This window comes from Panthera onca, chromosome E2, assembly GCF_046562875.1.
Source record: "Panthera onca isolate mPanOnc1 chromosome E2, mPanOnc1 haplotype 2, whole genome shotgun sequence".
NCBI classification, from domain to species: domain Eukaryota; kingdom Metazoa; phylum Chordata; class Mammalia; order Carnivora; family Felidae; genus Panthera; species Panthera onca.
This window is the reverse complement of record NC_138353.1, coordinates 33380147-33507089: the sequence shown is the minus strand read 5'-3', so window position 1 is coordinate 33507089 and position 126943 is coordinate 33380147. Positions and strand designations below refer to the sequence as shown.

The following is a 126943-nucleotide window of genomic DNA, read 5'->3' as shown; positions in this document are numbered from 1 at the left end:
CTTCCCTGCCTCTCTTCTTATTCTAGGATTCTGGGGCGCCAGGTTAGTCAAAATGGGGTGCTGAGCACCCTGCTGCGCTGGGACCCCATTCCCTCATCTCTTATCAAATAGGAACATAATCCTAACACCAGTGGAAGGGCCTTGCAAATTGGTTTTGGGAGGGGCTGGCTCTGGGAAGCCTAAAGGACAGCGCTGGGGTGACTGATGGGAGGGGTGGGGGGAAATGGGGGTGGCACTAGGTGGCTGCATCCCAGCTTCACAGGGAAGCAGCTTTCCTTTTATCTCTTCCTTCTGTGGAGTCCCTTGTGCCCGTGGCAGGCTGAAAAAGTGGTCCCCAAAAGATATCCATGTCAAATCCCAGAACCTGTGAGTGTTACCTTATTTGGAAAAAGGGGCTCTGTAGATGTCATTGAATTAAGGATCTTGAGATGTGATCATCCTGGATTGGGCCCTAAATCCAATGACAAGTGTTCTTATAAGACACACGGAGAATAGACAGATGAGGAGACAGTGTGACCAACCACAGGAGACAGAGATTGTAGTGATGTGGCCCGCAGCCACCACAAGCCAGACCCAGAACAGTTCACATCCTTCCTGTGAGCCTCACCGTCCTTGCTCAGCAAATGAAGACACTCAATCCCCAGTACACAGAGGAGCAAAGGAAAGCACTAGACAACTGGTCAAAGGCTATAGAAGGAGAAGAAACGATGCTCATGGTGGCATTTCAGACAGTCAGTCACATGGTGACCCCCATGGAGAGGCCTCACTCTACCTGCTTGTGGTGCAAACACCTTTCGCAAAGTTGCATCAGGTTTCATAGGGACAAGGCTTATCTAGAGACAGAGTTTAAAAAAGAGAGAATAATAGAAAGGAAGGAAGGAAAGAAAGAAAAAAAAAGAAAAGAGAAGAAGGAAGGAAGGAGGAAGGAACAAAAGTTATCTCAGGATCACTGCAGTTAAGTGTTTGAAAGGTGGAGGCTGGAGGGGAGCACCTGTGGCCTGCCCAAGAGTGGAGGTTCCTCTGCAAGCCCTCCAAAGAGCTCTTATCACTTCTCCCACCCTAGCTTCCACTTCTTTAAAAAAAATTTTTTTTAATGTTTATTTATTTTTGAAAGACAGAGCATGAATGGGGGAGGCGCAGAAAGAGAGAGAGAGAGAGAGAGAGAGAGAGAGAGAGAGAATCCAAAGCAGACTCCAGGCTCCCAGCTGTCAGCACAGAGCCCAACGTGGGGCTCGAACCCACGAACCTTGAGATCATGACCTGAGCCGAAGCTGGATGCCCAACCTACTGAGCCCCTCTACTTCTTTTAAGGAGACACCCCCTTAGCACCTGCATCCCTCCCCCTTTAGAGGTGATCCCTTGGCTGCCCCCCAAGGAAGGCAAGTCTGGTGAGCCTTCAGACTGGTTTTGCTGAGGGGGGAGACTGAGACTCAGAGACTGAGCACTGCTCCAAATGTCGCCCTGAGCAGAGTGAGCCTCTGTTCTAAATCAGAGCTGGACAAGCATTTTCAAATGTCGGTTGGAAACCCACCCCCCTCCAAGATATGAGCTGCCCCAGAGGCCCCCACATGGCCTCATCTGAGGAGTTGAGCTAGCTGGTTTCCCTGGCTTTGCAGGTCTCGCATGTGTTGGTCTGTGAGTGGAAGCTTCAGTAATGGTGGAACAGGAGAAAACCAGAAGAGGAGAACCAAGAGTCCCAGGAGACGCTATCATGTGAAACCTCAAGGTATTATGTGAAGTCCAGGTTGGTTCTCAACATGGGCTTCATGCAATTTCAGGTCACTGAGCCTCACCAACCCTAGCATTACGGTTTATTTCCTGCTTGTTTGTTTTCATGTTGCCTAAGGGTACTCTGGCCCCTGCGGCTGGAATTGCCTATAGTCCTCAAGGCTTCAATATCTAGGACTTTCAGTGCCAGTGAATTATCCCTGCCAACACATTCAGCCAGAGCTGCCCCCGCCCTTCTCCCTCAGGCCTCTCAGACTTCCTTGGGATTGAGGTTTCAGATGTGGGAGAGCAGTCTACGCCCCCCACCTCCCTGGGATGGTGATTTTGTGTGTGAACTCGGCCGGGCTAAGGGATGCCCGGAGAGCTGTAAAACATTATTTCTGAGTGTGTCTGTGAGAATGTTTCCCGAAGAGATTAGCATTTGAATTGGTAGACTGAATAAAGAAGATCGCCCTCACCAGAGTGGGTGGGCATCATTGGATCTGTTCCGGGCACCAATAGGACGAGAGGGCAAATTTGCTCTTTGCCTGAGCGGAGACATCCATCTTCTCCCGCCCTCAGACATTGGTGTTCCTGGGTCTCAGGCCTCCAGACTGAGGCCGAATTATACCACAACTTTCCTGGTTTTCCAGTTTTCAGAGGACAGATTGTGGGACTTCTCAGCTTCCATAATTGTGTGAGCCAATTCTTATAATAAATATGTGAACATAAGTGCTTATTATATACATAATATATATATCATATCAAGATCCACCAGGCGCCTGGGTGGCTCAGTTGGTTAAGCCTCTGACTCTTGGTTTCGGCTCAGGTCATGATCTCATGGCGGGCTCCTCACTGTCATCTTGGGATTCTCTCTCTCCCTCTCTCTGTGGCCCTCCCCTGCTTGCCCGCTCTCTCAAAATAGACCAACTTAAAAAGATTTTTAAAAAAGGCAGATCCACGTATATGTGGTTGTGTTCTGTATCTATACACGTGTATGTGTGTATGCACGTATGTACTGACTCGTGTACCCAGCACATCCAAGGGTTGCCAGGATATGGAAGGGTCTGAAAACCACAACATCCTTCTGAAACACATTACCTAGCCCCGATTCTTCACATGGCTGGCCCTCATCCCTCAGTTCTCAGCTTCTCTGAGCTCCAAAGAACATTTTGGATACGTGTGTCCCTCCAGCGAGTCCCCCTCATGCCCACCTTTATTCCCCTCTGTCCTCTCATTAATTCTCACAGCCCAAAATGATTTGTCTGTGCTCCTGCCCGTGCTGCGCCTCCCCCCGGGGTATCCACAGGGTCCCTCTTTTCTTTCTTTGCTTCTAAGTCTTTGCTCAAATCTTACTGTCTCCAGGAAGCCCACCGTGATCACCCTACTTAAAATTGCAACACATACCCCAAACCGCCAGGACTCCTGATCCCCCATACCTTGCTCTATCTTTTCTTTTTTCACAGCATTTCACACCGTCTGACAAACAAAAATAATTGACTTGCTTGTGAAGTTTATGCACAGTCGGTCACCTCTGCTAGAATGTAAGCAACACAAGCCTATAAGGGATCATTGCTTTTGTTCACTGACAGGTCCGAAGTGCCTAGAACAGTGTCCTGTATATGGGAGACATTCAAGACACATTTACTGAATGAATAAATGAATGAATGGCTCTCAAGTCAAGCTGGCTGGGTTCACAGTCTGCCCCTGCCATCTACTAGCAATGTGGTAAGTTATTAACATGTTACTTAATATTTCTGTGCCTTGGGTTGCTCAAGGGCTCCCATTTATGATTCCTAAATGGGGATAATAGTAATTCCTACCTCATAGGTTTGTCTGAGGCTTAAATTGGATGACACTTGGAAGACTTTCTGGGCAGGGCCCTAACCTTGCTGGCTCTTCCCATTTAAGAGTGAGTGTGAGCCTGGGGAGGTCGGGTGAGGATGCTGCAGGGAGCCTGGGATCCCTATGTCTCCTTCAGGACACCCAGCTCCATTGTCCGCCTCAGCTCTGTGCTCCCTGAGTTGCTGCTGCCTCCATCAGACACAGGATTCCAGGTGTCAGCCAGAACCAGCTAAATCACAGCCGTTCGTCCTCCTGTTGGGCCCCCACACCCAACCCCAGGGCTTGCTGGGAGAAGGGAGTGCACGAAGACGGTTTTCTTTCCAATTAGATTGGGGCCAGGAGGCGAGAACAGGTAGGCTGAGGGGTGGAGATCAGGCAGGGTGATCCACTAATGGGCAGAAAATCCCCATTTGATCTCAGAAAAAGGCGAGGAGTCCAGCCACTCCCACCCCTGGCTGAAATGGATCCTGGCAAGCATTAGACTCTTGCATTGCCCTCAAAGGGTCTCCTAATTGACTATCCTGGGACTGAACAATTGACCAGGAGTTCGGGAGCCTGGGGAGACGGTGGTATACCGAGAGAGTTTGCAAATACGCTTATCTGCAAATAAAGTCGTTTCTTGGGGAGATCTGGCTTTATTAGTAGAAGGAATGTTAAGCGAGCAGTTTTATCCACAGGGGCAGCTGAAACAGAAGGGGCCCTGGTCACAGAGAGGGTAAGGAGTCAGGGGAGGGGTGGGGGAAGGAGCCTCAGCAGGCCATAGAACAACTTACCTAGAAATGTAATAACCCTCTGTCTCCATGGTTACCTTCTGTTTATGGCAAGTGATTCAGTCTCTCCTCCTTAGTAGTGACACAAGATGTCCTTTTAACATAAATTTAAGTGTAATAATAGACCAGGTGATAGGTGGTTATGCCCAAAATCGTGTAGGTGGCTCTCAAAGGACAGAAGTCAGGGAAATGTTGCCCTATACCAGGCTGGTCCCCTGAGTGCTCATGTCCAACTTGGCTGCTGGTTCTGTCTCCCCTGCCCTCCTGCGCCCTTCCTAGCCAGGCATTGGCTGCTTTTGTGTGGGTTCTAAAGGCCACGAGGAGATTCTGTTCTCTCTGATCACACGGGTGGGTTGGGAGGCGGAGGCAGGGAAAGGCAGCCTCCAAGCTTCCAGGTTTCAGAAGGTGGCCAGGTTGACCCCAGCAACTGTGCCAATACCCTGATTCCTGGGGTTTGCTCCTACCTCTAAGAGTTTTCCCCAAGGGGCTCCTCAGTAGAATAGGAACAGAGGTGGTCTGCCGTCCCCTCCCAGTGAGGGCCCTAGGGAAGGAGGCATTAAACCCTGAGGGAGTCGGGGCTCAAGCTGAGCTGAGCTGGGCATTGGTGGGTTGGAGTTCAAGGGCCACCGATTGTGGAAGTTCTTGTGCGTGTTGGGGGCAGAAGCTCTGTGGCTCGGGGCGGAAGATGGGTTATGACGAGGGAAGGGTCCGTTATAGCTGGGGCAGGAGAAAGCCCTCCCAAACTGCAGGAGACACTCTGGGGGTCTGCTGGGCAACCACAGCAGGGCGACAGGGGTCCTGCACTGCTCACAAAACCCACACCACCCTGACATTACTGCCAGAATCTTCTTCCTACATGCAGTGAGTGAAGACTAAAGTCCTTCAGAGTGACTGGCTTTGGTGTCAGACAGACCTGATTCTGAATCTCCTGTTTCCCTCAGCGATTCATTGGGGTTAATCATGCTCCTTACCGCTTGGGTTATAGTGAACGTTCAGTGAGATTCTTCATGCAGATTGCTTAACATGTCATAGGCGCTCAACAAACAGTGCTCAATGAACACTTCTGTGTTCAGCAATCTTCTGGGAGCTGGAACTAGTAAATGATGGACTCCAGTTCCCCTTGGCCTACTTTTCCATGCAGAGTCTGGCCCTCACCTACACTGGCAACTAAATGTAATCCACGCTATTCCCAAAATATCCCCCTAAGCTTTCCTGCTTTCATGCTTCTGTGCATACTGTTACCCCTTCTTGAAATGTCCTGCCCACAATTTTTTCCTGCTTAAAATCCTGCATATCCTTCGAGGCCCTGCTTCAATGCTGCCTCCTTCGGGAAGTCTTCAGTCCTGCCTGCAGCCAGACATAACCACCCTTCTTGGAACTTCTATGGGGTTTTGCCTAGATATTTTCTCCCCTGTAGGAGAGGAGAGTGGGTAGTCCTACAGTCTCCCTGACAGACTCAGAGGTCCCTAAAGGCAGAGGCTGACAGAGGAGTTTCATTCCTCTCCTCCCTTCTGTGCTTAGCAAGCTCCCTGCACACCTGAAATGTCTTTGAAGGCTGAGTGAACGAATCAGCGTGAGAACTGACCTTGGGGTCACCCCTTTTTATGAGACCCCTTGAAGGCCAGGTCATGAAGAGTCAGGTTAGATTCTATATGTACTAATGAAGTTGCCCTGTGGCCCCCACCATCCTGCTTTGTGAAATGAGTGTTGCGATGGTGAATTCTCTCCTTCCATGTCACAAACATTTATTGAGCACTGCCTTAATCCAGACATTGTGCTAGGAATGGCAGGTACAAAGGAGAGCAGGACAATGACAACACCCATTTTTTCTGAGAACCCACTGTCTGGGCAAGGAAGCATTTAATAAGAAATCTACACTTAGTAAGCTAAGTGCTGTTAGGAGAGAGCATAGCAAGTTGGGGCCCCTGCCTTTCTGCATAAACCAATCTCCCCTCCTCTCTCTCTCCCTTCCTTATTAGACCCCCTCCACCACCACCTGCTGCCACGTCTGGGGACAGGCAGCATCGCCTTTTTCCAGAAACTGCCCCAGAGCAGCTTGATCTAGCATTCAAGTTCTGTGCCACATCTCACCTTCCTTCAGTATTTCTCTCCTGTTGGGCAGTTTTGCCCCCAGGAGACATTTGGCAATGTCTGAAAACATTTTAGTTGTCACAACGTGTCGGTGGTGGTGGCGGTGGGGTGGGTTGTGATGCTACTGGGGTCTAATGGGGTAGAGGCCAGGGATGCTCCTAAGCCTCCTGCAACGCACGGACAGGCTCCCCAAACAATCTCACATGTCGCTAGTGCTGAGGTGGAGACACCCTGCTGTTTATCCTATAACAACTCCAGGGTGATTTGTAGGAACTCAGACATATAGGGAAGGGAGCCAGGGGAATCAGAACACCTGCTTTCCAACCCCGGCCTCATCACCAGCTGGCGTCTTTGGACCTCTGATTCGTCCTCTGTCAAATGTGGAGAGCCATGCCTAGCCCTGCCTCCTTGACTAAGGTATCTGGGGACTGAAATACGAGAAAGTAAGTGAGAGCACTTGCCACGGGGAGGCTGAGGGTGAGGCTGGACGTGGAGAGGGAGGGAAGCCTCCATTTAGTGAATGCATATTGAACTGGAGTCACATGGCCCAAATTTTCCACCACTGTTTCAAGTACTCTGCCTTTTCCTTGCTTCTAAAAATAAATCGTACAATTCAGGCCATCTGTACCTCAGATTAAAAAACATCTGGGTCTGGCTCCCCCCTCCCGCTTCTTCCTTCTTTGTTTAGTGTAGATATTTTGAAAAAATAAAAAAAAAATACATATACAGTCCTTTCAAATATAAAAATAGAAGCCTGCAATATACACTGATTTATAAATTACTTTTTTTCCTTGCTTCTCGGTAGATTACGAACATCTGTCCATGAAATTAGTTTCATTTCTACCATTTTATTTTAGTAGGTTTATTCCACAATTTCCTTAAGCGGTCCCCTCCTTTGACACACTTTTCTCATTTCCAGATCTTCACTATCATAACCCGTGATGTGATAAACATCTTGGTAGCTTTTGTGTGTGTAGATTCATGACTTTTTTCCTGAGTATACAACATTCCTTAAACTAGAATTGCTGGCTCAAAGGATACATTTTTTTCCCCTTTTCAAACAGTATTTGTTTATTTAAAAAAAATGCTACTTCAGTAAATTTAGAAAAATTCAGAGAAATAGAAAGAAGGAAAAGGAAAAATTATCTTTTATCTGTATTTGAACACAACCACTGCTAACATTGTAGCATATTTCATTTCCATATTTCGTATATTGTGTGGCTTCTTTTTTATTTTATTTATTATTTATTATTTTTTTTAATGTTGATTTCTTTTGAGAGAGAGAGAGAGCACGAGCCAGTGAGGGGGTGGGGGAGTGGTGCAAAGAAAAAGGGAGGCAGAGAGAGAATCCCAAGCAGGCTCCATTGCTGCCAGCCCAGAGCCGGATGTGGGGCTGGATTCCACCAACTGTGAGATCATGACCTAAGCCAAAATCAAGAATTGAATGCCTTGGGGCTCCTGGGTGGCTCAGTCGGTTGAGCATCCGACTTTGGCTCAGGTCATGATCTCACAGTTCGTGAGTTCAAGCCCCACGTTGGGCTGTGTGCTGACAGCTCAGAGCCTGGAGCCTGCTTCCAATTCTGTGGCCCCCTTTCTCTCTGCCCCACCCCTGCTTGTGCTCTGTCTCTGTCTGTCAAAAATGAATAAACATAAAAAAAAATTTTAAAAAAGAGAATTGAATGCCTAAACTGACTTAGCCACCCAGGTGCCCCTGTGTGGCTTCTTTTTGAAAGAAAAAAAATTACTGTGTAACTCATTTGGAGCCTAATATTTACTTAAGATTTTACCATAATTATTTCCTGTGTTTTTGCACTTTTATTGGCTGTATCATATCCTGTTGTTATGTGTGAGGGCCGTTGCTTACTTGAATGATTTCGTACACTTGAGGCCATTTCCAGTTTTTCACAATTGTGGATAGTACTACAATGAACCTTCTTGTGTGAGTGATGCTTTTTTATTTAAAAAAAAATTTTTTTTTTAACGTTTTTATTTATTTTTGAGACAGAGAGAGACAGAGCATGAACGGGGAGGGGCAGAGAGAGAGGGAGACACAGAACCGGAAGCAGGCTCCAGGTTCTGAGCCATCAGCCCAGAGCCCGATGCGGGGCTCGAACTCACAGACTGCAAGATCGTGACCCGAGCTGAAGTCGGCGCTTAACCGACTGAGCCACCCAGGCGCCCCGAGTGATGCTTTTTAAAAAAAATATTTATTTATTTTTGAGAGAGAGAGAGAGAGAGAGAGAGAGAGAGAGAGAGAGAGAGAGAGACCCTGTGCTCACAGCAGCAAGCCTGATCTAGGGCTCAAACTCTTGAACTGTGAGATCATGACCTGAATTGAAATTGGAGGCTTAACCAACTGAGCCACCCAGGCGCCCCTGAATGATGCTTTTTTATTTTCCCTTGAATTTGTGGCAAATTCTTTAGACAGGTTTCCAGAAATGAAGTTACTGGGACAAATGAGGATTTCATGGTTCTTAGACGTACATTGTCCTGGGAATCTGGGTGGCTTACACATTGCCTTTTAATGGGCCCTTGGAAAGTTTTGCCTCATTTATCCTCTTTGCAGCCGTGTCTAGGGTTCTAAGCCCTTTCTGGGATTTCTTGGGCCTCAAACCCAGCCAGACTGAGGCAGGAATTAGGACTTCAACTCTTGCACAGTGCCCAGGGCTCAGGGCGCACTCCTCCGCACCTGCCTCTGGACCTCGAGCGCCCCCTGCAGTCCACGGGAGGAACTTCCTTCCCCGTCCTGTGACCTGCATTTCATTGCTTCCCCACCGAGACTTCCTCTGGTTTCCATCGAAGTTGGAGAATGTCCTGAGCAGGTGCAGACTCTGTCACAGTCTCTCAGGGGTCTCCGTTGTCCCTTCGGTAGTACAAGCACACAATGTGTAATGTGCCAGCCTCCTGACACAGTACCTTCCTGCTCTCAGCAGCTCTTCCTTGACAAAACTCTTCTTTATCTTGATGTAAAATCTGTTCCCTTGGTGTTTCCTCACGTTGCTCAAGTTTTACTGCTCATGGCCACCTGTAACTAGTCTGCTCACTTTTCCCTTCGGCATATCCCCCCCACCCCCACCCCGCTTATCTTACTTACTCTGTGGTCTTCAAGTGTCTCTCTCAACTAGTCCTGGCTGAGTTTGGGAAGAGATCCTTAACTTCTTTGAGTCTCAGTTTTCTCACCTGTATAATGGAGATAAGAATCCCTATCCTGCAGGGTTGTTGTAAAGATAAAAAATTAATACCGCTAAAAAGCCTAGCCTGGAATTTTGGCTCAAGATGGTAGACTGAGCACATGCATTTACCTGTTCTTCCTCCTGAGAATCTACTGAAAGAAACTCAAGAAAGACAAAGGAGGAAAAACTTAATGAAAGAAGTGAGAATTGGTGTGGGGGAGGATGGCTTGGACAGCACATCAATGGATGAGAGGTTACAACATTTTTCTGGAATACTGGAATGGGTCGAATCACACTGATGGGTAAATGGGAAGAGAAGAAGCCACAGCTCAGATCAAAAAAGTAGAGACTTTGGGGGTTCTGTCTTATTTTGTTTTGGTTTGGTTGGGGGAGTCAGGATGAGAGAACAGAAGAGGAAGTGGTCACAGAAACCAGGATGGGGAGTGATAGAAGACGGAACTGTAGAAGAGCCTCGTGATTGTCATATTGGCCTCCTTCACAACATCGCCAGTTCCCCCCAGGCTGAGGCTGCGAGATGTCTCAGAAGAAATGGAGTAACCAGTCTTGGAGGGGCCAGGGCTCGCAGAAAAGGGTCAGAGGAGGGCCCTTTTGGTTTTGACACTGAGGGGTGGGCCACACCTGCCTACTAGGTCCCCACCTGGGCATGCTAAAACCAAGCCTGCCAGTCAGCAAGCCTCACTGACACCCGCAGAGCCTGCTTGTAGCTCAAAGAAGCAGAAATAGTTCCAGAAAGAGGAGACTTGATGACAAAAATTAAAAAAGCATTTAGTGCACCAGAGAGATTCAGGAAATGACTTCATTTGAACAAACAAACAAGATATTGTGATAAGTGTTCAGAGAAGAAGTTCTTATATATTAAAATGTGATTGACCAAATTCTCAAAAGATTAATAAAAGGATTGCAAAAAGGCTGAGAAATTTCTCAAAAGCTTCCGATGAAAAATAAAGGGTAGGCCATGTTAGTTTTCATAGCAGCAACACCAAATGTGAGAAGACAGTGGAACAATGCTTTCTAAAGTGCTAAAAAAAAAAATGATACCGAACTTCAGATTGGATATCCAGCCAGACTACCAGTCAGGCATGAGAGAAAAATAAAGGTGTTTCCTGACGTTTAGGGAGGAAACACCTCTTCTTAATTCATCCTTTTGGTAAAAAATTGCTTGAGGATATACTCCAGCAAAATAGAAAGGAGCCCAAGAGGATGATGGGGGATCCAAGAAACAATAGATCTAACCTAGGAGAACAATGAAAAGACATCCCAGAATGATAGTACTGCAGAATATCAGGAAAGAAGGCAATGCATATTAGATTGGTCAATGAATAGCAAGAGGAAAAAGGCAATTAGAAATGCAAGAAAAAAACCCCAAAAGCCTGATGGTCTCTGATGACCACCTTGACATAGGCTGGTGGAGTTGACGGCTGCTTCCAGCCTGTAATGGGCCCTGGTTTCGGGCCCTTGGCGGCATGAATGAACACCCCCCTCAGGGCTTGAGTCCCCCCACACCCCGCCCCACTCTGCTGAGGGTGCTGGTGTGGATGAGAGTGGACTGAGTCTCCCCTTCCCCGGTGCCAGCCTCCAGTGACTTCAGCCTTCAACACTGTCCATCTACAAAGTTGTTTGTCTACCTCCACTTGCTCTCAGTTGCCTGGCTTTGGAGTCTGTATATCTGGATTCAAATCTCCATTCTATAAACTAGCTGTATAGCCTTGGGCAAGTCACTTAACCTCGTGAGCCTTTGTTTCCTCATCTGGGGAAAATGGAGTTGATAACGGTATTGACCTCACGAGGTCATGTTGTGACAATTAAATGGAAACAGTGCAGGGGAGATGTTGGGCTCAGTGCCCGGCAAGAAGTAAGTGCTCGGTATTTTAATCTGTTATTAGACCACTTTATTCTTTTAAGTAATAGATACCGTGCACGTGCCTTGGATTCTTAACCAAGATCTCCTCAGGGATCCAGAGATGACTCAGGGGGCCTGTGAATTCTCTAAGCTCATATGTAAAATTGAGTGAGGGTTTTAGTGTGTGCATTTTTAGGGAGAGGGAGGCTCATTGTTACCAGTGTTTCCTATAGCTGTTTATGGCCCCTGCTCTGCACGGTCTCTGGCAGGTGCTAGGCTCAGGGACAGCTCTGCCATGAAAGAGACATATGTGGAGTTCCCTCTTGGTCTCCCATTGTGCTTCAGCCATTGATTCTTGTTTTGTCACAATGTTTTTTTTGTGGTTTAATCTTATTTTTCCTTCTACTTACTGTTCTCTCTTAAGTGGAAAAAAGGACTTGGCAGAGAATTTACTATATAAGGGGAAACACCATGTTTCCCCAGCTATGTAGTACACTGCCGTGTGTGTGTGTGTGTGTGTGTGTGTGTGTGTGTGTGTGTGTGTGTGATGCAGTGTGTCACATGTGCTTGTACAGGCAGGGAATATCCCTGGAATACAAGTAAGTGGTTACAGTCACAGTCTTGAGGAGGAGGGACTGGGAGGCAAAGGTGGAAGGAGACTTATACCCTTTGTATCTTTTGTATTTTGTACCTTGTGTATGTAGATTTGTTTAAAAATAAGTAATTTTTTTTTAAATCCAGGATTCCTCCATACAACCCACCCTCTTGCAGGGCTATTGAAGGGATTAAATGAGAACGTGTGTGTAAAATGCTCAGCACAGTGGCCGATGCATTGTAAGTGCTGCATAATGACATAATGGCAGCACTTAGAATCATTAAGCTTAGTTGGACTTGGGCCAGGGCAGCGAAAGCTCTGATGTCTGTGTCAGCAATCTGGGGGGTAATAGCAAAGACCTCAGATTCTCTTCACATTGACTTCCGTGAAATACAAGAACTTCAGGGAACAGCATCAGTTTCTCCTGGCCTATGTCTACCCTGTCACCCACTCCCAAAGTGAGCCCAAATAACCAAACCAGGGAGCTAACTCCCTCAGTACCTTGGCCTTGGGGGTTTTCTTTAGATCTGCACAGACATCCTACCCTAGGAGTTCATGGACGATTCAGTGCTAAAGTTCCTTAAATATCACTATTCACACAGTGAGGCATTCTGGGCCAATATTGTGCCGGAGAGCCTGCCTAAGATTGAGTTAGTTCCAAAGCGGAAGTTTTGTCGCACAAGTTTTGTTGGGTGGGGGATCCCAGGAAGCACTGGTAGGAAAATGGAGAAGTGAGGCGGGGAAGGAAGGAAGGCAATATGGCGTATGTTAAGGAGCAGGTCACCACCGTGGGCCACTGGAGCGCTCTGCTGCTGGGGACTTCTGGAGCATGGTCTAGAACCTGTCACAGATTTGTCCCACTGGGAGGATAAAGGTGCTGTGGGTATTCGTCCACCAACTCCTCTTTGTCATTAGCTAAGGGCTGTCCCCAGGGGCGATGATTTCCCAGTACTCCTGGCCTGCTCTGTGCAGGCATCTTGCAAGCTCGTGCAGCAGGAGAGAGCCCCCTGAGGCAGAGTTGCAGGTTGGGGTAATTAGCTGCCATCTGCAGAAGGGATTCGGGCCGGCGCCTACCAAGTCTGCAACAGAGTCAGTCCTTCTCCGTCCTGCTGGGTTAGGGTAAAACAGTGCTCTGAGCCGTCAGACAACCATGAGCGGAAACTTTATTGCTGCAAGCACTTTACATGAATGTCACCAACACCACATCTGAGCAAATATATAAAAAGCATAACCTATGGTACAAGAATTCTAACTTCTCGACTAATGCTCTGTACAGATGCTTCCCAGGCCTTGCCTCCAGCACAACGGATGCATTTCAGGGGCAGCAGCTGCACTTGTCTGAGCCCCCTTTGCAGATGCAGCCCCGGGCACACTTGGCACAGCCCGGGGGGCAGCAAGGACAGCAGCCTGAAAAGGTCACAGGACAGACAGGTGAGTTTGGGGGCCACGCCCCCGTCTTCCCACTTCCTCTCCCACCACTTAGAGAAAGCAGAGCATGCCACAGGCTTCTATCTACATTAGCAGAAGACCTTCCTACCTGGGGCAGGAAGCTGTGGGATGTTAGAGCCAGAGGGGTCCTCAGGAGTCATCAAGAATATGCCACATGCCCAGAGAGGGGAAGGGGATTGCTCAAGGTCATTGGTCAGTGGCAGATCAAGACTAAAACTCAGAGCTCATGACTCCAGGCCAGTGCTCCACCCCGTTCACCACTGGCCACAACAGGACCTCCCCGCAGCCCTCTTCCTACGCAACCCCATGGAGGCCCCCATCCCCAGGTGGGCTGCAAGCTTTAGGAGCTTTGCCCCAGGTCTCTGCTCAGCTTTCATTTCAGATCACTCCCGCATGGGTCAAAGGCCTCCAGAACCTGCTTAATACCACCATGGCTGGCTGGAGGGTTGAGAAAGGAGGGAACAGACTTTCCTAGCTTCTGGCCAGCGGTGCCCCCGGTCAGCATAACTCACTTTTTCGACACGTTTTACAGTTGCAAGTTGTGCATTTGCAATTGTCTCCACAGATGCAAATTCCTCCTAGAAGAGAAGACAGAGCCACAAGCGTAAGGACTGAGATCGGACAAGGACACAAGGTGTGCTGCAGATCGTCCCGGTGGCGAGGTTAGTGGTCTGTCCTTGGGGAGGGGCTGGGCAAGAGGATAGAAGATGCTGTTGAGCATCACACAAGTGGCCAGGGCCCCTTAGTGGTTCCCAGTCACAGACCATGGATGGAAACTGGGGTGGCTGTGTCCAGCCCTTCAGCCGGGGCACTTGCTAAATTGCAGATTCATGGGTCCGACCCTTGAGATATTCTGATTCGTGAGTCTGGGTGGAGAAAAGGGAATCGTATTTTTTTTAATGTTTATTTATTTTTGAGAGGGGGAGGGGCAGAGAGAGAGGGGGACAGAGGATCCGAGGCGGGCCCTGGGCTGTCAGCAGAGAACCTGGATGCGGGGCTTGAGCTCACGAACCGTGAGATCGTGACCTGACCCAAAGTTGGGCACTTAGCTGATTGAGCCACACAGGGGCCCCGGGAATCATATTTTAAAAAGCAACCCAGTCTGATGTACAGTCAGCGTTGAGAACCACTAGACTAGGCCAAGTCCACCAAGCCCCAGGTCCCCCAGGGGCTGTCGGAGCCTTGTATACCCTCCTCACCTTTGCAAGGCATCAGGCAAGATGGCAACCCTGAATGGCCAGCAGAAAGAACCAGGGACATAAATAACCTCAAAAGAGAGCTGCAGCCATAGCTTGTTTTCATACAAAAACCATTCACACTTAAAAAAAAAAAATCATCCCCCCTATCATTTGAGTGTCAAAGTGCTGGAAGCTTCTGTCTCTTTGGCAAGTTTTGGGTATAGACATAGTCCTGTATAGGACCAGAGAGGCTTGTGAGGATTCTTGGTAAAAGACCAGGATGTCTCCAAACTCTGACCTCTCTCCTCCTGTGCTACGTGCTTACGTGAAATTAAGGAGTTTCAGAGACTCGGGAGCCCACGTATGCTTCTAATAACTCTCCTGACGTCTGCAAATGCCTTGTGATTTTAACACTTTCATCGCAACAGTGGGAGGTGGGCAGCTGGGGATGAGTGACCCTGGTTTTTGGATGAGGAAACTGAGTGTTGGAAATACTAAGTGTCAGGAGTGAATGGCAGCAGTGGACCAAAAGCAGATTGCCAGATTCTGAGCCACAGCACTTCCTCAACTCTGGTGGCTGCCCCTGGGGGCCTGACACTAAGTGCCCCCTGATCCAGGGTCTCAATTCTAGCAAATCAGACTGGTAGGCCACAGAGTGGGAGCCGTCCCAGAGGTCACCAGTCCCAGACAAACCCCACTGGCGGCTCCTAATTGGAGGGAGAGAAATATTCATCAGAGCCCTGTGGGTGCCCTGTCGGAAGCTGGTGCAAGGTCCCAGGACCCCAGAGTGGGCATGCTTACTCACCTGACATGCAGGTGCATTCGCCGGGGTCCATGGTCCAGGTGTTCCAGAGGCTCCAGTGCTATCACAGCTGGGGAAGAGAAGCTGAGCCAGCAGCCGCTGGAGGCTCCCTATTTATAGCTGTGTAGGTGTGCACTTGGGCGCACCCCACCTGTCCCTGGGGCCAGACGCCCTGCACACGGCCCGGCCAGACGCTGCGGGCTGGGGGTTGGAGGGAGCGGGCAGAAGGAGGGCAGAGGAGAGGGAGGGCAGTACAGTCACACAGGTGGCTTCTCAGAAGGGATGCAGGTGGCTCATCCACCCATCTGCGTATGTGCCAAGGTGTCAAGGAGCCGGGCTCAGGCTCCAGTGGTGCTTGTAGTGCTCAGATTGGCAGCTGTACCCATCTGCTCTCCAAGTCCTATGCAGCCTGCCATTTCTGCTCCCTTCTTCACAGGGCCTGGCTCGGGGCCTCATTCCGTCTCCCTTGGTCCTAAAAGCCCTTACCATGGGCAGAAGGGGGCTTCTAGCCAGGGTCTTGGGCTTTAGAAAGTCCCACTGGGGCCTTTTTTGGCATATCCTCCAGACTCCCTGGGTGAGAAGGCCAAAGGTCAGGGGCACGTGCCCAACCGAAGTACGCAACCTCTTCTAGACCATACACATAACACTCTGGATTCTGGAATCTTGTCTCATCCCAAGCCGGCTTGCTTCCGAGGGTTTGCTCAGACCTCTGCCCCAGGCTCCCAAGGGCAGATGGGCAGCTGGTGTGTGTCACTCTAGGCCTGAAGGGTGGCTGGAGGTAGCTGTTTGCTGGGGGTGCAAACAGAGTTTGGATGTGTGGGCTGGGAGCCCACTGGTGGGCGTGAGGCCTCTCGGGGTGAGGGAAGAGGCTAGGGATGGGAAAAGAAGGGAGGTGGGCCTTGGGGCCATGGGCAGCTCTCTAGGTGCCTTCCAGTGCGAGGATTTGAGAATTAAACATTTGAAGCTGGTCCTTCAGGTGGCTATGAAGCTCTCTGTAAGGTAGGGGGATGGAATGTATTTTATTTGCCAATTTGATTTATAACTTTTAGATATTTTAGCCAGTGGCATGTGAACCTCCATTTGTGCTCTTGCTCTGCCCCCCTAAACATTAGGAAGGGCCTGGAACCAGCCTCCTGTGGGCTTGCTTGCTTCTCTTCATTCTCCACACTGCTTCGGAGATAGAACCCCCAAAATAGCACTGGCCCTGTTATTCTCTTGCTATTCTCTTGTTATTCTCAAAACCTTCAGCGGTTCCCACCATCTGCTGAAGGAAACCCGAACATCTTAGTCTTGCATTCCAAGGTCAACTTACCTTTCTCAGGTCATTGCCCACTCCTCCCTTCTACCTGCCTCACCAAAACCTAAGGACTCCAGGCTCCCCATACTTGCCCCGAACTTTTCCACATCCTGCCTTTGCTCCTGTCAGGTGTTCATCTCTCCCTGCTGCCTTGAGTCCAAATAAATCCTCCTCATTTACTGAAGCATGAGCTCAAACGCCATTTCTTGAGTAGTAGAAGCAAGGGGGGCTCTGTGGGAGAACGAGCCCCCCATCTTCACCATAACTGCATTCTCTGATATAGGCAGCAGATTGCTCTTCAGTCTTGTGTAAAGTGCTCCCTGATGATGCAGCTTCAGGCTGCCCCCCAAAAGCTGCCACCTTCACCCCCTCTCCACGTAGAAATTCTGGAGCTGCCACTGATGACACATGCTCCAGGAAGCTGCTTCTGATCTCCCCCTTTCTCAACTGGAAGAAGTCTTTACTTCTGTGACCCCTCAGTGATGCGTTTGTATGTTTCTCATGACGTTTACTACTTTGTACTCTGCTGTGTGAGCATGTCCATGGCTCTTGTGCCCCGTGCCCCAATCTCAGGGCTCTCAAAGGCAAGATTTGTGTCTGATGCCTCTCTCTTCCTCAGCGTTCTGCACAACGTTTAGGAGATGAATGAATACAGGAAGGAGATGAATGGTCAGAGGACTGAAGACATGAATGAGAGAGTGAGTGGACACATAAGTGGACAAATGAACCAGTGAGTGAATGACAAGTAGACGTATAAATGCATGAGGATCCTGCCTGTGGGTACTGAGGACCTCTGCTGAAAAATACCGTTACCAGTCAGAAAGGCAAAAAAAGATGGGGCCTGGCCATAACCAGTGGAGGCAGATCCTCTTTCTTGTAAGTTGCCGGGGTCTCCGTTACTTATCCATAAGGACCAGCGAGGCCTCAGTCTGACCCGTGGAACCATGGGTTTGAGCTGAGAAGTTCTAGTGAGGAGAAAGGGATTCAGCCCCGTGGTCATCAGCAGGACACAGGGAGGGTAGGCAGGGGCGATATTGTAGTGATCCAGAAATGGCCTTTGCCTGGAAGGAGTTCACAGCCTTCTAGGGGATCCAGGCATGTTCATCCATTCACCTCCTTCTAAAGGCTGGCACTGTGTGGGGCACTGGGGAGCCAAGGGTGAGTAAAACCAGAGCTTACAGTTGTGAAGGTCAGGAGGACATCTCAGCCCGGGAAACCCCTGACTGGGCAGGGCTGCTGTCAGAGTTTGGAGGCTGGCTTCATCTTCCTTCCAAGTCCATCTCTTGGCAGGGTCAGCTCCCCCGCTTCACCTCTTATGTGTGTGCCCTGTAGCAGATACTAACGCCTTAGAAGGTCTAGCCCAACCCGTGAGCCCAGAGCGAGGAAGGGATTGTCCTTTACCCTCATCTAAGCCATCTCTCCTCCCTCTTTCCTGTCTGAACCAGGAATGGCTTCTTCCTCGGATGATTGACACTGTGATTTGCTGAAGGCCCCGTCTGAATGATAATCTCAAAATTCTATCCCATAGCATGAAGATATTTCCCAGGTGCTGGGCTGTGCAGATTGAAACAACATGTGTGGCATGGGGCAGTCGAGTCCATGCTGAGCTGTGCCCCAGGCTGTCCCGTTCCTGTTCCGCCGTCCTTCTTCCAAGTGCCTGGAGAAGCACATCCACAGGCCCCTTTTGCCCTTTTGCCTGTCTTCTGGGTCTCAGCTCCAGATCTTTGCATGGAGCACGAAGACAAGAATACACACACCACCCCCAAGAACATGCAATGGCTCTAGGCACAGCTTAAATCCACCCTTAGAAAATTAATATTTCAAAAATGTGTTAATTCATCTTCAAAGAAGTGATCCTTAGCTTTCCGGCGGGATTCAAGGAGCCCTGTGAAAATCTGATGAAAGTTCTGGATCCTCTACCCGGGAAAAAAAAATGCACAAAACACATTTCCCTCCCACAAGTTCAGAGGTTTTGTGGGGCTCTTAAATCCCATTGGTTAATGAACTCCCCTACCCCACCCCCACTGCCCCCTCAAACGAGGGGTCTTGATGTAAGAACTTCTCTGCAGAAAAGCAGTCCTGACGATGGCAGCTCTTCTCTTGTCACATAGCAGTTGTAGGTCCTTCGAGCCTGAGTCCTAAATATCTCCATCTCCAGCTATGGCCTCTCCTCCGTGCTTATGTCCAGTGGCTTTCTCAAAACAATGAAACAGGTTGTTCCAAAGGAGCAGCCAATACCCCTCTCTTACAAAATGACAGGGTTCTCTATCTTCTCCCTTCTCATGAAGGAAAAAGCTAAACACATGTTCCTGAGCCCGGTGTTTTTTGCCAGAAATAAGTTTCTGGGACTCATGGTTTAGGAATGGAGGTTCAGCCATTTGATGATGTCAGAGAAGAGTCCTGCGCCATGACTCCACACCCTGGCCCGTGTTTTGCTTTTGGGAATCACCATCTTTTCTCCTACAGGGACCCTCTAGACATATGAGCCCCACCCCCTGGAGCAGCCTGGAGCCATCGGTTCTATTATGCTGGTTTATATACTGACCTCTCTCTCTAGACTGCATGCTTCTCAAAAACGAAGTCAGTCCGTATTAATCTCAGCATCCCCGTGGCCAGGCACACTGAGCGCTGGCACACAGTGAGTACTCAATAAATATTTATGGGCTGACGATGAATAAATGGCTCAATTAACAGAGTTACGCCGAGGCTGTCTTCTCCGGCTCTCGTTGAGGAGATTGAGAGGAACTCGTTGCTCACCAAGAGCAGTCAACAGCTTGAGATCTGGGGTCATGCTGCTTTGCTCCTAATCCACGTTCTGCCCCTTCTTTGCTGCTTGATGTGGGGCAAGTTGCTTGACTGCTCTGAGCCTCAATATTCTCATTAGCAAAGCCTGGCTAATGAAAATGATAACCCTACGGCACTGTCCTCATGATCGTTAAGTGAGAGAATGCATTTTAAGCACTTATTATTGTAGTAGTGTCATTACCATTACCTGGGCCTATTACAACTTGGCAGATTGGTTTAGCCACCCACCTATTTGTATGTTTGAGGATCATAGACTATTCTTTTTTTTTTTTTTTTTTTTAATAGACTTCAGCCTGTCTTGGGGTCCTGAACTGGATGCATTCAAACTTCTCAAATACCGTGGCTAAAAGTCTCTGGGTTTTAGTTCCTTGCTTACAAAACTTTTGTTTTTTTTTAACATCTATTTATTTTTGAGAGACAGAGAGAGACAGAGTAGGAGTGGAGGAGGGGCAGAGAGAGAGGGAGACACAGAATCCGAAGCAGGCTCCAGGCTCCAGGCTCCAAGCTGGAGCACAGAGCCCATCATGGGGCTCGAACTCACAGACTGTAAGATCATGACCTGAACCAAAGTCGGCCGCTTAACTGACTGAGCCACCCAGGTGCCCTTTTAGTTCCCTGCTTTTAAACTCAGCCTAATTCCTTTTGGGTCCCAGGGCCTGGGGACGGTGGAGCCCTTTCTTTCTGACTCCCCTCGATGTAGTTCTCATCTGTTTGGAGGCAGAGCTGAACTTCCATCTACAGAGCCCTCTTATGGAGTATTTCTGGCCTTATCTGGAAGACTAGGCATGAGAGGTTGGTGGATACCATCTGGGCTGGCAGGGACCCTATGAGGCACCAGCTTGAATCCTGGATGGCCAGCCCTGCAAGAACCCTCAGAAATTGTGGGTCAGCCTCTTGTTGTTCGGATGGGGAAACAGGGTCAACCCCCAGTCACTGAACTTAGGTTGATGGCAGGGGAGGACTTGAACTTGACTCCTCACTTAGTTACCAGTACCTATGTTTTAGGTTTGAGGCATTCCTGACTGAACTCGTCAGCAGTTTGGAGCCTTGTCACCTTATAAACTATTTACTAATTAACTTTATTATTAAAAAGTTCAAACCTACTAAAAAGTACAAAGAAGAGTATTACAACCACCATCGTATCGACCACCCAGAATTAACAGATGTCAACACGATCATATTTGCTTCAGCTCTTTTATTTATAAGAAATAAAAAAGTTAACAGGCTTATGGCTTTAAACACCATCTATGTGCTTATGACTCCCAGTTTACATCTCCAGCCCCGGCCTCTCTTTTGAACTTCAGCCCCATATTTCCGGCTGCTACTCAGCATCTCCATATGGATGTCAAACAGCATCTCAGACTCCATCCCCAACCGCCTCTCCCCACCTCACCTCCAACCAGATTCCCCTATGGTCTCCGTCTCAGTCTCGCCTGCCTTGACTGCCGCCGCCGGGTTTGGGCCACCATCACCTCCCGGGAAGATTCGGCTCCTTTCCTAACTGGGCCCCCTTGCACCTGCTCTTGCCCTAGACCCTTATACTATGTTTTCTTTATTACAAAAATCCTGCAAGGAACATCCCCCTTCATGTCATGTACATAAATATACAAAACTCACTCATCCCTAGAAGGAGGGTAGCTAGGTGGTAGGGGGGACAATCGCTCTCCCAAGATCTTCTACTAATCTGCACTCCCTTGAGCAATTTCTGAGAGTTCTTATTTCCCCACTTCCTCCTCCAATACTTCTTCTATTCAGACTTTGAAATGTTTGCCCTTCTGATAAGTGTGAAGAAGTGTAATGGTACCTCATTGAGGTATAATTTGCATGCCCCTGCCTCCCAGTGTCACTGTCCATTCACAACCACAGCCTAGTTGTCCTCGCACCAGTTGTGGGTTTCTTGATAGCCTTTCACACTCTAGCAAGAGAGAGCATGATGAATATTATGGGCAGCAGTCCTTCACACGTGTTTCCCATTCTGACTCTTCCATCCGCTTTCTATGGAAGCTCCCTTATCTCTGTGAACCTCAACTATAAAATGGGGGTCTACTCATAGAGTTATGGTGAGGATTAAGAGAAAATGAAGAAGATCAAGCATTTAACATGCAAGTGCTCGAGCAATGGTAGATATTATTAAGATTTTATGTTTGTGGTGGCGTGCTATGTTTATAGACGGCTTGATGCGGAGTCAGATATACCTGGAGTTTGGCCTCGATGCTTTAGCAAGGCATGTCACCTCTCCGAACATCAGCTTGTCATTTTTAGAAGGGAAATGATAAGTGGAAGGAGCAGGACAGGAGATGCTAGGATAGAAAGCTCGCGGGAGCAGTAGGAAGCCGTGAAGAACACGAAGGGTGAACATCATTGTCACAAATCTGCCCACAGCCCGGCCTGGAAAAGCATGGTGCAGAGGGGTGACAGAGCCCCAAACCCTGGCGAGTTGGGCTTTGGAGTGGGAGGCTGGTTGAGAGGAGCAGGGCCAGCACCCCCTTCCTCATGCGCTATGACTCCTCCCCTGCCGGGCTAACGAGATGCTTCCCTCTCTGTGATCCGAGTTCTGAAGATCTTATCATCAGGAAGAGCTTGTACAGATTTTGATAAACTGTAAGGTTCTTCACGTTTCCTTTAAATATATGTCTCTAGACATTTGTTCCATCAGATAAGCTAAGGTAACAATGCATGTGTGTGTGTGTGTGTGTGTGTGAGAGAGAGAGAGAGAGACCGAGAAAGCTATACATGCCAGGGAGTCTGGGCTGTTCTGTCTCAGGATAGCTCCAAGAAAGCCTCTTCACTCCAACCAAAATGTATACACACAGAATTTTGTTTTCCAGGCCCCCCCTTCCATTCACGGAGCTCAGGTAAAGAACCCACAACCGGTGCGTAACCAGCCTCCCAGGAGGTGGGTCTCAGCTCTGTGGATTGTAAAAATCAGGCCAAGGCTAATTAGGATCCACCTTGCTCGATGCCCAATCATCTGTGTGCTCGGCAGACTTCACAGACTCTCCAGGGCTTGTGGCTGCTAGTTAATTACACAGGACTCCAGCTCCAGGGCTGTAATTCAGTACCCACTGGGCAAGTGAAACCCTCCGCTTTGCACACGGCCCTAGAGGAAGGATGAGTAAGGTCAAAGCCAACAATTACCCACACTCATTGCCCCCAGGAGCAAAGTGGCTGGCCCAGGTTGGCTGGCAGCCCAGATTAGGGCTTTGGGGATGGGACGAGAGGCTCACATCTGTCCATTTGTCCTTCCTAAGTCCTTTTTCTTCCTACTTTCCTTTCCTTCCTTTCTCCCCCCTTCCCTCCTTCCCTCCTTCCCTCCTCCCTCCCTCCGTCTCTCCCTTCCTCCCTTTCTTCCTCCCTCCCTCCCTTCCTCCCTTCCCTCCTCCCTTCCTTCCATCAATCCTTCAGCAAACATTCAGGCCCTGCTGTGTACTAGGCTTCAGGTTAGCACTCTGGATGAGGTCAGTGAGCCAGACACACGGACTGGTCATCAGGAGCTTGCTTTCCAGCACGGGCAATACATATTTCAATAGCCGTCAGAAAAAGGGAAAGCAAGCAGGATTTCTCTAAAGGCACGCAAGTGCAGGGTGGTGCTTGAATGACCCCGAGAGTGAGTAGCTCCTTAAATTTTGTGCCCTAGCTGCCTGGTCTTGGCCCTTCATTTCTCCCAGTCTAGGTAGACTCTGGGTTCCTCACGGAGTGTTGGGGTCTTCACGCCGCTCAGGCTCACACCCCCGGGGATTCAGGGAGGTGTATTGCAGGGGCTGCTGCAGAGGGGATGTCAGGCCTCACCCCTCCTCTCTTCTATTTAAATGGGGCAGCCACTCTTTTTAAAATCTGTTTTATCCTATGCATCCCACCCACCTCCTCTCACGTAATGATTTTATCTGGGGTGGGGGTGGTATCGCAGCTAGAACCCGTAGGAAAACCATTGAACACCAGCTTCACCTTCAGGGTTAGTGGACTTGCCCAAGGGAACAGCGGCACTTGGAGATTTCTCAGTTGGAACTCTGGGCCAATGCTCTTCCTTGTTTTTTGCTCTCTCTCTTTTTTGAGTTATTATTTTTATTCTGAACGATCTCAAAAACAGAGAATAGAAAATTAAACGTAGAAACTTCCAGCATGACCAAATATTAACATTAAGTCCTATTATTCATTTCAATGACCTAAAGGAGCAAAGCAGAGTGGAAACCCTTCATGTAAACGTCCCTTATCTCCTGCCTACCCCACCACCAAACCCAGGAACTGATTTCTCAAAGTGTCGACCATGCCCACGCATGTTTTTCTACTTTTACTACATATATATGTATCTATAAAAAATTATATGGTCTTGTTTTACAAGTTTGTAAACCTCATATAAAATGGCATCATTCTCCATGTAGCCTTTTACAACTTTTTTTTTTTTTTTGCTTTTTTGGCTTAGCATTTTGAAATTTATGATTTTAACTGCCCTATAGCATTCTATTTATTATAAGACGATCTCACCGTTCTATCCTTTTTCTTATTGGCGAGCACTTAGATGTTTCCCCTTTATCGTTATTGCGAACGCTGCTGTAATGGATTGCCACATATGCATGGTTCCTTGTGTGACATGTCCCAGAGTTTCTCTGGGAACAGACTTGCTGAGCGGAAGGTCACAGGCTGACTCTACTTTACTAGATAGTCTCACATTGCTTACCAAAAGTTCATACTCCCGTGTGATCAATGTCCTCAAGGGACCATTTGCCCACGTCCTTGTTAACACTTGATATTGTCAGACTTAAGTTTCATCAGTCTGGCATTTTCTTGGTTACTGGTTTACATTCCCCTCATTAGTACTGAGGCTGAGTGTACCATTGTAAAGATTTTTGGCTGCTTGGGTCTACTCTGTGGTCCAGTGTTCTTGCTAACGCGCTGCGTTCTACGATTGCTCAGTGGGCATCGCACTAACCAATCCGACTTTGGGACCAGTTTGTATCACTTTCATAGTCACACGGCCTGTCTCTGTCTTTCCACATTACTGATTTAAAAAAAAAATTTTTTTTTTTACATTTATTTATTTTTGAGAGACAGAGCAACAGAGCACAAGTGGGGAGGGGCAGAGAGAGAGGGAGATGCAGAATCCGAAGCAGGCTCCAGGCTCCGAGCTGTCAGCACAGAGCCCGACACGGGGCTCAAACTCACGGACTGTGAGATCATGACCTGAGCTGAAGTTGGACGCTCAACCAACTAAGCCACCCAGGCGCCCCGCACCTTACTGGTTTTTAATAATTTCCCCGTTCAGAGGACTCAAAGTGATCTTGGGGGATGAGGAAGATGAACACCCTCGTACGTCCCCAGGAAGGCCACTCAGGGTCAGTGGGGAGTGGAGGGACAGCCTGGAGCTGTGTCCGCAGTCTTCATGTTCTCTGCCAGCAGTTGCTCAGGCCACGGGGGATTGGTCAAGTTGGCAAAACTCATCCTAGGCTTCTGTGCTTTATACCCTTTGTTGAAAAACTCTTCCTTCCAGTTGAAATTTATTTATAGTAAGGAGTTCTGAATTTTCCCTCTAACACCTCTCAGGAATACCTGAAGAAGGACAGAAGCAGAACTCCTGGAACGAACGTAATTCTAGAATGCCAGGGCTATAAGGGCAATAATGTGGTCTAAACCCTCTCTCAATCCCAAACCCATTTACAGATAGGGAGCCTGAGGCTCCGAGAGGGGAAGGGCCTTGCCTATCATCCCACCCATGGTGCGGATCAGCTGGGTGAGGTGATGCATCGAGGAATAAAACCTCCTGGCCTTTGTAACTCCCATGTGACTATCAAGTGTGGCCATTCGCAGAACCACTCGCTCAGATGAAGCAACCGCTTAGGGCCCCACATGGTGCCACATGCCTCACCTAGGGGTACAAAGAAGGTTTTATGGTGTAATTGGGGAGCTGAGATTCCCAGAGAGATCATTGGCGGGCATCACAGAACCATGTGCTTGGGTGGTGAAATAAACAAGGGTGTCTGTCCCCCCCCCCCCTTCTCTTGCTCTCCATTCCTTCCCTTTTGTGTCCTTCCTCCTCTACCTCTTCCTCTTCCTCCTCCTTCTCCTCCTCCTCCTCCTCCTCCTCCTCTCTCCTCCTCTTGTCTCATTCCCCTCTGTGCACACATCTTACTTTTTCTCTCGTATCTTCTCTCTCCAGGGCAACCAAGTCTTCTTAATTCACTCACTGGTGTCACTCACTCACTAATTCACTTCTCTGCCAGGGCCTCAGTTCCCCCCGAAACACTGAGGAGGTGTCCATAGCTAGATAACTGCTCAGGCCCCTCCCAGTTCTGTTCTGGGTGCTGGTAAAGAGAGAGCTGTTGGGAAGGTGCTTGACTCTATGATTTCTAGAGGGGCAGTCCCCTCAGCTGAAGTCCCAGAAAGGCAGTTTGTATTTAAAAGCATTGGGATTAGGATGCCTGAGTGGCCCAGTCAGTAAAGCATCCGACTTCGGCCCAGGTCATGATCTCATGGTTTGTGGGTTCGAGCCCTGCGTTGGGCTCTGTGCTGACAGCTCAGAGCCTGGAGCCTGCTTCAGTTTCTGTGTCTTCCTCTCTCTCTGCTCCTCCCCTGGTCACACTCTGTCTCTCAAAAATAAATAAATGTTAAAAGTTTTTAAAAAATAAATAAAAGCGTTGGGATCAAAGTCCCTTTTTTGAGAAAATTGTTCATTGTCTGCAGGCACTTTTTGGCCAGGCTTTTCCTCCAAAGATGTGGGAGGGAATATAGCAGCTCAGGACCTGTAGCCCCTGCGACGAGCTCTGCCAACAGTGGGCTTGCCAGACCTCCAACGCCAAAATCTCAGCGGGGGTGGTGTCCCTGGACTTCTGTTTGAACAGGTCCCTCAGCTAGATGGACCAATCCTCTGACCCTACAGCCCCTTCCCACCTGCCAGGGTTCCACTAATAACTTGGAACTATGGTGCCCTAGTTATTTAACTTGTGGATTACTTCAGGATAAATGCATGGTCCTCTGAAAATAATCAGATCATCCCCAATTAATGTTACAGAGAAAAAAAACAAAGACAAGAGTTGAAGGGTTGTATGGAAGGAGGATCATTAGTCTCCACAGTCATTTCCTGCGTGGTAGAGGGCTGATGACAGAACTTGTTACCCCCTCAGTCAGTGCCTGTGGGGTTACTGACCTACTGTCTTCACACAGCTCAGGTCTGGGAAGCTGAGCATGAGAACCAGGAGGGGTGGTCACGACAACCCAGCCGGGTATGAAAGCCTGGGTGTGCTAGAATTCCTGGACCAGACACAGGTCTGTGTGAGTCTCAGATGAACATTGATTTATGCTTTGATTCCATCCATCTCACTCTCTCTTTCTCTCTGGCTGGGGCAGGCCATTTGACCTCTGCTTCCCTGCCAGTAAAATGGGGATAATAACATACCCTTCTAAGGCTGCCTCTTACAAATAATTGCCCAGTTTTTGCAGGGCACTTTGAAGAAAATTGCTGTGAAGATGTTCTGCTGGCCCTGGAATTTTCCTTGGTGCAAATATCAAACAGACAAGGATGGCCAATGTTCTGATTCTGGCACTCTCAGCCGAACCATTTTCCCCAATTCAGTTGGGAAGAGAAGAAGATGGGGGGAGGGGCTGTGATCACAGCCTGGGCCTGCCTGGAATATTAAAGACACAACCCTGCCTTTGATGCTTGCCTGCAACGCTTGTTAATTTTAAAAGGAAGCGAGCAGAGGTGGGAAGTTTCTGCCTGGCAGAAGAAAACAGGCCGAGGCCAAAGAGGATTAATGTCAACTCAATTTGGATCTAGTGTGGCTTTGAAGTCCTTGGCCTGGTGCTGGACAGAGTTGAAGGACAACTCCTAGATGTCAGCTGGGTGGGAGGCAGAGGGCTGGGGAAAGTGGAGACCTGTGGCCCCTCAGTTCCCAGCTCAGCCAGGAGCAGACAGCCTTCTTCTCAATTTGGGAAATACGTTGGAGTCAACAATCTCTTAGGCTGGTGAATTTTTGGGGAAGCTCCAAATAGGGGTCTCAAACTTAAGTGCCTGCAGGGGCTAGGCAGTTAACTCCTAAGAGCAAAGTAAGCTGATTGTATGCCATAGGGAGTGGTGGGGACTGTGGCAAACACAATAAGTTTCAATCAAATATTGGGATTTGCAAATTAGGGTCAAATTTTGTTAGCTCTCTTATAGGAGATTTTACAGGAGAAATTTATTGCATTTTATAGAAGTTGAAAATTTGAATTGTGTGTGAACTATTCCAATTTTTTTATTTTTGTAAATATTTATTTTGAGAGAGAGAGAGAGGGAGCGAGTGAGGGGTGGGGGAGGGGCCGGGAGAGAGGGAGACAGAGAATCCCAAGCAAACTCTGTACAATTAGTGCAGAGCCCGACTTGGGGCTCGAACTCACAAGCTGTGAGATCATGACCTGAGTCGAAATCAAGAGTTGTGCAGTTAACTGACTGAGCCATCCACGCACCCAGAAGTATTCCAATTTTTAAACATTGGCCAAAGTTGTTTATTATTTTAAGACACCCCCATAGGCCAGAGAAGCCCACGGGGCCCTGTTTTGTGACCTCTGTCTTGGAATTCTAAAACTTTTGGGGTGAAAAATCACTTAAAATTCACGGAGGCCTTCCTTTGGTTACTATTTTTTAGAGACTTCAGACCAGTCCTTGGTTGAGGGCATCAGAATCATCCAGTAAGAGCTCTTCAAAAACACAAATTTTGGGGGATTCTGGTTCAGTAAGCGCGGAGTGGGAGCTGGGGAGGGTCTCATATTTTTTGTAAAATTTTTTTAATGTTTATTTATTTTTGAGAGAGAAAGAGTGAGTGGGAGCGGGGCAGAGAGAGAGGGAGACACAGAATCCAAATCAGCTCCAAGCTCTGAACCGTCAGCACAGACCCCAACGTGGGGCTCAAACGCACACACCGTGAGATCATGACCTGAGCCGAAGTCGGACGCTTAACCGACTGAGCCACCCAGGCACCCCATATTTTTTTTAACTCCTCAGATGATTCTGATGTGCAGAATCAGAAGTGGTTGGGGAAATGGTGACCTCATCAGTTCCTCTGAATAATTTTTAATCTTTTTTGAGTCATAAACCCTTTTGAGAAACTAAAGAAACTTATCAACACTTTCCATAAGAAAAACAAAAGATACAGAAAAAATGTTGCCTACAATATCGGGGGGTCTGAGAACTCTCCCACCCACAGCCACCAAGATAAGAACATTACTTGATGCTGGCTGGAATCCCATCTACAAGAGTCATGAAAATGGCTTCCAGGGTCTCACCTGTACTCTTCCAGTGACCGGAAGCTCATTACCTTAGGCAGTAGTCTATTCCCTTTTGGGGAGCATTGTTAGTAAAGTTTTATGGGTTTTTTTTCTTTAGGGTTTTTTTGTTTGTTTTTGTGATGAGCAAAAATCTCCTGCCTTTTTCCGCTTCTCCAGCCCCCAGCCACCTTCAAGTGCCACGTTTGTCCTCTGGCCAATCTCTCTTATTTTCCTGGGATATGGAGGGGAGAGATGCTGCAGGAGGCCGGGAGAAGCTGGGGGATGGCCAACGATGAGGAGCTGTTCCCTCTTGGGATCTGAGATGCTGGGAACGGATTCTTGACCAGAAGCTGGCGATACCTGTTCACGCCACCTCATCCCTTTACCCCCCCACCTCTGGAGAACCCCTCCATTCATCCAATATGAGATGCCAAACCTATTCAGCCTCACCATCCTCACCCTGTAAATTTCCCTGTGGCCGACCCCCTTTCAGTGGCTGACTCCCAGCCTGGAAGGTTAACCTTTTTAACACGAGTTAGGTACACCTTGGAGATACCAGATACACCAAATGAATGACCGTTTGAATCTGTTTTGCCCAGCACTCTTGCTCTGGCCAGGATCTGCTGGGCACCTGGGGGAGAGGCATGCAATATGGCATCTTATAATATTGGATATCTGCAAAATTCATGCTGTCATTTATTCATTCGACATCACCAAACACTGACCACATGGTTGTAAATGGGCCTCCAACCCAGCCTCTGACCTGTCCCCTAGCAATCGGATGCTTCCTTAAACCTGTTTTTATTCTTGACTCATCCTGTGTCTTGGGTAGAAGACATCATAAGGTCCTTTGCATAAAGTAGGATGAGGGAGGTGGCTTGTCTTTGCCTTAAACTCTTGAACTTCAAGGGAGGCTCTCCTTTTCGTGATTGTTGACATTGGTGTCCATCATCCCCCCTCTCTGCATCCACTTTGGGACTTGCTGATTTAATTGAAGCCAAGCCTCCTTTTCTGCATCTGGAAGAAGCCTCACTTTGTACTCTCATTTTGGGGTCTTCTTTGGTTGCTTTAGTCATCCGTCCTTGCCTGACACATGTATCCAGGTATAAATACTTTTAAAACCCCCCTGAAGTGTTCTCGCTCACTTTTTATCCCAGGGCTTCTGGAAAAGGGAGCACATGTGCCTGCCCCTGGCAGGATGACTGGCTACTTATCATTGGATGGACATCCACTGGGCCTGCCAGGGTCCCATTCATGCATTCATGCACACGTTCACGCCAGAAACATTTACCAAGTTCCCAAGGTTTGTCTGGTTCTGGGCTGCATGCTGCAGAGGCAGCAGTCAATAACACTGAGTTTTTGTTGCCCTCCAGGAGTTTGTATTTTAATAGGGGAGACAGAAGACAAGCAAGTAAGCACAGTCATGAATAAATACAAGTTGTGATGCGGCCTGGGAGATAGCTATAGATACATTAAGGGGAACCCAATTCAGATAAAGGAAGCCACCCTTCAACTGAGAGTTCCAGGCAGACAGAACAGCATATGTAAGGGTCCTGTGGCTGGAAAGAGTTTGGCTTTTACAAGAAACCCAGAGAAGGCCAGAGCAGCCAGAGGTAGTAACTAAGGTGGAAGAGGCAGTACAAGAGCTTTGATTCAATTGCCAAGAGGGCTCAGCGGGTTTCATGAATGAGTGAAGGAAGCCAGGTCGGAGACAAGAGGGGGCACTGGGGTCTGTGGCAAACTGGCGAACATGTGCCCTGTGCAAAGGAGGTAGCTGCTGCCCAGCTCCAGCTAGCCTTAGACCTAGTGGAGATGGAATCTGTGGGTCCAGTGTTTCCAGACCTTTTGATGTTTCAAGAGAATCCTCAAATTTCAATTTTGCTATAAAAATCTTCTGTTAAAAAAAACCAAAACCCTAAGACAATCACAACACATGTTTGAGGGCCGCATGTGGCCTGCCTGGGCTGCCTCAACTCCTGAGCTGGGTAAATGCACAGTAGAGAATTAAAGAATTGTAGAGCAGTGAGGGTCCCCTCACCCATATAGGTAAACCGAGGCCCAAAGTACCCTCAGCTTCCAGCTCTTCCTCTATTGGGTAGTTTCCTGAGAACGGGAACAACCTTTCAGGCTGATTTCCTCTTTGGGCCCCGGGCAAGGACTTAACTTTGGGGCTCAGTTTCCTAACTTGCAAACAGGAACATCTAGGCCCAGTGTGGCGGCTGCCTGGGGCCATAGTATGTGGGGTAATTAGGGTTTGAAAACCACTTTGAAGCTTCTAAGAGGAAGTACCCAGCAAAGTTCAGAAGGGGATTTCAAAGGGCTTGTTCCTTCAAGTGCCATAGACGTGTGTGTCCCAACCTCTCCTCATCTCCAGGGGGCTTTACCCAGTCGGGAAGCGAGTAGGTGGCTGCCCTTTGCTGTGGGACTCCAGAAAGCCCGTCGGTACATCCACGTCTCCCTTCCAACCTATCTTTTCCTTCCCCAATATGTTCCTCTCTTCTTCTTTGCCAAAATATTCCACAAGCCCCTTCCAGGTGCCAGTCACAGTGAGTCACAGTGCCAGCTCTAGGAATGCATCCTGGTGACTCTAGCAGCCAGCAATGGAAACAGGGTGTCCGAAACTACAGACAGAACCTGCAGAGAGAGGGTCGTAGGAGCAAATAACCCACTCAGGGGTTCAGGCCCCTGCACATTCTACATAAGTGAATGTTTCAGCTGAAACCTGAATGTTGAGCAGGAGTCAGCCAGAGTGGAGAGGAGAGGGTGGGAGAGAGTCTAGGTCGAAAGGGCTTCCACCATCAGGGGCTGGGGGAGGGATAAGGGAACCCTGAGCATTCACACACTGAGAGATGCTCACTGGCACGGTCTTGGAGCTGTCGGGGAGCAAGAGCTCCTGTCCCCTCAAGGGTCCTTGTAGCTGGACTAAGAATCAAATCGACTTGGGACAGATGAATAGGAGGAAATTAAATTTAATGACGTACAGATGGGGAATCCATACACACATGGGAATTCCCAAAACGGTCAGGCAAAATGAGGTACGTTTGTCATCCTGAACTGAAGAGATGTGGGTAGGGGCCTGGGACTTCAGGGCAAAGGAGTGCGCTTCAAAGGGCGATAAGAAGAAAAGCAGATGTTCGGTTATTAGATGTTGCCCCTGCCATACAGATGGGTGACTCAGATAAAATTTATCTCTGGTAGTAACCCTTGGTCTGGAAAACACCCCCAATTTAGATTTTTCTGGGTAGTTAAAGGAGGGGCAAAAGTTTCTATTGAGCCCATAGGGTCTTGATTGCCTTCAGCTCGAAATAATCTTCATGCCAACGTGGCCCATCTCGAGATGGCCTGCCCTCGTGCCCCTGCCCCCGCCGACACCCCACAGTCCAAGGTTGAGTGGTAGATTGGAGACAAGGAGGTGGACAGAGGCCTGCTCACATGGGGCCTTAGCAGCGAGGGCGAGGATTTACTTTTTTATTTCTTTTACTTTTTAATTGTTTACCTTGAAGGTAATAGCATAATAAGAAGTTTCTGAATTTCAACTCAAAATGAAGTATTAGGATTTGATTGCATTTTTTTTTTTTTTTTTTAGAACTCAGTGGTTATTTCCTTGGGTTGATCTCCTCTAAGAAAAAGCCTGGCAAACGAATCCCTTCTCATTCTGTTCTTCTGTGATCTCCAAATCCCCTTTCTGCACATTTTTTGTGTCCCAAGACACCAGCACCTTCCTTGAACAATAGGTACTATTGTAAATCCATAATTGTAGGGAGAACACTAGCCCCGAGAGGTCATCTGCTAAGGTCATCCAGCCAGAAAGGGGTAGAGTGGGGAATCTGAACATCAGTCCATTTGCTTCCAAAGCTGGGGCTCTGTCTACAAGAAGGGCGTGATCAAGATAATGACTGACAACCTGGCCATGTTCCCCCTCAGCCAGGTCCTGAGGTAGAAAAAGCCCCTATCTGTGGATATCTTGCAAGTGATGGAGGGAAAAAAAAAAAAAAAATCCCACCTCTAACATCAATCTCTGCATGGAGGAGGTTCAAGGGAAAGCTTAGAGGGCAGAAGCTGTGTTCTGCCTGTGTGTGAATACTAATGAGGCAGGGACGCCAGTGGCTAATTAACGAGGGCCTGACCTCCAGGGTTCCTAGGATGCCAGCTTTTGTTCAAGTCTTTTTTCCTTCAGAGAACACTGAGCTGGTTCCTGGACCGGATGCACCACAAAAGGGCCTTTCAGGACTTCCTTTGAATGAAGTGTTCTGTTCCCACCACAGCTTTTCAAAGACTGGGGGAGAAAACAGAAACTCAGAGGGACTAAGAAGTTCTGTTCTTTGAGGATGGGCAGGGGGCACGCTGCAAACTCTGAGATCAGGCCTTCATGGGCCAGGCACCAGGGGCTGGCTGGTCAGAGAGCCCGGGGCTGCCCAACCCTGAGCTGAGTCACGTTCCCAGCTCCCATGGTAAATTATCGCCCTTGGTTTACAGCTAGTAAACACAAAAGGAGACTGGAGTCCCTGGGATGGCTGTGGTCTAGATGCACCAGGAGATACAGATCCTCTTCTTTTCAGTCCCCAGAGGGGTCCAAAGAGGGCTCAGCCTGGGATTAATGCCATGGGTATCTCTGTGGGAGGGTTAGGTCTGTGGTAGAAAGTTTAAATCATTCATATACTTGCAGGGAGGGATGACAGAATAATACAAATGGCATTTAGAGAAAATGATAAGATACCATCTATGCTTGTCATAATAGAAATGCAAATTGGAACTACAACCAGATATCATTAAAAAAAAAAAAATCTATCTGATTGGCAGAGATCCAAAAATGTGAAGCGTGCGGTGTGCGGAGGCAGTGTAGAACCAGATGTGCGCATCCTGCGGGCCAACCAGGACAGCATCCAAAATGCAGGGGCGCCTGGGTGGCTCAGTAGGTTGGGCGGCCGACTTCGGCTCAGGTCATGATCTCGCAGTCCGTAAGTTCGAGCCCCGCATCAGGCTCTGTGCTGACAGCTCGGAGCCCCGAGCCTGTTTCAGATTCTGTGTCTCCTTCTCTCTGATCCTCACCCATTCATGCTCTGTCTCTCTCTGTCTCAAACATAAATAAAAACGTTAAAAAAAAAATTTCAAAATGTGAAAGCATACGTGCTTCCAGGAAGCACCTCCACTTGTAGGAGATTATCCTCTCTATGTATTTATTTACACATTGTGCCCAAAGAAGTGGGTGCAATTCATTGTAATTTTGCTTATAAAAGATTGGAAAAGGACTAAACTGTCCATGGCAATGGGGATTGGTTCAAAGAATCATGACACAGCAGTGCAATGAAATTCTAGGCAGCCCTTAAAAATACGTCTTCATATAGAGGGATCATGAAGATACATAGTGTTATCTGAGGAAAGGCAAGGTACAGAATGGTGTGCACATCAAGACACGAGATGCCACCATTTGTGGGGAGAAAGCAAGGAGAGGCTACCTAGACAGTCCACGTTCGCATACGGACAGAATACATCTGCAAGGAGACGCAAGAAACATGTAATGGTGGTGGTTACCTCTGCGAGGGGTGCTGGGGAGCTGAGGAGGCAGACTTATGCTGGAATAGGCATTTATAGCATTTGAATTGCTTTTACCAGAGGGGAGTCTGGCTGGCTCTGTTGGTAGAACATACATGGCCTCTTGATCCCAGGGTTGTAAGTTTGAGCCCCACGTTAGGTGTAGAGATTACTTAAACAACAACAACGAAAAGAACTAGGCTGAATTACTTTTACCATATCACTTTTTCAAAAGGAAAGGAAGGAAGGAGGGAAGGAGGGAAGGAGGGAGGGAGGCAGGGAAGGAAGGAAGAAAGGGAGCAGGGGGACAGAGGGAAGGGCAGAGGGACGGAGGGAGAGAAGAGGGAGAGGGAGGGAGGAAGGAAAGAAGAAAACGAGGGAAGTATAGATGGGCAAAAAGAAAAAATACTCAATGGCAATCCCGCCACACTAATAAGCACTGATAAGATTTCGGCTTATATCTTTCTATTGTTTTTGAATTAATTTCACAGTTAAGGAAAACTTACAAGATTAGTATAAAGAACTCTCATATATCTTTTACCCAGATGTGCATTTTGTCACATTTATCATTCTCTCTCTTTCTATGTACATATATATATATATACATCTTAATGTATATACATACATATACATGTTAATATATATGTATATATAATACATATATACGTATTAATATATATGTGTATTAACCATTTGAGAGTAAGTTGAGCCTTTACTGCTAAATACTTCATTATGTATTTCTGGAAAACAAAGATATTAATTTATACAGCCATATTATAATCAACAAAATCTGGAAATTTAATGTTGACACAGTACCATTATCTAGTCTGCACGTCTTAACTTAAATTTTGCCAATTGTCTCACCAACATCGTTGACTGCAATTTTTTCTTCTGCTCCAGGATCCGATCCAGGACCACACAGTTACATTTAGTTGCCATGGGTTTCTATTCTCCTTCCATCTAAAATAGGTCCTCTGCCTCTTTTTCTTTCATGACCTTGACATTTTGGAGGGGTACAGGCCGGGCCACTCAAGGTTTGCCTGACACGTCCTTAGGAGTAGATTCGGGTTTGGCAGTTTGGGCAGCAACACCACGGAAGTGATCCCGGGTCCTCAGTGCATCCCGTTAGGAGGTCTGTGATGTCAGTGTGTTCCCTTATTGGTGTCACACGTAGGGTTTTAGAACATAGAAATTAAATTACATCCAACAAGCTACTCTGTAACCTTTCTCCTTCCCCAGCGATATGCTCTGATCATCTTTATTTAAAACTTTCAGCTTTATTTCTTTTTGAAGAGACAATACAGTTGGATGGTTCAAAATTCAAAGGAAGCACAAGGGTGTGCGGTGAAAAGTCTGTCTCCCTCCCCTGAGCCAGCCCTGCAGTTCTCTCTGAGGCAACAACTGTTCCCTGGTTTTTGTGTCTCCTTCTGCTGATACTTTATATAAGCATCTGGCGAGAGCCCAGTGTGTGGTGACCATCGATTGAGCAGCATGTGGGATGCCCCCATTCACATCATTGTTTTAGGAGGGTGGCCAGAGGCCTGCAGCTTCCCAGGACCTCTTAAGAGACTCCTTTTGATCCTTCTAGAAACAGTGAGGTTTCGCCTGGAGCCCAGCCTGGCTGATGAGTTCAACCTCCTCCCTCTTGGCTCCTCTGCCCCAGGAATTCCTGCCTTGCTGAGACATTGTCCCCCCATAATCCTCACCCCAAACCGCCCTGTCCTGCCTCACTGACTGCCATCTGTGGGAACGGGCCCTTTACATGCACTGTGTCATCTTCAAAGTGCTTTTGGCTTGTTAATTGGCCACAATTCACATTAGGCTGACTAAAGATCCCACACGTTCCCAACACAGGAGGGCTGATGTCACTGGCCTTGGGAACACCTTGTTGGCACCTCACCGCAGAGAGGCTGCTGGCTCTGAGTTATAGCTGATCCTGGGAGAGGATTCCTGGCTTCACCACTTTAATGCATCTCTGGCACCCTCAGTTTTTTGGGTCTGTGAAATGGGGTCGGTGATAGGGTCATCAGGAGGACTCAACATAGGAAGTGGCCGGTGTGGGATGGCTGGTCCATTACTGTTGGTTCCCTTTACTCTCAGATGTCCCGTCCTCTACAAGATATTTCTCGTCATCTTTCCTCCACCATCCAGAGCATTTGATTTGTTCCTCCTTTAACACTGATCAGTTCTTGGCCTTGTATTAGGGTAATTCTGCCCCTGCTGCAGCCGTGAACTCATTGAGCATGGGGCTTATGTCTAAGGCATCATTATACCTCTCTCAGTAGGAAGCCCGGGGCTGGCATGAAATTCTGTAAATGTTTGCATGCCCGAGAGGCAGCATCAGGACTGTACAAGAGCAAGGGCCCTAGAGCCCCACTCTGGGTGCAGCCCCGGTTCCATCACTAATTAGCTATGGGATCTTAGGCGAGTTACTTACCTCTTCATGCCCGGCAGTACTGACCTGTAAAACGGGACTAATTAATAATAGCACGTACATCATAAGGTTGTTCTGAGGATTAAGTAAGTTAATGTGCAAAGAACAGTAGCCGCCACATGGTAAGAGCTTTATAGCTGTCGGCTATTATTATACCAGCATCTAGCAAGGGACCTTTCTCCTGGCGTGGCCTCCATAAACGTTTGTGAAGCCGAACTGACGAGATCGTATCCCCCCCCTGTCCTCACGAATACACACACTTGGCGGGTTTCTGAAATTCTACCATTCTTTTTAATTTTTTAATTTTTTAAATGTTTATTTATTTTTGAGAGACAGAGAGACAGAGCATGGGCGGGGGAGGGGCAGAGAAAGAGGGAGACACCGAATCTGAAGCAGGCTCCAGGCTCTGAGCTGTCAGCACAGAGCCCGACGTGGGGCTCGAACTCACAGACCGCGAGATCACGACCTGAGCCGAAGCCGGACGCTTAACCGACTGAGCCATCCAGGCGCCCCTTATGTTTTAATTTTTAAAAAATTTAAAAAATATTTATTTTTGAGAGAGAGGGCGAGACAGCGTGTGGGGGGGGGAGGGGCAGAGAGAGAGGGAGACACAGAAGAACAAGGATGCTCCCCAAAGCATATTGTTAAGTGCAAAAAGCAAAATATAAAGCCATGTGTCTAGTATGCCACCCTTTATGGAGTGAACAGAAGCTAGGGAGAAGGGTTCAGGAGGAGAGCACCTACCTGTGTAACTCCAGTCTTCAGAAGGAGAGTCAGAACCTGGTCTTAGGAGGGTCTCCAAGGAGGGGGTTGCATGGCAAGGACTGGGGCGGGAGGGGGACTTCCTTTTCGTTGCGTACTCTTTAAAAATACACTCTTCTGGGGGGCGCCTGGGTGGCTCAGTCGGTTAAGCGTCCGACTTCGGCTCAGGTCATGATCTCGCGGTCCGTGAGTTCGAGCCCCGCGTCGGGCTCTGTGCTGACTGCTCAGAGCCTGGAGCCTGTTTCAGATTCTGTGTCTCCCTCTCTCTCTGACCCTCCCCCGTTCATGCTCTGTCTCTCTCTGTCTCAGAAATGAATAAATGTTAAAAAAAAAATTTAAAAAAAATACACTCTTCTGTACTGTGACAAAATACACATAACTTAAATGTTACCTTTTTAACCATTTTAAAATATCCAATTCGGTAGCATTAGGCACATTCACGGGGTCAACTGTCACCACCGTCTGTGTCCAGGACTTTTTCCTCACCCTGTTAAACAATAAGTCCCCACTCCGCCTCCTCCGCCCCCTCCCCCTGGAACCTCTGTCTCGATATATTTGCCTATTCGTGTATCCCATGTGAATGGAATCATACAATAGTTGTCCTTTTGTGTCTGCCTCATTTCACTTGGCTTAATACCTTCGAGTCTCCTCCACGTGGAAGCATGGATGCGGTACTTTTTATGGCTGAATACTATTCCACGATAGGAATTTTGCCGATTTATCCATTCGTCTACTGGTAGCCACTGGGACTGTTTGGCTGTTGTGAATAATGCTGTCTGAACACTGGCGTACAGGTAGCTGTTTGAGTGCCTGTTTTCAGCTCCTTTGCGTATAATCCCCAGAAGTGGAATTTCTGGAGCATATTGTGGTTCTCCTTTTAATTTTTTGAGGAATCATCATACGGCTTTCCACAGCGGCCGCACCCCGTTTTGCAGTCCCACCGACAGCGCACGAAGGTTCCGATTTCTCCACATCCTCGTGTTTGTGCTTTTGTATCTTTTAATTGGATACGATATCAAAGTATTACCTATTCAATAACAAAATCTTTCAAGAAGCCATTGTTCTAAAGAGGTTGGGGTGCACGAGTGGAAGCACAAGACAGCAATGATGTCACAGGCAGCAGCCTTGTATTCAGCAGGCACGTGCGCACTGAGAATCCACATCATCCAATTGGACTGTCGATTCTGCATTATAATGGCTGCATTGTCACGCTCCCTCCTGGGGAAGGAGGGGGTCAGATGAAATTGTCACGCTCCCTCCTGGGGAAGGAGGGGGTCAGATGAAAGTGTTGGATCAGGCTCTCCTGACTTCCCTTCCTGCTGTATCTGCAGAGGGGATACCCAGATAGGTGTAAGAGGTGTGGACAGTGAGCCCCTCCAGGCACTTTCTCCCACCTCCCTTGCCTGCGGGCTTCCACTGGCTTAGGCCACGCAGGGGGCTGGAGGGTAGGAGGAGAGAGTGGTGAGGCTCTTCATTGCTCAGCTTCCTCCTGGCTCTGCCACCTCTGTGAATGCAGCTCCAGCCAGGAGCTCCTGGGACACAGCTCTCTTCTCTGGGGAAGGTTAGGGGTGGTGTGTTAGTTTCCCAGCGTTGCCATAGCAATGCACCATGGACTGGTGGCTTAAGTAGCAGATTTATTCTCTTACAGTTCTGGAGGCTAGAAGTCTGACACCAAGGTCTCTGTAGGACTGGTTCCTTCTGAGGGCCATGAGAGGGGTTCCCCTGGCTTCTGGGAGTGTGCTGGCCATCTTCGGTACTCCTTGGCTTATAGAAGCATCACCCTGATCTCTGCCTTCATCTCTTTACATGGCTTTCTCTGTGTGTGTGTGTGTCTGTATCCAAATTTCCCCCTTTTATAAGGACACCAGTCATATGGATTATGATACTATAACCACCTCTCTTAACTTATTATCTCTGCAAAGACCCTCTCCAAATAAGGTCACATTATGAGGCCCTGAGGGTTAGGTCTCCGACATACCTTTTTTTTTTTTTTTTTTTTTTGGTGGTGGTCGGGGGACACAATTCAGCCCATGACAGGTAGTCATGGCTGCCTCCTTATCCCGTGTTGGTTTCCTAAGTCCTGCCCACACCTCTGTTAATAGTCTCTTGGTTAAGTTTCTCACAATCCTGGCTGAGCATGTCTCTGTGTCCCGTCAAGCCTTTGTACCTTGGCCAGTTTGCTTTTGTCTATTTTTCAAGACAATAGCCCTGATCTTTGTTTCCTGGTGTCCCTGCTGGACAATTCCACAAGTGAGGGAAAGGACTTCTGTGTGTGTGTGTGTGTGGTGGGGGGGGTGGGGAGCGGGTAGGGCTCAAAATATATTATGTCTGCAGTCTCCTCAAGCAAGGAGTCATGGTAAAGTGTGCCGTGGTGGGTATGGGAACTAGGAATTCCATGCCCATCCCCAGCACACACACCCCAAGGAACCCTTGAAGGGTCCACCTGGGAGTGTTTGGCATAAAGAAGCCACGGAGGGAAGATGATACATCTTCAAATACCCCAAAGGTCATGTAGTCAATCTGTCTGTTTCTACAGAGAGACGTAGGTCAGTCTAATATAATGAGTAAGAGACTATTTATGTAAGTTTATATAAAAGATATATATGTATATAACATATAAAAAATATTTATACACATAATGTCAGTGAGAGATTTCTGAGGATCGTGTTTAAAGGTAATGGCCTCCATGTGAGCTGTGAGCATCTCAATCATGGGAAGTATTCAAATAGGGGCTGGATGGTCAGAAGCTGGGGCTGGTGATCTCTCTGCCCTTTCCGACTGGGAAATGCCATGACTGTAGAATTGGGACTTGGAATTTCTTTAGCCGGCTCTGCCACCTGAAGATATGGTGCTCAGATTTGCAAGGCTGCACTGTGCTGTCGGCTCTAGGGATTCATACCAACATAGAAAAACTCCAGCTTCTAGAGCAGGTGCCCCAGCCGTTGGCTTCCCACCAAAATAGGTAATTACAGAAGCTGAGTCAAGCTTCAGCCAGCGTCTGATGCTGCCCACACCCAGGTATGGCTCCAGGGGGCTATAAAGAGCACACTCCTTGGAAACTGGAACAGACTCCAGCTATCAGCTTTGATCTGTGCCCAGGCGGGGCGGGCTGGGCCAGGAGCTGTTCCTCTGCTCCTTGGGTGCTGGGCTTACCGACTGCATTTGAATCCTGCTAGACCAAATCTCTTCTTTATTTCCCTAAAGAGTCTCTAAATGCAACTTATTGAATCGGTCTTTAGATAACTAAGGATGTGAGGCAGAGCATTGCTTTATTGTGTTATGAAGTCCTCATATGTCCTCATGTGTGGAAACGGGAATCATTTCCTCATGGCTTCCCTTCTCTTCGGGAGTCTCAGGCCCACCCAGAATCGTATTCAGAATCATGCATGCCCAACATCTCAGTCATGGTCTTTGTGAGTGTCATGGTGTAAAAACGAGAAAAAGAAGGAGGCACCGCTTCTCAGTGCTTCTTGGTGCAAAACCAAACAATCTATTTTGAATTTTTTCAGTGCGAAGAAGTTATGTAGGCCAATGCTATAGGGATGGGGATGACAAAGCAGGGTAATGAGAGAGAGAAAGAGAGAGCGCCCCAGGAGCTCCGGGTAGGCCTCTCTGAGGAGGGGTCCATTGAGCTGAGATTTTATTGACACCTGGGAGCCAGGCTTGACAAGATCTGGGGGCAGAGCACTCCAGGTGGAGGGGGCTGTAAGTGCAAATGTCCTGAGGTGAGGCCACACTTGGTGTGGTGGGGTGGTTCACAGACACCAGAGCTCTGTAGGCCAAGTTAGGATTTGGGGTTTTATGTGTCATGGGAAGCCATCGAAGGCTTTAATGTATGGCAGTGACTTAAAAATGGATTTGAATTTTTTTAAATTTAAAATTAAAATTTAGATTTTAAAAATTAAAAAAACCCTACTTCCTCGAGGTATATTTACATGCAATAAAATTATTTTAAATGTACAGTTTGATGAGTTTTGACAGATGTGTATGTCTATGTAACCACCACCACAATCAAAATATATAACATTCCTATCACTCTAAAAAATTCCCTTGTGCCCTTTAGAGTCAGTCCTCCTTTCCAGGACCATCCCAATCTCCAGCACTATGCCAGACTTCCTGCAGACTCTTCATCCAGTCTCCCTAATGTTACCATCTTATATAACCACGGTACAACTGTCAAAAACACAAAATTAACATGGGTACAATGTTACTAACCAATCTATAAATTCTAGTCAGACTTCTCCAATTTTCTCACTAACGTCCTTTTTCTCCTCCAAGATCCAAGCCAGGATTGCATTTCCTAACCATGTGCCCTGAACCTGGTCCACTCTGTGACAGTTTCTTAGTTTGTCCTTGCTTTTCATGATCTTTGGCAGTTTTGAGGAGTTCTGGTCAGGTATTTTGTAGACTGTCTCTCATTTTGGGCTTATCTGTTGTTTTCTCCTGATTAGACAGGGCTTACGAGTTTGAGGGGAAAATACCACAGAGGTGAAGCCCCGTGCAGGATAACGTGACTTACCATATTACTCATCGTGGTCATTCAGTTGAGATGGCATCTGCCGGGTTTTCTACCAGTTCGATGACATGCATGGGTGGTGGGGGGCGGGGCAGATGCAAACTGGAGTTGAAATTAGTTTCTGCATCTGAAAAATGGGGATAATATTACCTATCTCACAGCACTGCTGGAGGATTAAGTGAGATCATAATATGAGTAATTTAGCAGTCTGCTACGTAGTGAGTGCTCAACAGATGTTAGCTTCTATCATTAGTAGTAGTGGTGGTACCTTTTCTCCTGTCTACTGACCAGAAGGAGCAATTTCTGTTGTTGTTGATTTTTTTAATATGTGACATGCTGCTAAGTAAATGGCTTGCAATCTGATTCTTCATTTCCTCACTTCTCACATGTGTGACATGGGCTAACCGGAGACCCAGATGGACAGCCTCACCCCCATGGCCCGCAGCAGACCCACTGCAGTCACGTGATGGGAGTCAGGTGATGAAGGGTTGAAGGAGGGGACATCTGGGAGGGCTGCTCGTAAAGCGTTCTTACAGAGCCTGGCCCTGTGCTGCCCTGCTCTCCTCCTGCCCCTCTGTGCTCTGAGGAGAGATCCTAACGGCCACTGCCCTTAAGTTTAGGGAAATTTCAGACTGGGGTCTTTTATAGGCGGGTTCTGGGGCAGTAAGGGTGGGGAGGGGCTGTGGATCTGGATCTCTGAAATTCACAGACATCCTCCACTCACACACTATATTATCCTTTTTTTTTTTTTTTTTTTTAAGAGAGAGAGAGAGAGAGTGAGCAGGGAAGGTAAAGAGAGAGAGAGGGAGACACAGAATCTGAAGCAGGCCCAGGCTCTGAGCTGTCAGCACAGAGCCCGATGCGGGGCTCGAACTCATGAACCGCTAAGATCATGACTGGAGCTGAAGTCGGATGCTTAACCGACTGAGCCACCCAGGCGGCCCTCGCACACTATTTTAAAGTGTGTGTGTTTATTACAAAAGTACAAACTTGCTGTGAAAACAGCAGACATCACAGTGCACAAAAGAAAAGTCCAAAGTCCTCCTCCAGGGGTGCCTGGGTGGCTCAGCTGGTTAAGTGTCTGGCTCTTGATTTCCACTCAGGTCATGATCTCACAGTCGTGAGATCGAGTCCCGAGTCGGGGTTTGTGCTCGGCATGGAGCCTGCTTAAGATTCTCTCTCTCTCTCTCTCTCTCTCTCTCTCTCTCTCTCTGCAAACCCCTCTCAAAAAAAAAAAAAAAAAAAGGTCCACCTCCAGCTGGCCCCCTGCCCCAGTCCACTGTCCAGAAGTCAATACTGTGACTGACAATGGGAGGCCTTCTGTCCCAAGGGTCCCTCTCAGCTGGCCTCTCTCCAGGCCTGTAATCCAGAGTCCTAAGGCTCACAAACCTCTGTTCTTTACACCTGCACACCCTCTAGTGGGAATGCTTCACATAGCGAGGTGAGGACGTGGGTGGGGGGCAGGCAGGTGGCAGGTGTGGCCCAAGACCCCTGGGAAGTGGGCATCCCAAGATGGATCTCACCTAGTTTCCACCATACCCTTCTGTCTAGCTAGGTGGGTTTTTCCCCCCCAGGGATAAGAAGGAACCAGGAACAATGCTACTTGCTAAAAAAAAAAAAAGAAAGAAAGAAAGAAAGAAAAGACACCAAATTTATTACAGTAGCGATCCTAACGAGCCAAAGGCAGCTTTCCCACCGAGAGGTAATAAGCCCATAATGCGATAAGAACCATTTATGGGAGCCCTTATTAAGTGCCAGTCATGGTTTTACTTCTATTAATTTGTATAATTATCACAACACTCCCCAGAAGTAGGACTATGGATATTTCTCTTTTGTAGAAGAGGATGCCGGAGCTCAGGGAGTTCACTGCGGGAACAGTATGTGCAGTGGTTAGTAGTTCAAGCCCTGGAGCCAGACCACCTGCATTTGCTATCCTTGTTCTGCCACTTACCAGCTGTGTGACCTTGGGCTTGGGTTATAAACCCCCTGTGACTCAGTTTCCATTCTTGTAAAATGGGGATGACGACAGAATCTGCCTCCGAAGCTGGCTGTGGGCATTAAGTGAATAAGTGTGTGTGTCAAATGCTTGGCACAGAGAAGGCACTCAATAAGTGTGTACGTTAGGATTCATTGATGGACCCGAGTCTCAGTGCGTGACTGGTGGAGGAGGAATTTGAACCCAGTTCTTCATACTTCGAGACTTGTGGGCTCATGCACTATGTAGGGCTGCCAACCTAGAGCCCACCAGCAGAGCCCCAGGTCTCACTGATGTGAAGATAACAGGAGTCTTCCCTGAAAAGCCAGTGATTCCTGGGGTGGAGAATCATTGGAGGTAGGGAACACTCTGGGACTGCTGGTAGGGGGAGAGGCCTCTCTGGGCCAGCCTCTCCTAGCTGTTGTTCCTTCCTCCTTGGAAAAGAGCCTCCAAGTCCTCTGCTCTGTCCAGTGGCAAAGAGGCAAAAAGGATGGGGATTATCTACCCTTCTGGGGATCCTTGCTGAGTCTAGTTAGGATTGTGATCCAAAGACTCAAATATTCCCAATATGGCAAATACTCCCAATAAATACTCCCTAATTAGGATTGTGATCCAAAGACTCAAATGCTCCCAGATACTCCCCATATGGCAAATGATGTGATTTCCCGGACCCCTCCTAAATGTGGTAGCAGATATGACTGTCTGGAATTATGATGTCCAGCCTGTCCCCAAAGATGGGAGGGAGTTATGAAATGAGGGAAAGGACAGTCCAGGCAGAGGGTAAATATGAGAAAAGGTAGGGAAGCTAGAGACAGCAGCAGAGACGGGATCGAGTTCGAGGCAAGAGGTGGCAAAAGAGGAGGCTTGCAGAGGCCAAAGGTGGTCAGAATTTGATTTCCATAAGCTGTCAAAGAGCTTGAGCTCTCTTTGGTAGAAAATGGGGAGCCACTGAAGAGTCATGAAGGGAGGAGGAGACAAAGGAAAAGTTTTGTCATCTGTAAAATAGGGTAAAATAGTACCTGCCTCTTAAGGTTATTATAGGATTGAGTGGGATGATCCACATGAAGTCTCAGAAATGATGGCATGGGGGCGCCTGGGTGGCGCAGTCGGTTAAGCGTCCGACTTCAGCCAGGTCACGATCTCGCAGTCTGTGAGTTCGAGCCCTGCGTCAGGCTCTGGGCTGATGGCTCAGAGCCTGGAGCCTGTTTCCAATTCTGTGTCTCCCTCTCTCTCTGCCCCTCCCCCGTTCATGCTCTGTCTCTCTCTGTCCCAAAAATAAATAAACGTTGAAAAAAAAAAAAAAAAAAAAAAGAAATGATGGCATGTAGAAGATGCTCAATAAATGTCAGTGATGCTGCTGCTGCTGATTGCAACGTCCTGTTAGGAAGAGAAACCATAAAGGTCCAGGCCACCAAGGCAGTACATAAAGTGAGTGAGGCTTCGCTGAGTAGGTGGAGACCAAGGCCAGCCTCACAGGGCAATCCAGTTAGACATGGACTTGTCCACCTGCTAAGCTCCTCGGTATGGCTCACAGCCCTAGGTGATGTGACCTCTTTCTCACTCACTAGGTTCCAGCCACGTTGTCTTCTTCCTGATCTTCGAACATGCCCAACCTGGGCCTTTCCCCCTATTGTTGCCTCTGTGTGGGAAGCCCTTCCCCCACACTTTCTAATGGCTGCTGCTTTCTTGTCATAAAGATCCTAGTTCAGGTTTCTCCTGAGAGGCTTTCCCTGAGGCCTATCCAGCACCTCAGCCTTATGACCAGACAAAATGATCTTACTTGCTTTCATGGGTAACGTTTGTTGCTCCCTACGTCCTCTAGGTTGTAAACTCCACAGGGGCACAATTACATCTTTCTTGTTCACTGCTGTTTTCATAGGTCCTCCGACACTGCCGGGCATATGGAGACCCTCGATAAATGTCTGTCTGAAACTGATGGCCTGAAGTGATCTCTAGTAGAGATTCATGCCTTTCAAGCTGTTCGTGGGAAAGGTGGCCTATCAAGCTGAGATCAGCTATTAGCAGAGTGGAGTGGATTCAGTCTGATGACAACTTCATGGAAGTAGGGTCTGGGGGTGGAGGGGAAGGATACTTCACAAAACAAAGTAAATTCTGATGGATGAGGGCAGGGGGACAAGCCCAGGGCAATTCCCACTACGGGGAACTCCTAGGAACTGTGATGTTTCCCTAAGTGACAGGAGAAGTGGTAGGGCAGAAAAGGGCTGGGAGAACTCAGAGGCAAGGCCTATCAGAGGAGGTGCAGAGGTCCATTGTCTGAGGTCTGACATTCCATCAAGGATCTCAAATTCAGTCCTTTGACATGATCTCCAAAAGAGGTTGTACCTAGTCACAGACACACCGGTAGGCTTTAAGAAAGATGTTCATTTGTACAGCTGTAATTACAAAACCCAAGTAACAAGAACATTTTAGAACTCATCTTTTAAGACCTACTTACAGCATCTGACACTGTTATTTTCCTTCTCCCTCTCTTCACTTGGCTTATGGAACACTATACTCCTGGTCCTCCTTCCTCAATGGCTGCTCCTTCTCAGTCTCCTCCTTTGGTTTTTATTAATTTCATCTCTCACTTTTAAATGTCTATCTCCAGAAGGCAGCCAGAGGGAGCTCTCAGGGCCTTTGTACCTGCTGAAACACTCTTCCAGGCTGAATGCCTCACTTCAAGTCCTTGCCTAAATGTCAATTGTCAGTGAGGTCTCTTCCCAGCCACCCTATTTAGTACCCCACTTCCTCCAACCCTCTACCCCTCTTTCCTCCTTTAACTTTATAGTTCTTATTACCAAATGACCTACTACATGTATTTCTTGTTTAGTGGTGGTCTCTGGTGACAAATATGTTAGTGCTAGGAGAGCACCAGTGGAGTAGTAAACGCTATGTTTACTGCTGTACCTCTTTTGTCTAGAACAGTGCCCGACACACTGTGTGCTTGAATGAACGATGAGAAGTTTTGTGACGTTTCAATTATGCACGTTTTCATTTAAAAATATATAGGGAATTTTACAAGCGGGGCCCTAGACTATTTAAACATGAGAGTCTAAAGCGTGATTAAAAATACCCGGAAAGGATCGTATAGTTAGTGCCGGTAACCACTGTGGTTTGCCTCGACTAACAGTTAAGTCAAAAGGCAGAGCAGGCATCCAAGACACCTTTTCTTGAATTAATGACCCTTTGGGAGTGCGGTACTAGTGTGTGGAATCTGCAGGGGTGCAGCTTGGTTGTGGTGCTAGGAGAAGCCCCGGGGGTGCAACAGCTCAGACCCATTCGTACAGTGGGATGGAACTGGGTCAAGTTAACAGCAGCAAAACACGCAACTCCACCAAAGAAAGCGAACCAACCTCAGGATCAGGTTCTCGGACCACGCAGGCGCAGAAGGACCCGGGCGGAGCCTGCGCAGCCGCAGAAGAGGCTCGGCGGGCCTGAGCGGCCACAGAAAAGAGCGGGCGGTTTGGGGGCCTCCTAGATCCCGCACTGTTTCGCGCCAGGTTTGAAGCAGCTGAAGACGGGCTGCTCTGGTCCCCGAGCCCCGCACCGCGGCGGGTGAGGCCGGCTCCGCTACGCATGCCTCGGGCGGCGAGCCCTCTTCTGAGCCATCATGCTGCTGCCTGTGTTCACCCTGAAACTACGCCACAAAATCAGCCCCCGCATGGTGGCCATAGGGCGCTACGACGGGATTCACCCGTGCCTGGCAGCCGCCACCCAAGCGGGCAAGGTAACCGCTCCTACCACACCGAGCCCGGGTCCCTAGTGTCCCCAGGATCTCCGCAGGCCGCTCCGATGCGACCCGCCCCTCACCCTGCGACCCCGCCCCCAGCCACGGTTGCCCGGCGACCGGGCGGTAGCGTCGGTAGCCGTCCTTCCCGCGCAGAATAAGGAAGAATAATGGGGTCTCGCATGAAGGGCTTTTTTAAACACTTAACTTTACCTGTCTTCAGGCATTTAGACTTGGACACTGTTGGAGTTCCTGTGCAGATAGGGAGCTTGGGGAAGAAAAGTCCCCAGAAGGGAAGGGGCTTGGTCAGGGTTAGGAGTGGTAACCCACCCCAGAGTTGAGTCCAGGGCCTCTGCCTGTCACTCTGGAGCTCCTTTCACTATTTTATATTGCCTCTCGAGCCAAACAACTTTACAGAAAAAAAGGAAAAAAAATACAAAGACCCCTAAGTTAAACAATTAAAATTTCACCTGATCTTTATTCATGTACATTTATGTCTTTTCCTATAATTTATTCGCTAAGTACCCGTTAGGCGCTTACTATGTGCCAGATGCTGTGCAAGGTGTGGGAGTCACAGAGGTGAAAAAGACATGGTCATTTAACATTCAGGAAACTTAACACTTCCCTTGTGCTAGATGTTGGGGATTTGGAGATAAAGCTGGAATCCCTGCTTTCACAAAGCTTATAATCCTGCAGGGCTGCAGACAAGGCAAATCAAGGCACTGATGGAGGCATGACCAAATACATGGAATACAGTGACACCAAGCGCAATAACTTTTAATAGGGACAAGGCTTCATTACATTAATTATCTCCTCATCCTTGCTACAATGCCAAGAGTAGCAGCATAGCACAGGTCTGGTGATCTTGGCTCTAGTACCTACTAATTTCATGACCTTGGGCAAAGTTCGTAATAATAGTATCTGCCACATAGGGTTGTTATAAGGACTAAATAAGTTAATACATGTAAAGCGCTTGGCATATAAGAAATGTAGGCATATAAGCCACTAATTGCTAATTGCTATTTTCTTTTTGTTACTCCCACTTTACTGATTAGAGTAGCGGTTCAGAGAAGTTCAAAGTAATGCTTGAGGTCATGCAACTAGAAAGTGGTGGCAATGAAGTTAAAGTACCTGTTCTTGACCCAGTGTGGAGTTTTAAAAAGTGTTTATTTATTTTTGACAGAGAGAGACAGAGACAGAGAGAGAACCCTAAGCAGGCCGCGTGCTGTCAGCACAGAGGCTGACATGAGATCTCACATGAGATCATAACCTGAGCGAAATCAAATGTCAGAAGCTTAACGGACTGAGCCACCCAGGTCCCCCAACCCAGTGTGGATTTAAAATGTGGATTTAATAAGCTAATATTTATATAATGGTTTAAAGTTTTCTTTCTTTTTTTTTTTAAACTTTACGCATTTTGAGAGAGAGCAAGAACGTGCGTGCATGCACAAGTGGGGAGAGGGGCAGAGAGGAAGAGAGAATCCCAAGCAGATTCTGTGCCATCTGCACGTGGAGACCCAATGTAGGGCTTGATCCCACCCACCTCAAGATCATGACCTGAGCCAAAATCAAGCGTCGGAGGCTTAACCAACTGAGCCACCCAGGCTCCCAGTTTATAGTTTTCAAGACACTTCTACCTATGTTGTATGTTATGTAATATGCCTTGGGATACATAAGTAGAAAGTCATTACAATTCATTTTCTTTTTTTTTTAATTTTTTTTTTTACATTTATTTATTTTTGAGACAGAGACAGAGCATGAACGGGGGAAGGTCAGAGAGAGAGGGAGACACAGAATCTGAAACAGGCTCCAGGCTCTGAGCCATCAGCACAGAGCCTGACGCGGGGCTTGAACTCACGAACCGCGAGATCATGACCTGAGCCGAAGTCTGACGCTTAACCGACTGAGCCACCCAGGCGCCCCTACAATTCATTTTCATTAGGTAGTATAATGTAGTAGAGCCCCTAGCACAGAACCTGGCATGTGGTAATGTTAGTTACTGTTAAGAGGTACTGACAAATGCCAAAAAGAAATTCGTATAGTTCTGTGGGTGCATGGCAGCTAAATAAATGGGCTGAAAAGGTCCCATCAATATTGGCCCCACCCCTAATGTGTTGAGGGCTTACTACTGCCGCACACTGTTCTTAGCTTTGCAGTTGCAAGGTTGAAAGGGACAAACCTCACCCATTTGGAGCTTACATTTGAGAGCGGGAGCCAGACACCAGGGGGAGAAAAAATAAAATACGTATATTTGTATTATATCATATTTGTAAATTTTAATTTTTATATTTTATTTATATGTTAACATATATTTATATATACATATAAATAACAACAGATAATGTCTCCATGGGGGGGGGTGGAAACAGTAAGGGGATAGAGATGATGGGAGATTGCTATTTTAGACAGAGTGATCCCTAGGCCTCTAATAAGATCATTGTAGATCAGAGATTTGAAGAAAAGGAGGAAACAAGCCCCACATATTTGTGGAGTAAGTGCCTTCCAGGCAGAGGGATCAGCAAGTGCAACGGCCTTGAGGTGGAAGTAGCTTGGTGTGTTCCAGGGAAGTGAGGGCTCTAACGGAATGCGGGAAGCAGTGAGGTAGCCAGGGGCGGGATCATATAGGGCCTGTAGGCCGTGTAAACATCATTGTTTTGGGTGATGGGGTTTGATTAATGTTTTAAAGGATAACTGGCTGGTACTGCAACAGAGATGCAGGGAGCTAAGCCTAGCGGTGGAAGCAGGAAGATCAGGCAGAGGTTTTTATGGAAACCCTTTCATTAGAATGTGATCTAGAGTGAAAGGCAGGGACACTGGAGTCTAGGTCTGTTTCCGGAGTTGGAAAAAAAGAGACAGAGGACGAGAAAGTCCTGTGGCCTGTGTAATTGGATCTTTTCTTTAGAACTTTAAACAAATCTGGACTTATGACCTGATATTTTATGTTAAGATTTAAAAACGGTAGTATTTTATGATCCAAGTAATACCGGAATATATTCTTTTTTTTTTTTAATTTTTTTTTTTTTCAACGTTTTTTATTTTTTTTTTTATTTTTGGGACAGAGAGAGACAGAGCATGAACGGGGGAGGGTCAGAGAGAGAGGGAGACACAGAATCGGAAACAGGCTCCAGGCTCCGAGCCATCAGCCCAGAGCCTGACGCGGGGCTCGAACTCACAGACCGCGAGATCGTGGCCTGGCTGAAGTCGGACGCTTAACCGACTGCGCCACCCAGGCGCCCCCGGAATATATTCTTTTTTAAAAATAATTAAACATTCCAGGTAAGGCTGAAGCCCTCCTTGACCGTTGGAGCTCACGTCTCCAGAAACAGGATTTTGACATTATGAGTAGGATTCTGTTGAGAATGTGAATCTGACTTACTGGAATCTGGCCTCTGAGCCTGAGCAAGGATTTTATTTGTTTTGTTTCGAGCAAGGATATTTTAAAAAGGGGTTTCTTGCAAGATGAACATTAGTGTTTTCCTCTGGGGACATTTTTTCTCTCGCCCATGGGGCTGAGGGGACCAGTTGAATTTCTACTTTCATTAGTATCCCCTCAGTTAGAATAAATGTTGTGTGAACTTCAGCCAGTCACAGAGAGTGATCCATTTGTTGTGTGACTGAGCTTGGCTTTTTCCATGCCCGAGGGACAGGTAGGTCTCCCGGAACCCGAGAACGGCAAGAGGGAAGCTAGGGAGAAGTCGGCTCCTGGGAATCTCAAACTCTCTGTTCCAATAGCAATGCACAGCAAGTCCAAAAGTGATTTCTCCTCCTGTTCTCCAGCCTGTCTAATTACTGGGAGACTCTGAAAGAATTCTTTTGTTCCGAACTGTTATAAAAGGAAGTAAGACATCATGGCCAGAGTGTAGGGTCTGGAACCAGATGCCAGGCTTCAGGTCTTCGCCCTGTCACTTAACAGTCGCCAGACCTTGGGAAAGGGCATTAACCTTTTTGACCTCATCTGTAAACCCGAGCTTGCTGTGAGGATCAAATGCAGTAACACTTATTAAAGCACATTATAAAGTATTACACAAATGAGGACATGAACATGATATTCCATAGCTACATACCTTTTCTGTGTATTTCCAGTCAATTCCTTTGAAAATTATTTGTTGTTGAACAGGCTGTCTTGTTTAGGTAATAACTTAAAATTAGTCCTATTTGGATTTCTACCAAAGGGATGAAATACTGATTTAAAGTCAGTGGATTTTAAAACTGGAAGAGGCTTAAGGGGTCCCTAGTGCAGTATTTCCCACCGTTTTTTTCTTCGTAGAGACTGTGAAGATTTCCCTAATGAAATTTTTTTTTTTTATTTTTTTTTAACGTTTATTTATTTTTGAGACAGAGAGAGACAGAGCATGAACAGGGGAGGGGCAGAGAGAGAGGGAGACACAGAATCTGAAATGGGCTCCAGGCTCTGAGCTGTCAGCACAGAGCCCGACGCAGGGCTCGAACCCACGGACTGTGAGATCATGACCTGAGCCGAAGTCGGACGCTTAACCGACTGAGCCACCCAGGCGCCCCTCCCTAATGAAATTTTAATACCACAGATATACTACATGTCTGTTTTTGTTCTGTGCCCTTTTGGGGGCCACAGCCATGTTAGTATCCAATATACCTCTGCCCCACATCCAGTTACCCCTTCTGGGATAACACACACACACACACACACACACACACACACACACACACGTGTGTGTGTGTGTGTGTATGTATATATATGGTAGTTGAAACTGCTCAGTTTGGACTAATTATTTAATTCCGTCTTACTAGTATGGTCCGTGAAACCTTGAAGAAGCTTGATCGTGTGACTCAGTTTACATTTGTAAAACAGATCTACTAACTGCCAGACTTTGAAACTACCAGTTTTAACCCTTAAAACAACCAGTTTTTTTTTTTAAGTTTTATTTTTTAAGTCATCTTTACACCCAACATGGAGCTCCAGCTTACAACCCTGAGATCAAGAGTCACACATTCTTCCAGATGACCCAGCCAGGCACCCCTAAAACAGCCAGTTTTAAAGGTTAGGAAGTGAGTTTATGAGGTGCTGGGATGAAAGATGCTAAAGGAAGTGTTTATTATTGTATGCTGTGTGATCTTCTTAGTGTGTAGCAACCACATTGTAGCTGGTCACGCTTCTGGAAGGTTGATCAGGAAGAGGCTAGCTCATAAGAGTACTTGACATCCTGCTGGTGGGTAGCCTGTAAGCTGCCCCTGGAAGCAACAACTGCATCTTGTCCATTACCTTGTTCTTCGCAAGGCTAAGAACCACTGAATTTCCATAATTTATAGTGGTTGAAAGCTAGCAATACACATAACTGTGTATGAGTGTTTTGTTTTGTAGGTGGTTAAAGTGACCTCTTGTTAGTGTTGATATCTGTTAATACCATGGGTCTCTTAATAAATGTATGTTAATTTTACAGTTTTGGTATTTTACGGGGATGTAATTAACTGTTTTTAATTTAGGTTTTTATTCACAATCCTCATACCCGGAGTCAGCATGTCAGTGCATCCAGGGTCTTCCAGAGCCCCCTGGAGTCTGATGTTTCACTTCTCAACATCAACCAGGCAGTCAGCTGCCTGACTGCAGGAGTACTGAACCCAGAACTTGGCTATGATGCTCTTTTGGTGGGGACACAGACTAATCTTCTGGCTTATGATGTCTACAATAATTCAGATTTGTTCTACAGAGAGGCAAGTATACCCCTTTGTAACCATGATATTCCTGTTACTCATTAATGTCCATTGGCTTTTTATGATTGAAAGAGATCAGACATTTATTTTGGTTTGCTTATCGTATGGCTCTTGTGACGTAAACAACATGGAGATTTTTCTATTTACATCTGCATTATCTGTTTGACACTTACTTGTTTTATCATGGTTGGTAACCACTTGGTGACACTCCAGCTTGTCTCCCATGAGGTATATCTGTGATACCACCATCTGTCAAGATCTGTTGAGAACTCAGCCAAGAGCCAGGAAGTCAGTAAACAGACCTCCTGGTGGCTTTGCATTAAAATTTAGTATAGTAGTTTATAGGACAAGCGCTTACTGTGGCCTGCCATCTATAGGCTCCTGCAGCTTTATTTATTTATTTATTAAAAAAATTTTTTTAATGTTTATTTATTTTTGAGAGAGACAGAGTGTGAGCAGGGGAGGGGCACAGAGAGAGGGAGACACAGAATCCAAAGCAGGCTCCAGGCTCCGAGCTGTCAGCAACAGAGCCTGACATGGGGCTTGAACTCACAGACCGCGAGATCATGACCTGAGCCGAAGTCGGATACGTAACCGACTGAGCAACCCAGGTGCCCCTAGGCTACTGCAGCTTTAATACTCAAGTTATTCATATTTATTATAGAAAAGATATGGAAACAAAAAAAAATACTCATAATTTCTCCATCTAGAGGTAACACGTAACTCTTAAACTGATTTTTACTAAGTGAAATTATTTATTTATTTATGCATTTTTTATTTTAGAGAGAAAGCACATGCGAGGCAGGGAGAGAGGCAGAGGGGGAGAGAGAGAAAACCCCAAGCAGGCTCCATGCTCAGCACAAAGCCTAACACTGGCCTCGATCCCGTGACCCTGGGATCGTGGCCTGAGCCCAAATCGAGTCAGATGCTCAACCAACTGAGTCTCCCAGGCACCCCACTAGGTGAAATTTTTTATGAAATGTGATCATTTTTTTACCCTCTAACTTATATTATTATAATAAGATATTTTAAAATATACTTCACATACCATACAATTCACCTATTTAATGTACAATCCAATAGTTTTAGTTTATTGAGGGACTTACTCAGCTATCACCACTATCAAGTTTAGAACATCTTCATTATCCCTAAAAGAAACCCCATACCCATTAGTAGTCAATCTTCATTGTCCCCCAACCTGTCTTCGGCAACCACTAATCTACTTCCTATCTCTGTAGATTTGCCTGTTCTCGACTTTTCATATAAACAGAATCATATAATATATGGTCTTTTGTGACGAGTTTCCTTTCCTTAGGATGATATTTTCAAGGTTGATCCATGTTGTAGCATGTATCAGTATTTCATTCTTTTTATGGCTGAAGAATATTCCATTTTATGGACATGCCATATTTTCTTTATCCACTCATCATTAATGGACATTTGTGTTGTCTCTACTCCCTGGCTATTGCACACAGCCTTTTTATTCAATGCTATATTGTGAGCATCTTTAAATTTTTTTTTTTTCAACGTTTATTTTATTTTTGGGACAGAGAGAGACAGAGCATGAACGGGGGAGGGACAGAGAGAGAGGGAGACACAGAATCGGAAACAGGCTCCAGGCTCCGAGCCATCAGCCCAGAGCCCGACGCGGGGCTCGAACTCACGGACCGTGAGATCGTGACCTGGCTGAAGTCGGACGCTTAACCGACTGCGCCACCCAGGTGCCCCTATTGTGAGCATCTTTATATGAAGTCACTGTATATCCCTGCATCATTCTTACTAGGCTCTATGTTTTTTTTTTTCATTTTGTTAATATATTATAATTTGCTTAATCTGTTCTATATTGTTTCATATTTATGTTATTTTCATAGTTTCTGTATTACAGTTGATACTTTGATAAGCATATGTCTTTGCCAATTTCTCTGATTATTTTCTAAGGATAAGTTCCTAGAAATGCAATTACCCTTTTTTTTTGTATTTTAAAATTGAGATAAAATTGTACATACGGTGAAATACACAAACTTTACACGTACTATTCAGTGAGTTTTGATCCCTGTAACCAACATGCCCAATAAAAATACAGAACATTTCCAACACTTCAGGAAATATTGTTGTGCCCCATTCCAGTCATTTCTTCTATCTTACAGACTTTCACCGTTCTGATTTCTGTCAGCTTAGCTTAGCTTTCCCTGTTCTTGAACTTCACACAAATGGGATCATACAGAATGACTCTTGGGTATCTGGCTTCTTGCATTTGGCAGGTCTGTGAGAGGCATCCATGTTTTTGCAGAGAGCAGTAGTTCTTTTTGTTGCTGAGTAGTATTCCTTTGTGTGAATATTACACAGTTTGTGTATCCATTCTTCTGATCATAGACATGTAGGATGGACATACTGAGTCATTTCTACTTTTGGTCAGTTATTAATAAAATTGTTAGAAATATTTCGGTACTTGTCTTTTTGTGGGTATATGTTTTAATTTATCTTGGGTGACACCTAGGAATGGTTGTACCATTTCACACTTCCCATCAGCGATGTACGTGAGTTCCAGTTGTTCCATACTCTGTCAACATCTTTTTAATTGTAGCCATTTTAAGGTATGAAGTGGTGTCGTATTTGGCTTCATTTTGCATTTCCCTCATGACCAGTGATATATAACACCTTTTCTTGTGTTTATTTTCTAGTCGTGTGTCTTCTTTTGTGAAATGTCTAGGTCTTTTGCCTTTTTTATTGGTAGTTTGTATACACTATTGATTTATAGATTTTCTTTATACAAATATACATATACAAATATACAAAATGCCTTTTTTATTGGTAGTTTGTATATACTATTGATTTATAGATTTTTTATATACAAATTCTTATATATTTATATAAAACAATGTTTACAATATATATAACAAATAACAATACATGTAACAAACATATTCTCCCAGTATGTGGCTCATTCCAATAAGTACGTGTCTTTTGATGAGCAAAAGTTTTTGATTTTGTTGAAGTGTAGCTGTTCAGTTTTTTTTCTTTAATAGTTGGTGCTTTTTCTGTCCTGAGAAGTCTTTGCCTATTTCAGGATCACAAAGATATTCTTCCTATGTTTTTGTATAAGACTGAAATTGAGTGTAGGATGTGTATGTGTGTATATATACTTCTAGGGAGAGAGAGAGAGAGATTGGTGGCTTTATTTTAAGAAATTGGCTCATGCAGTTGTGGAGGCTGGCAAGTCCAAAATATGCAGGTTAGGCAAATTCTCTGGAGATCCAGGGAAGAGTTGATGTTGAAACTTAAGTCTGAATACAGTCTGGTGGCAGAATTCTTTCTCCAGGGGTTCAGTCTTTTTTCTATTAAGGCCTTCAACTGATTGGGTGAGGCCCACCCACCCACATTATAGAGGGTAACCTGCTTTACTCAAAGTCTGATTTAAGTGTTAATCTCATTTTAAAAAATACCTTCACAGAAATGCCTATAATGATGTTTTTGATTAACTATCTGGGTACCATGGCCTAGCCAAGTTGACACATAAAATTAATGGTGTCAAGAATTGAGCTTTGGAATTACTGAGTTAAAAATCTTTTTTAAATGATGAATATTGCTAAATTGTTCTATATAAAGACTACTGTTTTCCACCTTCCCCTCAGAATATGAGAGTGTCTGTCTTATCACACCCCAACCAACAATGGATAATCTTGTTATTTTTCATCTTTCTAATCTTAAAAATGAAAAATGATATATTGTGAGAATGAGGATTTTCATGTTTGGTGGTGATTAGTATTTCTTGTGAATTGCCTTTTTGTTTGTTTATTTTTTGTTTTTTTCGTTTTCTTTTTGGTTTGTTTGGTTTGTTTTTTGGCTTGGGGTGTTTACCCTTTTCTTATTTATTTGCTTTTTATTAGCTCATTTAAAAAACAATTAGTCCTTTGGCTCATATATTGTAGGTATTTTTTCCCAGTTTATTGTTTACCTTTTAACTTTGTCTTTTGAGTTATTGGCCATTTAGCAGTTTTGATTTCTCATAAGTTTTCTTTCTTTTATAGCCAATTTTTAAATAGTTTTCCTACATAAAGGTTATATAAATAAGGACTGTTTTCCTAATAATAAACAGTTAGTATTTCCAAAGATTTCCTTGAATTTTCTAAAAATAAGTTAAATTATGCTTATATACTTTATTCAAGAAGTCTGGGACATTTATTAATTCTGGATGGTTTATTACTCTTTGTACAGAATTCTTAGTAACTTTACAAGTAAAAGGACTAGTAGCAAGAGAACTGGGTAATAAGCAATAAAAAGATTTCCATGCAAAGTGGTTAAAATAGATTACAAAAGTTTGGGTGTTTAAAAGGCGTAAGTTTGATTCTGTCAAGAATTGGGCCCCTAGAACTAGTAGTTCTAGAGAGCCTTGGATTTTGTAGCAGTTTATCGCAGCAGATTAGTGTGAGAGGCCAGTGGCCTGAGTTGATCCTGAATCTGTGCTCATCCTGGTAGAAGCACAAATAAGCCACAGTGACTGTCCTCAATGGACAGTCCTGGGCTGCCTCTCACGAGACCACGTGGCTTCTCACAAATGACAACAGAGGGATTTGAGTGTCCAAATAAAAATGAGGATCTATTTTATGTCCACTGTGCCTGTGCATCAGTGTATCTGAGATTTTATGTCTTTTTTTTCCTTCTTAGGTTGCAGATGGGGCCAATGCAATTGTGCTGGGAACACTGGGGGACATTTCCTCTCCTCTTGCGATTATTGGTGGAAATTGTGCTCTGCAGGGTTTTGATCACGAAGGAAATGATCTCTTTTGGACGGTATACAGAACAAAACATTCTCTTAATCCTCCCAAACATTTTCACTTAATGTTCTTTATGCTTTGTTTGTTTGTTTTACCCTTGGCTGTAATGAATAAGAAAAACAAAATAGAAACATGTTTTCTAATTCTGTACATAAAAAAAGAACATTTGTAATTTGAATAACACCCATTGGTGGTTTGTATAATCCTCTTTCATGTAGCTAATGCATTTGGATTAAGCGAAAAAAGATGGCATATTAATGAGTTTTGGTTTTATTTTCAGGTTACTGGAGATAACGTTCATTCCTTGGCCTTATGTGACTTTGACGGTGATGGTAAGAAAGAGGTGTGTGGAGGAGGAGATACTTATCTTGTGTGCTCAGCTGAATAATTTCCCCTTGACAGTGACATTAGTGGTTAAGAGAAGTTAACACTTCTCTAGTTGATTTTGGTGCTCTGTTGCCTAAATGACAAGCCAACTGGCCTCATTTGTCTTTCTCTTTTGAACAATGAATCAGTTGTATTTGTCTGATGTAAAGATCAAGGCCGTAATGTTGCAAAGACACAGGACGGGGCGGTGGGGGGGGGGGGGGCAGAGCATTTGATGGGACCACAGCCATATTCACAATTACAGCTGCCTTCGGATGCTTTGAAACCATAATTGTAAGTAGTTTTCAACTGTGACTTTTTCAGGAATCTGAAAGTTTTAGAGATTGGCTCTTAGCCTTTGAAGGTATTCTAATGGTTACTCTAGAAGTTAGCTTCTTGAGTAGCCAGCCAAGTGCTGTACTGGGCACCGGCTTACCTGTCTCTTGTCCGTGGATACTGGTCTCTGGCATTTGAAACCGGGCTTCCATCTGTGGGCAGAGAATGGGGAGCATTTTCAGGTGCTTGGTGGAAGAACATATTCTGGAAGGATGTGCAGCCCACATGGAAGGATAGTCTGTAGTGGCCACCTTTTCTTCACTAACCGACGGTGTTGACTTTCGCAGTAGAAGGAACCTTCCTGACTATCAGATTATAGGGAGCAGATCTTGGGTAGCAGGAGCAGTGTTTTAAGTACTGTGCACATTTTTTGTTTCATTTATGGAAATTTTGCTGTGTTTGCTTGTTGAACTAAATACGCACGATTCTTTTTCTTTTCAGCTCCTTGTCGGATCAGAGGATTTTGATATCCGAGTTTTTAAAGAAGATGAGATTATAGCAGAAATGACAGAAACAGAGGTAAGAAGTGCCACCTCAGAATCATGGTAACTGTGGGCAAGATAGATCAGCACAGTGAAATGTCACATCTGACAAGGGTGCTGGGATATCTTCTCACAACCCAGACAGTTTTGAAGTAAAAATTGTGGAGATTGAACAGAACTGCGTGTTACAGAGAAAGACGCACTTAAAAATCCTGTATCAAGGTATATTTTCAGAGTTGGGGGGAGGCAGGGGTGGCCGCTGGGGAAGAGAAAAGATACGTTTTGAACAGACTGATTAAATAGAGAAAAATTGTTGAGTACTTAAAGGCCTTTCTTTTAATGAGTTAATACATATTAATAATAAGAACACTAATAATGGTGACCATTTATTGCGCACCTAATATATGCCAGATACTGTTCTAAGTGCTTTAGGTAAACTAACCCATTTAATCCTACAACAGCCCTAGTAGGAAGATCTTATTATTTCTGTTTTCCTGATGAGGAAACTGGTGTTAAGTTCCTTTGTTCAATTACTCAAACACAGACATGGCTGCGAAGTGGTGTGGTCAGGATTTGAAGATTGTCCGCCTCCTCCTCATCGTGTGTATTAAATGGGCTTGAATGAAGTACACAAACGAAGGTTTTAAAACGTTCCCTCTCCATTCAGATTAAGTACTTCTTAGGCACATTTTTTTAAGGTAAACTTAAAATCAGATGTTGGAGAACTGGAAACCCGTGGGTTTCTCCGTGATTAGGATTGCTCATGGAATAGAACCTGGGATGTTTCTGAAAACTTTAAACTTCATTTGTCTACAGATCGCCCTTATCCGTTGTAGTTTTGGCATTCTTAGGATATTTATATGCTGCTGGTTCCCCAGGATTGGGCAAGATGGAAACAGAAAAACGAATTAGGATATTCTGAAAAAGGAAGGAGAAGAGGATAAACGAGCAGTGGCTTGTGAACGTTTTAGAGAGGCAGAAAAAAACAACAGAAGGGAGTCTTAGTAGTCAGATTTTGCTGGGATCCTGCAAAATTTATTCAGGTCGTGTTTGGGTCTAGATCAGAAAGCTTGAGGCACTGGCCTCAGGGCCCATCTTGACCACTTGTCTTTGCGTCTTGCCACTTACAAAAGCTGTCTAGGAAAGTCGGGCTTCTGTTCCACTACAAAAAAAGACCAAAAAGCAAAACTTGCATATTGATATACAAAGTGTTATCCTTGGTTTAGCTAATATACCTTTATCTTATAGTGAGGATCATAGATTTTTACTTAGTTCTACTATACTTTTTATATATTCACAGTTATTGGGGCACCTGGGTGACTCAGTCAGTTAAGCGTCCGACTTCAGCTCAGGTCATGATCTCACACTCCGTGAGTTCGAGCCCCGTGTTGGGCTCTGTGCTGACAGCTCAGTGCCTGGAACCTGCTTCGAATTCTGTGTCTCCCTCTCTCTCTGACCCTTCCCCGTTCATGCTCTGTCTCTCTCTGTCTCAAAAATAAATAAAAACATTTAAAAAAACTTAAAAAAAAGTAACATATATTCACAGTTATTGTAATTATAAACTGCTAGTTATAGGTAGAGAAAATTAATGACCCTATTGAAAGTTAGGAGGTTCTGTTTAAGTGTATGTGCTTAATGTGTGATTTTTTTGAAGAGAGAATCCTTAGCTTTCATTAGGTTCTTAATGGGGTTTGCCACTTCCTACCGTCCCCCACCCCCCCCAAAAAAAGCCAACTTGAGAGTCACCTGTCAGTAGATGCTGTGTCTTGCATTATCGTTTTTCTTTCATTCAAATTTGTAGTAAATCTTTTCCTGTTGGGTGGGAATCACTCAGATTTTGTTGGATTTCTATTTATTGTCAATGCTACGTGTGAGGAAGGTGCATTCTTTGGAAACACCTTTTTCCTAAATCCTAGAAAAGGACAGGAGAACATGAAATAGAGCTAAGGTTATGAAAATGTGAACTTTATAAAATTGTTCATTTCAGGGCCATTTTCCTGCCCTTTCGGTGGATTTTGCTCTTAGCTCAAATGCTGTTTAGCGGATCAGCAAAATTATAATTCATTTGGCAGTTGGATAGTACTGAGTATTGCCAAAAGAATGCCTTGAGCGAAATAATTCTGGAGTCCTACACAGCACTTTGTATTCAGAGTTAAGTGAAGTGGGTGGTTTTGTAGAAAAGCTGTAGGTGTGGAGGAAATTATATAACTATTCTCTGCTTTATACAATTTATTTCTTAATATCTCTTGTATTAGTGTCAGAATTAGAAAGTGGATCTGCAGGAGCAGAGATATCATTAAGTTTTGGTTTTAACTTTAAATAAAGGATAATTTTATTCAGTCTCTAAAATTTTATCCTTTTAAGCATATTAAATCCCCAAACAGTCCTGTAAATATTTCTGTATGATGTACACATTCTGTACAGCACAACAGTCACAAATCCAGGTGCTTGGGTTTGTACTTTTCAAAAGATAATGTTTTCTTCTAAAAAACATCTTTCATCTGTAGCAAATAGGAAATTATGTCATAGAAAAGCATGTACATGAAAGATATTCAACTGTGGGTTTTACAAGTCTTTTTATTTTATTTTATTTTTAAGTTAATTTATTTATTGTTGAGAGGGAGAGAGAGAGCACAAGCCGGGAGGAACAGAGAGACAATCCCATACAGGCTCTGCACCGTCAGTGCAGAGCCCGGATGCGGGGCTCAAACTCATGAACTGTGAGATCATGACCCGAGCCAAACACCAGAGTCGGACGCTTAACGGACTGAGCCACCCAGGCGCCCCGACAAGTCTGTTTATTTTTTATTTTTATTTTTTTATTATTTACATGATCTCTCTGCCCACTGTGGGGCACAAACTCATGACCCTGAGATAAGCAAGAGTGACATGCTCCCATGGAGCTAGCCAGGTGCGCTGGCAAGTCTTTAAAATTTAAACTGTAGGATATGGTAAGTTAAGGAAACTGGAACAATCATTAAAACGTTTTGAGTTAGTGTGTATAACAATGTCTGTTGTGTATTTTCTATATCCTGTATACTCTATTTCATCCTCAATTGCTCAATTTTATTGGTGTTTTTTTAAACAGTTTGCCAAAACTTGCCACATAAGTTTGATTGAAAATAACAGACTTTATGAGTTTATTTAATTCTCATAACCCAACTCTGAAATAGATGACATGGATCATAGAGAAGAGAAATACATTCCCCTCTAACAGATTTAAATCTAATTTTAACATACTCAGTGGCAAGGCATGCGATTTTATAAAGCCACACTCCACATGGAATTGAACTTTAATGAAAAGATGTTGTGTTTTTGTGTGTTATCTCTTGCAGATAATCACCTCTCTCTGCTCCATGTATGGTAGTCGATTTGGTTATGCCCTTTCCAATGGCACAGTTGGAGTTTACGACAAAACAGCCCGATACTGGAGAATTAAAGTTAGTATAATTCAGCCTCCAATATTTCAGGGCTTTTAGACATATTGAGAGACTTCTGCACTAATTATTGAAATTCCTTTTCAGTCCAAAAATCATGCCATGAGCATTCATGCTTTCGACCTTAATTCTGATGGAGTGTGTGAACTGATAACTGGCTGGTCCAATGGGAAGGTAAGTCTAAGCACAGAGTTCAGGTATAATTCAGAGGACTGGTTGTCTGAGATCTATTTGCTGCAGGACTCAGAGTCAGTAACATGAAAATATGGACTTGCCCCCCTTTGCTGTACTTTTCAGATTTAACTTCATAATGTTTGTACATTTTTTCTTCCTGGTGTAGTGTCAATACTGCAGAGTGAGTGAGTGGACTTTTAGTCTTTAAAGCCCTATTTGGGAGAAAATTTTCAGGAAGATATTTCTAAATCTCTTCCCTGAAGGAATGAGAAGCAATTTAATCAGGTTGATCTAGGTGTAGGCTACTAAAAAAAAAAAAAAAAAAAAAAGGAGTTGTAGGGCTCTTCTGTAATAAAACTTTAAGACTGACTGAAAACTTTGACTTAGTGGGAAGAATCATGATATCATATTGTCTTTCCAGCTATGAAATTCAAAATAAATTTTTGCTTTCTTTCCTTTTTTAAGTTCAAGTCAGTATTTTCTACAGACTTCTGGCAAGTCAGGATTGTCTTGTTAGAAGCTGCCTAAGTAGCTGCCAGATCTCCATGGGTACCATTTGCCCTAGCTTTCTTGTCTGATAGTGCTGGATTGCCTGAAGGAGATCAGCTAATTCCTGCCTTCTCTTCTCTGATTTGTCTTTGCTTTGGCCAGTTCCTTATAACCTTCCTTTGGTGTTGCATGAAGACTAGTTCTATGAGACCCTTATGTTGGTTCCTGCTTCTTTAATTGATTTTCCTTTGGTATGGTCATATAAAAATTATAAGGGAAGACTGTCGTGTTCCTTAGTAAGAAATGTGACATCTTGGGGTGCCTAAGTTGCTCAGTCGGTCGAGCATCCGACTTTGGCTCAGGTCATGATATTATGGTTCGTGAGTTCGAGCCCCACGTCGGGCTCTATGCTGACAGTTCAGAGCCTGGAGCCTGCTTCAGATTCTGTGTCTCCCTCTCTCTCTGCCCCTCCTCCACTCGTGCTTGCTCGCTGTCTCTCTCTCTCTCTCTCTCTCTCTCTCTCTCTCTTTCAAATAAACATTAAAATAAAAAGAAATGCGAACATCTTATTTGTATTGGATCATGTTCTGCGGGAATATAAATTATTATGATTAATTCAAGAATTAGTAACTACTAGACTTGAGAAGTTTTCAAAAGTTGCCTTTTAAAAAAAAGTTTCCTTCAAATATGATTCTGGACCTAGATGTTTTTAGAGTTAAATGTTTTCAAAATTTTAAGGGATTTCTATGATATAATCTCTTCCAGACCATAAAAAAAGATAAGAAAATGAACACAGTTCATTATATAAGTAGAAAAACTAATATCTACACTGCCAAAAGGAACATATACAGACCCAGCATGTGAATTCAGGTGCAGAAATACTAGATGACTGCAGCCAGTCAATTAACTTTAACCTTTTGTAGGTCATTTGTGGGCTTGGAGGGCCATTCTCTCCCCCAGGTCAAAACCTCCCTGTTGGATAAAGCAAAAGAGCAGAACATCCAGAGAAATATTAATTTGTAGCCTTGCTTCTTAGTTAGTCAATGAACCCTCTTATTTGTAAAACATTGCGGAAATGCAGAAGCAAATTCAGTTCAATCTGAGAGGGTTATTTATTTATTTTTTAAAGTAATCTCTACACCCAGCATGGGGCTTGGACTCATGACTCAGAGATCTAGAGTTGCATGCTCCACTGACTAAGCTGGCCAGGGGATTCTAGGGTTAGGTTAATGTGCTAAGGGCTTTGGTAAATTGCTTCACAGGTTTTAGCATTGATAGTTTTCAGGCTTACATGTTGGTGTTATTAAGAGCATGGATATTTGAATGTGACATTCCATAGGCAAGGGATAGGAGCTAGTAGTAAGCTATGACCTAAATGACTTTATTTTGTTGTTGTTGTTGCAAAGTTTTGCCCAGAAGAATGTTTGCGAAAAGACAAAAATGGTGAATGGCATTGGCTATTTGAAATGATCGCTCTACGAGATTTTCTATAGCCACCCTTTTATTTTGTGTTCTTGCTTGAAACAAAAGTCAACATTTTAAGCAGTTATCCTTCATTGTTGTTTTTCAGGTGCATTGCTTTCTGATCATTTATTTATTTGCCTTTCTTGGGAAGAGGAGACTCAGGATAGGAGGGCTCTCTAGGGCATCCCAATAGTTTTTATGTGGAAGAGTGGCTTTTTTTTTTAAATGTTTATTTATATTGGAGTGTGAGTGGGGGAGGGGCAGAGATAGAGACAGGGAGACACAGAATCTGAAGCAGGTTCCAGGCTCTGAGCTGTCAGCATAGAGCCCGACGCGGGGCTAGAGCTTATGAGCCGTGAGATCATGACCTGAGCCGAAGTTGGATGCTTAACCAACTGAGCCACCGAGGTGCCCTGGAAGAGTGACTCTTAAAATCAGTTATTATAAAAGGTTATATGATGGAAGGTTAAGCTAGCTTGGTGTTTTTCAAACTTTAGATGTAGATATATTTTATACACATACACGATAAAGACAAAGCTTTTACATGGAACTAATGTTTCCTGTATATGTCTATGTGCAGACCCTGTTCTAAGTGCTTTACGTGTGTTAACTTCTTTAGGCCTCATTCCAGCCCTGTGGGGTGTAGGTACAGTTATTTCCCTCAGGTTCTGCTTGTTCTTGACCTCCAGACGAGGAGACCAAGCACAGAATGGTTAAGGGGCATTCCCAAGTTCCCACAGATAGTAAGTGGATATGTACTGCCAACCCATTCCTCCAAATGAAATATTATATAAAGGCCAATATGTGAAACAGCTTTCATTTAAAAAGAAGAAAGTACAGCTGGTTGTGTCCCCTTATTGTCCCCTTGGCCCCAGTGGTCATAAGGTGCCTCCTGAGAGGCCACAGGGCTCCATGGAGCACTCTTGAAAAACTGCTAGACTAGCTGACCTTTAAAGCTGACTTTAACTTTAAAATTGTGTGTGTGTGTGTGTGTGTGTGTGTGTGTGTGTGTTTTAAGCTACAGCATAAGCTATTTTTCAAGTTCTTGCTTTATTTTTAGGTCGATGCTAGAAGTGACCGAACTGGGGAGGTCATCTTTAAAGACAACTTTTCTTCTGCAGTTGCTGGTGTGCTGGAGGGAGATTACCGGATGGATGGTCACACACAGCTAATCTGCTGCTCCGTGGATGGGGAAAGTAAATTGGGATGGGAAAAAGCCTCAGAAAGCCAGGTTTCCAATTTGATTGGGTCAGAATGCCAGGAAATTCGTGTATACAGTGTTTGTATTGATACCCTCTCCTCCTAATAAATTCACCAAGTTGAGGAGATGAGAACTTAGGTTTTTGGTTTTTAAGATCAGACAACTGATGATTTGAAAGTAGACCTGGCTATGCTGGGGTATTCCTCAATCTGGTGAGGGTTTTTTTTTCTTTTGTTCAGTCCGGGGCTACCTGCCAGGCACAGCCGAGATGAGAGGCAACCTCATGGACACCAGCATAGAGCAGGACCTGGTCCGAGAGCTGAGTCAGAAAAAACAGAATCTGTTGCTGGAACTCCGTAACTATGAGGAAAATGCCAAGGTAGGCCCCCATGCTGAAGGGGACATGTCGTGTGAAAAGTTGGGGATGGCGAATGTGGAAGAAGACGGAGTATAGCATGTGCCCAGCGGGACTGCCTCCTGCCCACTGGCGGAAGCACGGACGGCCTCAGCCTTTGTGCTGGGGTCACAGTTGAGAGGGTGTGTATCCTTGAATCTGGAAGTCCCACTGCCGTGCACCTAAACTATAGAAATACTTGCACAAGCCCTCAAAGACCTTTACTGCAGCACTGTCTGTGGCAGTGAATGGTTGGAAGCAACAGAAATGTTGACCAGTCGTGGGGCGTGTGCTCGGGGCTGTTCAGCAGCCTGGAAGAATCAGGTGTATGTACTCGGACTGATATGGAAGGATATCTGTGGCATTACTGACTGAAAGAGTGCAAGAACAGTATGTACAGAATATCTCTCATCTTTTTCAAAAATAAATAACAAAAAGGTGACAACTGCCAAACCTCTGTGAGTGTGCTTCCACGTGTGTGTTTGTGTGCGTGCGTGCGTGCATGTGTGTGTACCAAGTTGGCTGGAAGATAAGCTAGGAAGCCAGACTTTAATTTGTCCTGTCATGTGTGACTGTATTTGAATTTATTACACTAAGTGAATTTGTTTTGCTACTTTAAAAGAACAACACCAAAAAAACTTGTGAAAGGCACGGTGGGGACCAGCGGGCCCTACCCACAGGAAAGGATGGGGTATTTTTCCTTGGGAAGAGGCCGGGTAGAGTGAGGGAGTGCCAAGGAGGTGAGTCCTCTGGATTCTAAAGAATGGGATTAATATCAGATGATTGGGAGTTGGTCTTTTTTTTAAAGTTTTTATTTATTTGTTTTGAGAGAGCATGCAAGTGGGGGAGGAGCACAGAGAGAGAGGGGGGGTGGGGAATCTCAAGTAGGCTCTGCACTATCAGCTTAGAGCCCCATAGGGGCCTCCATCCCACGAAGTGTGAGATCATGACCTAAGCCCAGATCAAGAGTTGGGCACTTAACCAATTGAGCCACCCTGGCACCCCAGGGAGTTGGTTTTTGAAGCCAAATAACCATATGATTTAAAATTGACATTAGTTCACTGTTTCGGTGACTGAGTCGGAAGTCGGATGTTTCGTAGGCTGAATTGAGTCCACTGAACGAGGCTGACGGGCCTCGGGGCGTCATCCCAGCCAACACCAAGCTGCACACCGCCCTCTCAGTCAGTCTGGGGCATGAGACCCAGCCTGCTCACGTGGAACTGTGCATTTCCACCTCTAACGGTAAGGAATTACTTGGAGCTGGCACCTGTGGACGCCTGTGCCTCCTGGGAGTGGTTCTGGAACTGCCGTTTTCTCTCTTCCCGGCAGACACCATCATCCGAGCAGTGTTGATTTTTGCCGAGGGAATCTTCCTGGGTGAAAGCCACGTGGTACACCCCAGCATTCACAGCCTTTCCAGCTCCATCCGCATCCCAGTCACACCTCCCAAAGATGTCCCTGTGGATCTGCACTTGAAAACCTTCGTGGGTTACAGAAGCAGGTGACCCTTTGTTTCCAGCCAGCACTTAGAGGGAGGCAAGATGGGTGGATTTCCTACCATGCCGTGGATTTTGGGGGCGCCATTTTGATGATTCTACCCACCTAACCAAGATTTCCCATGACCTTTTTTTCCCTAATTTGAAATCTTTCAAAGATAAAACATGAAGGCTATGTAACTTTAAGATGGTTGTTTCCTGGTTTTAGTCTGGTGATCTTATAACGACAAAAGTTACAAAAATATGTTTAACTGATGAATTTTCAACTTCTGGTTTTGGCCACTAAGACTACAGAGTCAGGATGCACTTTCATATTAGGGTTATGTATAACCTCAGCTAGTGAAGGAATATCGCTACATTTGTGGAAGATAAAAGCCATTTCACATTTCTTTTAGGGTGTTTTAAACCCTTGGTGCGCGTATGTATATATGTATAAGACTCATGTTGTCTCTGATCCCAAACCCCATCACCGTAGTACTTGATTGTCAAGTTTTTTGGGTTTTTTTTTCCCCTTCAGTAAAACCCATGAATAACAACTCAATGACCCAGTTAGTGATTTTATAGTTGTTATCTGGGCCTTGCATTTTGAAGTAATATTCCATGCAGCACATTTCTCATCTTGTGTTGCTTTGGTTGACCACAGCACCCAGTTTCACGTATTTGAATTGACAAGACAGCTCCCCCGCTTCTCCATGTATGCGCTGACTGCCCCCCACTCTGCCACCGAGCCACTCAGCTACGTCAACTTTATCCTTGCGGAACGGGCACAGAGGGTGAGTCTGACTTTTTTCTTTCAATATTGTTGCCCCTTCAGCATCCTTTGGATGTTTCTTAGAAGGGGAAATTGCATGAATGAGTTTATTTGGTAGCAGTAATTACGACATGAAAGAGGCAGGTGAGTTTGGTGTTGCCTCATAACCTGTGACCAAAACACTGCGAAAATCTCTTCTCTCACTTTGAAAAAATACACCACCTTATTTACGTGAGCAGTCTTTAGTTGCAGATAAATTCTTACCAGCTTTTAATTGGTGTCATGGCCTTGGTGTGCTTGTCCTGACCCAGTGTTTCAGGAGGAACCTGCTTCGAATTGGAAAGAGGGTGGGAGTTTGAGCTGAGAACATTCTGGATTCAGATGCTACCTTAACTAGTTAAATTTTAGTGATTTTCTTAGTGCTGTCAGCCCTCACCAGTCTGAGCCTCAGTTCCCTTATCTCTAAGTGAGGCTAGTCCCACCTCACAGGGGGCCCTGCAGATCACATATTTGGTGTGACAGTACCTTGTAAAGTGTAAAGGACTAATGCCAGTGGCCTTTAACCTCGGCTGGACTCCGGAAATCTGAGGGAGGCTTTTTAGTCACGTAGATTCTTAGGTTCTTATGTGGTCAAGGTTCCCATGACCTTTACTTCCCTAATTTGAAATCTTTCAAAAATAATAAATGAAGGCTATATAAGTTTAAGATGGTTATTTCCTGGTTTTAGTCTGATGATCTTACTATGACAAAAAGTTACATAAATGTGTTTAACGGATGAATTGTCAACTTCTGGTTTTGGCCACTAAGACTAAAGAGCTAGGATGCACTTTTATATTAGGGTTATGCATAACCTCAGCTGGTGAAGGAATACCGCTGCATTTTACATGCTGCTGCTCACCATTATTGTTATGAATATTAAAACTTATTTTTTACTTATGTGGCTGTATCTCTGTGTCTGTGCTGTGTGTGTGCATGCGTACTTCATTTACCTTTTTTTTTAAAGGATAGAATGGAATAGTTTTTTTTTTTTTTTTTTTTTTTTTTTAGAATGGAATAGTTTTAAGCAGACTACCTCATCAAGAGTATAGCCACAGAAGAGCTACAGTGTAAACAGGCTTAGCACCATACCCAGTTGTTTCTACAATCCATATAAGATTATGTCTACACTGAAAATGCTGTAAAGTCATGCATGCTGTGGGGCCAAACATAATTATGAATGTTACTTAAGATCATGTATGAGGTGGGAAAAAGGAGTGTGATTAGTGTTTTCTTGGTGGGAGGGGGTGTGAGGTATAATTGTTTTTTAAACAAGCAGTAAATCTAGAAAGAAAGGTAATTCTTAAGAATGACTGTACTTTAAAAATGAAAGTTCATTTCATCCTATTCATTTTTAAGGTTGTTATATGGCTCAACCAGAACTTTCTGTTACCAGAAGACACTAACATTCAAAATGCTCCATTTCAAGTGTGTTTCACGTCCTTACGGAATGGTGGCCAGCTGTATATAAAAATCAAGCTTAGTGGAGAGGTAACGTTTACTGTCACAGGCATAGATTTCCTATGTAATGTTTACCATTCAGTGCAAAGTGAGGTGGGTGGCGATATCAAGGTTGTAAAACTGCATGTTTCAACGTAGTCTGTTAGTGTTAAAAGTGTCAATCGTTTTAGACACTGGGGTATAATCTAGAAGGTGGTTTTCTGTCTTCCTCCACCCTTCCCTTCAGCACTTCCTTGTCTAATTTGGGAAGGATTGGGGATACGGAGGTGAACAAAAAACATTTTCAACGTTTGAATGATTTTGTTGTTTAGTTTAGAAGGCCAGAGGATTGATCTTTTAGCCTGCTGCTAAAATTTATAATTTCCTTCAGGGCTAACACCTATCTGATTCATCACCCCATATAAATTTAGGTTCAATAAATGTGTTGAATGTGGGGAAATTCAGGTAGTGTTTTAGCTAAGTTTCTCTTTAAAATTTTTTTTTTTTCAACGTTTTTAATTTATTTTTGGGACAGAGAGAGACAGAGCATGAACGGGGGAGGGGCAGAGAGAGAGGGAGACACAGAATCGGAAACAGGCTCCAGGCTCCGAGCCATCAGCCCAGAGCCTGACGCGGGGCTCGAACTCACAGACCGCGAGATCGTGACCTGGCTGAAGTCGGACGCTTAACCGACTGTGCCACCCAGGCGCCCCGCTAAGTTTCTCTTTAATATCTGAAGATGCTAAGCTTGTCTCTTATTTTCCCCTGGATAGATTACCGTAAATACTGATGATATCGACTTGGCTGGTGACATCATCCAGTCGATGGCATCATTTTTTGCTATTGAAGACCTTCAGGTAGAAGCAGATTTCCCGGTTTACTTTGAGGAGTTACGAAAGGTGCTAATTAAGGTGAGGGCACCCGGCGGCTGCATTTGTGAGAACGTGGTAGTCTCATGACATTTGAAATGTGTCTCGGAAGATGAGAGATACCACAAATGTGTGTATGTTACAGGATAGCCATGTTCTTTTTTTTTTTTTAAACGTTTATTTATTTTTGAGACAGAGAGACAGAGCATGAACGGGGTAGGGTCAGAGAGAGGGAGACACAGAATCTGAAACAGGCTCCAGGCTCTGAGCTGTCAGCACAGAGCCCGACACGGGGCTCGAACTCACGGACCACGAGATCGTGACCTGAGCCGAAGTCGGATGCTTAACCGACTGAGCCACCCAGGCGCCCCTGGATAGCCATGTTCTAAAGAATTTTTGAAAATTGTTACAGTTGAATTAGTTTGAGAGGGCCCACTAGCTAAAGGGTTTCTTTTATAAAGGTGAGGGGTTTAGCTTCTGACCACCCTGCTTTCTTTGTTTGGTTTACAGTTAAACAAACGTCATATTAACCTTTTCCTTTGCTAGCCACTCATCTTATCTCTTGTATTCACCTTGCTCTTTGGTTTAGTGCTTTCCAACAACCCAAATCCAAAAGAAAAAAAAGAAAAAAGGATAGTGACTGGTCCTCAGTTATAACCGCATTCTCACCCCAGATCTCTCAAATGTTAATATGCATGTTGCTAGGGCTCCCGGTGGAGAGGTCCAGAGGGAGTGTCATCTTGAGTGCGGGAGGTGGTATAGACTGATAATTCATTGGTGAGGTGAAACCGTGGGGGAGAGTCGAGATGGTGTAGGTGAACAGGGTAGAGAGAAGGGCCTCTGTGTGTGGCAGATAGTGTCTTCTCAATCTGACTAATTTTCAAGGAGTCTGTGAGGTCTTTTTCATTCCTGAGTGTTCGTGGTCTCCAGGTGGATGAATACCATTCAGTGCATCAGAAGCTCAGTGCGGAGATGGCCGATAATTCTAACCTGATCCGAAGTTTGCTGGTCCGAGCTGAGGATGCGCGTCTGATGAGGGACATGTGAGTATTTACCTGACAGGTACGAGTTTAAAAATGTCAGCAATACGGAGTAACAGCTCTCAAATGCTGCTGGTAGGAGTGCACACTGGTACAGTGACTTTGAAAAATAACTTGGCATCATCAGTGAAGTTGAATATGTGTATTCCCTGTGACCCGGGAATTCTACTCCCGGTTTATAACCTAGAAACACTTCTGCGCATATACACCAGGATGTTTGTACGAGAATGTTCCTGAGGCATTGCTCATAAGAATCCCAAAGTGGAAACAGTCCACAAAGTAGCATCAACAATGTGATGGCTAAATTATAATATAGTCGTACCATGAAATATGGCATCTGTCTCCATGACATATGACAACATGGACAAATCTTACAGGCATAAGGGAAATTGAAAGAAGTAAGAATCAAAAGAACGTGTACAAAATGCTTCCTTTTATGTACTTTGGAAACAGACAACACTAAAAAGTGTATCATGTGGGAAGCATACATAGGTGAAGAAGATGTAAGGAAACGTAGCGAAGACATTACCACATAAGACAGTATTTTCTGTCAGGGGAGGAGGGACTGTGTTCAGAAAGAGCCCATCGGGAAGCTTCCGGGTTGCGGCAATGTTCTGTTTCCGGACCTGGTTAACAAACATTTGTTGTGTGAACTATTCCGAATGTGTTTTACATTTTACAATAAAACAGTTAAAAAAAAAAACAACACAAAGATGTGCAGGTCTAGCTTCTTGCAGAATTTTTCTCGGCACTAAAAGTACTGAGGTAGATAGAGTAAGACACCAGGGATGGATGAAGTTTGTGTACATTAGAGGCAAGGGTTCACCCAGGGTGCCGCTTAGGCTTTTTCCTGAAAGGCCTGAATCATCGGCATACGTTAAAATGGTGTTGCTCAGAAGTAAGTGATTTTTAAAAGAATTAACATTGTTGAAAGTTTCAGACACATACAAAAGTAGATGAGGTAATACAGTGATTTCCTATACCCCTGCCACCTGGCTTCGGTCCTGGTCACCCCCTGGCCCATCCTGCTTTATGGCTGCGCTCACCTTCTTCCTCTCCCATGCACTGCACTATCTTGAAGCCAATTCCAAACATCATATCCTTTCGGCCATAAATATTTCAGACAGTGAGCCTTTGAAAAACACTAACCACAATACCATTATCACATTTAGAAAAATGTAAAATAATTTCTTTTTTCTTGTTTTATTTTGTTTTAATGTTTTATTTATTTTTGAGAGAGAGCCAGATGCGGGGCTCGAACTCACAGACCATGAGATCATGACCTGAGCCAAAGTTGGATGCTTAACTGATTGAGCCACCCAAGCACCCTGTAAAATAATTTCTTAATATCACAAAATAACCTAGTCAGTGTTTAATTTCCCCAGTTGTCGCACGTGAGCGCGCGTGCGCGCGTGTGTATGTTTTAAATTGGTTTGTTCAAACAAAGACCAAAGATTAAGTCTCTTTTAGGGGCACCTGGGTGGCTCAGTCGGTTAAGTGTCTGACTTCGGCTCAGGTCGTGATCTTGGGGTTTGTGGGTTCGAGCCCTGCATCGGGCTCTGTGCTGACAGTTCAGAGCCTGGAGCCTGCTTCAGATTCTGTATTTCTGTCTCTCTCTGCCCCTCCCCCGCTCACGCTCTGTCTCTCTCTGCCTCTCCAAAACAAATAAACATTAAAAAAATTTAAAAAAAATTAAGTCTCTTTTAATCCACATGTTGCTTATTCTTTTTTATTCTTTTTCCCAGCCCTCTCCCTCTTCTGTGGTGTCCCATTTTGGATTTTGCTGATTGCATCCTTGTGATAATGTTTAGTAGTATTCTTGTCCCCTGGATTTCTGTCAAAATGGTAGTTAGATGCAGAGGGTTGGTTAGACTCAGGTTCAACTTTTTGGCAAGAATAGCTCATAAGTGGTGTTGTGTACTTCTACGTGGGAGCATATAATGCCTGGTTGTCTCTTTCTATTCTGTTACCAGTCGTTGATGATCATTACGTAGATCCATTATTTCTTTAGGAGTTTGCAAAACAGTGATATTCTAATTCTGTTATTTTTTTCTTCATTTTTAGCAAAATACTTCTATGAAGCATAACATTCCCTTATGAATTAATGATTATTTTGCTCCCTGAGGTACAGTTTGTAAGGATTATTTATCAGCTTTAAGCTAATGAGTTGGTTCTCTAGCATCTCTGTGCTAACCAGTGAGATTTTTAAATCCTTATAAACTCATATATTTTAACATATTTAATGTGCTCAGTCCATTTTAGTTACTCTGTATAATGGCCGAATTGTCCTGTCTTAGGCCACTGGAAACCTTTTCAGGTTGGCTACAGCTACCTTTGGACATAGCCAATTTTTCTGTTAGGTCCTTGTTTTCTTGTACAAAATATTTTAGGCTTATCGGGTACATCTTTCTGAATCTGGAAGCAGCCATTTCTTTAAGGAGTCTTGGTTACTTTTAGTGGGAATTGGTATTTAGAGATTATAGTCTGTGCATGAGAGGTGCCCATTGGGCACCACCCTCTGGGCGGTTACTGTTTCTGGACTTTTCAATGGGTAGAACCAGGAAATGTATATATTTTTATTGTGAGACTATCATGAGTTCATTCTGTTTCCATTTCAGATTTATGAATGCGGGCTCTTAGTTTTTATTTTAAAGTATATCTCTTCTTTCTCACATTGAAAAATCTTGGTTCTAACCAGTATCAACCTGACTGTTTGCTAGTATAATACCAGTGTGACTGGTGAATAGTATCAACATCAACAATATGAGTGCTGAAAACAGTAAAAACTTTTTTTTCTAGTTTTTTTTGTGTCTTTAGAGTATATTCCAGTAGGGATTTTTAGTCAAGTTATTGTATCTGAAATACTTCCCCCCTTTTTGGTTATGCCACAAATTTATCTACAGTTAGGTTCATTTGGTTCATTTTGCTTTTGGTCTTGGGAGAATTGGCATTTTTTTTCTTTTGGGTTTAATTTTATTACACATTTATTAAAACTTTTATATAGAGTCAGTTCTATAAAACAATATGCAGAAGAGTCTAACTTTTCTCAGTTGGCTCAGGGTCTGACTTTGGCTCAGGTCATGATCTTGCGGTTCACGAGTTTGAGCCCCGCATCAGGCTCTGTGCTGACAGCTCAGAGCCTGGAGCCTGCTTTGGATTTGGTGTCTCCCTCTCTCTGCCCCTCCCCTGCTTGCGCTCTGTTTCTCTCTCTCTCAAAAATAAAAACATTTAAAAAATTAAAAAAAGTGTCCAACTTCTCATTCCTGTCACCTTCATCCTATTCCCTCCCTTTCACTGTAAATAACCAGTCAAAATTTGAATACACACACACACACACACACACACACACACACACACACGCTCATCTTCTCACTCTATAGATAGATCATAGCATTTTACTCTTTCCCGCCTGGTGTTTTACAATTAAAAATATGGTGCTCACTGCATAGTCACACACAGAAATACTATTCATTGTATTTACGGCTGTGCAGCACTCATGCTCTGGGTGTTTGTTCAGCCAGTTCCCTCCATTTGGATTGCTCTTTTGCTTTTATGGATAATGTTGCAGCGCATAGCTTTGTTATATTATCTTTTCATATTTTTGCCGAGATACCTTTGGGAACAAGTCCTGAAATGGAATTGCCAGGATAAATGATAAACGCGTACAGAATTTTGCAAGATATTGCCAAATTCTCTTCCATTAGGTGTTCTGTCATTTTGCATTCTCAGAAGTAATGTATGAGAGTGCCTGTTTCTCTTCAGCCTTGCCAATGGAGTATGTTGGCACACTCTTGGGTTTTTACCAGTTCAGTGGGTGAGAAGTAGTCTCATTGTGGTTTTAATTTTCATTTGTTTTATTGCGAGCAGTGTTGAGCATCTTTTCATTGTTTTAAGGGCCATTGGCTTTTCTTTTTGTGTGTGAACTGTTTATCTTGTCTGTAGGTTTATTAATCCTTTATCTGTGATAGGAAATGCATATTTTCCCCCAGGTTTTCATTTGTATTTGTCCTTTGCTTATTAGATTTTTAACAATTTATTTTTAGGGAGCCTGGGTGGCTCAGTGGGTTAAGCATCCAGCTTCAGCTCAGGTCATGATCTCACGGTTTGTGAGTTCAAGCCCCACGTTGGGCTTTGTGTGGACAGCTCAGAGCCTGGAGCCTGCTTCGGATTCTGTGTCTCCCTCTCTCTGCCTCTTCCCACTCAAGCTGTCTCTCTCTCCCAAAACTAAACATTAAAAAAAAAAACTCAGAAAAAAAAATATGTAAGTGCCCTGGTTAAAATAAAGGATATTATTTAAAAAATAAAATTTATTTTTGGTTTTGCCATGTAGAAGTTTTAAGAAAATTTTATGTAGTCAAAGTGGCTAGTCTTTTCCTTAAACTTCTACACCGAATTCAGAGTAATTAACCTATTTTTTAAATACCTGTATGTTTTCCTCTTTTACATTTAAATCCGTTTCGGTTGGAGTTTATCCTGGTTTTCAGCATAACAGTGATAAGTTCAGTTTTCTCTTTTTTGCACTGTTTCAATACTCCTACTTTAAAAGTCCATTTCCCACTGATTTGAGATACCTTTATCATGCATCATGTTTCCACATGCACTTGGGTCTATTTCTGGATTTCCTATCCAGTTTTCTTGGTCTGTCTTGCTCTTCATTTGGGAGTGCCATTCTTTTCCTTACTTTGTATGGAAAGTGCTTTGTATGTTACCTGGTATGGCTAGGTTGCTCTTCCTTTTCATGGTTTTCCTGGCTGCTTGTGCTTGTCTTTTCCAGTGAACTTTATCACCAGGTTTTTTAGCTCCAGAAAAAAAAGATAAGTGTTTTTACTGGGATCATGTTAAGTTTATTAACTTGATCTGACGTTGTTACAAGGATGTTCAGTCTTACTAAGAGCACGGTCTGTCTTTATGTGTTCAAGTCATGTTGTAGGTCTTTCGTATAGGTATCAGACTTTCTTGTTAAGTTTGTGCCTATTTTATTTTTGCAGTTGTAAATAGGATCTTTCTTCCACATTGTATCTTGTTTTTTTTTTTTAGTGTTTATTTTTGAGAGAGAGAGAAGAGAGAGCAAGCAAGGGAGGGGTGGGGGTGGGGAGGGAGGGAGACTGGGAGACAAGGATCTGAAGCAGGCTCTGTGCTGAGAGCGCAGAGCCTGATGCAGGGCTCAAACTCATGAACCTGAGATCATGACCTGAGCCCAAGTTGGACACTTAACTGATGAGCCACCCGGGTGCCCCTATATTTTTGTTGTTTTTTTTTTTTTTTTTTTTTGAGTATATGAACACTGCTGATTTTTGTATATTGATTTGGTAATCTACTACTTTACTAAATTATGTTACAGTTTTTCCAGATGTAAAATTGCATCCTTTGTAAATCGAGACTGGTTTGCCTCTTTGTAATTTGTTTTCTTCCCATTATTTTTTTTGAGGTATATTAGGTTTCTGCTTTTTCTGGCCAGCTACCTCTAGGGCCCCTGTTTAACTCTGTCTCTGGCTTTTTTTTTTCTTTTTCAGTCAGAGAGCCATTGTTGGCCTTAGGCATTTGACTGCTAAAATGGAGGAAAGTGACCACCAACCTCTAAATTCCATTTTTCCTGAATTATTTATATTTCATTTAGAGGCTCTCAGATGTATCTGTTTTATTTTTTAAAGCCAATTTAGTTGATATATAATTTACTATATCCACGCAGAAAATTCACCCTTTTAAGGTTTACAGTTCAGTAAATTTTGAGAAACATGTATAACCGTGTTGCTACTACCACAGTCAAAATGTAGAATATTTCCACTGCCCTTTTGTCTCTCTGCATCAGTATCTCTCTAACCTCTAGTCCCTGGCCATCACTGATCCGATTTTTCTCCCTGTGGTTTTATGTTTTCCAAAATGTCACATAAATGGAATCATATAGTATAGGCCTTTTCAGCCTGGCTTCTTCCACTTACCTTAATGCCTTTGAGATGGATCCATGTTGTTGCCTGTGTCAGTAATTTGTTCTTTTTTTATTGCTGGGCATAGTACTGTTCCACTGAATGGATATACCATATTTTGTTTATCCACTTAATAGACATTTGAGTTGTTCCATACTTCAGTGATTGTGAATAAAGCTACTACAAACATTTGCATACAGTTTTTTTATAGACATGTTTTCATTTATTTTGGGTAAATACTTGATAATGGTATTTCTGGGTCATTTGGTAAGTGTATATTTAACTTCCTAAGAAACTTCGCAGTCATTTCACAAAGTAGCTGTACATTTTGCATTCCCATCAGCAGTGCGGGAGAGTTCTAGTCATTCCACATCCTTATCAGCATTTGGCTTTATCAGTTTATTTTATTTTAATCATTTTCATTGTGTAGTAATATCTCATTGTGGTTTTAATATTATGCCTTTGTTTTTAGTTTTTATTTTATTTAATGTTTATTTTTGAGAGAGAGACACACACAGCACAAGTGGGGGAGGGGAGAGAGAGAGGGAGACAGAATCTGAAGCAGCTCTAGGCTCTGAGCTGCCAGCACAGAGCCCGATGCGGGGCTTGAACTCACGAACCGGCTCATGACCTGAGCCGAAGTCGGACACTTAACTGAGCCACCCAGGTGCCCCTTTATGCCTTTGTTTTTAAAACCTTGATGAAATTTGAAGTTGAATTTACCAGTTGTCTAAAAATATTAAGAATAAGGTCACTTTTGCCCAATGAATATTAATCAGAAACTGTGAAGCCACCTTACTGCCTTGCCTACTTTTCTTTACTCCCCCACCCAGCGGGCATTTATTAATTGTTGGTTCCTAAATTCAAACAAACCGTGGACCACTAAACAAGAAAGGCCATTTGTGTTCCATTTATTTGGAGGAAACAGAATATGTTGATGGAAACTTTCTCAGTGTTGTCAAAGCAAACATTTCAAAGCTAAAAAAATTGGTGTCTTTATGTACGTAAGAAGTTTACAGGTTTTCTCAGGTAAGCCTGCCATATTGGGGTATGATGAGGTTCATACACTGATGTTGATTTACACAGGAAAACCATGAAGAATCGCTACATGGAACTGTACGATCTTAATAAAGACTTGCTAAACGGATACAAAATTCGCTGTAACAATCACACAGAGCTACTGGGGAACCTCAAAGCAGTAAATCAGGCCATTCAAAGAGCAGGTCGTTTGAGGGGTAAGTCTCTTTTTGTAGCACCCTAAGTAGTCTGTGATTTTGGGGTGAGAACCATTAGAGGTAGTGGTGGCTTCAAGAATTCATATTGGGGCCGAGAGCGGCACACCTGTAACACTCAGCTCAGTGGAAGCCACTTGACCTTGGCTGGCCTGTTTGGCTTTAGTCAGTCTGCAGACTTCAGAGGCAGGAAAACTTTCAGCGCCTTTTCTTAGGTCTTGCTGTGTCTTCCAAGAAAAACCTAGCGACATATACCCCAAAGGAAAACCTCAAATATACCTATTTTTTTAAAAAGGGAGGCTGAAAATTAATGAGCTAAATATCCAACTTAAAATTTAGAGAAAGAGTAATAGAATAACCAAAAGCAGCCGAAATATAGCCAGAGATTTAGACCTGAAATCTGCTGTTTGGGTCAGTGCTTTGACCTTCTTTTAGAAATAACCTTTGCTAGGTAGATAGAAGCTTTGATTCTTTTCTATAGAACTGACTTCATTTCTAGGTTGTAGATGGTCTGTAGGTGTGGTTTGTGATAAATTCCCTCACAAAGATACCTTTTTTAGGGAGTGGTAAGATAAATCAGTTAAATTTGCACACCATATATCTCTTTTCTTCCCTGGTTATATGCTGTTTTAAAGCTGGCCTCTGATTTATAATGTCACTTTGAATGATCTTTTGGATTGTACTGATTGGATGTTTCATCCCACACAGTCGGAAAACCAAAGAACCAGGTGATCACTGCTTGTCGGGATGCAATTCGAAGCAACAACATCAACATGCTGTTCAGAATCATGCGCGTGGGGACAGCTTCTTCTTAGGAAAGGAAACAATAGGTAATGAAGTTCCTGAAAAGTGTTTTTCCCTAAAATTCTAGGCTAGTTTGCTTTGGATTATATGCCGGTGACCCCAGGTGCTAAGAATGGTAACAGCCGTGGTGAGTGGTACAAATGTAAGACAACGCCCTGCATCTGAAAAGCGGATCCACTTGCTATTTTTAAAATCAGCGGCAGTAACCCAATACTAGGTTTGTGTAGAGTGGGTGAACACTTTGAACACTTTGAAATGTTAGCGCTTCAAAGTCCAGTTTTTCTGTATGTATGTATGTAAAGTTGGCATATAGATACATCTTTTTCCTTGAAATTGTAATTGAATTTGTAATTAACTTTCTTTTTCATTAAAACATAAGAGTTACACTTTGTGTTGACCATAAAATCACCACTGTATTAGAATTACATAAACCATTTGTACTGTGTGGAGGAAAACACAAGCATGGATATTCCATTTGTGTGCCTTATCACTGAAAGGGGGGTGGGTGTAAACAACAGATTTGCGTTAAGGGAGTCAGTTGAGGCTGATCTGTTGTTGGAGTAATGTTAGCTACTGAAACTAATAGACCTCAAAATTTATCATGACCCATTTATTTCTCCTTTATGTTAGGATTTCTCCATAGTTACTCAGGGACCCAGCTTCCTGTGATCATTCAGCCCTGTCATCCTCTAGAGCAGCCTTTCCCTGAGTTCTCTAGAGAAAGAAGTTTCAGGAAATCAGTTCGGGTGACAATTTTCACATTCATCACATACAGTGAAAACCTGATGGCACAGGAACCCTGTTGGAGAAGGGCTGTCCTAAGGCCTTACAGGTATTTATATCCCAGTCAGTAGAAAAGGGAAAGCTTTTATCAAAGCTATGATCTGGAAATAGCCCATTATCATTTCCACTCATGCTCCCTTAGCTAACATGGCCACATCTCACTGCAGAGAGGCAAGGAAGAGAAAGCTGGTGTTTGTGCCAACAGCTAGCAACTCCTTCCCTCAGAGTGAAACTTTTGCCTTAAGGTAGATTCTGGGACTGGTTTAACGTTTAAAACATTCGTCATAATGTGGCTGTTGTTGAAAGCGCTGCTGTAAACATTGGGGTACAAGTGCCCCTATGAATCAGCACTCCTGTATCCTTTGGATAAATTCCTGGTAGTGCTATTACTGGGTTGTAGGGTAGTTCTGCTTTTAGTTTTTTGAGGAATGGAAAGAGCCTGAATGTCCATCAACTGATGAATGGATAAAGAAGACATGGTTTATATATACAATGGAATACTACTTGGCAATGAGAAAGAATGAAATCTTGCCATTTGCAACAATGTGGATGGAACTGGAGGATATTATGCTGAGTGAAATAAGTCAGAGAAAGACAGATATCATGTTTTCACTCATGTGAAATTTGAGAAACTTAAGACCATGGGGAAAGGGAAGGGGAAAAATAGTTTAGAGAGGGAGGGAGACAAACCATAAGAGACTCTTAAATACAGAGAACAAACTGAGGGTTGATGGGGGGGGGGGTGTGGGGAGAGGGGAAAATGGGTGATGGGCATTGAGGAGGGCACTTGTTGGGATGAGCACTGAGTGTTGTATGTAAGCGATGAATCATGGGAATCTACTCCCAAAGCCAAGAGCACACTGTATACACTGTATGTTAGCTAACCTGATAATAAATTATATTTAAAAAAAATTAAAAAATAAAACATTCATCGTTTTCACATCTTAACAGCATTCCTAAGTAGCGGGGAAGTGAAGCCATCCTCTTGTGGTAAATTAATTTTGAATGACCTCTTCTATTTCTGAAGTGGGAGCTTTGTGGAATCCTAATTTTTATGAGACTGTGCCCTATAATACCTTTATTTTGCATTTTCAATTTATAAGCTCAAACGACCCATATATGCTGTGTTCTTTTTTCATAATCCCTGGAGTAGAAAAACATCTTACAGGTGCTTCAAAGGTGAGGAAACTGAGCTGTGGGGATTAATTATTTGCCAGAGTCACAGAGCTACTGGCAAAATTCGAGTCCTACTCTTTTCTTTTTCTATCATGACCATAATCTAACCTGTAGCTTTTGGGATTAAAATCTCTAGTTGGTGTTGGTTTTAATTGCATGACACTACTCATTTTTAGGGATCCTAATAATCTCATCAAAGGTCATTCTGTTGTTCTTCAGCCAAAAAACTTCCTTCTTAGACCTAAAAATATTCATGGCAAGTCTTGAAGGGGCTAACCTGCAGTAAGGTAGCTTTACATCGCCCTGACTTACAGGTTAAAATAGGTTATTTTCACAATAATTTGATCCTCTTGATAGTAGTTATCTCAGCCCAGGCACAATGTTTTCTAGAGTCTCACAGCTTGGTGAGTCATGGTGTGGGTTTGAAACCAAGGAGCCGTGCCCCTCCTGCTATTCCAGACTGTTCCCAGTCATGTAAAGACTGGATCAGGTGAAAATGTTCATAAAACATTCTACCATCTGTTTCCTCTCAGAAGTCACCGTGTTCAACTTAAGGATGAGAAAAATGGTTATCAATTATTTCTCTTTTGTTGTCACATTTTTCTATCCTGATAGAATCTGAGCGCCTTCTAAAATGTCACGGCTTAAGCTCTATTTTGTTGCTGAATTTTATTGAAGCTTTAAGTGAACACTGAGCTTTCATTTAAAAGCTGACCTCGGGGGGCACCTGGGTGGCTCAGTCAGTTGAGTGTCTGACTTTGGCTCAGGTCATGATCTCATGGCTCATGAGTTCGAGCCCCACGTCGGGCTCTGTGCTGACAGCTCAGAGCCTGGAGCCTGCTTCATTTTTTGGGTCTCCCTCTTTCTCTCTGCTCTTCCCCCGCCCACACTCTTGTCTCTCAAAAATAATAAATAAAAATGTTAAAAAATTAAAAAAAAAAAAAAAAAAAGCTGATCTTGGGGTGAGGGTTCAGATCCCGTGTTGGGCTCTGTGCTGACGGTGTGGAGCCTGTCTCCATGTCTCTCTGCCCCTCCCCTGCTTGCTCTCTCTCTCTCAAAAATAAACATTAAAAAAAAAAAAAAAAGCTGATCTTGAGGATTCTGGGATCTGCGAGAAAGCTTTTTAGTCATTTTTTAAGCATCCTTTTAAATAAAGTCACCCTGCCCACATCCAGATTAAGGTACTCTATATTTTTTATTTTTATTGTTTTTAAAGTTTATTTACTGAGAGAGGGAGAGAGAGAATCCCAAGCAGGCTCTGCACTGTCAGCACAGAGCCTGATGTGGGGCCTGATCCCCACGAACTGTGAGATCATGACCTGAGCCGAAATCAAGAGTTAGACGCTAAACTGACAGAGCCACCCAGGCACCTCGGTACTCAATATTTTAGAGAGTATGGTTTTTATCATTTCCCACCATGTCTGCCTATCCACGTACATCAAGGCTCAGCTCAAATGCTCTCTCCTCAGGAGACCCTTCCCCTCCCATGTCTATTCTTTAACCCTTATTACATTCTGTGTTTAGGTAAATGTTAATCCTCCACTGAGAACAGGGGCTGCGTCTCAATCACCTTTCTCCTCCCAGTGGTGCCGAGCCAGTGCCCCGAGCACAGAGAGGCACCCGCTGCTCTCTGTGGAATTGCCTGCCTTTAGTCAGCCCATCCGTGGCTTCAAAAATCAAAGAACTAGGGACTTTACAATTATGCAACCCTAGAAGTGCTTTACAAGGATGATTTCTAACATTATTTATGTTTCAAATTTTATAATTAGCAGTTGCAGATCTGCCAGTGCAGAGTCCTGTGATCACAGAACTAAATTATCTCCACTTTTCACTTTGAAACTAAAGTACAGTAAGACACCCATTGCAGCTTGGTGTTTTGCATTTTGCCTCTTTCCCATCTGGCCCCTGCCCACACTAGATGCTGTAGCTCCTGACTCATCTTTTTATTTGTATGGTACAGAAATCTGCTTTTCCTAAAACGATGCCACATGGACAATTCCCAAGTAGTTTTCAGAGCTGTCTATGTGGACTGATTTTGCATCAATCAGAGAAGGAAATCGTGTGTTTCTGCGGGAATATTCTGTTCATTAGGGCTGGAGAGCCTGCCTCTGGTGTCACAAAGGGTGACCCTTTTAACAGGGTTTGTATTTTCTCACTCAGTTTGAGTAATATACGAGTAAGTACATAATGGTATTGAAGAGACCCTGGCAGCCAGAACTCCTAGCTGAAGAAATGCTGGTCTAGGAAAGGTAGCCCAGGCATTGATTTATTTTTTCCCCGCTGCGGAAAAGAAACCACCACATTCAGTAGAGTTTGGAAGGTGGTTGGTGAGCAGTAGGAAAGCCAAGTTCAAAACCAGGTTAAAAAACAGCCCCTTTCTCTTCTAGGCTTCATTTTCCACATCTTTAAAACAGTGTACTGAAGTTAGATTATTATAGGGTTCTTCCTTGAACGTTTTATTTTTCCTCCTAACAGAAATGCTAATATGCTGTCCAAATAACTACGAAAATGTTCTTAATGTCCGTCATTATTAACACGTAAAGGGGATTTGTTCTGGGGGGGTTGACCTTATGCAGCTCTAGGAAGTGGCAGAGCAGTCTCTGTGAGGCACATTGTCTGTCTCGTGCGGGAACTGGAAGCCCAGAGGACGGGCAGGGAGACCTCGAACAGAGATGCTGAACATCCAGGGGCAGCTGGGACAGTTGCAGCCCAGATGCGGATTCACACCAGGAGGTGGGCTTCTGGCTAAGCCACGTGGTGAGCTACTAAATGGCTACCGCCTCATCCGGGCCCCCCAGATCTTGCACAAGAATTTGTGGCTCACCCTGACTGGGAACGGAATTCTGGGAAATGTGGTTCAGGTTAGCCAAGTCGGTACCTTACAAAGCGCCACAGTGACTGTGCCAGGATGGCGCGACTCCAAATGAGCTTGCCTTTTTATTTTTACATGTTTTAATTCTTCACAACGAACGTGTATTATTCATATAATCTGAAAAAACATAAAGCTGTTCTCTTTGAGGCGGGGGAATAATCTTCCTTCGCTAAAAGGAACAATAAGAATTGGAGGTTCACTGTTGAGAGAGAAGATGCCATCTATTACACAGGTGAACATCAACAGCTCTTACCTGAAAGAAGGATTTACAAGATGCCCGTGTTTCAGTTCCTCTTTTGCCACAACTATTGACACTGGCTTTAAGCCCTAAAAATCCAGGTGAAGAATGAAGTACTAAGGAAGACCAGCTTCTCAATCACTGAGTGTCTTCAGTGCAGAAAAGTGCCCTGCGAACACACCATCTTTCCCGTAGATGATGTAACTGATGGAAACGTCGGAGCCTGGCCCTCCAGGAGTCTCTCCCTTCGGACGGCGAGATCCTTTTGCGTAGAGCACAGAAGCTTCTGCTGTGGTGCAGACCTTAAACACACTGAGGTTAAGGAGAAACTAATAAATACATTTTAACGCTTGCGTTGTACGAATGCTAAGAGTTAGACTGAGCGCTCCAGATTTGGAAAAGTGGGGTGGCCTCCTAGATGTCACCTACGGCCATGAGTATCTCTTTTCCAAGCGCCCTGGCGCTTTCCCCTGGGCCTTCCACTTGCAGTTATGCTACTGACAGATTGTTCACTAGAACCTCATTCCCCTCTCTCCCGCTCATGAAAACACATCAAAAAGCAAGTGAGCGAAAATAATATTGTAGGGATGACCTTTATTCAGTCTGTAGGAACTGAAAAGAAAAGGCAAACTTTGACATGTAAGCCATTATTTACAAAGTTGTTGTAATCCCACGTGTCACTGTGCTGTGAATTCTTTAAAAAAAATTTTTTTATGTTTGTTTATTCTTGAGAGAGAAATAGAGCACAAGTAAAGGAGGGGCAGAGAGAGAGAGGGAGGCACAGAATCCGAAGTAGGCTCCAGGCTCCGAGCCGTCAGCACAGAGCCCGACACGGGACTCGAACTCATCAACTGTGAGATCATGATCTGACCTGAAGTCGGATGCTTAACCAACTGAGCCACCCGGGCGCCCCTGTGGTGAAAGAATTCTGGTCTCCAAAACAGCAGACATGTAGGGGTGCCTGGGTGGCTCAGTCGGTTAAGTATCTGAATCTTGGTTTTGGCTCAGGTCACAATCTCATGGATCTGACAGTGCGGAGCCTGCTTGGAATTCTGTCTCTTCCTCTCTGCCCCTCCCCTGCTGGCTCTCTCCCTGTCTCTCTCTCAAAATAAATAAACTGAAAAAACACCAAATAAACAGTACGCATGTAAACTGGCCTGGTACTGTGTGTGTGTGGGAAGACGTTAGAGCTAGTTCTAGGTACGTCTTTTTCATCTCACCCGAGAAAAATTAGTGTTTTATGACAATACTGAATATTCGTACATGTGTAAAATTTCTAGATAGCTATCCCTATCTATCTAGATACTATCTATCTGGGGTACAAAATCAAAAAAATCTTGAAACCATCAACCTAAAGGAAGTGAACCTCATTCTCTTCATTTAAATGCCAACTTTAGAGGGAGTACTTGAAGTATTAGGAGATGAAAGAAGATAAAAGCCCAATGCTTTTCCTACTGATTAATAAAATCCCAAATAAAAGCTACGGTAACAGTTGGTAATCAATGTAAAAAAACAGAGAGGAAACGAGAAGACAGTATTGGAACGAGAACAGCATCTTGCAGCTAACGATGCAGCGACCACTACCCCCCCTCGTACACACCCCCATGTATAGGTGGTAGTTGTCACATAAGCCTCACACCAGTTCAGGGAAGAGAATGTAACAAAATGGACAGCCTCTTGGCATTTTGATGTGGCCTTTAGCATCTGTTCTCTTAAAAGAAAAACAGGCAACTCATTTTATAGCTGACCCGAGAGTATTTAGGGACAGGAAAGACACATGCGAGGCTAGAATCATCTAGTTATACAGGAGCCACAACTCCAGGATGGAAAAGCAGTGGGTCCCCAGGAATGATGACATATGGCACAAGCAGCCACTCAGAAGTCTCAGGGGCCATGTGGTTTGGGGCCCGGTGTTTACCAAGGCAGGAATACCATCATCATTTAAGTCCACACTGTCCTAAGGGAGTCACAGTGAAACAAAGCCATAGGCACCGGGAGGAAGTATAATGAGCCCACCCAGAACAGGACAGAAGTTTCTATACCTTTCTAAACCGGTATGCTTAGGAAGGACAGAATCAGCAGTCATTTATGAGTATTAAAAAACAAACACTCACTGGAAACATGGATGAACCTCGAAGACTTTATGCTAGGTGAAATGAGCCAGTTGCAGAAGGACAAATATTGTATTGTTCCACTTGTATGAACGGAGACAGAGACTGAAAGTGGCATGGTGGCCGTCAGGGGCTAGGAAGGGGGACGGGGAGTTACTCTTTAGTGGGGACAGTTTCAGTCTGGGAAGATGGCAAAGTTCTGGAGATGGGTGGTGGTGACAGTTGCACAACCATGTGAATATCCTTAACGTCACTCAAGTACACACTTAAAAATGGTTAGAATGGTACACTTTATGTTGTGTGTATTTTACCACACACAAAAGCTTTTTAAAAATCACTAAGGAAGTCCATATGGAAAATGAAAAACTGAATGTGAAAAAAAAAAAAAGACAAAAAAGGTTTTGTTTTGTTTTTTTTTTTATCAAGAGAGAAATACCTGGCTCCAAGCTTAAGGCCTAGATTGCAGACAATAACGATGAGTCCTACCACGCAGTTTTGAAGACACGGTCACACAGGCCACCTTGTAGCTCTCCGCGTGATGCCTAGCTCTTCGGCACTCCCCAGTACTGAGGAAGGGTCTCTTTTCTTCAGCTTGGCTCAGCCCTGTCATTCGTAATAGACAAACGAGAAGTCCCAGAAACCTGTTCTATTTGGGAAGGCTTTCTTTTGTTCTAGGCTTCGGTGGTTAATATGCTTGACAAATTTCAGAGTCTCTCTATCTCTGTAGACCAGTGCCAAAGAGTTGTTTTCCGGATTCACTGTTAGCAGCTGAAATAAGTGAATACAGTGTCACATCAGAGCACAGAACTTGTTCTCAACTCTTTTCCTCAACGATTCACCACGGAACAGATGGTTTTCACATCATGTACTCAGACTGGTGACAGGGGATCTGTTAAAAGATCCTTTATGAGGAGGCGCTGTTGCTCTAGCTGTCAAGGCATTTCCCAACGGACCCCATTCCCATACATACCCAGAAAGGTTCTACCTCCTGCGTTTATTCCTTACTGTATCCAAAGATTTCATGGGAATGCACCATCAACTCTTAACTTCTATGGAATTTCTCAATAGGGTAGAATAAATGCCTAGTGATTACCCTTTGGCATTTTTATTCCTTGCTGAGTACTTACTACTAGAAATCAGAACCAGTGCCAGGCAGACCATCATGCATTTATCAGCTAAGGACACTGGCAGAAGGTCATAAAAATTGGGTGTGTGAAGAATGAAAGCTTCCTTAAGAAGTAAGAAGGATAGTTTGCTATCAGAAGCAACTTACCTCTTCATCTTCACCTTTGGCAATGTAGGAAGTAAAGCCGCCATATTCTGGCTCCCAGCCTTACAAAGGGAAGACAAACAGCATTCAGAAAGCTTTTCCTACAAGACTTCCATCATCTACTTACATCGCCCATACCAGGCTGCTCTACGACTGGGGGATCTGGGACCTCAGTGATAACCAACTCTATGGCTTATAAGACGGAATTTACTGTTCAACCAACATCAAATAAGGAGTGAAAACTAAGAATTAAATGTAAAATACACCTGGAAGGAAAATTACATAAAAGATGTAGATCTGAGTGGGCGGGAGGGTTCTTGGAGGGAAACTGTTTTGGTCCACATCCCCCATACCTTAGTCACAGATAGAAATCCTCTGAGTTGGGGAGACTGAAGTTCATGACCCCCAAGATCCCTTCCAACAGGGTGCCTCTGTGATCTGTGATCCTGGCCAAGGTACATCACTTCTGAATTGGGTCAGGTGGAGAGCATCACCGGGAGAGACTGCCCCTCTTATGGAAACAGCTCACTGGTTTCCATAAGTTACTTCCTGACTCTTACCTTCACAGCCACAGTAGAGAAGTAAATCCAGGGCAAATTCAGTCTTGCTGTTGTCATGGATCAAAGTGTAGTGACCAGTCTTCCAACGCCTCAACTCCCCCTGGCATGTGGGAACACTTGAGTCTAAGAAAAAACCATAGAAGGCCAGAAAAAATTTAAAATAACTTGATACAACTGCTAGATTGCGAGGGAATAGTAAGCAGGAATGATCCAGCACTAAAGCAAAATCATTCCCATAATGATTTCTGACCTACTGACCTATTGTTCTGATCTATTACTGAACCAAACTAGCCTTAACAGTGACTGTCAGAAATGTACCATGTCTGACTGTTGGCGGGGGGGACGTTGATGCTCTCTTTCTTTACAGTTAGTTTCAGATAGAATATTTAGCTGCCAAAATAAAAAAAAATTATAACATGAATAAATACTATAATTTTAAACAGACTGCAGGGGTGCCTGGGTGGCTCAGTTAAGCGTCCGACTTCGGCTCAGTTTGTGATCTTACGGTTTGTGGATTTGGGCCCCACATTGGGCCCTGTGCTGATAGCTCGGAGCCTGGAGCCTGCTTCGGATTCTGTCTCCCTCTCTCTCTGCCCCTTCCCTGCTTACGCTCTGTCTTGCTCTCTCTCAAACATACACATTAAAAAATAAAAATAAAAAAAAATAGATTGCCCTACCTCCTGTTTCTCCTTTATTAACATCCTGTCTCAGTGTGATTTACTTGTTACAATTGACAAGCTGATACTACACATTATTATTAACTAAAATCCATAGTTTACATTAGGGTTCACTCCTGGTGCTCTACATTCTATTGGTCTTGATAAATGAGTAATGTCGAGTCTCCATCATGACAGTATTGGACAGAATTGGTTTTAATGCCATAAAACCCCCTGTGCTCTACCTAATTCATCCCTTCGTTCCTCCTAGTGCCTTCCAACCACTGATCTGACTCTCTCCTTAGTTCTGCCTTTTCCAGAATGTCATAGAGTTGGAATCATACAATAAGTAGCCTTTTCAGACTGGCTTCTTTCACTCAGTAATAGCACTTAACGTTCCTCTGTATCTTTTCATGGCTTGATAGCTCATTTCTTTTTAACTTCATCCTGTTGTGGTTAGAGAAGACACTTTGTATGATATCTTAAAAATTTAAATAAAATAAAGATAGGGGCGCCTGGGTGGCTCAGTCGGTTGGGCATCCGACTTCAGCTCAGGTCATGATCTTGCAGTTTGTGGGTTCGAGCCCCGCGTCGGGCTCTGTGCTGACAGCTTGGAGCCTGCAGCCTGCAGCCTGCTTCAGATTCTGTGTCTCCTTCTCTCTGTCCCTTCCCCGCTCGCTCTCTCTCTTTCACACAAATAAAAAATAAACATTAAAATTAAAAAAAATAATAAATAAATAAATAAAATAAAGATAAAGTCTATTTGATATTAGTATAGCCATTCCTCCCTGCTCTCTTTTGGTTACTACTTGCATGGAACATCTTTTTCCATCCTTTGATTTTCAATCTTTTTCTGCTTCTGGGATCTCAAGCGGGTCCCTTGTAGATAGCAGACAGTATTTTTTTTTAAAGAAATTCTTTTTTTTTTTTTTTTAAACATTTTTAAAAGTTTATTTATTTTTGAGAGACAGCAGGGAAGGGGCAGAGAGGGGGACAGAGGACCCAAAGCGGGCTCCACTGACAGCAGTGAGCCCCATGTGGGTATCAAACTCATGAACCTCAAGATCATGACCTGAGCTGAAGTTGGATGCTTAACAGACTTAGCCCCCGAGGCGCCCTGACAGCAGATAGTTGAATCATGTGTTCCTGTCTGTTTTGTCAATCTCCTTCTTTTGATAGTCATTTATATTTAAAGTAATTACTAATAGAGCGGTGCCTAGGTGGCATAGTTTGTTAAGCATCGGACTCTTGATCTCAGCTCAGGTCATAATCTCGCAGTTTGTAGTTTCGAGCGCTCCATCAGGCTCTGCTCTGATGGTGCGGACACCGCTTGGGATTCTGTCTCCCCTTCTCTGTGCCCCTCCCTCGCTTGTGCTTTCTCTCTCAATATGAATAAATAAAACAAATTTTTAAAAATAATAATTACTAATAAAGAGGGAATTAATTCTGTCATTTTGCTATTTTTAAAATATTTTTATTTTAGAGAGAGAGACAGCATGTGGCAGAGGGGCAGAGGTAGAGAGAATCTTAAGCAGGCTCATGCTCAGTGTGGAGCCCAATGTGGGGCTTTATCCCATAACCCTGGGATCATGACCTGAGCTGAAATCAAGAGACGCTCAACCCACTGAGCGACCCAGGTGCCCCTGTTTTCTAAATGCCTTATAGCTTTTTGTCCCCCATTTCCTGCATTCCTGTCTTTTGTACTTAATTGGTTTTTTGGCATTGAAACATTTAAATTACTTTCTTGTTTCCTTTTATGTATATTCTATGGCTATTTTCTTTGGTTATCACATGGGTTACGTTTAACATCCTAAAGTTATAAAGCCTCTAATTTGAACTTAGGCCAGTTTAATAAAATATAAAAACTCTGCTCCTTTATAGCTTGGTCCCCACCCTTTTAAGATGATAAACTTTGCAAACAGTTACTTTTCATGTTTACCTTTTGTATTCCCTGCTCTGCTTTGGTCCAGGGACTTCCATAACAGTAGATGCTTGGTAATAGAATAAAGCATCTTTTGGCCACCTATATAGATTTTTTTTTCCTAAGCTGTAGGTTCCCATAAAAATGAAACCAAAAGGAATAGAGGCAAACAAATACCTTTTTAAACAGCCCCTGAGGCTCCACTGATCTTTACCTGATTCCTTTTAGGGTCCAAGTATAGATGCCACTTTCAATTATCAAGGAAAGCCAACCTCTATCTTAAAGAAAGGCCATCTTGGGGCACCTGAGTGACTCAGTCACTTAAGTATCTGACTTCAGCTCTGGTCATGATCTCACAGTTCATGGGTTGGAGCCCCATGTCAGGCTCTGACAGTTCAGAGCCTGGAGCCTGCTTTGGATTCTGTGTACCCCTTTCTCTGCCCTTCCCCTGCTTGCTCTCTCTCTCTCTCTCTCTCTCTCGCTCTCAAAAGTAAAAAACATTAAAAAAAATTATTAAAGAAAGTGCTGTGTATTGACCAGTACAGGAAAAGCTACCTGGGTCTGGTGTTCTAAGTATCTGTGGTGACAAAAGCAACTGGTTAGTCCGTTTGGGAGGCCACAGAATCTGCATTACAATGCTTGTGGTTTCCCTGTCACAGTGCGGGGGGGGGGGGGGGGGGGGGGGGGGGTGTTGTTGGAGTTTGTTTCCATGGCGATCCCTCGTCTTTGCTGCATGGGGTCCTTCTCAAGAAATCAGAGCGGAAGCAGGGAGAGTAAAACTGAGGAGAGGAGTTGGGAAACAGATTTTCTCGACTGGTTTAGTAGGTACTGAAACATGTATGTTGAATTGGTAACTACTCAGTCACCAAATCCACAGAAGCCTTCCCTCTTAAATTTCCTATGTTTTTCTCTTTTTCATCTTGTTTGTAGATGATGAAAGACTTCCTCTACTTTTTTAAAAAATTTTAAAATTTTTTATTTTTTTAAAGTAATCTCCATAGCCAACGTGGGGCTCCAACTCAGGACCCTGAGATCAAGAGTCGCATGCTCTTGGGGTGCCTGGGTGGCTCAGTCGGTTAGCCGTCTGACTTTGGTTCAGGTCATGATCTCGCAGTTTGTGGGTTCGAGCCCCGCATCGGGCTCTGTGCTGATGGCTCAGAGCCTGGAGCCTGCTTCGGATTCTGTGTCTCCCTCTCTCTCTGCCCCTTTCCTGCTCCCACTCTGTCTCTCTCTCTCTCAAAAATAAACATTAAAAACAAAACAAAAAAAAGAATCGCATGCTCTTTCAACTGAGCCAGTCAGGCGCCCTTAGACTTCCTCTAGTTTTAATAATAATTTCCTCTGTCCATGTGCCCAAATGCAAACAAGTTTTTCTTAGCCTGCTATTGGTCCTTAGCAGACATAAGCTGCTCACCTTCCTCTCCTTGATGATGTTGTGTTTTAAAGCAGTTTGGGGCACAGCCAGTCCTATTTCTGTCCACTGTTCGTAAATCTTTAGCCTAGTAAAACATATGAGCTGCTCCTCCTATCTAGAATGTTCTTCCCATAGATCCTTGTTATTCCAATCTGAGCTTAAATAGCAGCTTCTGAGACAGGCTCTTCCAACTGCCCATTCACCTCAGAGGCCACTCGGTCGTTCCTCACACGTGACCCTACGAAAGTTTTCCGCATGGCACTTATCGTTATTTGATGTGTCCTTGTGGTTCGTGTACACGTTTAATCTTTGTCCTCTCCTACTAGAATATTAGCTCTAGGAGAGCAGAGACCTTGTTTGTTCTGTCCTCCAGTTCCTGAAACAAGCCTAGCATAGAGCAGATGCGCAAGCAATATTTGTTGGGTGAATAAATGATTGACTAGTGAGTGCTTAATGGTACACAAGGACAAATCATTTCGACAGCTTACCTCTCTTGGCTTCGTTTTCCTCGGACTCTGGGTCTGTCTGTTCACTGCTCTGTTGGCTGCTGTGGCTGACGGCTGTCTGAGGACTCTGGGGCCCAGGGGAGCTATGGCTAGTCCCTTCTTCAGTGTGATCAGCCGCAGAGGTGCCTTCGCCCTCCTTTTTGTCCTCCACCTCATCTTCCTCTGAAGGGGCCAAGAAGTGGAGTTTCAGGCCTGTGAAGTTGGAGAGCAGCAAGAACAGAGCCTCGGAGCGAAATAATTCCATGCAGTCCTTCAGGATGTTGGGAAGCTTGCTCTCCTCCGCTTTCTCATAAAACCTGGAAAGCAGCGATGCCAAGTTGTTCATCCAAGCCACAGACGTAAATATCACGCATGGAATAAAAGCTGATCATTAGCTTTGTACCCCGCTGCCTAAACCTTGGCATAGCTCACTGAATCACCAGTTGTTCTAACAGTGAGGTTCTCTCGGGGCCTGCTACCAGATGGCCGTGGAGATGAAACACCACCGGGGCCAATGTCCTATTATCGGAGGTGAGCCTGGCTGACCAACAGGCAGGTGCTGAATGCAAATGTCTTGGTTCTACCTTTTGTTAGGGGGACCTCGGCTGCTCCATTTCACATCTCCTTTCTCCAAAGCCTCACAGACCTCTGCAAACTTCTCAGGCTGGAAAAGGAGCACAGAAAAAAAACAGTCAGGGACTCTCCCTGTAGTCCCACACCTGGTCTTGCAGCTGGAGCAGCTCTGCAGAATCATTCTGGCTGATTCCTAAAAGGGCCAGCCGACACTCACCCCCCCACCCCAGGCCTGATACAGTGAAGCCAGAACAAAGACTGGATAAATCATCAGCATGCTTTAGCCAAGAGATTCGAGTGTTAATCTGGACTATCTCCTTTAGCAGTTGTAGGTCTTATGTCAAATTGCTCAACATCTCAGTCGCCTGCATTTATAAAATGAAGATCACAATACAGACTTCAATCCAGAACCTATGAGGGGAAAAAAATTAAGCTGCAAAACAGCCAATGTCATTACAACGAAAATCTCTTGCAGGCCTCACTTTTATTTAATCAGCCTTATAAATATAGTAAGCCACGAACAGAGCAAGAAGCTGAATAATCTGTTGAAATATGCTCAAGAGGCTTTCTCTATAGTTGTTTAATGTAGCTTCCCAAGGAATGTTCTCAACACTGCAGTCCTATCGGCTGTAAAACAGGAACGAGGATCACAAAGCCTGATTTAGGTAAGCTCAGTAAAATAGGGTCAAACAAGTTTATTTAGTATGCTTCTCAAATTCCTTAATATGCTAATGTCAGCTTTAAAATTCTGAGAGAGAGAGAGAGAGAGAGACAGAATGTAGCGTCTCAACCTTTATCTTTCTCATGGAGGAACAGCTCTTGGGACTGCGCGTGGGGGGGGAGCAGGATCACTGTGAAGCACCACACCAGCATCCATGATCTCATGTGGCCCTCACAGTAACTCTTCAAGACGAGCAAGGCAGGTCCTATTGCAGTTTAATTGATGATGAGATGGAAGCTCAGAGAGATTTAGTGATTTGCTCGGGTTAGTAAAACCATAGAGCCAGGACATGAACATAGAGTCCTTCTGACTTCTGATGTAGTTCCCTTGCCACTGAAATGGGCTACCTCATCCTTGTCAAATGCTCGTTAATAGGCGTTGACCAATTAATAATCTCTCTACTAAAAGCAATGAGCTTATAGTGAACCATATTCACCAAATGAATAGGAAGGAAAATACATACAACTCCCTCTCAGCCTAGAGGCTAGTTGTGTGTGTGTGTGTGTGTGTGTGTGTGTGTGTGCACCATTAAGATTTTAGAAAACTGGGGAACACCCAAGGGACTCTTAACCCACTAAGCATATAACTGCTACCTATGTCGGCTGCTAGTACTGCTTCCATATTTTATTTGAAGAAGAGCGTGATAAAAATATTCTAATCAAGAATAAAACAAAAAAACTCCTTTAATGATGCCTATGCACCCACCCAAGAAGAGAGACAAAAGCAGAAGTTGTTAGAACAGTGAGATTTTGTTAGGATGTCCCCAAGATATACTGGACAGGATATGCTGGCTTACCTTAAGGAACTCCTTTAGGAGGATTTCGGACCTTTCTTCAAACTCTTCTTGAATTTGAACTTGGTAATCCATGTCCAGATAAGTAGGGTTGATCCAATCATATAAAATTTCATGCTTAAAAGAAGGAGCAGATGCCAAATATGAGTTCACAGTTCTTATTGCTTTTGCACTTATGTCATTTCATAACAGTAAAATATATGCAAATCCTCACTCTATAATTTCCTCCTTGTTACACATAAAAGTGCCAGAAAACTCTGCCTGAGAAAAGATACTATCAAAAGTTTATCCAAGAAGAGCGGAAGAGCAAACGTAAAGTCTAGTTTCATTACCAGGAAAACAAATGACATGCTACAGCTTCTAGAGAAGAGGCCCGACAACCGGCATTTATCCTTACATCTTGTGGGATGTGCGGGCTCCGAGGTACAAGTGGTTCAAAGTAGTTGGGGGGTCTGGTCAGTGAAGGACCATGAAACCAGCCGCTTATAGACAAACGTGACTTTTCTTCAGACAGGACTTCAGACACCTGAAAAGAAAGGCCAGCAGCACATGAATGAACACACCAGATAAGGGGGAAGGTCACCAGCCAGGGTGCACTGACTTCCAGATCCATCACAACGGATGCGGGCACCATCTGGCCACAGGGGTCCATCGGGAAGCTGTCACGTTTTGTTAACGGGGAACTAAAAAGTATGATCCTTACATTCTATGTATTTGTGGTTTACAACCGTTACCTGGTGAAAGGATACTGGAGACACTTCAAAGAAAACCAGTGTGTTCCACGAAGGGATAAGAGACTTGACAATCTGCTTCGGCTGAAAGTGTTCTGCACCAGAAGAGAAAACAACCACAAATGTGGTTTCGTTATCGTTAACCAATTCCAGGCCGCCTTGTTTCACTCCGACAATTCTCAGATTTCTAGGGGGAACTAGACGTACCCTGCAGATCCAAAACCACCACCCCCTTCCATCTGTCTCCCTCATACTTGCTGGTTTTGCTGGGTGATATCTGTTCTCACTACGCCATCCCTCTATTATTGATGAGAGCTGGAATAAATTCGGAAAGTTTTCCAGAGTCAACATCTGGTGTTGGTCCTTAGAAAACAGCCCTGGCTTCCTGTCAGATGGATTCGCCCTGGCAGACCGACGGTGCCAGGCGAATGTACACGCACTCTACCTTTCCGCGGTCAGTATTCAGAAGTAGGGTCTGCCGAGTCCTGTTAATGGACTCTATCTCTGGAGTAATGACGACTCGAAGCACAACTCAGAGGCAGCTGTCAGGGCCGACATCCCTTCCCCTGCGGTTGTCACCCCACTGAATGGCTTCCGCCTCCTTAGATGAGTACACATGTTGTATGTAAGAACTCAGAAGTGGCTAGTGCCGAGGAGCATGCACTTGTCTTACCATCAACGTCGTACAGGTCCAGGGTGCCCCCCAAACTCCTGTCCCAGGGAGGAACCAGGTAAAGAATGAAGGCGATCCGGCGCCCTTCCAGCTCGTCGTCGTGGCAGAGGAGGGCATCTGCAATAGTGCAACGCACACTTTAACGTCCCGCACCGCAAGGAGCAGCTCCAGGAGCAGCTGGAGCTGACTGGATCCAGCATTTAGTATCAGTCCATTTGATACTCATCTGTAATGTGAACTCCTCCAGCTGTAAAATGACACTTATTCTCCTGGTTTATAATTGGAGACATAAAACGGGCAACACGGGGGACTCCAAAAGCACTGAAGGGCACATATAGGGACAGACCCCAGAGAGAATCACTAACAGTATTTTTGCATATATTCTTCCAGTATTTTTCCTACATACATTTGCTTTTAAAAAAACAGTATCCTACAGTGGTCATTTTGTGGCCTTTTGATTACATGGTAAGTGTCCACATCAGTATACACACCTGTCATGCTTTTTAATGGCCACGTAGTATACCATATGGATTATGAATTATCTTCCTTCCCCTTTAATCTTCCACTCGTTAATTAAGTTGTCTCCATTTGCCTTAATGAACATCACTGTACATAGACCTTTTGGTACTGATTCCCATTTATTTCTTGAGCTAAAACTTCTAAGGGCCATTTGGTGGAACTGAACAAGGCAGGCATCTGTGTAGGGCAGGGGAGGGAAGGCATGCTATGGTGAACTGAGGCTGTTCACACATGGAGGGATCATGATCGACTGATAAAGAAATCTATTGAAGATAATGGAAGCCATGGTTCTTACTGCTGAGGTAGGAAATTACAAATACGGAAATGGCAAAATCTGGGATAAACCTAAAGTGTTGAATTACAACTGCAGGAATCAACATGAATTGAGCTTCCTATATGTGTAGATGTTTATATAGATATTTAGATATCTACATATTTCTACACGTTGAAACACACAAAAGTGTAAATGCACGTGTGTGCACATGTGTGTGTGTATATGTGCATATGTGTTTGCTGCCTCTTTTCCACTGAAAGGCCTGGGAGCGGTGACACCCTAACAGCAAAAACACCTACAGTCCAGATCTTGATTTAAACAAAAATTTTTTTTTAATGTTTATTTATTTTTGAGAGAGACAGAGACAGAATGCGAGTGGGTTAGGGGCAGAGAGAGAGGGAGACGCAGAATCTGAAGCAGGCTCCAGGCTCTGAGCTGTCAGCACAGAGCCCAACGCGGGGCTCGAACTCACAAGCTGTGAGATCACGACCTGAGCCAAAGTTGGACGCTCAGCTGACTGAGCCACCCAAGCACCCCTTGATTTTTTTCTTTTTTAATGTTCATTTATTTTTGAGAGAGAGAGAGGTAGAGAGAGAGGGAGACAGAGGATCTGAAGTGGGCTCTGCACTGACAGTAGTAGATGTGGAGCTCCAACTCGCGAACCGTGAGATCATGACCTGAGCTGAAGTCAGATGCTTAACCGACTGAGCCACCCAGATCTTGATTTTTAAGCATCATTCTTCACTAAAAGGAACTAGGGTTCTTTGGAAGAATGGCCAACTCTGGATCTAGAGCAGGGGAAATGTAAGATAAGCCTGGAAAATCTTGTTTTGCTAGAAAGTAAGATATATTAAGAATGATGGGGACACATCAAAAGGACCTGAAGTCAGTTTAAAGGGGCTCCCCTTGATCAAATCAGGGACAATATGAGCATCAGTATAATGACAGCAACTGCTTATAGCCCATTACATAAGCAGTAATCCATAAATCCACACCGACATAAATACATGAATAAATAAATGGGAAAAGGGGAATGTTTCCTTTACAGTAGAATAACTAATAAATGTAAAAGAAATGATTTTTTATTGAAAAATATCCCTGTTTGGCAACTAGCAAGAAATATCAGAGGATGCTGGGGCACCTGGGTGGCTCAGTCGGTTAAGTGTCCAACTTTGGCTCAGGTCATGATCTTGTGGTTTGTGGGTTTGAGCCCCGTGTTGGGATCCATGCTGACAGCTCAGAGCCTGGAGCCTGCTTCGGATTCCATGTCTCCCTCTCTCTGCCCCTTCCCCACTTGTGCTCTGTCTCTCTCAAAAATAAACATTAAAAAATTTTTTTTAATTAAAAAAAAAAAAAAAGAAAAACCTGACATTAGCCACCACCTTAATTAAGTAATCAGAGTTAGTATCACTAGACTATGACACACAGAAACCACATACCACTTGAGAAGATGCAGTAAAAAAAAAAACAAACAAAACAACCCCACATAATTAATTTTGTAATATTCCTACCAAAAACACACGGCTTGAATCTAATCATGAGGAAGCATCAGACAAACTCAAACTGAGGGAAGTTTTACAAAATGACTCCTCTGTAAACCTTCAGAAGCATTAAGACAATGAAAGTCAAGGAAAGACTGAGGGAGTCCAAACAGGCATGACAACTACATGCACGGTGCAATCCTGGACGGGATCCTTTGAACATGTATTTTATTTATTTTTTGTTTATTTATTTTTGAGAGGGAGCGAGCATGGGAGGTGCAGAGAGAGACAGGGGGACAGAGGATCTGTAGCAGGCTCCGGGTGACAGCAGAGAGCCTGGTGCGGGGCTTGAACTCACGAACTGTGAGATCATGACCTGAGCCGAAGTCGGCCACTTCAAGCGACTGAGCCACCCAGGCGCCCCTAGATCCTTTTGCAATCAAGGACCAAATAATAGAACTTGAATGGAGCCTGAGGATTAGATGGGAATCATGTATTAATCTCAACTTCCTGATTTTGATGGTTTATCATTATCATACAGGAGAATGTCCTTGTTGTAGGAATCAGTTGGGGGTCATGGGGCAGAACGGCAACCAAGTCCAACAGGAAATACGTTATTTGTACTATGCTTGCCACTTTTCTAGAAGTTTGAAGTTATTTCAATTGAAAAGAAAAAGTTTTTTTTTTTTTTTAAAAAGGGCGTATGATAGGACTCTTCCTGTGTACCACTCAGTTACCCTCAAAAAGTTGCTACCAATTTATACTTCCCCCAATTATACTTTATATTGTGTGAGAGTAAACCCAAATCAAAACTGGACTCAGGAACACAAAACAAAATACTTTTTCTTGTAGACAAAAAAACCAAACATGTTTTCAAAAAGACATTTACATGCCCCCAAAGGGAACTGGTGACAATGGATCCCTCTGAAGAGATGGGGGACAAAAAGAAAGGGAAGGGGACTGTCAAGGTTTATGCTGTATCCTTCTATATTGAGGTTTTTTCCCTTAAGAATGTGGTTCTACGAGTTTACAACATCACCTCTGAGTTTCCTGATACTGTACACAAAGCGGGTGTGCATGTGCAATGTCAGCATTTTCCGGAAAATATGGTCAACAGTTTTCATATTTCCACCAAAGACAACCCCTGCCTTATTATACCTTCCAGGAAGGTGGGCGTTTCGGTACATGAGCCGGTCAAGTGTTCCTTACTGAGCAGATTCTAACGCTACGCGGGGACACGCAGCCCAGGATTCTGGCACACTGGTGCTATCTTCTTGCCACTGTTAGTTAAAGCCTTTAAGACTTCCAGATGTCAAGGGCTTTATCTTGCTTACCAGAGAATTCATATTTAGCACAGGACATGTCAATAGTTGATTCCAGGTCAATCTTGGAAATGTCAGCAAGCCAAGTCCGGAAATCTTCAAACAGAACTTTCCTAGAAATGTAAACAAAGATCACTTGTTAGGCTGCAGTGAGGCCTCCATTTGGATCTAGGCCACAACTTCTTTTTCCTGGAGGCTGCAGTTTATTCTTTACTTTAAACTTGCACAGTTTAGGACTTGGAACTGAAATAAAGAGAAATAAATGCTAATCTATCTACTGTAGTCTTTTTTTCTCTGTTTTCTCTGTTTTCTTCCTCTTAAATTTATGGCATGCCCTATCATGGCAGTGATTTGGCCTCTGTCATAATTTATTGCACTGATGTTCCATTCCGAGGTTACTGATTTTTAGATATGTTCTTCAGCACTAAAAGCGGCTCCACTGTTTAATGACCACTTGGGTGACGCTGTTGTAGATTAAAAACTTTAAGTTGCAATAACGGTCTATATTATGCTAACTATGTGGCACTCAGGAAAATCTTTCGTAGAAGTTCTTTTTTTTAATTTATTTTTTAATGTTTACTTTTGAGAGACAGAGAGAGAAAGAGAGAATGGGAGAGGGGCAGAGATACAGAGACACAGAATCTGAAGCAGGCTCTAGGCTCTGAGTTGTCAGCAGAGCCTGACGCAGGGCTCAAACTCCCGAGCTGTGAGATCATGACCTGAGCCAAAGTCAGGTGCTTAACCAACCAAGCCACCCAGGTGTCCCTTTCATAGAGGTTCTGATGCTAGCAGGATACCACTAAAAGATGCCGACCATTTCCATTTACCACCTAATGTGGTTCTTTGTACAGAAATCTCTTTAATACGATTTATAACTCATTCAGCTGATCAACTTTGAAATTCTGTTAATCTCGATGAATTTATATCATTTTGAAAGGATTTACATTAGTTCACATTTTGCACACACAGACAATATTTTGGGGATCCTCTAAGTCCAGATGTACACAATTGAAATTCCCACCAAATGCAATTGTGCTATTCATAAATATCAAGTCTTCAGGCTGATCTGAGATTTTAATACTGAGTACCTCTTCTGCACTATACATTACCAAACCAAAAAATTTCTGTAAACTACTGTGCTACGTTAGTTCACCCAGAAGTGCCACATAACTTTAAAAACAGTTGCGAATTACATGGAATGAGCCAGCAGAGCAAAGTGCTGAACCAGGCTTGAGATGTGGGTGGCAAACATTTCTGCAAAGTCTTGATGCTTTAAACAACTATTACCAAAGCCTTAAATCCTTCTTTTACTGGTAACATTGGCTTCCTCAAGTTTATTCCATAAAAAGCCCTTCCTCTAGTCACTCTGTGAGGGTGTCACGAGGACAGGGTTATTTTCTGTCATTATTCTCACTTGTTAATTGTATTTAAGAGAGAAATTGCAGAATCCAACCGGGAAAGATAAAGGTCACCTTTCTATAAAGACCAAGGACTGCCGTCTCTCACACACTATCCAGCTGTTACCCTGTGTGTATAGAATGGAACCTCGGTCCCATAGGAAATGCTTACCAGAGGCGTGCTGTGAACTAATGAGATAATAATGCCTTAAAGCACGATCACCTCTCTTTGGAACAACGAAAGGTCTAAATAAATATGAAATGTTATGAGTTACAATTAATACATAAGCAATAGTTCAGGATTTGGAAGAAATAACAATCTGTGCAGACTGCCATCATATATAGAAATTCTGTATAGATGACAAAGTTATTACAAAGTAACACGTGCTAAGGGGCGCTTGTTAAGTGTCCTTGACTCTTGATTTTGGCTCAGGTCATAATCTCATGGTTCGAGCTCCATGTTGGGCTCTCCCCCCACCTCACTGCTGACAGCATGGAGCCTACCTGGGATCCTCTTTCCCTCTCTCTCTGCCCCTCCCCAACTCGTGTGCACATGCACTCTCTCTCAAATAAACTTAAAAAACAAAACAACCCCCCCCCCCCAAAATAACATGTGTTTATTGTAGCAAAACTTGGGGAAAAAACACTCCAGAAGTAAAAAAAAAAAAACTGTTAAAAAAAAATCTGAAATCCTACTAGCCAGATTTAAATAAACATCCCATTCTTCTGCCGTTCCGTTGGTATACACATAGCCAAATAGATATCTTTCTTAAAATCATTCACACTTTGTGTATTGTTTTAACATCTTTTCTTTTGACAAGTGTATTTCATTGACTCTAATATGCCTTTGTCTGTAAGAAGTAGTATTATTTTACATTTCACTTAAAAAAATGTTGCCAATTAAACTAGGACACCATTGTAATTAGTGAGACACTGGATCTCAGCAGTGCTAAAATGGGAAAAAAGAAAATGTATCTTAGAATTGGTGAAATAGGGTTTAACTTTATCATACTCGCATGTTAAAATTCACATATGTCATAGCCAACAGCTGTAGAGTTTTCCACTTTACATTTGTGCCATTAACTATGTAAATCTCAGTGCATGGCCATTTAATTTGTATATAGTTTTTCATTATTTTAAACAACATTACAACACATAATCTTCTATGGAATTTTTGAGCTCATCCTTAATTATTTTCTTGGGATAAGTTCTCACAAGTGGACTTACACTACAAAATAATAAGCATAATTTTTAGGGTTTTGATACATCTTTCAAAACCATCATCTAAGAAAGTCGGCAGCAGTGCATAAAGGGGTCTAAACGACTGTCAACACTGGGGTTTTGAATATTTGCCAACTTAATAGGTGAAAAATGCTTCCTGCAGTTGTCTCCTTGATTACTAACAAGGTTGAACATTTTATCATTGAGAAACTGGGCCCTGGAATCAGACTGATTTGAGCTTGTGTCTGAGCTCCCTCAGTTTTCATCTAGGAAGCCTTGAAGAACTTACTTCATCTCTCAGTCTGTTTCCTCCTCTACAAAAGCGTTATAATATTATATAATACTTCCCGCACCTGACAAATAGCACCAGTTGTTTACCTTAAAGCACAGATGTGAGGCTCTCTTCTCTTCTTCAAATCATCAGACTTGATCATAAAAAAGAGGAAAAAAAAAAGATTTCCTTCATAGATGAGACACACAGAGGAAAGCAGTTCAGTGAGTGCGCTGGTGGCATAGCATTGTGGGTAACAGCCCAGCCCTGAAGCCAGACTGCCTGGGTTTGACGTATGGTCTCTCCACGTGGCGGCTCTGCGACTCGGGCGACTTCCTTAACCCCCCTGTGACTTATTCAACAAATACTTAAACACTTGTGACAGTGGAGCTTATGTTATTTTTGAGGGAGACAGACAATAAACATACAAAGACAGTGGTCAGTATGAAAGAAGGGGACAAATGCGTGGGGAAAACCAGCAGGGTATGAGGGAGTAGGCATGCTCAAATGGGGAAGGGCTTCCAAGTACAAACACGGTGGCCAGGCTAGACCTCGCTGAGGGATGCATAGCCTTGAAGGAGGTTGGGAAACAGTCCAAGGGAATACCTAGGCACAGAGGATTCAAGGTCCTGAGTATGAAGCATTTCCTAGTCAAGAAATCCAAGGAGACTATGTGGCTGGAGCAGAGAGAGTACAGGGGAGAGTGGTAGGAGATGAGGCCAAGGAGGTAAGGGGTCACCTTAGAGCTGTTCTAAGCACTTTGGCTTTCTGACAAAGAAATGAGGAACCATGGGAATTTTTGAGCAAGGGAGTATTGGGATTAAATTGCTTAAATTGCTAAAAATTGGGATAAAATTCATGTAACATAAAATTTACCATCTTAACCATCCGGAAGTATGTAATACGGTGGGTTTTAGGTTACTCACCATGTTGTGCAACCACCACTGTTGGTTCCAGAACATTTATTATCACCTCAAAAAGAAACCCCGTACCCATCAGGTGGTCACTGCACATACCCTTCTCCCCCAAGTTCCTGGCCACTGCTAGTCTACATTCTGCCTCTCTACGTGGATTTGCCTATTCTGGACATTCCATATGGATGGAATCCTACAGTCTGTGGCCTTGCGTGGCTGGCTTCTCTCAGCACATTTCCAAGTCTCCTCCTCTCCTCCATGTTACAGCAGCATTACTACGTCATACCTTTTTCTGGCTGAATAATATTCCATTGTGCGGACAGACCACACTCGTTTGTCCATTTGTCAGGTGATGGACATTTGGGTTGATTCCACTTTTTGGATATTCCGAATAATGCTGCTATGATCATTTGTGTACTAGTTTTATGTGAACGTGTCTTCAATTCTTTTGGGTCCACTGTTGTTTTAAAATAACACAACGGCTATGACAGTGGAGCTGGGCAAGGGTAAAAGCAGGGAGACTGGTTAATAGACTGATAGAATAATCCTGATGAGAGACAAAGATGGCTTGGGCCAGGTGCTGGCTGTTGGCACTGGAATGGAAAGAAGTGGGTTTTTCTGGATAGGTTTTGAAGATAGAGCCTGCAGAATTTCCTGACACACTGGGTATGAGGGGAGAGAGGACCTTAAGGTTTTTTAAGCCTGGTCCCTTGGAAAGATCGAGTTGCCATTAACTGGGATGGGTAAAATCACAGGTGGAGCAGATTTAGGGGGAGAAGATCAGGAGTTTAGTTTTGGACTTAGGTGTGAGACACTGAACAGATACCCAAGAGTAGAGGCAAAGCGAGGGTCTCCCTGGAAATGGCCCAAGGGCAAAGCCCTAAAGTACTCCATCATTGAGAAGTCAGGTACAAAAGGAAAGCCTACCAAAAGAAACCAAGGACTTGCCAGGGAGGTAGCAGGAAGCCCCAAGGCATCCGGACAGTAGAGTGAAAATGTCTCCAGGAGAAAGGAGTAACATAGTAGCTCCAGTGCTGCTGGGAGGTGGAGTAAAATGAGGCCTCAAAACTGATGACTGACTGGATTTACTAACGTAGAAGAAGTCGAGAGTGAGCTTGACAAGTGCAGCTGCAGTGGAGTTGTAGGTGAAAGGCTGAAGAAAAGTGGGCTTAACAGAGAATGGGAGAAGACATATTTAAGAAAAGTACAGACAACTTCTAAGGAACTCTACTGTCAAGAGGAGCAGAGAGGGGCGCCTGTGTGGCTCACTCGTCCAACTCTTGATTTAGGCTCAGGTCATGATCCCAGGGTCAAGGGATCGAGCCCCATGCTGGCCTCTGCACTGAGCATGGAGCCTGTTTGAGATTCTCTCTAAAAAATTAAAAAAAAAAAAAAAAAAAAAAAAAAAAGAGCAGAGGACTAGGGTGGTGGTTGAAGGGCAAAGTCAGGTCAAGAGCACTTTTTTCTTAACATCTTTCTTTTATATGTCAAAGGGAACGATCCGGAAGAGAAGGAAAAACTGATGTAGTCCCCTCATCTGTAAAAGAGGAATAGTAATGTACCTCCTTCATAGGACTGAGGATTTAATGAATTAATAAAGTACTTAGCATGGCATAAAGCATGCACTCAATAATGTTTGTTCTGAAATATACAGAATATCAGGCAACTCTTAATGACATACTGTTCGGAAGGCTGGAAGGTATCATAGACTCAATTAAGGCAATTCATAGCACAAGCAAAGGGGATACAAAGTCTGAAGGGACAGAAGACTGAAAGCAGGTTTTATATTTACTGTCTTAGGATGAAGAAGTTCAGTCCCAAAGTGAGTATAAGTAAATATTATTCACAGCCCAGTAGAGTTCCATCAAACACCCATGTGATCTAAAGTTATCTTTTATTCCCCTCCTCATTACCCAGGGCCATTTTTATTATTTTCCCACTCACTGACTTTACAGTTAGAAGTATTTTCATCCACCAAACTGCATTAAGTAAAAACCAGCTTTATTTCTCAATTTTAGTAATCAGAGATGCATATGGCCCTAAGTCTAACAGAGATTTATTGTTATTGAAGTTGATATAATTACAAAGGCAGATCATTGTGGTTTTAATTAACCTATGTAACTTTACTAAGGATAAAAGCTTAATATTAACTGGATTTCCTGAATTATTAAGAGTTACATTGTGTATTTTATCATGTGGTTAATTCAATCATATGTGTAAGGCTCAAAGATAGACATACTGGGGGACACAATCAGCTCTAGTGCAAAAGAATAAAAGAGACAGAAATCCTGTTATTTACTTTCTTATCCCAGATAAAGAGGAATCAAAGGGTAAATGCAAAGAAAACAAAATAGGTCTTCATCTTTTTCATTTTATCCTGTGATTCTTGAGGGTTGATGTCCATGAAGTTTTATAAAGGATTTCTAAGAGTGATGTACACCATGTACTAAAAAGATATTCCCCCCAAAACTGGGGAAACCAATGATCTAGATTTCCATACCTAGACTAGGCCCCGTCTTCTAAGAGTAGAAAATCCAGCCATGAGTTTGACATGGTCTTTCCTGCCAAATTAAACCGTCCACCAAAAAAGGAATAGACCTAACTCTCCTTGGACATTCTGCAGTGAGCAACATGCTGCAATACATCATGCCACCTAAAATAAAGACATGAACTCAAAAATTTAAATGGTTATTATTTTCCAACATACAGTTCTCTTTAGCATATCAATCCCCAAAATGTACCTGATCCCCTTTGTTTATAATGTACTTAACTTACTGGCTTACTGTATTTCTTGACTATCTGTTGCCATCGTTATCACTTCTACTGTATTTTAGATTTTGAAGTCTTACAGGGCAGAGACTGTCAGAGAGTCCCAGGCAATAATTATAGCACCTAATACATTGTTAACACTCAGTAAGCTTATGTGAAATCAACGAATGTTTCTTACAATGTCAAGGCAAGGACCCTCCAAGGCAAACCCAATCTAAAACTTCAAGTCCAAAGGTAATGAATGGCTTTGTGGTCAATTAATTTCTGAAGTGGAAGAGTGAAAGGGACATAAATACCTGCTGGAACTTATATAAATCGTTATACTTTTCATGGAAGTCCAAGTTCAAAAGTTCCTTCTGAAGCCCTTCCAAAAAGTTTTGGCTTTGGATGAAGTCTGGGATCACGCAGTGAAGAAAGGGTTCCATGTCCATGACAATGGCCTCTGTTGGAAGGAAAACATTACTTGTGGCTTTTTCTCCTTTTATATTTTTGACCCCTAAGTGGTATAGCAGAAAGAATACAAAAGGGAATGGTTGTGAATTCTCAGAAATCAAGTAAGTAAAGTCTAAGATTTGGAGGAAGAATTATAAGCTCTCTCTTTTTTCTTTACGCATTCAATGCTACTTTTAAAAAATATTGTTCTTAAAATACTAATTCTTAAAAGGAGTACAGGTGATATCACTAAATTAAGGTTCGTACTCCTTTTTGAGTTTTAAAAAAAATGTTTACTTATTTTTGAGAGAGAGTGAGCAGTGGAGAGGCAGAAAGAGAGCGGGACAGAGAATCCAAAGAGGGCTCTGTGCTTACAGCAGCAACCCCAAAGCGGGGCTCAAACTCATAAACTGCGAGATCATGACCTGAGCCGACATCTGACGCTTAACCCACTGAGCCACCCAGGCTACCCGCTTTTTTGTTTCCGTTTCTGTTTTAGTTCAAAGATTAGCTATTGAACTGAATATATTTGATTCTTTACTGATTTCCCCCACACTTAAAATGAGAGTAGCAAATTAAAAAAAAAAATGAGAATAGCAGCTCGGCTCCACAGTTGGTGGGATCCCACCCCATGTCCAGCTCTGCACTGGACAGTGCTGAGCCTGCTTGGGACTCACTCTCTCTCTCTCTCTCTCTCTCTCTCTGCCCCTCTCCTACTTGTGCTTGCGCTCTCAAAATATATACATTTTTAAAAAGTGACAATAACAATAGTGGCTGGTGATTTTTCGTTGACCCTACTTTTTCTTTCCCCAAGTTACTGTTGGAGGAAGTTACAACATTCTTTTTTTTTTTTTTTTTTTTTTAATCAAGCATAACTTTCCGATGCCTTGATTTCTAGCTCAACATTTTACCCACTGCTTGTAATAATAGTCACCACCACCACGACCGACCACGTGCCAAACACAGTGGTGCTGTAGACGCACGACTTCACTTCATCTCTTCAGCAAGCTGTGGTAGACACTATCCCTATTTCCATCCTACAGCCTAGGATATTGACAAGTCCCTGCGTGTATAGAGCTATCCCTTTCTATGTGCATCCAGACACCCAGGACTCACCTCTTTAAAGTACTTAACAACTGAAAGCAAACTCATGGCAATCTCTAGAAGGGAAAGCATGATGCATTAAGCAGAATTCTTATCCCCTAAGGTGGTATCTGAGGCTGAGGCTGGAATCGTTCAAGGTGGGTTCCTCCCCTTGCTCAACACTTGTTTGCTTTCATAAGTCACGCAGTCGACCTATAGGCGTGTGAAAACGTTTAAGCGCAGGTGCCAGCTATCTGGCAGCTCACAACAAATGCTCTGGCTACGCTATTTTGGGATAAGCGATCATTGCCCTCGGAGGAACTACGAACTTGCATGCCCTCTGCTTCCCAAAACTCTCGGGCCTACGTTTCTTCCTCTTCTCAGATTTCTAAATCCGAACCGAACTTGGGATGATAGAGGATAGCAGGAGAGTCAGAGGTGGCCAAAGTCATACTGTCTCCAAGAGACTCTTCCCTTGTGGCCCCGCTGCCCAGGGCTCGGCTCGAGTGGCAGGACTTTCAGAGGCCCCCAGACCCCGCGCGGCAGCTCCCCCTTCACAGCACTCGGTTACCGTGACGGAACGGCGTCCTGCGGCTCCAGGCCTCAGACACCTGCTTTTTCAAGGTTTCTTCCGTGACAGCATCCGAAAACTCCGCTATCACCTCCTTCTTTCCCTTTTTCCCCGCACGGCCGGGGCCCGGCTCAGCTGGCCGTTTCCCATTCATCTTCTCTTAAGCTACAGACCCACGCCACACTGATTAAGCAGCTATACTTTCCTGGGCGGACTGCAATTCCCAGAATGCCCCCTATCCCGTGTTTCCCAGCGCCGCCCAATAGGAAGTGCGAAAGTAAGAGGAGGAGGAGCCCATTCCTGATTTACCAATGGAAATTCCAGATATTGCAGTCATCTCATCAGCGATTGGCCCAGTGGTGCTGGGCTAGGCCAGCCACCGCCTCTCCACTTCCTGCCGCCAGACGCTCCGGATGCACTTCCGGCGTGCCTTTACCTCCTCTTGCGCTCTCATGTTAATGGCGGGTGGCGTCTGCTGAGGAGAACGCGAATAACCGCTCCCGGCACAGGGAAAGTCTCCCTGCCTGCCCCATTTCCTCTCGCCGCCAGTATTCGAGCTAGTCAGCATGTCCGTGGTGCCGCCCAATCGCTCACAAACCGGCTGGCCCCGAGGGGTCAACCAGTTCGGCAACAAGTACATCCAGCAGACGAAGCCCCTCACCCTGGAGCGAACCATCAATCTGTAAGTGCGGCCTGGCCTTAGCGCGCTGCCTTCGCGGGCACTTCCTTCCTCTTTAGCGCTCCTAAAGACTCCAGATCTTCTGGCGCGTCCCTGGCCCTCGGCGGGCTCCACGCCTCCCCACCATCTCCAGTCCCGCTCGCGGACGCGCGCTTTTGAAGATCCCTCGGGGCCCTTTCCTGGTCCTCGGGCGCCACGGGGTTAGAGTCCTACTTGGGAGGAGGGTTTTCCTTTTCTGGAGAGAAGCTTGCTCCCCTGCCCCTCCATTCAGTCATTCTAGGAAAATCCCAAGTTTGTTTTGAACTCACCCCCTCCCCACGTCTCCAGAGGTAACCTACTGGAAAATGTGTGTTTATTTTTCCTGTCCAAGGTTTCTGTTTTCACATCACGTTTGTGGTATTGTTTTTGTGTTTTTTATCTGGTATGAATGGTGTAATGTATCGTTTTTGCAGTTTTCACTTTTCTGTAGCGGTAAGCTTTCGAGATCTCGGTATGAAGCTTAGGTTTAGGTTTTTTCTCTTAACTGCTTAATTGCATCTGGGCTCTTGAATGCAGCACATTTTATTCCTGTGTTCAGAACTAGCTGGCTTACCCTATGCATTCACCTGCGGCATTGACTGCCGCAGCGACCGGAGTCAACCACCGCGTAGGCCCCAGCTTAGGGTGGATTCTGTTAGGGTTGGGCTTTCGTTCAGACCGTGGAGGGGACCAGCCTGCAGCCCCAGAGAATCCACTGTGGCCTGCGTTTTTACTTTCAACACTTTTCTGTTTAAGCCCTTCAAGCCCTTGCGTGTCGATGTCACTCACAAAAGTCATCTTGCAGTGGCGGGTAATTGGCGTTTGGGCTCTGTCTTGATCAAGAGATTGTCAGAATATCCTTTTTCTTTTCTTTTCTTTCTTTCTTTCTTTTTTTTTTTTTTTTTTTTTGCTTTAAATAATATCTTAGAGTTTGTGACCCACTGTGGTGCTGACCCTAATGGAGGAAAGGAGCCAGTTTATACTGGTCAGTATTTATAAGGTACAAGAATTTACTGATACTGGTGTTTCCATGAGAAACTTTAAGTGTTTCTCTATTTTACATTCAAATAAATGAACTTATTCCCTTCAACAGTGATTTGAAATGGAAAAGATGGTGGTTGTTATTGTTTTTATTTGGCAAAACAGGTGCTGGCTTGGAAAGTTAGATAATAAAAATGTTAGGTTTATTAAATCTGTAGGTAGATAGTGGTGTATGTACAAGCTAATATCTCTAGCTATTACATTAGCATAATAGCAGTTTAATTTCATATCTCTTCTTCAAAACATCTTCATAAGATTTCCATGAAGTGGAAAAGGTAATTTTTTTTTTTCTTTTCATGTGAAAGCACAGCTTCTGGATTACTTTGGTAATTAGAGCTAGGGCTCACGGTTTTCTCTTGAGTTAACTTTATTCCTGGACCAATTTGCGTTGAATTACTACGTAGAATTGGTGAAATGTTTTTATTTTTGCCCCATTAAAGTTATGGGTTGATGGGGATGCCTGGGTGGCTCATTCAGTTTAAGTGTCCAACTTTGTGGCCAAAGTCGTGGTCTCAGGGCTCTTGAGTTCAAGCCCTGTGTCAGACTCTCTGCTGACAGCTCAGAACCTGAAGCCTGCTTCAGTTTTCTGTGTCTTCCTCTTTCTTTGATCCTTCTCTGCTTGTGCTCTCTCTCTCTCTCTTAAACATAAACATTAAAAAATTTTTAAAAAGTTGTGGGTTGATGAATTTACAGAACGTTTCCTCTCCTGTATAAATACAGTATTCAGAAAAAAAATCACTGATGTGAACTCATTTCACCAGGGTGCATCATAATCTAACTTGAAAACAAGTCCTCTTCCCCACAATATACTTTATTTTAGGAAATATTGCATAAATGCCTACTTTGTATCAGGCACTGGGCATAATGCTTGGTGTACAATGGAGAAGTCCCTGCTTTGCTAACTGAAGAGATGATGGAAAGTAGTGGCTCATCTTGTAGAAAATAGGTATTAGTCTTTAACACCTATAGTTAATAGAATTTCTGATTAGATTGGTAGAGGAGTCCTAGGGAGCATTAGCTAGGTTGTCAATAGTAGTATGGCAGCTGTGATAAAAAATCAGGGGAGTATCAGACATCCAGGTGGCCACTTCTCTAAGCATTTGAGGGCCTTAGGGATGGTGTTGTCTGTAGTTGAAAGTTCAAGTTTGGGTAGCAGCTTGATCTAATGGAAGCTCTGACTTTATAGTCCAGAGAGCTGGATTCTAATCTTTGCTGTCACATTAACTAGCCTTGTAACTTTGGACAAATCCTGTGTCTCTGAGTACAACATATACACTTTTATACCATAGTTTCTTTATCCGTGGTTGGAATCTGTCATGGTAAATTATTGTCTTCAGTTCTCACATGAGATGTTTGTCTTTGGATCACAGGTACCCTCTTACCAATTATACTTTTGGTACAAAAGAGCCCCTCTATGAGAAGGACAGCTCTGTTGCAGCCAGATTTCAGCGCATGAGGGAGGAATTTGATAAAATTGGAATGAGAAGGACCGTAGAAGGGGTTCTGATTGTCCATGAACACCGGCTACCACATGTGTTACTGCTGCAGCTGGGCACAACTTTCTTCAAATTGTAAGTGTCACTGGAAATTAACAGCAAGACAACTTTTAGGATTGCTGTTTTATGCAGCTTTGGAATACAGTTTTAGACCTTAGTCATTTATTTCCGCAAACACTACTGTTAATGGAGTCTTCAGAAAGAGGAATTCATAAGTCATTTTCCTCCAGGGTAGTGCTCATTTATTGCCTAATTAGAAATCTGCATGTGTCTGTATATTGCTAATAATTGAGCCTGATAGAAGCCCTGTACAGCAAATAAGTCCAAATTCAATTTCTAGGTATCATTGTAGCATTACCAAGAACAATTGATATTATTTTTTTCTTAGGATGAATAGTGTTTATTTTTCTTAAAATGACTTACATATTTATAGATAACTATTTAGTTTTATCATTTAAACTTATAAATCTCTCAGTATTATACATTTAGCCCACAACTATTTGACCAGATTATACCAAAAAGGTCAAATCCTTAGATAGGAATTCTTGAAAAATGTCCCATTTTTCAGACCTAAAGAATGTGGTCCACTGCCTCTCTGGGCGAATGTCCCATTTTTCAGACCTAAAGAATGTGGTCCACTGCCTCTCTGGGCGTTTCTAGAATCCATTTTCACCAGATAGCTTCCAGAGAGAAGAGATTGGGATGGACTCATGGCCAGCAGTTATATTTGTTATGTTACACCTTTTGTTTGTTTAAAACTAGGGTTTGTGTACTGTTAGTCTGGTGACTTAATACAATGAATTCAACTTTCTAGCACATTCTTTCCCCTCCCTTTACATTTGTTTGCTTTGATTGCCTTAGCCAACATTGAAATATGTGTTATTCAGTTACATGATAGAAATTAAGCATTATTTTTTTTTCTTCCTGTTACCCTAAAATTGTATTAAGTTGAAAGCTGAAATTCTTAACTTTTATACAGACCTGGTGGTGAACTTAACCCTGGAGAAGATGAAGTTGAAGGACTAAAACGCTTAATGACAGAGGTATTTTTCCATTTAACCACTTTTGCAGTTTGATTCTTGCCCTGAATACCACCAACTTAATGGATAATTAGGCTTTTTATCTCTTGTGGAAAGGATAAATTTATTTTGAATAGTTTTCAATAAATAAAACATAAACAACAGTGTTACTACAATGTTTAATTTCTGCAAGTTGATCTTGTGCTTTATCTTAACTTTTTTTGTTGTTGTAATTTGTTGTAACAATAATGGTTAATAAAAGCCAACATTTATTGAGTACTTATTGTGCTAGGCACTGTTCTGAGTGCTTTACATGGAATAACTCCTTCAACCATCACAATAGCCCTTGGAGGAAGTACTATTATTAATCCCATTTTACCCATTGGGATACTGGGCCCAGAGGTTCAAGTAACTTGCTTGATGTTTATAGCTAGTATGTCATGTGGCTAGAGATTTGAATGTAGTATTATTCCAGTGTAGACCGCTATAGGGTTTTGACAAGAGAATGATTACTGTTAAATACCTATTTTCGTTTTTGCACTTTTATCTTTTAACCTTCACTCAAATTGTGCCACCTTTTAAAAGCACTCTAATGTCTGCCTCTAAAGACTAGGGGCCAAATGTATATAGATGCTCGAGATTTTGAGATTGCAGGTTGTTTTCACTTTTTAGCATGCAGTCCTTCCCTCTTTAATTGCAAAACTAATATACGTTTTGTGCCAAAACCTTGGCAGATACAGAAAAGCAGAAGGAGAAACAAAGCTAAAATCACCTGTAATTCTACCACTTTGACCTACTGGTTTATCTTTCCAGTATTTTTTCTAGTGCATTGTAACTTTTAAATACTGTGCTGTGCTTAGACTTCCATTCATATGTGGTTGATTGGACCTAGTTGCTTAGCTCAGCTCCTTCTCAAAACTCCACCAAAAAGGAAGTAAAGAGTTTTTGTTTTTTTATTTAAGATATAAAGTCAGTAGGATTGAAGGAGTGTAAGATGAGACAAAAGCGAAAAAGAAATTTTAGGAGCTAGAAAGCAGATGGGCAAGTCACATCTGTCCTAGCAGAAACTCTCAACAGGAAGGTAGTCCAGGACCTAGCACTACAGAGCAAAAGGTTGAAGGATTGGAAGTGCCAGGTGCCCATGAAAGTGGGGGCATGCATGGACTAAAAACTGGGTTGATTGACAGTTTGTATAGGACATATTTCTATATCTAGGTCATCTTCCCCACTCTGTACAGTTAGACAAAGACTAGCTGGTGATTGATTGTCAGTAGCTATTCACTCAGAGAACACTAAGCATTGAAAAAGTAGAGGAGATGAGAATAAGTGAGAGTTTACATCCTCAGTAGTGAGACTTCTAGACTTCTACTAGACTCATAAAATGGTGACAACTAGGCTTACATACATACCCTGGGCTGAAGGTTGGAGGTTTTGTTTCTGGAGAAAGTGGCCAGTCCAAAACAAACAACCCTCCAGATGATAGTATTTGAGAATCTTCCCAAAGAACAGTGTGATCCTATCACAGAGGGGTGATAGTTAAGCATCTTATTGGTTTACCCCTAATTGTGAGCCAGGCTTTTGGAGAAAGTGTCTTAAGAAGAAAGAGAGTAAAAGAAGCAAATGAAAGTCAACAGAAACAGAAAACTCAGCAACAAAATTATGACTCGTATTTTTGGTGTGATGAAAGGAGATAGCTCATGTGTGGAACACTGTGCCATAAAAAAGACTATTCAGCCAACAAGAAAGAACCCATGGTATTAAAATGTTAGCAGAAACAAAAAATTCAGTAGAGGGTTAAAAGATTGAATTGGCAAAATCTAGAAAGTAGAATGAAAAGGTAAAACAAAGGTAAGAATAAACAAAATTAGTGGGTCATTCTAGAAGGACCAGAATAGATTATAGATAAATAGAACAAAGGAGGAATAGCAAAACAATAACTCAAGAAAATTTCCCAAACGCAAATAACATGAGTTTTCAGATTAAAAAAGACCTATTGGCCTTCCCTCTATAATGAATGTTAAAAGATCCATGCAAAGGCATATCATCATGAAATTTTATTTTTTTTATTTTAGAGAGAGAGAGCATGTGGGCAGAATAGAGGGATGGTGGGGGAGGGAAGAGAGAGATAATCTTAAGCAGGGTCCATGCTCAGTGCAGAGCCCAACACAGGTCTCGATCCCATGACCCCAGGATCATGACCTGAGCCAAAATCGAGTCAGATGCTCAACCAACTGAGCCACCCAGGCGCTCCTGAAATTTTAAGTATGTAAGGATAAAGAGAAGATCCTAAAAACTTCCAAAGTTGGGGAGGGGAGGAGAGACAGGAATTAAATCCAAAGCATCAAAATTAGAAATGGTATTGTCTTCCTAGAAATAACACTGAAGTTAAAAGGTCTGGGAACATGCCTTTGTAATTCTGAGAGAACATGATTTCTGTCATAGAATTTTCTGTCTAATCAAACCATAAATCAAATGTGCAGGTAAAAAATTTATTTCTAGACCTACAGTTTCCAGAAATATATCTCTTGTACCTTTTCCCAGGAAGCTTCCGGGAGCTTCCTGGGAGGGTGTTCACCACCAAAATGAAAGAAAAAAAACTAAGAAGATACAGTATTCAGAATATAGAGAGGATCTAACAACACAGGAAAGAGGAAAAGGGAAGTCCTAGGCCTCCAACTGTGAGGCAGGGCTGAGAGCATCTACAGAGTGGTGGAGGATATAGAAAGTCTGTCAGTGGGGCGCCAGGGTGGATCAGTTGGTCGAGTGATGTCGGACTTTCGATTTTGGCTCAGGTCATGACCCTGGGGTCATGGGATTGAGCCCTGCATTGGGCTCCAAGCTAGATGTGGAGCCTGCTTGGGATTCTCTCTCTCTTCTTCTCCCTCCCTCTGCTCCTCTCCCCCAGTTGTGTGTGTGTGCTCTCTCTCTCTCTCTCCAAAACAAAACAAAAGTGTCTTAGGAAAAAATGAAAGTGATAGAAAATTTGATGTTTTGAGAAAAATTTAAATTCTTGGGAGAATGTGGAGATGAAGTAGTGATAGTGAATGATAGGGATATATGAGATAGTTATTAACTCTGAAAGAAAAGGTTAGTTGCGTAGTAACAAAATGTAATTACGGTTTACTAAACACTCTGGTGTGTCTGATTCACCTAGTTACAGTAATTTAAGTACTGAATATAAACTTAATCAAATGGTGGAGGAGAAAGTATGAATGGAGGATGTAATTTTTGAGATCCAAACTCTCACCCACAGTAGAGGGTGTTAATGGTTTTTTTTCTTTAGGTTTATAAAAACATAATAAGGTAATCAAAAAATGCCAAAAAGAATGCATTGAAAGTGTAAATGTAGTGGAGAATCCTGATAAACACTACCTCAGTCGGGTGATCAAGATTAACATCAGTGAAAAGTCCTCCCGATAGAACGTGCCCTGATGTGATGTGATGAGAATGGTACTTTAGCTCTGTGGTCTTCCTCTCCAAACTTCCCAAAATCTATAATCCCAGTCTAATTGAGCATTTTGCAAAATATCTGATCAGTGTTCCTTAAAACTGTGAAGATCATCAAAAACAAGGAAACTTTGAGAAACTGTTACAGTCTATGGGAAAAACTGTGCATAATTTAAATGTAGCTTAGAGGAGATAGATTCTGGGACTAGAAAAGGACATTAGTTAAAAACTAAGGATATCGCAATAAAGTATGGGCTTCCAGTTGATTATAAAGTATCAGTATTGGTTCCTTAGTTGTAACAAACGTCCTGTCCTATTATGAGATGTTAATAATAGGGGAAACCGGGTATGGGATATATAGGAAGTCTGTAGCATCTTTGCATTTTTTTTTTTTCAGTAAATCTGGAGCAGTTTTTTGTTCGTTTGTTTCAAGTTTTTAAATTCTGATTAACATGTAGTATAATATTAGTTTCAGGAATAGAAGTTAGTGATCCATCAGTTGCTCATTACAACAATAATAACCCATCACCCATTTATCCCATCATCCTGCCTACCTTCTCTCCAGCAACCCTCTGAAACTTAAACAGTTTATTTAAAAACAAGGGGAATGCTTGTAAAAATAGAGGCAAGTATTGGAAAACAGCTAAGAGTTGAAAGTTGTAGCCAGTGGAAATTGGGAAAGTGGGACAGGGAACTTCTCATGGTAAACCTTGTAGAACCATGTTCGACCAATAAAAATGTATGGAGTGTGATTTTGATTAAAATAACTTAAGTCTAATGTAATGCACAGATTTATAAAAATGAGAATTGTGAATTTGGAACACTTTTTTCTATAATTTAGGTAGGTGGGTGATTTACATAAGCCTCAGCTTGATTCTGGAAACACTGTTGTATGTATGGCATTAGCTGATGTAAGTAATTCATCACCTTTGGTTTTCCATGTGTGGTCAGGATGTAACAACAGATTCGTTGGTCCTGTATAGTTATGTTGATGCTAGATTGCCATTTTGGAACTAATAGTGTATGTCTTGGGCCAAGTGACACAGGTAATATTAGATAAAAAGTCATAAAGAGGAAATCTATATTTTCACAAAAGAAGGATACAAATGGATTGTTTATTGGGTGTCTTATTTCTTTTTAACAGATCCTGGGTCGTCAAGATGGAGTCCTGCAAGACTGGGTCATTGATGACTGCATTGGTAACTGGTGGAGACCAAATTTTGAACCTCCTCAGGTCAGTGCTCATTTACATTTGCTGGGCATTTGGGTAAGTAGAAAACGAATTTAATTCTAGCCATTTGAAAAGAGTGTAGTAGAATTTGACTTGAAATTTTCTTTTCTCTCTCCTTAATTTAGATAAAAAATGAAAAAGCCAAGCATTTGTTCTTTTAAAGGAAAATTTCAAACATACAAAAGTAGAAGGAATAGTGAAAATACATGAATCCCCATTACCTGTCATCCACAGGTTAACAGTTAGCAACTCATGGTCAGACTTCACCTGCAACCCCATTTCCCCTGCTCTCACCTTGGATTATTTTGGAACAAATCCTAGGTATCATTTGGAATGTAAATATTTCAGTATGTATTTCTAAAACACAAGGGTCTTTTTAAAAACACGACCACAATACACATTCTCACATTAATAAATTATTCCATGAGCTCATTAAATATGTATATCCCTTGACTAGTTTCAAGTTTTATTTTTATTTTGTTTTCTAATTTGTTTAAATTAGGATAGTCTCTTAAATCTCTTTTGGCTGGTTGGTTTCCTACTTCTTTTTTTCCTTGTAATTTATTTGTTAATGAAAGCAAGCTATTTAAAGTCTTTTGTGTTTCCATTGCTGATTGCATCTGCCTGTTGTCCTTGAACATGTAGCTCTTTGGCTTCTGTGCTATAAACTGGTAGTTAGATCAAGAGGCTGGATTTGGCTGATGAGGGAGTGCAAGGCTTACTTACCATAGGCAGTATATTGTTTATTGCTGCATAATAAATGATCCCCAAACTTAGCAGCTTAAAACAGCAAACATTCGTTATCTTCATTTCTCAGGTTCAGGCATCTGGGAGCTGCTTAGCTGTGTAGTTCTGGCTCATGGTCTCATGAAGTTATGGTCAGGTTGTCAGTGGGATTGCATCCCCTCCAGGCTGGACTCAGGCTGAAGGATCTAATCCCAGGTTCACACATGTGTTTGTCAGCGGGCCTCTCCTCCTGGACTGTTGGACTGAAGGCTTCAGTTCCTTGTTGGGTGTTGACCCTAGGCCTCTCTGTTACTGTGAGAGCGTCTCCACAGTGTAACTCCCAGTAAGGCAGCGGGCTTCCACTAGAGCTTGAGATCCGATATAGAGATAGTGACAGAGAGAGTGCTCAAGGAGGAAGTTGTGGTCTATTATAACCTGATCTTGACAGTGTCATACCATCACTTACTTCTGTATGCTATTGGTTGCACAAGCCAACATGGTACGTTGTAGGAGGGCACTGCACAAAGGTGTGGATACCGGGAGACCGTGGGGGTCATCTTGGAGGATGGCTGCCACCGATGGTATCGTGCACTTCCATCAGAAGTTTTTTAATGTCTGGTTGTCTCTTTCTGTAATGTTAGTGGCTCATTGATAATAGTTTTTTGGGTTTCATTACGGTTGTGGTAGTTTTATTAAGGAAAACTTCTCTCATCAACTATTTGGTTACCGTGAGGTATAGTTTGTATAGGAAAGAATAGATGCGTCTTTTCATAAGAATGAATGAATTTATTAGTATCCTCCAAAGATGTTATTCAAGAGAAAGAATAAGACAAAGACTTGGGTACAGACATTTTGTTTGGGAAGTGATCCCAGAAAGCAATAGACTGATGGGAGAGGGCAACCAGAAACAGCAATAGTCAAAAAAAGAAGGGCACATGATTGATTTTATTATAACTGGGCAACTGGATCCTGCTGAGGACTGTGAGGAACCATGTGGAATGTACCAAATTGTTCCATTAGAAGGATGGAAGACTGGAGATTCATACCCCATTGGATAGGGGTTAAATTAACTCCCTTGCACTTTCATGTTGAGTCTGAGCATTGGTTGATTTTTGGGGGCTTTGGAAATGCTTTGAGGCTGAAAAGCAGAGACTGAGACAGTGGCAGCAAGCTGGGAGCTTTCTAGCACTTCCCAACACAGCTGCCCTGAAATCTGAAGTGGGATGGGATCTGAGGTGGGTGATGAGGGGCACAAAAAGTGTGTTTCATTGACCTTTTAAAGTGTCATATGACCTCATGGATTTAAATACATGTGTTGTGTTTTAATCCATTGTAATGATTGATGATGGTACTGATGTCCAAGTTTTCTCACCTTTAACTGATGAGAGCCTCTGATCCTGAATCCTGTAGACAAGGCTCTATGACTTGGATACCTTCTTTGCATTATGTGGTGTTCCAGGTTAAGAATCATACAAAATATCAACCGAGTAAAGATTAGGTTATTATGTCTGTCCTCTTCCTTCTGACTCTATAGTATAGCTGAAGGATAGGAAGATAAGGCACTGTGGAAGCTGGTGCTAGTACTCACTCCCTGAGGATTGTCCCGGCCTTATTAAGAAAGTATCCGCTATCTGGAAATAGTGAAGTTCTGGTCCAAAGATACATGAAACAATTATTGTAAACTTTTTATGGTTTCTTGAACATTCTTTGATCGAACTGGAAGCTCAGTAATAAAAGTTTTCCAGGCTACTTTCTAAATGCCCTCATCTCCCCTACCGAAGTGCTAGGACAGTTACTTTAATTCACTGAACCCTAGGGTTGGCTCTGCTACCATGAGGTGTAACGCAGGTGTTGTGTGTAGGTGTTACATGTTTATTTAATACACTTGGGGTAGTGGTTAGGTGTCAGTGGGAAAAGAGCATGACACCGTCTCCCTGTCTTTTTGTGTAAAGTGCCCTTGGCTTAAAATAAACACCAAGAGGAAGACTGGAGAAGAAAGGCTTAAAAGAAAAGGAACATGTAGCCATAAGTAGAAGAAAATTGGGGTAATTAATGCCAGTCACTTTGGTTTGGTCATGGTGTGGGAGCTTCTGTTTTATGTGAACCACAGGTCTCCCATAGCCTGTGCTATTCAAACTACTACTTACCTTTTTGTTTGTTACTGCCAGTGCCTGGTTTTCATGATCATGTAGGGAGCCTCCAACGCCTGGGATGGTTGTCTTCGTTCATCATACTTTAGGGATGGCTGTGCTGTGTAATTATTCTGACTGGAATACTGAGATAATCCAGTGAGGGGTAGCATAGTGGGAAGTAACAGGCTTTTATAGTGTGATGACGGTTGAATAGATGAGGTTGAATCCTGATGTCACTACTTACTTGTGTAATCTTGGGAAAGACCTTTAGCTTCTCAGTGTAAGTTCTTACATTAAATGTGGGGGATATTACCTTCTTTTGGCTGCCTCTGTTTTATCCTACTCTCCCCTTATATCTGTTTTCAGCATTTTTCAATTGCCCTGCCCTCAAATACAACTCCCAAAGCCAAAGTAGATTTTTCTGAATGTATTATGGGGAGGTGCAGGAGAGATCTGTATCCCAGACTTTTAAAATTTGCTCTGTCAAAATTCTTTCTGAGATTGTAGCCTCCCCTCTCTAATTTTCTTTAGAATCTCTTAAGTTCTCCAAAATATTTTCTGCATTTTCACAAGCAACTTGATTCTCTCCAGCTGATAGGACTCCCCTTCCACTGCTCGTCTGGTGTTCCTGAAGCGTGCATCCGGTGTGTGTGTGGCATCATTGGGGGAGGAGCATCTTGTCAAATGCCTCACGGGCCATATTTAAACTTTTAATATAGCAAATGTGTCCACATCAGAATTCTAGAAAATTGAACTTAGTGATTTTTTTTTTTAAAACAACTTTTATTAGAACAGTACTTAATGTCAGACTTCATTGGGTTGTAAATTTCTCAAGCTGTAAATCCTACGACTGCATATTTAATTGACTTGAATGGTTTTCTACTTATTATGTTGTGTTTATTAAGCATTTGTCTATTAGAACATCTGTTAGGTACTAGGTTTTGGTAAAGGCCAGACTAGAAGGGGTTCTAGTTCTCCCAACAGTATACATTGTATTGGGAAATAAACATATAAAGAAATAATTGAAACCACAGGATACACGTTAAGTAAAATTGTGTTGGGATTATGAGAACTTAGTCTCTAAAGGTTGATATTTGATCGTAAGATATGAAATGGAAGAAGTTGATAAATAAAGGTATGGAGTTGATTAAGGGATGTCTTGGCAAATACAAATTCTTCTCTTTTGCTATTTTAGTATCCGTATATTCCTGCACATATTACAAAACCTAAGGAACATAAGAAGTTGTTTTTGGTTCAGCTTCAAGAGAAAGGTAAGTTAGTTTGTTTTCGAAAGCACCCACCTAAAAACTTTTGTAGAGTAATTTCAAGAATACTTCTATTGGTGTTTTCTCCACGTTCCTTAAAATATTGGATTTATTCTGAAAATAAAAGCACATACTATGTTTGTACAGAATTCACTAGTTTTTCTTATATGTGTGCCAGTCATGCTATAGGGGGGAAAGTAAATTTAACTAGAGCATAAAGTGCCATTTGGTGGCATTTTGAAATAACTCTATTGATACTCACATTGTAACAAACTGAAAATTTTAGATGATCGATGAACTGATTTTTTTTAATACCATATTTAGATCTGTTGTACATTTTAACAAATAATTATTCCATGTCTTAAAAATGGAACTAATAAATTATAAACCCGAGGCTCTGCTCTTCTCCTTGTTCCCAGGGCCAGCACTTCTAAGGTGCTCTTACTTGTTAGCAACATGAACTATGAACTTTGCCCAGAAGATACAACCAAAAAATGTGTTAATGAGAATTACCTTTTTCCTCAAAAGTTTCTCAAATGTAAAACCAGTGAGTGATGAATTTATGAATGAAGTAGAAGCAGTGATTGTATAAGAATTTACAGAAAATGAATACTGTTTTATTTTATTTTAGCCTTGTTTGCAGTCCCTAAAAATTACAAGCTTGTAGCTGCACCATTGTTTGAATTATATGACAATGCACCAGGATATGGACCCATCATTTCCAGTCTCCCTCAGCTTCTGAGCAGGTATAGAAAGTTGAACATTCTGTGGCTGATTAGTCTGAATTGCCAGATTTAAAATATTCTGAGCTGGTTGAGAAGGGGTAATTATGAATTTTGGTTTTTAAGGAAACTAACACGTAGATGGATTCATAGTTCATGTACAAGCCATAGAGTAAATATGACTGACTAAAAAGTGTCCCCAGACTCCTCAAGTTGCAGCATGACATTCTTGTAAATACCAGAAGTGTACCAGCGGTGCTCTTCCCCAAATCTGATTTATTTTGTTTTTACTGTTAAGATTGAAGTCTTCATTCAAAGAAGAGATGGTAAAATGGCAGTCAGCAGTGTATAATAAAAACCAGGGAAGTTATCTGTATAAAAATGTGGAGAATTGAATCTCTTGGTGTAATATGTTCTCTTTCGTCTTCAAAGCCTGCTATAGTTAGGCCTATTGGGTATGTGGGATTAAGTCTTGAATTTTTACATACATGGAGGTTTTTTGTGTTTCTTTCGGCAGGTAGAGTGATAAGTGCATTAAAAAAAAAAGTTGGCTTGTACTGTTTGAGGAGCCTTCTATGGATAGGGATCGCAGAACAATGTGGTGCCTAAGAATATAGATTCTGAGGGCAGTGTTTGGATTTGAATTCTACCTTTAATAACTTCTGGCAGTGTGACCTTGGACAAACTACTGTTTGCTTGTTTCTTCACCTGTAAATCAGGGTGGTAGTCCCCACTTCATAGAATTGTGAGGAGTGAGTCAAACGATGCATCTGAAGTGCTTAACAATAGTGCCAGGCGCCTGGCAAATGCTGACATAAATATTCGTTCAAAAACATTTCCAGTAGTGATTTTGGCTTTCTGTGAAACCTTGTTGATTAGGAAATTGGTCTTTCTATTTTGTTACATGAATCAAACTTTATCTATTGCTCCTCTTGGTCTGATGATGGGTTAAAAGTTGAAGTATGACATAGGAAAAAGAGCCCTGACATCACTTACCAGGTATCAGGAACTGTGCTGAATGGCAGAGTACCATGAGGTATAAAATTTTCCTTCCCACAAGGAACTTGTTAGTGGATAATTAATCAAATGTACACTCTTAAATTTTGTTTTTAGTTGTAAGTATTTAACAACACTTATTTAATGTGTAAGATCAGACAGGTGAGAGAAAAGTATGTCTCAGTATAGAAAATGCCAATAATGTCAAAGGAGGGCAGAAATGTTCACATTTCTTTATCATCGTCTAAGGTAAAAAACTTTGTAAATTATGCTGTTTTTAATAAAGATATTGTTCTTTCTAAAATTCAGGTTCAATTTTATATACAACTGAATTCCTGCACAGTGGAGAAGTAAAAGAAGCCGTCTCTGTGAGCACAGCTATAACACATTGTAGAATAAACATGGTAGACAAGGTTTTTTTTGGTTTTGTTTTGTTTTGTTTTTTATCTCGTCCCCAATCCCTAAATTGCTACCTACTTTCTGTTTGAATAGTAAAGTTAATATGAAGAACTAGATAGTGATGTAAACAAATGTGATAAAGTTTAATTTACTTTTGGTTCTACTCCTACTTTTTGTACAACATTAAAGAGTATGGACTTCTTTCTATTTGTATTTTTGTTTTTCACATTAAACTTGGAAAATTCTTACAGGTGAGGACTGGTTTTTTTCCCCCCTCGTAGGCTGATGAATATTTAAAGACAATGGCAGATTTAGGTCAGTCGAGTTTATGGGACCCTTGTTCTGAGGTCATAGTTGGAGTATACTCCAAGGCTGTGTTCTAGATTTTTGTGACAAGGAACCTATGTTATTTTTGGGAACTAGATTTGCTTGATGGATCCCAAGGTGTAACTCCTGAAACAAAGCACTCTGAATTGTGCTACAGCAGAGCTGCCAGTATATTACTGACTTGTACATTTTATACTGATACGTTCAGACCTTTGTTCGCAAGCAACAGACCTTAAACATACGAGGAGTCGTTAAAATTGGCTACCTTAGGGAAACTTGTGGGAATTGGTATAAAAAGAGACCCATTGAGAGCTGATTGAGATATTTTTCCTTCACATAATGGAGGTATTAATTATTTGTGTTGTGACATTCTTAGTCATGGTAAAATAGTGGTCTGTAAAGGAAGTTTCTAAAAGTGGGTCTGTTAGGTTTTGAGCTCTTTGGATTGCAAAGTTAGTCATTTCAGTTTATATCCATAGAAACGAAAATTTGGTTTTAGCAAGTGACATAAGCCTTTTCAAAAATATTTTGGAATAATTTGAATCAACTGAAATATAAGGACAGGATAGGGGATAGATTTTATCAGCCTAAGAGAAAAATGCCAAATTTTAAAAGCTCTTTAAAATAACACTACTAAATTAGGATCAAATTTTGGGGAATAAAAAAAGACTCCTAGGGCAAAGGAGTTTGTTGGCTGTGTCATAGCTTAATGGCCAAAGTATTTTGTGTATATGCCTTGTAGCACACTTGTTGATGGTAGGTCTGGTGAAAAGGAAATCTTGTAAGATGCAACTACTTAAGACAGATTGCTATAGTTTTTAATAGATAAACAGAAATGAACTATTGATTAGTTCTTATATCTTTATGGTAGTGATCACAGGCTTTTTCTCCTGAACATAGGGTGATTTGAAAGGTACATTGCATACTCTTCCCTATTTAGACTTGAAAAAATTAGACCAAGAGCAATTATGTTAGTAAAGGTTCAATTTTATTTAGTTGAGGTCCCATCAAACCATCACAAGGTTATGTGTCAAGTAGTGATTGAGACCATGCTCATGCTTTGTAGTAGGTGAGCACCACCAGGCTTTAGGACCAAAAATGATTAGTGATTTTTTTGTTTGTTTGTTTTTTTGAAAAAGCCACTAATTCTGTGGATAGTCATCTCCCTCAAGGGCTAACAGTCCCACTCCTCTGGTTTACATTAATATGTTTATAACTTACCATAATTTTCCTGGTGAACTCACTGATTAGCTGAGCCCTGTCAAGATTGGGGAAGGCAAAGATGGAGACAGCTTAATCCAGTCCACCTTCTTGGTTGCTTCTGGCATCCAAGTGAAAGGCTACAGTAACCACATTTCAGATGTGCTAGGCTAGTATTTGTCATTTGGGGATGGTGGAAGGAGGTGGGTTCGTGTGGTTTATAAAATGCTGTATAAGTTGAAGAGATCTAATATGAAGGTTCTCATGTCCTTTGTAACATAGGCTTTGACCTAGAAATTCTTGATCACTACTTCACAGTGTAAGTACTTGAGTCCATCATTTATATGTTGGGGCCGAGGTAAGAGACACCTTTGATTTCAGCTGTCTGGGTTACTAACCTTAGAATGTAAAAAGATCTGGTTTGGGATGTAAAACTGACAACACACAAACACAAATGTTTTAAACTGTCTTTGAACTGGACAGTTACGGTTGTATCTCAATACTCTGGTGTTTTAGGTTTTCCTGATGGAAATAGTAGAACTAGGAAATTCAAATCTGATGTATTCCTACACATTAGAAGAGGGTACATGGGCATTGCTTAACGCTAAGCTCTTTTAATGTAAGTTCTTAACACACCTCTGCAAAAACTAACAGTCTTAAAATTGTGCATTCTGATTCTCTACATATTAAATACGGAATAATTTTAAAATGAGCTCTTGAACCGATTTTGTATTTTTGAATGCCTTCTATGTTTCAGGTTGGTTTATAGATGAGAGTCCTCTTTTGCATTGTAGGAGTACAATATATGCCGTGTTATTTTTTCAGAGTAATCCAAGTAGTGCATATTGTATATAAATCTGCTA

General features: G+C 43.5%; 4 protein-coding genes and 1 long non-coding RNA gene across 8 annotated transcripts; 2 read left to right on the top strand and 3 right to left on the bottom strand.

The window, feature by feature from the left end:
• Positions 1-13357: 13357 nt before the first annotated feature.
• LOC132690929 (metallothionein-4) lies at positions 13358-15542 on the bottom strand. The gene is made up of 3 exons (XM_060651931.2): positions 15475-15542; positions 14004-14069; positions 13358-13449 (listed from the first exon to the last, which is right to left on the bottom strand). The coding sequence occupies exons 1-3, from the start codon at positions 15503-15505 to the stop codon at positions 13358-13360; spliced, it is 189 nt and encodes a 62-aa protein (XP_060507914.1). The 5' UTR covers positions 15506-15542.
• Positions 13360-81882, top strand: BBS2 (Bardet-Biedl syndrome 2). 3 transcript variants are annotated; one of them, XM_078438729.2, is made up of 19 exons: positions 13360-13473; positions 14057-14153; positions 45906-46018; positions 53214-53441; positions 58107-58232; positions 58497-58559; positions 59360-59437; positions 62736-62840; positions 62925-63011; positions 66025-66160; positions 66405-66544; positions 67660-67801; positions 67889-68060; positions 68699-68828; positions 70202-70333; positions 71056-71193; positions 72082-72194; positions 79202-79350; positions 80056-80537. In XM_078438729.2, the coding sequence occupies exons 3-19, from the start codon at positions 45992-45994 to the stop codon at positions 80160-80162; spliced, it is 2073 nt and encodes a 690-aa protein (XP_078294855.1). In that variant the 5' UTR covers positions 13360-13473; positions 14057-14153; positions 45906-45991; the 3' UTR covers positions 80163-80537. The 3 variants fall into 3 exon arrangements, with proteins under 3 accessions (XP_078294855.1, XP_078294854.1, XP_078294853.1); XM_078438728.2 differs by lacking the exons at positions 13360-13473; positions 14057-14153; positions 45906-46018 and adding exons at positions 47467-47753; positions 80782-81882 and having other exon boundaries at positions 80056-80177; XM_078438727.2 differs by lacking the exons at positions 13360-13473; positions 14057-14153; positions 45906-46018 and adding an exon at positions 47467-47753.
• Positions 20750-47486, bottom strand: LOC144614604 (uncharacterized). 2 transcript variants are annotated; one of them, XR_013552466.2, is made up of 4 exons: positions 47380-47486; positions 42055-42178; positions 23519-23649; positions 20750-22673 (listed from the first exon to the last, which is right to left on the bottom strand). It is a non-coding gene; the product is annotated as an uncharacterized LOC144614604 (long non-coding RNA). The 2 variants fall into 2 exon arrangements; XR_013552465.2 differs by having other exon boundaries at positions 23519-23640.
• A 3902-nt stretch (positions 81883-85784) lies between the features above and the next one.
• Positions 85785-109612, bottom strand: OGFOD1 (2-oxoglutarate and iron dependent oxygenase domain containing 1). The gene is made up of 13 exons (XM_078438730.2): positions 109383-109612; positions 107593-107738; positions 103721-103767; positions 100737-100837; positions 97129-97245; positions 96459-96550; positions 96122-96250; positions 95728-95841; positions 94222-94301; positions 93641-93954; positions 89162-89284; positions 88605-88663; positions 85785-88099 (listed from the first exon to the last, which is right to left on the bottom strand). The coding sequence occupies exons 1-13, from the start codon at positions 109534-109536 to the stop codon at positions 87938-87940; spliced, it is 1638 nt and encodes a 545-aa protein (XP_078294856.1). The 5' UTR covers positions 109537-109612; the 3' UTR covers positions 85785-87937.
• Positions 109613-109799: 187 nt separating this feature from the next.
• On the top strand, positions 109800-124803 carry NUDT21 (nudix hydrolase 21). The gene is made up of 7 exons (XM_060651930.2): positions 109800-110064; positions 112491-112691; positions 113596-113659; positions 118227-118316; positions 122367-122442; positions 123068-123182; positions 124464-124803. Exons 1-7 carry the CDS (start codon positions 109949-109951, stop codon positions 124483-124485), a joined length of 684 nt encoding a protein of 227 aa, XP_060507913.1. The 5' UTR covers positions 109800-109948; the 3' UTR covers positions 124486-124803.
• The last annotated feature ends 2140 nt before the right edge of the window (positions 124804-126943 follow it).

Coding starts and splice junctions, on each gene's coding strand:
- OGFOD1 (XM_078438730.2), bottom strand. CDS start 109,536: ATGAATGGGAAACGGCCAGCTGAGCCGGGCCCCGGCCGTGCGGGGAAA. Junction 94,302..95,727: donor TCCTAAAGGAGTTCCTTAAG/GTAAGCCAGCAT, acceptor CTCCTTTTCCAG/CCTGAGAAGTTTGCAGAGGT. Junction 93,955..94,221: donor CGAGGTCCCCCTAACAAAAG/GTAGAACCAAGA, acceptor GCTGCTTTCCAG/GTTTTATGAGAAAGCGGAGG.
- NUDT21 (XM_060651930.2), top strand. CDS start 109,949: ATGTCCGTGGTGCCGCCCAATCGCTCACAAACCGGCTGGCCCCGAGGG. Junction 110,065..112,490: donor CTGGAGCGAACCATCAATCT/GTAAGTGCGGCC, acceptor TTTGGATCACAG/GTACCCTCTTACCAATTATA. Junction 112,692..113,595: donor GGCACAACTTTCTTCAAATT/GTAAGTGTCACT, acceptor ACTTTTATACAG/ACCTGGTGGTGAACTTAACC.
- BBS2 (XM_078438728.2), top strand. CDS start 47,637: ATGCTGCTGCCTGTGTTCACCCTGAAACTACGCCACAAAATCAGCCCC. Junction 47,754..53,213: donor CCGCCACCCAAGCGGGCAAG/GTAACCGCTCCT, acceptor TTTTTAATTTAG/GTTTTTATTCACAATCCTCA. Junction 79,351..80,055: donor AAGAGCAGGTCGTTTGAGGG/GTAAGTCTCTTT, acceptor CATCCCACACAG/TCGGAAAACCAAAGAACCAG.
- LOC132690929 (XM_060651931.2), bottom strand. CDS start 15,505: ATGGACCCCGGCGAATGCACCTGCATGTCAG. Junction 14,070..15,474: donor CGAATGCACCTGCATGTCAG/GTGAGTAAGCAT, acceptor CTTCTCTTCTAG/GAGGAATTTGCATCTGTGGA. Junction 13,450..14,003: donor CTGTAAAACGTGTCGAAAAA/GTGAGTTATGCT, acceptor TGACCTTTTCAG/GCTGCTGTCCTTGCTGCCCC.